Here is a 144179-nt window from a genome sequence, read left to right as displayed (position 1 = left end):
TCTTAATTTATACCCTCAAAAATGTACTAGAGTGCACATCCAATACTTTTGATAACACCAAGCTTTATACTATTTTAATTTACTTCAGTGTGATAAGTAAGAAAACTGTCACTCTTGTTTAAATCTTTGTCTCTCCATATGTTTATTGGCTATTTATATTTCTTCTTTCATAAACCAGGAATTAATATTATTTCTCATTTTCCTGTGTATATGTTCATATCATTTTCTGACTGAATATTTATAGGATATTTTTATTCTAGAAATAATTTTTAAAATTTCCTGTGTCTAGTGACAAATATATTGTTGGAGTGGGTACTTTTTCATTAAAATTATCTAGTTTTTATTTAGGAGCCCTCTGCATCTAAATATCAAAGTTTTCTTATCTTAGGGCAATTTTCCTCCCTTTTCTTTACTGTCTTCTCCTCAATTCATTTTTTAAAAAATTCCTATTATGACTACATTTGACCTCCCTATTCTGTTATCTACATTTCTGACCATTTCTCTCTTCACTTTTATGTCTTAATAGTCTTACTCTGATTTTTCTAAGTAACATTAAAATGTCCTCTAATTTTTAAGTTTCATTTTAAGCACACTGCCTCATTTGTACTTTCTTTTGTTTAACAATCAAGTTTTGTTTAATTTCTATTCTGTCATGAGTTTCTTTCTTTTTCTAATTTCACAGATGAAATATCTGCTCAGGTTTCTTTGAAAGTTTAATTAAAGATATTCTGAAGTTTTCTTCTGCTTCTTTCAGTAGCTGTGTTCCATAAGATATATTCACTTACTGATTTCTCCTCTATAGTGATGCTTCTGTTTATTAATCTAATAGAAAGAGACCATCTCTTTCTATTTTAGAGAGTTGAAATGGATGCTCTTGGATAATGTTTAGGCCCCTGTTTAAGTCACTGATAACCTATAGGAGGTGGAAAAATTTATATTTATTAGAGTTTAACCTTGCCAGGTCATATATCCAAGACCATTGCTGAAAATAGAGGGCTGTATCTCATGAAGGCAGGTTTGCTTATGTGTTAAATAGTTGCCCTTTACAAGGCTGTTGTGGCAGCCTAATTATGTCTTAGCCCATGACCCCCCTCTTTTGCTAATCCCAACACTGGCCAGTAGAATATTACCCACATTTCATTTAGCTTGTTCTTTACTCAGCAACTTAAAGGTGTGACTTTAAAAAGGGAGTCTTTACGTCCCCCAAAATATCAGTAGGATAGAAAGTAGGCTTTTGCCAATTCCCCCAGAGACTTCTTCCCTTTCAGTGTCTTGTTTTCTACACCAGAAGATGTTATTATAGTTCTGCTGGGTAGTGAGTTCTGTGTTCCTAAAACAGACTTATTCTATTATGTGGTAAACAGCAGGTCACTCAGTAATTCCCTCAATTCTGTCTCACAAGTAGGTATATGTCAGATATTTTTCTTCAATATTATTCAAAGTGTTGGTGTATTGCTGGAACTATTCTTTTGTTTTTAGTGTCAATACACTTTTTCTCCCACTATTTTTATTTCTTATGATTATTTAAAAAAAACTTTGATAGGGATGATGAAGGATGATTCTCTTCAGTTTGTATTAAATATTTTAAATGGATAGTTGGTACTCTTTTCTCATAATTTTTTAAAATCAATAACTCATTATTAAGTCCTTAAATCCACTTACTGCCTAGAAATAGACAACTAAAAGTTCTGGTTATATTAATTAGTCTTAATTAATAAGTTCTTATTTTTTCTTACTCCCTGTATCAGTCAGGATAAGCTATCTGTATGCTACAGTAACAAACAATCCCACCACCTATGTCTTTAAACAAATGAGATGTATTTCTTGCCCATACTGCATGCCCTTTGTGGGTTGGCAGGGGGCTCTGATGCACATACACTATGTCCTAATTCTTTGTCCCAAGCTAATGAAGCATCCATTATCTGAACCTTCCGTCAGGGCAAAGGAAACAAAAGGAAGCATTGGGAAGTTCTCATTGACACTCAGAGCTTTCAATGGAAAATAATATGTATCACTTTCAGTCACATTTCATTAGCAAAACAAGTCAGGAAAACACAACCTTTAATGTACCACGAAGAAGAGAGAGCTAGAATATTTATGGACAGTTTTAATAACTACCACATTTCCTATCATTTTTAACTTCTAATACTATTGCCAACCCAAACTTCTAAAATTTCCTCTTTGTTTTCCATGACACGAAATCCCTAGCTCTCTGATTGTTTATCATATTTTCCTCCAACTTCTTCTCTTTTTGCAATGACCTAAGTGTAGTTGATCCTTAAATTTCTGTCCTTGTTCATTTTCCATTTTATCTCTTTTGTCTGTCCTTGAGTGACCCTATAGTAACATTAGATACATATTATCAACCCAGTCTTTCATCATTCATTTACCAGGCATTTATTGCCAGTCTTGTATGTGCTATGGGACATAATCAAGATAAAAGCCCTATCTTCAGGGAAGTCACAGATTAGTTGGAATGGCAAAACTCAAACAGTTTTTGGTAAAAAATGTGCTGCATGTTTTAGTAGATTTGTGGTATATGTGATAGTAGAACTTATGATTCTAATGAGTAAGATAACTAAGTAATTTGAAATCTGACAACATTCAAAGTTATTCTTATAAAATTACCCTTAAAATATGAATAATAACAGCTAAATCTCTGAAATTCTTAATGACATCTTTTACTTAATCATTTTCAGGTAAAATTTGTTGTTTGAATATTTACATGAAAGAACTCTGGAGGAAAACTATCATGAAAAGGAAGTTTAAAAGTCATGCCATTTTAAATTTAATACTTCCTGTGGATTATTCCTGGTTGTGAAAACACTACTAATCTGGAAATTTGAAATGAGAAATGCCAAGGTTTTTTTTTTTTTTCATTTTCTCTAAAATGATTAGAAAGTGTAAGAAATGGTTTTGACTACTTGAAAGTCAAACTCTACCTCTTGAGCTCTGCGTCAAGCAAAACACTACACAAAGTAGTGCCTGAAAAATATTTATGAGATGAAATGAAATTGATGTATTCTCTATCTTAGGAAAATTTGTTTTTTTCACCCTACTTATTACCTGGAAGTTAAAAGAATCCAAATGGAATATAAAGATTAATAAAACAATAAAATAAGGGCTATTAGAGAAGAATGAGATTGGAGACTTGAATCTACCACTGTCTGTGCATGAGCAAGTTACCTTACCTTACTGTGGTTTGGTTTTCTAGCTTTAAAGCTTGAGGAATCAATGATTTTGAATTGGAATGGGATGGTGATAAGAACAAGTCTAAGGTAGTATCACTTTCCCTTTTTTACCTTTGAATTTATGTGTATTTGAGCTGTTCAAAGAATCTAACACCCTCAAAACCCTAACCTCCAATGCCAAAATCTGTATTATATATTATTTTGAGAGTCGACATGATGTACAATTTTTATAGGTAGCTTATGGAAGTCAGTCTGCACCCATCTTAGAAAAGTAGATATCTGAGGTAAGTGTCCAAATTAATAAGGTAAAAACAAATATTTTCCCATAGAACCCAATAAATCACTGGCATTTCTCAAATTTAGTATAATGGGGACCTGAGAAAGAGGTAAGTAAGAGAGAAAGAAGTACCGTTTAATTACTTTCCATTTCAGGACCTGCAGAGTCTCTGAATTGTATATTTTTATAAAATGAAAATCAGTTACTTGCAATCATATTAGTTCCCTAATACCTTGGAGAAACCCTTTATATAACAGATGTGTGTTAAGATCATTTGAACTATTAAGGAAGCCATACTCAAGCATCATTTAAAATTTAAAGAAAACAGTAGGGATTTGGTGAAAAAAGATGACCCTGAAGGGTGAGTCTGTTGGGTTTAAACCTGTAAAGGGACAGTCAGCCTCAAACATGAGGGTGAGTGAACGTCCACATCGTAACTCAGAAGTTAAAGGCACGTGTTTAGTATTTGGAGAAAATGTGAGACTTTTCATTAGCAGGTGAGACCCTAAATGACTCTGCAGGAAGAAAGCATCCTAATTGTGAATTACACATCAGCCAGATGCTCTCAGTGGAAACTTTCACTATAGCAATCTTCTCAGTAGATGACTAAGCCAGACCTAACTGTCTCTGTTAATTAAATGCTCTGTCATGATGTTTCTTTACTAAACCATGTTGGAGCATTTAATTAACACATTAAAGTGTGCAATATTTTCTTTTTTTTTCATAAATTTATTTATTTATTTAATTTATTTTGGGCTGTGTTGGGTCTTTGTTTCTGCTTGCAGGCTTTCTTTAGTTGCGGCGAGCAGGGGCTACTCTTCGTTGCGGTATGCAGGCTTTTCATTGCAGTGGCTTCTCTTGTTGCGGAGCACAGGCTCTAGGCATGCGGGCTTCAGTAGTTGTGGCGCACGGGCTCAGTAGTTGTGGCTCGCGGGCTCTAGAGAGCAGGCTTAGTAGTTGTAGCGCGTGGGCTTAGTTGCTCCATGGCAAATGGGATCTTCCCAGACCAGGGCTCGAACCCACGTCCTGTGCATTGGCAGGCAGATTCTTAACCTCTGTGCCACCTGGGAAGCCCTGTAATAATATTTTCTTATGCGGGACAAGAGGTTAGCTTTTTTTAATACAAGTTGAATTTTTTTCTTTACCCCTTTTTTCATTTTTTTGGCAGAAAATGGATAAAAGATGCATGATTTCCAAGACAAATCTGAGTACATTCACTTGAGGAATAAAAGTATAATGGATTATTTATGCTGTATTGTTTTCATGATGTGCTTTAGATCAGTACCTTCAACTTGTCACCTTTAACTACACTTACATAGTTGAAAATAATTCTGTTTTGGTTCCCTCCTTGTCTGTGGAGAGCATGAGTTCTTTCCTAGTAGAGCTTATGAGTCTTTCCATTAGATATATTTGAGTTTGGGACTGACTTCTCAGCTTATTGTTTCTAAGGAAATGGCTCGGAAAGGTCACACATCAGTTTTTTAGAGTAAAAATAATGAATGGGCATTTGAAATGAATAAGAATTAGTTCTCACCCTCTGCCCCACCTAGGCCACGTGTTTGCCTTGTGCCTCATTTCCCACAACTGGAAGCTCCCAGCTGAATAATCACATCCAAACATGCTGAGCTAATTGAAGAAAGGTGCTATATAAACACGAGGTACTATTATTATGGTCATTTTCCCAGACCTTGGGCTTCCCCACCCACTTCCTCTAAACGTACAATGAGGTGGAAGGCATTGCTTCCTCCAACTAGATGCAGAGTTTGAGAGCAATGCCTTTGGTGCCCTCAAGTGGTTGCCTCTAGAAGACATCAGCTGTGGAGCTGAAGTTCATGGCATAGAAACGATGCCCTAGAACTCGCCAGTTTAGAGGGGGAAATATATATGACAAAAGCATATAAGGCTTCTTAGGTTAATATTTTTCAAACAAAATTATTTACACGTATTAAAATGCCAGGCAGTCTTCACTATATTTCTTTCTTTATTTTTATTTTTTTAACATCTTTATTGGAGGATAATTGCTTTACAATGGTGTGTTAGTTTCTGCTTTTTAACAAAGTGAATCAGCTATACATATATCCCCATAACTCCTACCTCTTGTGTCTCCCTCCCACCCACCCTCTCCCACCCCTCTAGGTGCTCACAAAGCACGGAGCTGATCTCCCTGTGCTATGCAGCTCCTTCCCACCAGCTATCTATTTTACAATTGGTAGTGTGTATAAGTCCATGCCGCTCTCTCACTTCATCCCAGCTTACCCTTCCCACAGCCCTGTGTCCTCAAGTACACTTTCTACGTCTGCGTCTTTATTCCTGTGCTGCCCCTAGGTTCTTCAGAACCTTTTTGTTTTAGATTCAAAATATATGTGTTAGCATGTGGTATTTCTTTTTCTCTTTGACTTACTTCACTGTGTATGACAGACTCTAGGTCCATCTACCTCACTACAAATAACAATTATGTTTCTTTTTATGGCTGAGTAATACCCATTGTATATATGTGCCACATCTTCTTTATCCATTCATCTGTCAGTGGACACTTAGGTTGCTTCCATGTCCTGGCTTTTGTAAATAGAGCTGCAATGAACATTGTGGTACATGACTCTTTTTGAATTATGATTTTCTCAGGGTATATGCCCAGTAGTGGAATTGCGGTGTCACATGGTAGTTCTATTTTTAGTTTTTTAAGGAACCTCCATACTGTTCTCCATAGTGGCTGTATCAATTTACATTCGCAACAACACTGCAAGAGGTTTCCCTTTTCTCCACACCCTCTCCAGCATTTATTGTTTGTAGATATTTTGATGGCCATTTTGACTGGTGTGAGGTGATACCTCATTGTAGTTTTGACTCGCATTTCTCTAATGATTAGTGATGTTGAGCATTCTTTCACGTGTTTGTTGACAATCTGTATATCTTCTTTGGAGAAATGTCTATTTAGGTTTTCTGCCCATTTTTGGATTGGGTTGTTTGTTTTTGTGATATTGAGCTGCATGACCTGCTTGTAAATTTTGGAGATTATTCCTTTGTTGCTTCATTTGCAAATATTTTCTCCCATTCTGAAGGTTGTCTTTTCATCTTGTTTGGCTTCCTTTGCTGTGCAAAAGCCTTTAAGTTTCATTAGGTCCCATTTGTTTATTTTTGTTTTTATTTCCATTTCTTTAGGAAGTGGGTCAAAAAGGATCTTGCTGTGATTGATGTCATAGAGTGTTCTGCCTATGTTTTCCTCTAAGAGTTTGATAGTGTCTGGCCTAACATTTAGGTCTTTAATCCATTTTGAATTTATTTTTGTGTATGGTGTTAGGGAGTGTTCTAATTTCATTCTTTTACACGTAGCTGTCCAGTTTTCCCAGCACCACTTATTGAAGAGGATGTCTTTTCTCCATTTTATATTCTTGCCTCCTTTATCAAAAATAAGGTGACCATATGTGCATGGGTTTATCTCTGGGCTTTCTATCCTGTTCCATTGATCTATATTTCTGCTTTTGTGCCAGTGCCATATTACCTTGATTACTGTTGTTTTGTAGTATAGTCTAAAGTCAGGGAGCCTGATTCCTCCAGCTCCATTTTTCTTTCTCAAGATTACTTTGGCTACTCAGGGACTTCTGTGTTTCCATACAAATTGTGAAATTGTTTGTTCTACTTCTGTGGAAAATGCCATTGGTAGTTTGATAGGGATTGCATTGAATCTGTAGATTGCTTTGGGTAGTATAGTCATTTTCACAATATTGATTTTTCCAATCCAAGAACATGGTACATCTCTCCATCTGTTGGTATCATCTTTAATTTCTTTCATCAGTGTCTTATACTTTTTTGCATACAGGTCTTTTGTCTCCTTAGGCAGGTTTATTCCTAGGTATTTTATTCTTTTTGTTGCAATGGTAAATGAGAGTGTTTCCTTAATTCCTCTTTCAGATTTTTCATCATTACTGTATAGGAATGCCAGAGATTTCTGTGCATTAATTTTGTATCCTGCTACTTTACAAAATTCATTGATTACCTCTGGTAGTTTTCTGGTAGAGTCTTTAGGATTCTCTATGTATAGTATCATTTCATCTGCAAACAGTGACAGCTTTACTTCTTCTTTTACGATTTGGATTCCTTTTATTTCTTTTTCTTCTCTGATTGCTGTGGCTAAGGCTTCCAAAATTTTATTGAATAGCAGTGGTGAGAGTGGGCAACCTTGTCTTGTTCCTGATCTTAGTGGAAATGGTTTCAGTTTTCACCATTGAGAACGATGTTGGCTGTGGGTTTTTCATATATGGCCTTTATTATGTTGAGGGAAGTTCCTTCTATGCGTACTTTCTGGAGGGTTTTTATCATAAATGGGTGTTGGATTTTGTTGAAAGCTTTTCCATCAACCGTTGAGATGATCATATGGTTTTTATCCTTCAATTTGTTACTATGCTTTATCACATTGATTGATTTGCATATATTGAAGAATCCTTGCATTCCTGGAATAAACCCCACTTGATCATGGTGTATGATCCTTTTAATTTGCTGTTAGATTCTGTTTGCTATTATTTTGTTGAGGAATTTTGCATGTATGTTCATCAGTAATACTGGTCTGTAGTTTTCTTTCTTTGTGACATCTTTGTCTGGTTTTGGTATCAGGGTGATGGTGGTCATGTAGAATGAGTTTGGGAGTGTTCCTTCCTCTGCTATATTTTGGAAGAGTTTGAGAAGAATAGGTGTTAGCTCTTCTCTAAATGTTTCATAGAATTCGCCTGTGAAGCCATCTGGTCCTGGGCTTTTGTTTGTTGGAAGATTTTTAATCACAGTCTCAACTTCAGTGCTGTGATTGGTCTGTTTATATTTTCTATTTCTTCCTGGTTCAGCCTCAGAACGTTGTGCTTTTCTAAGAATTTGTCCATTTCTTCCAGGTTGTCCATTTTATTGGCATATAGTTGCTTGTAGTAATCTCTCTTGATCCTTTGTATTTTTGCAGTGTCAGTTGTTACTTCTCCTTTTTCATTTCTAATTCTATTGATTTGAGTCTTCTCCCTTTTTTTCTTGATGAGTCTGGCTAATGGTTTATCAATTTTGTTTATCTTCTCAAAGAACCAGCTTTTAGTTTCATTGATCTTTGCTATTGTTTCCTTCATTTCTTTTTCATTTATTTCTGATCTGATCTTTATGATTCCTTTCCTTCAGCTAACTTTGGGGTTTTTGTTGTTCTTCTTCTTCTTTCTCTAATTGCTTTAGGTGTAAGCTTAGGTTGTTTATTTGAGATGTTCCTTGAGGTAGGATTGTATTACTATAAACTTCCCTCTTAGAGATGCTTTTGCTGCATCCCATAGGTTTTGGGCCGTCGTGTTTTCATTGTCATTTGTCCCTAGGTATTTTTTCATTTCATCTTTGATTTCTTCAGTGATCTTTTAGTTACTATTAGTGTATTGTTTAGCCTCCATGTTTTTGTAATTTTTAGAGTTTTTTTCCTTTAATTGATATCTAGTCTCATAGCATTGTGGTCAGAAAAGATACTTGATAAGTTTTCAATTTTCTTAAGTTTACCAAGGCTCAATTTGTGACCCAAGATATGTTCTATCCTGGAGAATGTTACATGAGCACTTGAGAAGAAAGTGTATTCTGTTGTTTTTGGATAGAATGTCCTATAAATATCAATTAAGTCCATCTTGCTTAATGTATCATTTAAAGCTTGTGTTTCCTTATTTATTTTCATTTTGGAGAAAGTGGGGTGTTAAAGTCCCCTAGTATGATTGTGTTACTGTCGATTTCCCCTTTTATGGCTGTTAGCATTTGCCTTATGTATTGAGGTGCTCCTATGTTGGGTGCATAAATATTTACAATTGTTATATCTTCTTCTTGGATCGATCCCTTGATCATTATGTAGTGTCCTTCTTTGTCTCTTGTAATAGTCTTTATTTTAGTCTTTATTTTAAAGTCTACTTTGTCTGATATGAGAATTGTTACTCCAGCTTTCTTTTGATTTACATTTGCACGGAATATCTTTTTCTGTCCCCTCACTTTCAGTCTGTATGTGTCCCTATGTCTGAAGTGGGTCTCTTGTAGACAGCGTATGTATGGGTCTTGCTTTTGTATCCATTCAGCAAGGCTGCGTCTTTTGGTTGGAGCATTTAATCCAATCACGTTTAAGGTAATTATCCACATGTATGTTCCTATTACCATTTTCTTAACTGTTTCGGGTTTGTTATGTAGGTCTTTCCCTTCTCCTGTGTTTCCTGCCTAGAGAACTTCCTTTAGCATTTGTTGTAAAGCTGGTTTGGTGGTACTGAATTCTCTTAGCTTTTGCTTGTCTGTAAAGGTTTTAATTTCTCCATGGAGTCTGAATGAGATCCTTGCTGGGTAGAGTAATCTTGGTTGTAGGTTTTTCCCTTTCATCATTTTAAATATGTCCTGCCACTCCCTTCTGGCTTGCAGAGTTTCTGCTGAAATATCCACTGTTAACCTTATGGGGATTCCCTTGTATGTTACTTGTTGTTTTTCCCTTGCTGCTTTTAATATTTTTTTCTTGTGTTTAATTTTTGACAGTTTGATTAATATGTGTCTTGGCGTGTTTCTCCTTGCATTTACCCTGTATGGGACTCTCTGCGCTTCCTGGGCTTGATTAACCATTTCCTTTCCCATATTAGGGAAGTTTTCAACTATAATCTCTTCAAATATTTTCTCAATTCCTTTCTTTTCTCTTCTTCTTCTGGGACCCCTATAATTAGAATGTTGGTGTGTTTAATGTTGTCCCAGAGGTCTCTGAGACTGTCCTCAATTCTTTTCATTCTTTTTTTTTAATTCTTCTCTGCAGTAGTTATTTCCACTATTTTATCTTCCTGGTCACTTATCCGTTCTTCTGCCTCAGTTATTCTGCTATTAATTCCTTCTAGAGAATTTTTAATATCATTTATTGAGTTGTTCATCATTATTTGTTTGCTCTTTAGTTCTTCTAGGTCCTTGTTAAACGTTTCTTGTGTTTTCTCCATTCTATTTCCAATATTTTGGGTCATCTTTACTATCATTATTCTGAATTCTTTTTCAGGTAGACTGCCTATTTGCTCTTCATTAGTTTGGTCTGGTGGGTTTTTACCTTGCTCCTTCATCTGCTGTGTGTTTCTCTGTCTTCTCATTTTTCTTAACTTACTGTGTTTGGGGTTTCCTTCTTGCAGGCTGCAGGTTCATGTTTCCTGTTGTTTTTGGTGTCTGCCCCCAGTGGTTCAGTGGGTTTGGTTCAGTGGGTTGTGTCAGCTTCCTGGTGGAGGGGACTAGTGCCTGTGTTCTGGTGGATGAGGCTGGATCTTGTCTTTCTGGTGGGCAGGACCACATCCGTTGGTGTGTTTTGGGGTGTCTTTGACCTTATTATGATTTTAGGCAGCCTTTCTACTAATGGGTGGGGTTATGTTCCTGTCTTGCTAGTTATTTGGCATGGGGTGTCCAGTGCTGGAGCTTGTTGGTCGTTGAGTGGAACTGGGTCTTATCGTTGAGCTGGAGATCTCTGGAAGAACTTTTGCCGTTTGATATTACGTGGAGCCGGGAGGTCTCTGGTGGACCAATATCCTGAACTTGGCTGTCCCACCTCAGAGTCACAGGCCTGACACCCAGCCAGATCAGCAAGACCCTGTCAGCCACATGGCTCAGAAGAAAAGGGAGAAAAGAAAGAAAAATAATAAAATAAAGTTATTAAAATAAAAAATTATTATTAAGAATAAAAAATTTAGAAGTAATAGAAAAAGAAAAAAAAGAAAGAAAGAAGAGAGCAACCAAACCAAAAAACAAATCCACCAATGATAACAAGTGCTAAAAACTAAACTAAAAAAAAAAAAAGAAAAAAAAAGGACAGACACAACCCTAGGACAAATGGTAAAAAGCAAAGCTATACAGACAAAATCACACAAAGAAGCATACACATACACATTCACAAAAAGAGAAAAAGGGAAAAATATATATATATTGTTGCTCCCAACATCCACCTCCTTAATTTGGGATGATTCGTTGTCTATTCATATATTCCACAGATGCAGCGTACATCAAGTTGATTGTGGAGCTTTAATGCACTGCTTCTGAGGCTGCTGGGAGAGATTTCCCTTTCTCTTCTTTGTTCGCACTGCTCCTGGGGTTCAGCTTTGGATTTGGCCCCGCCTCTGTGTGTAGGTCGCCGGAGGGCTTCTGTTCTTCGCTCAGACAGGACGGGGTTAAAGGAGCAGCTGACTCGGGGCCTCTGGCTCACTCAGGCCGGGGGGGTGGGAGGGGTACGGCTGCGGGGCGAGCCTGCGGCAGCAGAGGCATCGTGACATTGCACCAGCCTGAGGCTCGCCATGCGTTCTCCCGGGGAAGTTGTCCCTGGATCACGGGACCCTGGCAGTGGCGGGCTGCACAGGCTCCCGGGAGGGGTGTGTGGACAGTGACCTGTGCTCGCACACAGGCTTCCTGTGGCGGCAGCAGCAGCCTAAGCGTCTCATGCCCGTCTCTGGGGTCCGCGCTGATAGCCGCAGCTCGTGCCCGTCTCTGGAGCTCGTTTAGGCGGTGCTCTGAATCCCTTCTCCTCACGCACCCTGAAACAATGGTCTCTTGCCTCTTCAGCAGCTCCAGACTTTTTCCCGGACTTTCTCCCGGCTAGCCATGGCGCACTAGCCCTCTGCAGGCTGTGTTCATGCAGCCAACCCCAGTCCTCTCCCTGCGATCCAACTTCCGAAGCCCGAGCCTCAGCTCGCAGCCCCGCCCGCCCCGGCGGGTGAGCAGACAAGCCTCTCGTGCCGGTCGGCCCCCATCCTCTGTGCGGGAATCTCCCCGCTTTGCCCTCCGCACCCCTGTTGCTGCGCTCTCCTCCGCGGCTCCCAAGCTTCCCCCCTCCGCCACCCACAGTCTCCGCCCATGAAGGGCCTTCCCAGTGTGTGGAACTCTTTCCTCCTTCGTAGCTCCCTCCCACTGGTGCAGGTCCCATCCCTATTCTTTTGTCTCTGTTTTTTCCTTTTTCTTTTGCCCTACCCAGGTACATGGGGGGTTTCTTGCCTTTTGGGGAGTCTGAGGTCTTCTGCCAGCGTTCAGTAGGTGTTCTGTAGGAGCTGTTCCACATGTAGATGTATTTCTGATGTATTTGTGGGGAGGAAGGTGATCTCCACGTCTTACTCTTCCGCCATCTTGAAGGTCTCTCCTCAGTCTTCACTATATTTAAAAATAATATTAGTATCTTCTGAGTGGCAAAGTATAGCCACAATAAATTTTTTTCTTAATAATCTAATCACTCAACAGGTTGTTGGGACAAATCTCTCTGTCCCTACACTGAAAGCTGTATTGTGGATACATGAGGGCTTATGGAGGTACTGAGCAGACAATTGGTTCTTCATAAATGTTTCCTGAATCTTTCTCTTGTTTCAAGTCAGCCACTATCAAGCTGGGTGAGGTCAGATAGTTACTTGTCCTAGTTGACCTATAATTTCTTTATTCTTAAAAGATAAGCACTTAACCAAATGAGTGGTTTTTAAAGTTATCTATTGGTTTGATCCTCTGATCCTCTTTTTATAAAAGACATATTCCATACAACTTCAAAATGTCAAATAAATGGGAGTGGGACTATTCTGGCTTAGGCTGTGTTGAAAAGGCTGACTTTTACCTGTTTAGTCTTCTTTTCTTTTTATCCTCACCCCACCCCCAAAGGCCTTGATACACCTTAGAGAATCCCAGAGCTCCAGAGAACACAGTTATAAAATCATAGTACTAATTATCATTATTATTTATTTAAGCTCCAATTTAAAAAATTGTTTCAAAATATTATTTAGTTAATTGCCTTACAGGTTCCTACAATTTTAATTTTTCTATTCTGTAATAAAACTTTTTTTTCACTTCAATCATCAACATGTGCACAAAGGCAGTAAAGTAGAAAAGATGAATTTTCAAGGTTCATATCTATCCTCATGCTTTGGAGACTTTATGAATCTATAAACAATTCTATTTAATCACACACACTTGAGTATCAGAAACTCAACTTGATGTTGGATTTTGTCAGGATAAAGAAACTGGTTGAGATATCTAATTGACAAAACTTTTGAAAACTATAAAGTACTGTATCATAACTAATTGAATAACACTAAAATATATATGAGTGTTGAAATTCATGTGATAAAGTTGTCTGAATTTTATTGCTGTTCAGAGGAAAGGGAGGCCAGTATATTTTGCAGGAGTCAGAAAAAGGACAAAGTGAGGGCTTCCCTGGTGGCACAGTGGTTGAGAGTCTGCCTGCCGATGCAGGGGACACGGTTCGTGCCCCGGTCCAGGAAGATCCCACATGCCGCGGAGCGGCTGGGCCCGTGAGCCATGGCTGCTGAGCCTGCGCGTCTGGAGCCTGTGCTCCGCAGCGGGAGAGGCCACAACAGTGAGAGGCCCGCGTACTGCAAAACAAAAAGAAAAAGGGCAAAGTGAGATGAGCTGAGTCTAGAAGAAAGCAAGACTTTGGACAGACAGAAGCATCAGAGGTTGATGAGGTTCTTATACAAGTTTGGTGGCAGGACTGAATGCATGGAACCCAGCTTCGTGAGGCTGTGTGGTACACAGGAGGACCAAGAGCTGGGGTCAACAGCTCTGCTGCTGGACCCTGACTTTCCTCCTTAGTCAATGAAAGAATGTTTGTGAAGACACAAACAATATTTGGCACTTAAAACCATTCATTTTTTCTTCTCTCTTAGAGGGGAATATGAGGAAAAAATTAATCCACTCTGCTCCCACCTATATATTATTTTGACCGTGTAAAAATATTGGAAGAGTACAATATATTTATGGTATAAGTGCACAACTTATACTTTGAAATGTGTTTAAGTTTTGACCTTTAAGCAGAGAATTCATTTTTCATATGTAGATTGGTGATGTTAAGAATTGGTATAATATCTTCAAACATGAATATGTATGGTTCTGTGAAATATTTCTTACTGGCAGATGGTCATGTGTAAGGAACTCTGCCTGGTAGGTCAGTGCTGCCCAAAACAGGTGGCACAAGTCATGGGGTATCAGCTGTTCCAAGAAGTGGGATATGTTATGTTGGAAATCTAGCTTTTCACATATGGGAGGTGGAATACGACTAAAACGAAGGGTGAAATGTCATTTTTAAGGAACAAGCCCCAGATAGAAAAGGTAGGATCAACTACTACCATGTTACCTTTTACCATGTCTATCTGGGCCTTGTTCCTTAAAAATGACGTTTCACCCTTCATTTGATGATTTTATAAATCATCGTAGATCCTATTTGGTGAAGGAACAATAAAAATCTACCCCTCCATAGAAGTTGGTGGTGTTTCTCCTCTTAAATTGCTATTATTTTTCTTTTTCATTTTGCACCCTGGCTCATGGGCTTTCTGGCCCTGAAACAGGTTGAAGCAAAAACAGGAAAACATCATTTCTCCTCTCTGTTTCCTGCCAAGTCAGCACTAGGAAGTGTTAAGGACCTGGAGGTGTGGACTCAGGTCAGTTCCTGAAATCTTCCTAAATCAGTCTGGTTCATTCCCTGAGAAGGAGACTTACTGTTAATAAGATTGTGACTCCCACCAAGAAAGAACATTGATAGAAAGTCAATTAACATATTTTATCACATTTATAGGCCGAATGGAAGAAAAATATGATACTCTCAAACAATGCTGGAAAGCTATTTGAAAAAAGAAACTCAACATCTGTTCACCAATGAAAAATATTTTAGGACACTTGGAATCAAAAGATGTATACTACTAGAATAAATAGGCAATATGTTTTCTAGGGAAAATAATATATAAATAATGGAAAAGAGGACAAAGAATTATTATTATATGTACATGATGCACCAACCAGGAAAATGAACAAATTACTCTGACAACTATTTAGAACCAAGAGATTTTAAGTGCATGATTATAATATTTACATATGAAAATTATTAGATGTTCTCTTTATAGCAGTAACAAGTTATAATGTGAATGGGATATATTCCACTTACAATATCAAGAAAAATGAAAACATCATGAATAAAACATACCAAGAAATGTTTTAGAAAAAATTTTGAAGGGCATAGTAATAGAAAATGATTTAATGTAGATATAATCTATTGTGTTACTGAAACTTGCAAAGTTTATTTCTTCAGCTGTGGCAGCCTTGGGGTGCAAGAGGTAAGAGATTATAACTATGCTAATATTAGGAAAATTCTCTGCTTTTCAATCTATGCCCTGAGCTGAGAATTCTGGACTTTTAAGTTGTTACTCCCCATCTTTAAGTTGTCAGTCACTCTTAGGAGCCACCAGTTCACCTCCAATCCCTTGAAATTCTCATGCCCTACATATTCTTCCATGCACAGACCACTCAGACTTCCAAGCTTTGCCTGTAATGGGCCGTTTATTACATGTGATCCCAGACAGCCCATGCATTCCTCTAGCTGCCAGAATTCCAGCCCTTAATTGCACCAGGATTTTTCACTGCTCTCAGCACCAACTAGGCCAGTAATACATCCTAAATTTCACCACCTTTCTTGGTGGAATGGTTGTCAATTGTATTAGTTTAGTTGTAAACATGAGAGTCTAACTTATAATGTTAAGAGTCCAACAAAACCTTGCTATAAGCAAAAGGATGATGGTTTGTATAGGTAGGAAAGGATTATTAAAAGGATGGTGGTAACTGACAGAATCTCTTAAGGTGCCAGACAAATAGGTGTAGAGGTTACACAGAAAAGAATGCCTCAAATCCTACCCAGTACTCTTCTGCTACTGCTGGGACGTAGGTAGTACATATGATTAAAACTGGACACTAATGCCACTAGAACTGCTGCCACTGCAGCTCTTGGAAACTAGAAGTAGCTGCTGCCTCTGCTACTACCTATCAACACAACGTGAATTTCCAATCACGAAGGGTGTGTGATTGGAAAGGGTGTGAGGAAGGGTGTGTCTGATTGGCATGGCATAAACTGTGTCACCACAACTTGAGCTATGGAGGCTGGGAATGCAAACACTTTACATTTACAAGTCTTCTAGAGACGCAGCCTTAGCTTCTTCAGGAAAAGGAGTCCCTAAGCATAGGAAGGGGTTCTGTTTCCGGGATGCAAAAACAATGACAAATAGTAAGTAGGGGAAGTTCTTGCTCATGTATTTGCTTTCTGAAAAACATTTCTTCTCAACATTTCTATCTTATTTTTCGTTTTCAAAGGAATCATAGGGTCACATGACACATTTTGAAATAATAGAGTTCCAATTTTCATTAGAGTAGATTTAAATCAATCAGATAACTAGAAAAAATTTACATTTTGTGATACCCAGTATTTCCATCTAGGAATATAGCATGACTCAATTGATTTACATATTCATTTATATTTTATAACAAAGTCTGCAAATATCTTCACGTGAAGATAAATTTACTAAATTTATTCCAAGGTAATTTTTCTGTTTCAAATGAGGTCTTCATATGGTTTTTAAACTGGCGTTTGCCAAAATATAGAGAAGTCATTGATTAGTAAGATTGTTTTATTGACATATACATTTAGAAAAGTATACATATCACATGAATTTTCATAAATTGAATATATCCTATAATCAGCAACTAGATCAAGAAACAAAAAATTACCAAGCTTGACACCAAAGGCAGAAATCTTAGCATAATTTTCTTGAGCTCTATCCTTGTTGTTTATATGTATCAATAATTCATTTCCTTAGAGCTGAGTAGTATTTCATTGTATATATATATCCCAATATATTTATTTATTCATCTGTTGATGGACATTTGAATTGTTTCTAATTTTTGATTGTTACAAATGAAACTGTTACGAACATTATGTCTAAGTTGTTGTATGGACATATGCTTTCATTTCTGTAGGATAAATATTCTGCCCTAAAAACTTACCTCAGGTTCCCATCCCCGTCTTCATAACTCAGGGAAACTACACATTGAGTCTGCCTTCTTGTGCTTTGTCACGGAAAATCTTTCTAGGCTGGAGCAAATGTAAAGCTTACCTCTGTGTTTCTCATCATTCTGGGATCACTGTCTTTGAATTGCTAAATGTCCAAATTCTTGAAAACTGTTGCTTGATGAATTTTTTCCAGTTTTTTATTTGTGTCTGCTAGGAGGGTTAATGCTACTCCATCTTGGCTTGAAGCTGAAGTCCTAGTAGATTTTTTTTTTTTAAATAAATAGCTTTACTGAGAGATACTACACATGCTATAATGTTCACTATTTAAAGTGCAGAATAATCATTCTGTAGGTTGCCTTTTCATTTTTGAATAGTTCCCTTTGCTATGCAGAATCTTTTCAGTTTTAGTTAGTCTCACTTGTTGATTTTTGCTTTGGTTGCTTTTGCTTTTGGTATCAGATTCAAAAAATCATCACCAAGACCTGTGTCAAGTAGTTTACCACCTATATTTCCTTCTAAAAGTTTTATGGTTTTAGGTCTTATAGGCAAGTCCTTAATCCATTTTGAGTTAATTTTTGTGTCTGGTGTAGGATAGTAGTTCAGTTTCATTCTTTTGCATGTGGCTGTCCAGTTTTTCCAATACTATTTATTGATGAGATTATTCTTCCTCCATTGTATATATTCTTGCCTTCTTTGTCATAAATTAATTGACCATATCTGCGTGGGTTTATTTCTAGGCTCTCTATTTTGTTCTATTAATCTATGTTTTCATGCCAATACCATACTCTTGATTACTGTAGTTTTGTAATATAGTGTGAAATCAAGAAGTATAATGCTTGCAGCTTTATTCTTCTTTCTGAAAATTGCTTTAGCTATTTGGGGTGTTTTGTGGTTCCACACAAATTCAGGATTGTTTGTTCTATTTCTGTGAAAAATGCCATTGGAATTTTGATAGGGGTTGTGTTGAATCTGTAGATAGCTTTTGGTACTGTGGACATTTTAACAATATTAATTCTTCCAATGTATGGGCATGGAATATCTTTCTATTTATTCGTGTGTTCTAATTTCTTTCACTAATGTCATAATTTTCAGTGTACTAGTCTTTCACCTTTTTGGTTAAATTTTTTCCTAGGTATTTTACTCTTTTTGATGCAATTGTAAATGGTATTTCTTTTCCTCAATTTTTCTTTCTTGTCATTATTATTACTGTATAGAAACACAACTGATTTTGTACGATTTTGTTTTCTGCAAGTTTACTGAATTTGTGTGTTAGTTCTAACAGTTTTCTGGTGCCTTTATGGTTTTCTATATATATGATATCATGTTATCTGCAAATAATGATAGTTTTACTTCATCCTTTTTAGGATTAGGATGCCTCTTATTTATTTTCCTTTCCTTGGCTAGGACTTCCAGTACTAAGTTGAGTAAAGGTGGTAAGAGTGGGTATCCTCAGCTTGTTCTGATCTTAGAGGGAAAATGTACACCTTTTCACCATAGAGCATAATTTAATTATGGGCTTGTCATATATGGCCTTTATTATGTTAGTGTCCATTCTCTCATACCCACTTTGTTGAGAGTTTTTATCATGAATGAAGGTTGATCAACATAGTCTTATATATTTCTTTGTACATTTGTTTTAAATCAGATAGGAGAAGAAAAGTGGTACAAGCAAAAATACACTCATATAAAAGAGTAAATGGATTTCATTTTATTGCTGTTTTTTATTTCTGCAGTCAATCAAATCTAGTATCCTTTAATTTCCGCCTGAAGTACTTTTTTAAGCACCTTGTAGTGCAGGTGTCTTACAAAAGATTTTCTCAATTTTTGTTATCTACAAATGTTTTAATTTCACCATCTTATTTTGGAGGATAGTTTTGTTAGACATAGAATTCTTGGTTAACAGTCTATTTCTTTCAGCACTTTCAATAGATTATTCCACTGTCTTCTGGCCTCAATAGTGTCTGATGATAAATATTCTGTTAATCTTATGAGGATTCCCTAGTATATAATGAGTCAAAAGTGACCCTTGATGCTGTCAACATCCACTCTTTTTCTTGACTTTTGGCAGTTTAACCATGGTGTTTCTAGGTGTGAAACTCTATGAATTTATCCCAGTTAATATTTGTTGAGTTTCTCAGATGTTACATAAATGATCTTCCTTAAGCTTGGGAAATTTTTTGGCCATTATTTCTTCAACTATTTTTTTCTACCCAGTTCTTTCTCCTTTTCTTCTGGGACTCCAGTTGTGCATACTTTGGTATGATTTTTGGTCCCCACATGTCTTTGAGACTGTATTTTTCTTTATTATATTTTTTTCAGGGAGAAGCCATACAGGTCAAATAGTGACAATTTCCTGTTGGGTGTTTAATAAATGTCTGTTGTTAACAACAATAGTTAATACTTAAGTTTTATTGTATGTCATGAGAATCGATACCTGAACAATTTTGAGTCTTCCAATACATAAACGTTGTTTATTTCTCAATTCATTTAGCTCCCTTTAATTTCTGTTAGCAATATTTTATAATATTCAATGTATCAACTTTGTACATATTTAAAAATTTTTGTCCCAATTATTTCATGATTTTTGTTGCCATGGTTTATGGTATTTTAAAAATTTCACTTAAATTATTTGTTGATAGTATGTAAATATACAATAAATTTTGTATATTCACCTGTTTGCTACACTCCTCCTTAGTTGTAATACTTTTATTGTAGATTATTGAAGATTTTCTACCTAAATTATTTTGTCCTCTATAAATAAACAATTTTACTTCTTCCTTTCCAAACTGTTAGCCTTTTATTTCTTGCCTTATTGCACTGGTTAAAACTTCTAGATAAATGTAGTGAGCAGATATTCTTGGCTTATTCCATATTTTAAGTATAATGTTATCCAGAAGTTTTTCATAAATGTCCTTAATCATGGATATTGAATTTTTTCAAATATTCTTTGTCTTCATCTATTGAGAAAATCACATATGTTTTCTTCTTCATTCTGTTAATATGATAAATTACACTGATATTTGTGGTAAACCAACATTGCCTTCTTAGAATAAACTATGGTTAGTCATGACATATTATTCTTTTTATATGTAGCTGGATTAGATTGTTAATAGTTTAAAAAAATTATTTTTGTATTTGTGTTCTTGAGAGAGGTCACACTGAACTTTCGTTTCCTGTGATATCTTTGTCTGACTTTAGATCAAAAGTATTCTGTTCTCATAAAGTGAATCTAGAAGTACTTGTCTCATCTATTTTCTGAAGGAGTTTTTGTAGGGTTGGTCTTATTTCTTCTTTGAACGTTTTGATGGAATTATCAGTGATATCATGTGAGTCACCTAAAATTCTGAGGATAGATACATGTATAGATTATAAATTCAGTTTCTTTAGTAGTTATAGGACTACTGAAATTTTCTTTTTCTTCTTGTATCAATTTTGGTAATGTTTATCTTTCATGGAATTTGTCCATTTCATTTGAGTTTTCAGGTTTATTGGCATAAATTTTTTCTATAATACTCCCTGATTGCCATCTTCATTTCTATGAGACCTATAGTACTGAAATCTATTTGATTCCTGATATTGGTCATTTGTACCTTCTCTCTTTTTTCTTGATCAGTTTAGCTAGAAGTTTATCAATTTTATTGACCATTTCAGTAAAACAGCTTTTGGCTTCATGGATTACTTATTGTTTGTCCATTTAAAATTTTATTTATATCTATTTATTACTTTGTATGTTTCTACTTACTTGGGTTAAATCAACATTTATTTTTCTAGCTTATTAAGATGGAGACCTAAGATAATTAATTTTATAATTATTATTTATTTTCTAATATAAAATTTAAATTTAACTGTTTTTAACACATTTTGATACACTATGCTCTCATTATCATATAGAAGAGCTTCAAAATAAACAAAAAAACCCTGATATGAAAAGAGAAATAGAAAAATATGTAAGCTACAGCTGTTTTATTATTTGTGTTTATATAATTCATTTTTCCTATTCTTTTAACTTTAAACTTATTTGTTTCATTAAATTAAAAGTGAATTTCTTAAAGACAGCATATAGTTGGGCTCACATTTTTATTCAGTCTGATAGTCTGAAAGTCTGACTTTTAATTGGAGTATTTAGTTTATTTAAATTAATGTTATTATTGATAGAGTTAGATTTAATGTACCATCTTGATATATAAACTGCTATTTTATTTTTTTCCTCAATTTTATTGTCTTTTTTGATTAACTAGTTTTCTTAGTGTTCCATTTTATCTCCAATACTGTGTTGTTAGCTAACTCATCTACTTTAAAATGTTAAGCATTTACAATATGTATTTTCAAATTTATTAAATCTTTTTTCAAATAATGTTATTCTAATTCACATATAATTTGGGACCTCTGTAAAAATATACTTTCATTTCATCCCCACTGCTTTTGTATACAACCAATTTTTAAGGAATAAAAGTTTTTAAGGAATTTGACAATTAAGAACAAGTAAGTTACATTTCCCACATATTTCTGATGCTCTTTATTCCTTTGTTTGGACACCATTAGAAAATGAAATGCAAACCTCATTCTGAATTAATTTATTTGCAATGTATATATATGACAAGGAAGTAGGACCCTTAATAGATAAAACTCATAAATTAATAACAAGATAAAGCAAATAAAAATGGTCAAAAGATTTGAATTGACACTTTACTAAAGACGGTCTTGAATGGCTAACATACATGTTGAAAGATGCTCAACATCATTAGTCACCAGGAAAATATCAAGATGAGACTGTAATAGATATTATATAGCCTCTAGATAGCCTCTAGAATGGTTGTAATCAAGAAGACTGAAAATACCAAGTGTAGGGGATCTTGTGGAAAACTGTCACTTAAACACTGCTGATGGAAGTATAAAGTGGTAGTGATACTCGGGATACTTTTTGGATATTTCTCATAAAATTAAACATTTTGAGGATAATCATAAAATCCAGCAATTTTACTACTAGGTATTTATCCCAGATAAATAAAAATAGATGTCCATACTTGGTCTTGAACAGGAATGTTCACAGTGATTTTGTTAATAATAGCTTCAAACTGGAAAGTCAAATATATATCAACAGGTGAATGAATAAGCAAATTACGGTGCATACATGCATTGGAATTCTACTTATCAATAAAAAGAAACAGTCCACCAATACAGGTATTAACATGGATGACTCAAAATATTTCACAGAGTGAAAGAAGGCAGATGTATAATAATACATACTGTATGATTCCATTGATATGTTCTATATAAAGCAAACTTGATATTAACAGAAATCAGGTCACTAATTATCTGGATTGAGGAAGAGGGATCGCTAGCAAAGGGGCAGGGAGACTTCTCTGTGTAAGGAAACATTCTCTGTCTTGATTGTGATGGTAGTTACATCAGTGTATACATTTTTCCAAACTCATTGATCAATTTAATTAAAGTAGGTGGATTTTATTGTAAGTAAGTTATAACTCAATAATATTGACCTAAAAAACAAAGAATAGAAGTTTGTACTTTAAAGGACCACTGAGGGCTGGTCATTTTGGGAGGAGAGGATTTTAATAACTTTCACTATTTCTTCTTTGAAAATCAGTATGTTTTTAGTTCCTATGTTTTCTGTAGTCATTTGAGTATATTACATATTTTTAAAATATTTTCCATTTCATTCATATTTTCCAGTTTATTTGCATAGAAAACAAAGTTGTCTTCTATGTATCTACATTTTTCTCTTTTTTGTGGTTATTTTCCATCTTTTTAATTCTTTAGGTAACTTTTCGTTCTGTGTTTTTTTTTTTACTAGATTTAGATGGTGATTTATTTTCTTACAGAACCATCTTTCTTTGTATTTATTAATTTTACTCTGTTTTCTAGTTGATTTTTGCTTTTATCTATCAGTTTTGCCTTTTGTTTCCTTGTAATGGATTGTTTTTCCTTTTCTACTTCTGAAGTTATATGCTTAATTTATTTGTTTTCTTTATTTTTTCTTAATAATGCTATAATTTTTTCTGAGCTATACTTTAACCACAGCCTACAGACTTTCCTATATACCATCATATTATTTTTGGAAAATGTGAAACTTTTGCTTTATTATATAAATGACGCACAAGTTATTTAAGGTAAAATAATTTTTATCTACAAACAATGAGCTCTTTGTTTTCTGGTTTCCATAGTAGTTTCCAGTCTATTGCTTGAATCCCTTTCCCCCCTAGGATGTTTTTTTTTTTTTTTTTTAAATTTATTTATTTATTTTTGCTGTGTTGGGTCTTCGTTTCTGTGCGAGGGCTTTCTCAAATTGCGGCAAGTGGGGGCCACTCCTCATCGCGGTGCGCGGGCCTCTCACTATCGCGGCCTCTCTTGTTGCGGAGCACAGGCTCCAGACGCGCAGGCTCAGTAATTGTGGCTCACGGGGCTAGTTGCTCCGCAGCATGTGGGATCTTCCCAGACCAGGGCTCGAACCCGTGTCCCCTGCATTGGCAGGCAGATTCTCAACCACTGCGCCAACAGGGAAGCCCCCCTAGGATGTTTTTGAAGATATTTTGCCATCTACTCCTTTGAAGAGGCTGGAGCAGTTTGGGGGAAACTTGTTGAGAATATCAGTGACATTGCCAGTAATATTTATTTTAGGGTCCTCTTCATTCTCATTCACACTTTTTCAGAAAAAAAGCAAAGCATGTGAAACTAGACTTTTAAAAAGTTAAGAGTCAGGGACTTCCCTGGTGGCACAGTGGATAAGACTCCATGCTCCCAGTGCAGGGGGCCCGGGTTTGATCCCTGATCAGGGAACTAGATCCCACATGCATGCCACAACTAAGATGCCACAACTAAGGAGCTCACGTGCCGCAACTAAGGAGCCCACCTGCCGCAGCTAAGACCCAGTGCAAGTAAATAAATAAGTAAATGAATAAATGGGGGAATAAGAAATAAGAAAGATAATAATCTAAAGAAAAAGGATAGACTCAAATAGGGATTACTGAATGTACTGAAATTGGTTCTAAAGTCAATTAATTCAAAAAAAATTCAAGACATTAAGGCAATGAAAGAATATCTTTAGAATAAGTAAAGGAGATAACTTTCAATGGTGAATATTTTGAAAGTAATAACATTCATATGCATCTGCAAACTCTGCATTGTTTAAAAAAATATATTCTCATTGTATCAGTACAGTCTTGTTCAAAATATAACAAATTTGGAGTTAGCTACCTGAGTTGGCATCCTGCCTTAATCAGTCACTAATTGTGTGATCTTGAGCAAGTTCTATAACTTCACTGAGACTCAGTTTTGTCATAGTTAAGCATATAATAATAATAATGTCTCATAAAGTCATGATGTGAGGGTTATAAATGTAGTTTATTCAAAGCACAAAACCTGCCACAATGAAGACATCCTTCAAGTGGTAGTTATTTCTGTTTGTGCTGTTATCAAAAGAACCGAACTAAGAGTGGAAGTATAAGAATCCTCGTCTCACTCATTATATTGTACTATTTTCAATTTTGTGAATCAATAGTATGCAAGCTTTTTAAGAAATAGGATTTATGCATCTTCCACAGAACCCAGATATATGACTAATGTGGAAGAGTTATCCAATAAATTTATTCATTCCGCGTTATCTTATCGAGCACTTATGCTCACAGAAACATAAAACTGAAAAATAAATTGGGAGTGCTTAGATCCGTCTTGTCTTGGTGTGTCACAGAAAGATTTAACCACGAGGTGGCAGCAACATATAGGGAAAGACACTGACTTTCTCTTGTAGAAGTTAGCTGGTCTGTGTCAGCATAACCAGCATTTATAGCACTGACACCAGCATAATCAGCTTCCCGGCTGCTGGTAATGGCCTGAGTTACTTCCTAATTGTCACCATGAATCCATTTCATAGCTGATGCTAATAAAGGAAAGCCATAGGTTCTCTCCTTGACCATCCCAACAGGATTCTCAGAGTGATATTTGTGAATTTCTTTTTGTTTCAAGTGAAAAAAATGACTAAATGAACAATATACTTTAAAAGTGCTCCCATTACACTTGATACTATCTCTACTTCAGCTCAAATCAGCTTGTCTTCTCTCTGTTACTGTAGCTGTGTCACAAGCCCCTGGTGAGGATATATATTTTTTTACCTTTAGCATATTTAAATTTATATATTATTATCATTCTTCAAATTTAGTTATAATATTCTCTAGGGGCATTTGTTTTAACCAATTAGAACACAGATTGTAGAACTAGCTGTGATTTTTCTAAATTTTATACTTTTTTATTTTGGAATAATTTCAGGTTTATAAGAAAGTTATAAAAATAGTACAAAGAATCCCCAACTATTCTCCCCATGAGGATATTTTAACTCTCTCTGTAACCTTGATGGCTAGTACCATTCCCCACAGTTGAGAATTCAATAGTAATTACTCCAGAAATAATCTTACTTCTAAAATGTATTGTGTTGGATGATTTTAAGCAAATACCAGAGTCCAGATGAAACTTTCTGTATCTAGTCACCGTCCAGAGAAAACCAACATCTGATAGTTACCTTTGTTTGCCCAAGGTGTTTTTTTGTTTGTTTGTTTTGTTTTGTTTTAATTAATTTAATTTTTGGCTGCATTGGGTCTTCGTTGCTGTGTGTGGGCTCTCTCTAGTTGCTGAGAGCGGGGGCTACTCTTTGTTGCGGAGCACAAGCTCTAGGCGTGCGGGTTTCAGTAGTTGTGGCACATGGGCTCAGCAGTTGCGGCTCACGTGCTCCAGAGCACAGGCTCGGCAGTTGTGGTGCACGGGCCCAGCTGCTCCGCGGCATGTGGGATCTTCCCGGACCAGGGCTCGAACCCGCGTCCCCTGCACCGGCAGGCGGATTCCTAACCACTGCGCCACCAGGGAAGCCCAGCCCAAGGTTTTGAACCAAGTTGTTTCTTATTACCATTTCAAAACTCTATTCGTACCTGCCTGCTTGCATTTTATTCACAATTCTCAAAGGATTTTCATGTATTTACTCCTTACTGCAATCTTTGTGGGTAGATGAAGCAGGCATTACTGTGTCAACTTTACAGATTTTACAGATCATTTAAGTGACAATTAGGGAGATTAACTACATGGGAACTAAATCAGTGTAGGAATTTATACTGAAGAGTTTGACTCCCACTTTACCGTTCTTTCTCCTCTACCTTGCTGCTTTTTCCTCAGTAGAAATATCATGATGCTGTCCTGCAAATACATCTTAATAAGAGGTAAGAATGAATTAGGCTCTAAGGCTTTGAATAGCATTTAATCTGCAGGCTAGACATTTGAAGACAATCTCTCTTACTCTATAGTTTTCAGTAAAATGGCTCAAATTGTCCTGGCAAGAACTATCCCTTATAAATAACCTTTGAGGGCTTAGAGATATAAAAAATTTCTCTTCATCCGACATTCTCACATACCCTTTGTAACAGTCAGAGCCCTTTGATCACAAGTGACAGAAAATCCAGCCTGCCCTGCTTTACACACCAAAGGGATTATATTGATTTCTGACTAAAAGTACAAATGTGGGTCTGACTTCAGAAGAGAATCTGGACACTCCAATCATGTTTTTAAGATTCTATTTTCTCTCTCTCTTTATCCTGCCTTCTGCAGTGTCGACGTCCTCCTCAGGCTCTGTGTGTCCTTGTTCCCGTACCAATCTCCTTGTCCCCAAACAGCTCCATGAGCAAAATGACTGCTGTGGTTCCAGACCCCAGACTCTACCATCTAAAGACGGAGAGAGATCCTCTTCCAGAAGATCCCAAGCAAATCCTGGGATTTATCTTTTCTCTTTGGCCTGAATAGAATATTATGACTATTCCTCAAACCATACAGAGCAGGAGATAGGATTCGCTGATTGGCTTTGACTAACCAGGGTCCCTTCCCATAGCTGGAAAGGAGCTAATCTTCCCAAGTCCCAGGCCGGAGAACGGAGGCAGCCTTGATTCTCCAAAGTCTTTGGGCAGAAGCAGAGGGAGATGGATATTGGGTGGCAATCAGCAAATTATACTCCCTTCACTGTGCCCCTGTTTTTAGGCTTCTTCAATATATTATTTCATCAATTATTACTTCCTCATATTTCCTCACAGTTACTTCCTCTCTTTGAATTGGAATACTTGGGGTGAGATTTATGATAACTGAGATTTTTCTGTAGCATCGAGACCTTTTATCAGGAGTCATATCTTGCTGTTGGCTAAACACCAAAATATTTGGCCATATTTAGATGGTTAGCTCAAGTTTGCTGGATACAAAATTTACTAACCATCTAACTTAACCATCACAAATTCTGAGTCAACAATAAAAATACTTAATTCTTGAGGGATTGAGATAGCAGAGGTTAAAACACCTAGCAGAAAATTGGTTCCCTTTTTTCTCATGAATGACTTGAATGGCTCAGCTAGACACTGACCCCTCATCTACCTGAGTTCTAATAGGGCTTGACACTAAAATGCATGTTCCAGAAAGCCCTCCATCCACTTCATCCAGGTGTCCTCAATAATTTTGTCAACCATCTCTCCCCTAGACAGACCAGAAAGGAGGACAGTCTCTGGTTAAGAGTTCACTTGACTTCTAACAAGTGATAATTTTAGTAGTTTCAGTGTGCTAAGAGAATGTCCATTAAGAGACTTTTTGGTCTGTACTAGGTTTATCTCTTGTTATCTTCAAGCCCGAGGAGGGAAATTTTGAAAACTAGAGTATGAAGAAAAATAACTAAAATTGCTATTCATAGTAAGGTAAGGTCATAAACCTAGAGCAGTAGTTCTCATCAGGGACAGTTTTGTCCTTCAGGGAACAATCGGCAATGTTTGAAGATATTTTGGGGGGTCCCAAGTGGAGAAAGTTGGTGGTATTGGCATCCAGTGTTTAGAGACCAGAGAAGCTGCTAAACTTTCTATCAGTACAATGCACAGGGCAGCTCCTGACGACAAAGAATTATTCACCTCTGCTCAAAAGTATCATTGTAGAGTATGGGACAGAAAAAATATTGTTTTCCCTTCTTAGTGGATTATATCCTACAATCTGTGAGATTCGATGTGTGTCCTTCAGGAGGTGTGTGTGTGTGTGTGTGTGTGTGTGTGTGTGTGTGTGTGTGTGTGTGTGTAGTTTGTGTGTTTGACTGAACAGTTACTTACTGAATAACCAGGAGAATAAAGAGGTGTGTCTAGCTGGGCTAGATTGGACTCAATTTGGATGTCACTGCCTTCCTTATAGAAAAAGTTGAAGATCTAAACCAATACTTTCCTGTGCTTTGCCATTCAAGAATTTCCAAATATAATTGAGACTAGGAAAAATGTACTTCTTGAGAGAGGGACAGGTACTGTGGGTAAAATGGTGAGCCCCAAGTGAAGGTGGAGAGTCACATAGCAGAATTTAGAAGAGACAGACAATTTCACAGAGAAGCACAAACAGAAGGACTATGGATGGGGGGCGCGGCATACATCCCAGGTTCTCAGCAGAGTTCTAATTTACCCCTGTTGTCCAGAGAGCTATTAATAAAGCCCTCTTTCATCCTAATCATGGAGAAAGCTTAGCCCCCAGAGTGAACACATAGAGCCCACACAGGGAAGGATTATATTTCTTGAGCGCTTTGCCATTAGACTAACATAAAAGTACAATTTTAAGTGTTTATCCTTCTCCTATGTTGCAATTCATTTTTTAGTTTTTCCTAACCCTTCAATAAAATCTGATATAAAGTTGTGTCTGGAAAATAAAGAAACAGGCCTGTCTCACCCTCATTAGCAATCAGCAGCCAAGTACAGAGTTCAGTGACCAGAGAGGTCATCAGAAGCAGATCTGGGAGAAGAGGCCAGTGGGGAGAAGCAACCTGGGCAAATCAGAAGGATTTAGTTCTTTTGAATTAAAATTTTTTGACTGGGGACTTGAAAAGCTGATTTAGTTATCAAAAGTTTTTTTGTACCTCAATCTCATTCTCTGCACACTGCTTGGCTCCATTTTATTTATTTATTCATTCATTCACTCACTCATTTATGCATTTATCATATACTCCTCATTTCCTGTAAAACTCCTATTTATCCTGCCTGAGTATTGGACGCTACGTCTCTCCCCTTAGGTGGATCTGACTGCTTAGTCCTTGCTTGTCAACCAGACATTTCATCCACTCTTTATATATTTCTTGGAATTAAATTTGTTCCATGACATGACTTTTAGGTCATGGAACAAATTTAATAACTTTCACGGTTATTCACCTACTCATGTTTCAACATACTCACATTACTGCTCATGTTTCTCCTTGAGACATAAGAAAATATAAAAGCAGAGCCCTGGCCTTGTGTGGCTGGTATAAGAGAGAAAGTAACAATTAGTTTCTGGATTGGTCCAAGGTCTGAAAAGTGGAGCTGAAAATGGAGGTCCTCCAGGCATTACAAGAAAGGAAACCGGGCTTCCCTGGTGGCGCAGTGGTTGACAGTCCGCCTGCCGATGCAGGGGACACGGGTTCACGCCCTGGTCTGGGAAGATCCCACATGCCGCGGAGCGGCTGGGCCCGTGAGCCACGGCCACTGAGCCTGTGCGTCCGGAGCCTGTGCTCTGCAATGGGAGAGGCCACAACAGTGAGAGGCCCGCGTACCGCAAAAAAAAAAAAAAAAAAAAAGAAAGGAAACCAAAACTATGGAAGCCCAAAGAACAAATCTGGGGTGGAAAAGCTTAAGGCAGTATGCTCTCACGCCTGGCAGGTCATCACATTCCCTGTAAAATTTATAACACATAGATGCCATGCCCCACCACAGATATGCTCAATGAAAATCATGCAGATTGGGATCCAAGGATCTGTACTTTTGGAAAGCATCCCAGGTGATTCTGAAGAGCGATCAAGTTTAAGAAATTGGGTTCTGGGGATTTAAGGTGAAGAGCTGCCTTGCAGGTGTGACTGCACTTATGGATCCTGCCATGTCTGGGGACAGGCTTACAGAGTTTCTGAGATGCAACACGTATTGCTGGCCCCTGAGTCCTGCTTGGGCCCAACCTAATTTGCATCATATACCCTCCTGTACTCCAGTCTGGGGGGGGCCAGGTCCTCACTGCCTGTGTTCCTGGCTTTAGGTAGAGCACTGACCTACTATATAGATCCCATCACTTTGTACTGGGCCTTACTCTATTTCCCTTGGCCTATACTCATGGCACAAAAAGAGATGAGAATAATTTTTTGAATTCAAAATTCAAAAAAATTTTTTGAATCCCGTATATATATATATATATATATATATATATATTATTTTCCATAAAATCTGTGCCACAAGGAAGGAGTGGTTTCCCAGCCTCGGAAGCCTCTTACAGCTGGTGTGTGTGGTTTTGTTACTGAGCTGTCTCTTCTGAGTGGTTTGGAGATTTTTAAGCTACAAAATATTAATTGTATGATTTTCAGGGAAATGGCATAATTCTGTACAATGGAACCTCCTGTTTAAAAAAGACCTTGCTCCCAATCCATATATAATGTCTCCTAATCTTGCACTCATGATTTCTTTTAAAAATTTGAACATGGGCTTCCCTGGTGGCGAGTGGTTGAGAGTCCGCCTGCCGATACAGGGGACACGGGTTCGTGCCCCGGTCCAGGAGGATCCCACATGCCGCAGAGCGGCTGGGCCCGTGAGCCATGGCCGCTGAGCCTGTGCGTCCGGAGCCTGTGCTCTGCAACGGGAGAGGCCGCAACAGTGAGAGGCCCGCGTACCACAAAAAAAAAAAAAAAAGAAAATATTTGAACATATTTATTTGTTTTTCTGTTTACCACACTTTCTTGTTTTGTTTTTTTCTTAACTACCCTGTTATTAAGAACACCTTCCCATTATTTAAAAAAAAACAGTGATTACAGTAATGTACGATTTAGAAGTACAGTCTTCCCACAGGACCTTCTGATTTGGTATATTTAATATTCTTAATCTGGGATACTGTTGTATATTAAGTGTAATGCATACGTATGTTTAAATATAAAAACACAGAGGCTCATAATTTGAAAGCATAAAAATAAAAGCTAACCTGGTAAAAAGCAGGCTTGGCGTGTGTATCATTGAATGGATTCTGAGATGACATCTCTATACTAATTATATGAGTCAATGAGCAAAAAGATTAGCTTACCCTCAGCATTTCAGGGTCATATCTTTGGGGTTTGGTATACAAAACTAAAGCTACATGAGGTTAAAATGAAACTCAGGGGATTCCAATAGTATTTTATACTTGGTGAATTAGTGCCTTTATAAAAGAGGCCCCAGAGAGCTTGTGAGGCCCCTTCCACCATATGATGATACACGAAGTCTACGACCTGGAACAGGGCCCTCACCCTACCGTGCTGGTACCCTGATCTCAGACTTCCAGCCTCTAGAACTTTAAGGAATATTTTCTGTTATTTATAAGCAACTCAATCTGCTATTTTGTTATAGTAGCCAAAATGGAGTAAGACACTTAATATAGTGGTCAGTGCCTGGTCCCTATTGAATTTACGATATCATGTCCTTGCTTCAATACCATCCTTAGGTACTCATCGTCCATGGCCCAAAATTAAAATTATCTAGTTTTATATTTCCAATAACTTTCATGATCTGGCTATAATCAATCCTTCAAGCCTCATTTTCACCTAGTTTTCTCTAAGAACCCTCTGTTTCACCCAGACTACACAGTTTCCTCATTCCTAGGTAAAATACCTTTGTGCAGGATTTCCCACTCTTCAGAAAGGGCAACCAAACTTTTTTCCATATATCTGAGTCCTACTTATAATCTAACACCTAGTTTACATTGGCCCCAAACCGAAAAGCCTTTCTTGACCTCCTAAGACCAAAGTGTTCTTTCCCAGAATTTCTGTATCATTGAAGGCCCATTTCATTCTTCTGGCCCTTAACATAAGCTGTCTGCACTGTCAGTGAACTTTAAAGCTATGTTTGTATCTTGTTATCTCAGTTATGTTGAAAGTCCCTAAGGATAGAAATTTGGAGGTTTCGTCTTTGTAATCTTTCATAGCATAAAATAGTGCCTTTCATACCACACTCAAATATGTATTTAATTTTTAGTACACCCAACAGAAGTAGATATAGAGTAAGTATTACACAGTTGAATATCTAACTGTTTGTAACAGTAAGGTATTTTTTAATATATGAAAAAGGTTAGTATTCGTTCCAGTCACTTATTTTTTTATTTTCGTATTATCTTTGGATAACATGTGAGTTTCTTTTCCAGTTGTTTTCAACAGTCCCTAATTTTAAATGTTCAAGCACAGTTTTTAAAGATGTTAAATGGTAATTCTGGCTAAAAATAATTCTTATTGAATGGCTCTGATTTGGGACTAAAATTTGAAAAGAAGACAATCAATGTTTTTCCTAGAGCTTCTTATTAAAAGCACAATAAACATTCCCAGAATTGTGGAGAAGTTATAGCACAGTTAAGTTTGTTTGTCCTGGAGCCAAAAATTCAAAGGAACATATGTTTGTCAAGTTAATGGAACGTGAGAAGATGGGTTTAAATAATCACAGGATAAATCTGTTGCTAAGTTTTTCAAGGATTTGAAAGTTTTAGATGAATGTGATTGGGATCAAGGGACTGAGGGAATGAGCAGAGCCTTGTAATTGTGGTCATTTAGTCTATATTTCTTTACACTTACCATGATTGTGTGCTCCTTTCCCACAGCACACAGATGTTTGCTTTGTAGTATTCCATTACTCAGTTGGAAAATAAAAAGCTACACATTTCCAGGATTGTTCAGTAACACACTGTGTTAGGGCCAGCCATCCTAACTCATTCTGCCTTCAGAGTTAATCATGTCTGTAAGACAATTACATACATCGCTAACTTAATACCCTGACAATAACTGAGGTGATATTTTCCAATTGCTTGTATTATAACTCACCTAAATATCCTGAGAGGACCAGACAGAAGTAAGGGGACTTGACTTTCCCGTTCAAGACTTCAGAGACTAATTTGGCATTTATTTGTTTCACTCTCAGAATTCAACTCTTTAAAAAAAGAAAAACCCATGTGGTTTTAATTAAAAACAGAGTACAGACTTATACTAGATAATTTGGAAGCAATAAACAAAGATAAAAAAGAAAAAATTTTCTCATATTTCCATCCATCTGTCATGACCCACTATTAGTATTTTGTAGTATTACTGTTTTTTCTTGGAATATATAACATATTTTTAATAAAATCTGAATTACACAATACTGTTTCATAATTTTCTTTTAAATTTAACAATACAATTTGCATGTTATACCATGTTATACATTACTTATCTTTTATAATGTCATTTAAATATTTTTGTAGTATTCCATTATCTCCCTATTCTATATTTTAATTAATATTTTAGTAAGGAATGTTTATGCTTCCATTTGTAACTATTATAAATACTTCTGCAGTAAATATCTGTGCCTATTTTTTGTTTCAGTCATTGCAATTTTCTATTATATTCATATTGTATCAGATGAGTTCTTTGTTCCTCTTTGTATTTTTTCTGTGCAAGCACTTTTCTTCTGAATTCAGGACAATTTCTCAAGCTTGTTTTCTAATTCCCTTTCTTATCCAATCTAATATATTCTGCCTCCTCTACACTTCAGTAGAGATTATATTTTTCGTCCTACAATTTTCCTTATCTGAGCTTTTTCCCCCCTCATAAAGGCCTGGCCTAATTTCAAGATGTAATATTTTATCAGATAACTTGATGAACAAAGATTAAATATTTACAAACATTTCTTTCATTTCACAATGTATGTGTTTCATTGAGGGCTATTTGTTAATGTCTCAGCTCAACTCCTTTCTTTGAATAGCTGTCCTTTCATGTGCAGCTAATCCTCCCCTACACAATGATCCCATGTAATAAGCCATAAAAAGACACATGGTCTGAAAAAACATTTTAATGCAACTTCTGGGTGACAAAAAGCATGCTAAGAAGTATACCCTAAATGTTAGAATTTCTGGAGTACCTGGAAGATATGTTCTCTACGATGGCAGCTGTGTGTCAAATAGTATTCTGATATTAATGGTTTCCTTCAGAAATGGACAGGATCGAAATTTATAGATGAAATCACTGACATTAACAAAAGGAAGACTTATTGTTAGTGCATGTTACTATTTATGTCAGCAAATTTTGTGCAGTCTTTTACTAACATGGCTTTACAGAAAGAAAGCAAGAAATCCGTTTTATCACGTTAGGAGAATTTTTTCTAGTTTCAGGTCTATCTTGTTGTAATCTCAAGACAGTGCTATTTTTAACATTCTAACTTTAGGTGTAGGGTAAAAAAATCTCTGTTATGGGCTTCCCTGGTGGCGCAGTGGTTGAGAGTCCGCCTGCCGATGTAGGGGACACGGGTTCGTGCCCCGGTCCGGGAGGATCCCACATGCCGCAGAGCGGCTGGGCCCGTGAGCCATGGCCGCTGAGCCTACGCGTCCGGAGCCTGTGCTTCGCAACGGGAGAGGCCACAACAATGAGAGGCCCGCGTACCGCAAAAACAAAACAAAACAAAACAAAAAAACAAAACAAAACAAAAAAATCTCTGTTAATGGCTATTTCTCATTAGCTACAAATTTCTGAGTTGTTTTATGTTTTGGAGGAAAGGGGTCAGGAACGTGTGTGTGTGCGCGCGCGCGTGCGCGCGCTCGCACAAGCTTAGGAGGGAGTAAGGGGGAGAGAGAGAAATAGAGAAATGGGGGGGTTGTGAAGTGAAGCTCTAATAAAGAGGATCACTAAGAGACATTGTATACTGAAATCAGCAAGAATGGTACTACCTAAAAAAAGTGAATGAATGACAACAAACACTCATCAAATTATAACCTTTGTGGGAGGGCAGGTTTGATGCCGGCAACTGGAGACGCCTGTCATGCCGAGACGCTAGATGGCTGATATAAGTTTATGGCTTAACGATGACAAAATTCTTTTCAACTTCTGTTAAAACTGAGTTGAGAAAAACTAACAGTATCTCTCTATCTTACAGTGGTACTGTGTTATAATGTTGTGAGTTGCTGGGGCAAGGAATAAGATAGCGACTTAGTAAACTGAGAAGATGGTGGATGAGTGTCCCCCCAAACCATCCTGCCTGGATTTGGGTGCTAGTTTCTTTTATAGAACAAAGAGGGGGTGATGAGAAGGTAAAGTAAAAAGAGGATAAGTTGTTGCAGATATTTCCTGGTTCCTGACAGACTTCTGTGGGAATGTGTTCATTTCTTCTTTCCTCCAGCCATTCACAGGTGGGCCTGGTCAGGATGTTTCCTGTGGGCTTGAAGAAAGGTGTTTTAGCTTAACATTTAGGCTTGGGAGGAAGAATTGTCACTGATGGATTATTATGTATACTTTATGCTATGGGCAACATTCCTTCAGTGATTAACTTGTGGTTAACAAAAGGCATAGAATACAAAAGTTAAAGTAAAAGAAACAGACCCAATATGGAGTCAGATTTGTTCTTCCCTATTACAATGATAAGAAATATATATCTTGATCCTGGTCCTTGACTCCGGGCCAGACCTCCTAAAACCCTTGTAATTTCCTAAATAATAAGAGCAAAAGAGCATCTTTAGTTACATTCCTTTTTTGTCCCTAGTTCCTGAAAATGGCTTTGGAGCTATAAATGTGAAATTTGCATCTTTTCTTATTCATAACAGGCCCATTTCAACCTTTATTATGTTAATAAAGTGACTTTTGGAAAGCCTCTCAGGATGGGGGTGCTGGTTGCCAGGAGAAACGATCATATGATTTAAAGAGGGTTAATCACCAATGACCAAAAAAATGGGCAGATGACCTGAATAGACATTTTTCAAGAGAAGACATAAATGGCCAATGGGTGCATAAAAAGTGTTCAATGTCACCAATCATCAAGGAAATGAAAATCAAAACCATAGGGAGATATCACTTCACACCTGTTGAGATGGATATTATCAAAAAGCCAAGAGATAAGTACTAGCAAGGGTATGAAAAAAATGGAAACCTTGTGCACTGTTGGTGGGAATGTAAACTGGTGCAGCCACTATGGAAGACAGTGTGGAGGTTCTTCAAAAAATTAAAAATAAACTACCATATTATCCAGCAATCTCACTTCTGGGAATATATCCAAAGTAAATGAAATAATTATCTTGAAGAGATAGCTGTACTCCCATGTTCATTGCTGTGTTATCCATAATAGCCAAGTTGTGGATGTAGGCTAAGTGATTATCAATGGATAAATGGAAAAAGAAAATTATATATATAATTTAATATATATATGTATTATATATACCTCCAATGGAATATTATTCAGCCTTAAAAAAGAAGGAAATCTAGGGGGCTTCCCTGGTGGCGCAGTGGTTGGGAGTCCACCTGCCGATGCAGGGGACACGGGTTCGTGCTCCGGTCCGGGAAGATCCCACATGCCGCGGAGCGGCTGGGCCCGTGAGCCATGGCTGCTGAGCCTGCGCGTCCGGAGCCTTGCTCTGCAACGGGAGAGGCCACAACAGTGAGAGGCCCGCGTACCGCAAAAAAAAAAAAAAAAAAGAAGGAAATCTTGTCATTTGTGACAACATGGAAGAAGCTGGAGGACATTATGCTTAGTGAAATAAGCCAGACTGAGAAAGACAAATACTACACGGCATCCCTTACATGTGGAATCTAAACCCCCCAAAAGTGAAACTCATTGCAATAGAGAGTAGAAAAGTGGCTGTCAGGGCTTGAAGGTGGGGGAAATAGGGAGAGGTTAGTAGAAGGTTACAAACTTTCAGTTATAAGATGAATAAGGTCTGAGGGTCTAATGTATAACCTGGTGACTACAGTTGATTGTATAATTGTATTGTATAATTGAAATTTGCTAAAACAGTAGAATTTAAATGTTCTCACCAAAAATAATAATTATAATAATAATGTAAATATGTGGGGTGATGGATAGGTTAATCAACTCAATGAGGGAGGCCTATGGTAAATTAAACTTTAAGGATTGGAATAATCAAAGAAGACACTTTGTTAAATTAAGTATTGACGATATGTGACAAACTGGAGTTTAGAAAATGTTCACCAAAGTGCCTGAAAAATGGCTTAATTTCCTATTCATAGGTTTAATAGGTTTAATTTCCTATTTCCAATGGAAAGATCATTGATGTTAAAAAAAAAAAGAATTACACTCACTGCCAAATGAGTGTTAGAGGCCGTAAGTATTATACAATAGGTGTTCATTAGAGCAGGAAATCAGTGTGGGCTGTGTACGGTCAGGGAATGTGTCTTGGTAAGTACAGGATCTTGAGAGATACAACAATCTCTTTCAAGTATACTGTGAGCTTACTGGAGCATAGTGGATTAAAATCATGTCAAGCTCCATGGTTTTTACCTAACCATATATTTGCAGTGAGAGTTCAAAGATGGGGGCAGAGATAGCACTTGGTCACTACCTGTACTTCCTAACTCTTCTTCTTTTTTATAGGCAATCCTCTGTTTTGTGGGTTTAGTGGTTTCAAAGAAAACAAACCGTTTAAAGCAGAAATCAAGGTGAAATAGATTAGGTTTGAACACGAGAAAATGGTTTTTAAGACTCTACTGAGTTTTGTTTCCCTTCATTCTCTTTAAGGCTCTAAATAAATCTGAAATAGCTTTAGCCATGTCTTTTATGATTACCTGAGATTTTTTTCTCAAAGTGACTAAGTCGACTTTGGAATATACACATAGGTGCCAAATAAATAGTTGTTGTCTAGTAGACTAAACTGTGGTATTAGCTCTTGATGTTGTAGACGTATGTTGTTGATTGGATAGTGTTAGAGAAAGCAACACTTGAATCTTCCTAAATCTTTCTCCCCAATGTGCTAGTAAACTTTTCTTGTAAGACAGCTTATTATTTTTTTCTTTTATTGTAATATAATTGACATATAGCATAATATTAGTTTCAGACACACAACAAAATGATTCACTATATGCGTATATTGGGAAGTGATCATCACAATAAGTTTAGTTACCATCTATCACCACACACTGTTACAATTTTTTTTCTTGTGATGAGAAATTTTAAGATCTACTCTCTTAGCAATTTTCAGATATACAATACAGTATTATAGTCGCCATGCTGGGTATTATTTATTTTTTAACTGAAAGTTTATACCTTTTGATCCCCTTCACTCATTTCACCCACCCCTGATCCCAGCCTCTGGCAACCAACAATCTGTTCTCTCTACCTATGAGTTTGGCTTTTCCTGATACATGTTTATATGAAAGGGAGATCATATGGTTTTTGTCTTTCTCTGTCTGACTTATTTCACTTAGCATAATGCCACAAGAGCCACCATACAAGTTGTAGCAAATGTCAAGGCTTCCTTCTTTTTTAAGGCTGAATAATATTCCATTGTGTGTGTGTGTGTGTGTGTGTGTGTATGTGTATCACATTTTCTTTATCTAGTCACCCTTGGATGGACACTTAGGCTGTTTCCATGTCTTGACTATTGTAAATAATGCTGCAATGAACATGGAGGTACAGATATCTTTTCAAGTTAGTGTTTTCTTTTCCTTTGGATAAATACCCAGGAATTGCTGGATCATATGGTAGTTCTTTTTTTTTTTTTTTTTTTTGAGGACCCCTCCATACTGTTTTCCATAGTGGCTGGACCAATTTACATTCCTTCCATCCACATCCTCACCAACACCTGTATTTTTCTTGTCTTTTTGCTATGGCCATTCTAACAGCTGTGAAATGCATATCATCAATATATGATACATATCACTGTGGTTCTGATATATCATTGTGATTCTGATTTGCACTCCCCTAGTGATTAGTGATGTTGAGCACATTTTCATGCACTGCTTGGCCCTCTGTATGTCTTCCTTGGGAAGATGCCTATTCAGATCCTGTGCCCATTTTTTAATAAGATTGTTTGTTTTACTATTGAGTTGTATAAATTTTTACATGTTTTGAATATTAACGCCTTATAAACTTATGATTTGCAAATGATTTCTTCCATTCAGTAGGTTGCTTTTTTTTTTTTAATGGTTTCCTTTGTTGTGTTGATGCTTTTTTTGTTTGATGTGGTCTCACTTGTTTATTTTTGCTTTTGTTGTCTTTGTTTTGGCGTGAAATCTAAAAAAATTCATTGCCAAGACCTATGTCAGGGAGCTTACTGCCTATGTTTTCTTCTAGGAGTTTTATGGTCTCAGGTCTTTACAAGTCTTCAACAGCTTGTTCTTTGTCTACTTTAAATCTGACATTTTAAAATTTTGATTTTCAATTTCCAGTGGATGTGGACAAACTTAAAGAATAGACTTTTACTTTATTTCAAGATACATCAAAACTTAGTCACTTCCTTTTATAAAACTCTTCAGCAATACTTAGGAAAGGAGTCACAATAATAAAATAGGGAAATGAGAACAATTTATTCATGGAGAAGGGAATTTTTACAAAGGGAAGTAACGAGCTAAGACAACCATCCAACCTCTTTACCCAGATATTTTAACCAAGCAGATTTATGGACCAAAAGGCTGAGATTAATGGTTCTTAAGCCTGGCTGAGTGTTACAATCACCTGGGGAGCTTTTAACAAACACCAAAGTCTGGGCCTCACCCCTGGAGTATCTGATTTAATTGGCTTTGGTGATGTCTGGGCATTGGTGCTTCTTAATAGCTCTCCAGGTGATTCTCATGTACAGCCAGGGTTGAGAACCACTGGTCTAGAAACTGTCTCTACTGCCCCTATGAAACATACAGGTAATATAATCAGAAGTGCGTTTCGTTGGTTTTTCTACTCTACCTGTGGAACTTAATCATCTTTAACTCCTTCAGGTTTCAGGAAATGTTGTAGTTAGACATTACACACACACAGGCACAACAGAACACCCGATTGGCTCAGATCTTTAGAGCAACAAAGAGGTACAGACTTTATCATGTCTTTAAATGCTATAGCTCAAAATCTTCAAGTGGCAATACCTGTCACAGTAATAATCACTGGTCTTTAATAAAAATAGAATTTCATAGTTTGTGCCTCTAAGATCAAACATTGAATAAAGCTCTTAACTCTAGTAGTATAGACATGAATTGACAAATTCTTTGGAAGAGGCTGTCCAGCGATCTTTTATTCATTCCCTCTTGGAGGTGAAAGTGATGACACGTGGAGAGTGAAAGTAGCGATGTGGATGGGGGTGCAGTCCTCATCAAAATTTTCTTCCACATTGAGAAACTGCTATAATTCAAAGTAGTTGGGCTGAATGTAGTCAAAGACCCCTGGGAATATGCCCATAAGCTTCACAATTGAAGACCAAAGAGATAGGTAGGAATAGAGTGGCAGGATTCAGCGTGATGAGGAAGGAAGTAGGGTCTCCTTGCTAGAAACATGCAAATATTTTTTGAATAACCATTTATTATTTATTTTTATTAGATTATATTAGTAATTTAACATACTTTCAGAGATTAGTTGGAAGTCAGTGCTGGACAAGAATGAAACATTGACTAGGTAGCAGAGTTGAGGTGAAACGTTTTCCACCAATATATTGGAAACCTATATCCGAGTGTTTTCACATAGATTTCTCTTGCCCAAAGATTAACATGAGTGGACTTCCCAGTCCCCTACTCCCCAGATTCTGTTATTGCGACCTAAGCTTACATCCTTTCCTTCTGTACTATCTGAATCCCTCTCGGCCATTGGCAGTGTGCCTATTGGAGATCCCATTAAAATTCTGGCTCATAATACTTATGTGACATATGTCAACCTCAGTGTGTAAAATGGAAATGATATGACGTCCTATGATTTTTATTAGAGCAAAAATTAGATTAACGTATGAGAAAGTATACTGTAAACTTTTGCTACTCAACCTTAACCAAAGCTGAACCTAGGAAAATTCACGTTGCTTGCTTTCTTTGTTTTTTACTGCCAAAGATCAATGTGGGAAGTATTGCAAATATGCTGATCCTATTGACATATGCAATGTCAGTCTGGACCTCACTGCCGTCCTATAATTCTTTAACTTTTGTGGCCTCTCTGTTGCATTATCTAAAATGGTTGTTTCATACTTTTTTCACTTGCCTCAAATCTCTACTTCTGCCTCATTTCAGCTCCTGTGAGTAGATGGCCTTGGCTCTGTTATCAAGAATGATTGGGTCCATCCAACGGGAGGTCCCTTTAATGTTTTTGCATTTTATCTGGATGTATTTTCCTGGATTGTCATCTTTCCTACCTCTCTTTGCTCCTGCCCAAAATCTCTAGGTCCTAAAGATTAGCTTGACTGAAGCCCATCTTCTCCTGCTCCTATGAAGCCTAAGTCATTATCTTCTCTCTGCTCAGCCTCTTCCCTCACTCCCTACTCATTGACTTGTTGCCTTCAGACATGTTCAGGTCTCACCACCTCCATATAAACTCTCCTTCACCCTGGTTCTACCTTACATTACCATGACATCTCCCTCTTTCCTGGATCCCAAGTCTCTTAAGTGAGTAGTCTTTCCTCATCCCCCTTTCAATATTTAACGTCTCGTTATTTCTCACACCCTATTTCCTGTGACTTTTCAGGTGTCCTTCCCATCTTTGTGGCACTAGCATCTTCTTTGGTCTCTGTGACAACGGCTCTCCTCATTTTTGTCTTACATCTCACACTCTTTCACTGACTCCCTTTTCTTTCTTGTCTTCCAAGTAGTTTTACACCAAATCCATTCCACAGCCATCTTTTCATTTTAGAATTTCTCCCTTAAGATTATTAACCATTCTCACAAATTCTAATATGTACATAACTCTCAAATTTGGTCAATGCCAGTCTTTTGAGTTTTATTCTTGTGTTTCTGATTGTTTGATGGTTACCCCCACCAAACTCATATTTAAAATTGAATTTAAAATTGAATTGTAAATATGAGTTTGTATTTCCCTCAAGCACATTTTCTCCAGTCTTCTTATTTCTATTAATGACATTATCAACTGTATAATAGTGGTGTTTCAATCTCACTCAACCACCGACTCAATCATATTTAGTCTAAATGTCTAAACGTATTAGATTCATATTTAAAATCATGTAATCAGTCTAGCCCATGCAGTGAAAGAAACCTCCTAAATACACACATTTTTCCTCTTTATCATTTATTTTTGTGAATAACATGTAAATATTATGAGTATGAAATTGGTTACTAAGGATAATCTGATTTGATGGCATTGTATTTATTGGAAGAAAGGAATGGATTTATAATAATTGGACATACGACTATTGTCCAGGAACTAACCGAATCAAATACATATTGTAGCATGAATGTCTTTTACAGTAACAAATGCATTCTGCCTTTAGTGTATTTTAAAATTTGTCTTATTTTATATCTTAGGTTGAAATGTTAAGTGATAGCAGAAATTGTGTTCCATTCATCTCTGTTTTATCTGTGGCCCCTAGAACTTGCTCTTGTAAAATAGGTAATCAGTAAACATTCACTAACTTTACAAAGGCATTCACAAAGTTCTTGAGGTATAATGCAAAAAGCCACCCCAAATGTGGAATGGCTAGTGGAACAATTGCTGACAACAGAGTAGGAGGATTGCAAAGAGCAATCTTTACTTATTTATGTATTTTTTCCTAGGCCCAGACATTACTGTGGCATCTTCAGTAAGAAATAAGGACATTAACACAAGAAATGCATACATTTCTACCCACAGTAACACTTTGTGTTTTTTATTTTTATATTATTTATTTATTTTAACATCTTTATTGGGGTATAATTGCTTTACAATGGTGTGTTAGTTTCTGCTTTATAACAAAGTGAATCAGTTATACGTATACATATATCCCCATATCTCTTCCCTCTTGCGTCTCCCTCCCTCCCACCCTCCCTATCCCACCCCTCTAGGTGGTCACAAAGCACAGAGCTGGTCTCCCTGTGCTATGTGGCTGCTTCCCACTAGCTATCGGTTTTACATTTGTAGTGTATATATGTCCATGCCACTCCCTCAGTTCGTCCCAGCTTACCCCTCCCCCTCCCCGTGTCCTCAAGGCCACTCTCTAGTAGGTCTGCACTCTGTGTTTTTTATATCCCATCTTTTTCTTTGTCATTGGCAAGCCCTACATATTTAGCTTAATGTTCATCCTGGGTGTCCTCCTAGAAATATCATGAGATTAGCTCACTTATGAAACTTGAGCAATTGTACTACATGATTATCGCCTGTAATAATGATAATGAGTTAATAAAGAGAAACATGGATTCAACAATTCTCAAGACCAGCAGAGCTCTATGGAACCATCTGAAGTCCAATTGGAGGCAGTTCTTAAAGAGCCAGTGAGCAAAATCTAGACATTTTATAAAAGCAGCCTGAGCCAAGAATCATGGAAACATAAACCTTAGGGAAACTAACTTCCAACTGTATAGATTTCCTCTTTAAGTTTCAAAGTTACCTGTTTAAAAAAAATTACAAAATTCCAGTACTTTCCATTTTATTTTGGAACTGGATTGTCTCAGAATCAAGCCACTGTTCTTATCTGACTTCTGGTTGGTCTCATACTGCCTTTTTATTAGTTTGGCTGGTGTTGGTTCTAAGCGCCATGCCTAAAATTGTGGGCTTGTCAACAAAATCCAGTTTTTTGTTTTCGTTGCCGACATGTTATATATACCCTCATAGAATACTTAGTGGGTAAATGGAATAATCTCCATTCTTTGTGGCAATAGGAATTATTTTCAAATGAGTCATTTGCTGTAAATGAATGTGGTGGTGTGGGCTACCGCTTATACCAGCAGCGTGTAAAGTTAGAAACATATTCTAAGAAACCTTAGAATATGAAGACATGATTTAAATCTTGGAAAGTTTTTAAATTGATAGTTTGATATTTGATTTCTTAGACTCACACATGATGTATGGAATATTTACTAGGGAAGAAATAAGGGAAAAAAAGGAAAAGAAAGGAAAAAAAAAACCCCACAAATACCTTTTCTTTGACTTTTATTTTTTCTTTTAGCCTACACAGATAAAACAAAGTTCAGAATTTACTGCCAAACACTTATTCATGAGTGTAAGTCAAATTAAATGAAGACAAGTTAATAACAGCACTTTGTAAAATGAAAAATAGCTAAATAAAAGGAAGGCATTATTATATTGCAGATCATTTAAAGCTATATTGGACAATATGGAGCAGTTTAGGAAAGATTTGAATTTATGACAGATTGTAAGCTCCTCAATGCCAGGAAAGAAGTTCTGCTTCATCTTTGTATCTATTCAGAAAAGTGGTATATTTTAAGTGAAGATATAGATGTGAATGTATTAATATATAATTTTATATTTATATATAAAATATATTAACATATAATTTGCATATATTATATATAAATCTTATATATATATGAAATTTTCAAAGAAGTAGTGCAACCTTAACAAGTTTTTTTTTTAATTACCTTAAGAGTCACCGGTATATGTTTCTATTGTTTTATGGAAACATAAAGAGTTAAATTCAGAAAAGTAAGGGAAAGCAGGGGCCAGGATTCTCCAGTGTGACACACTAGAAATATCCCTACAAAACAGAAATGTCTATGGATTGATGTGTCGTATCTCAAAATATGGCCCTACAAATACAATAGGATGAAGAAAACATCTTGCTGACTCATCTATTTTCAATAGATGCTCTAATGCAGTATTGTAAATGGGAGGTATTCCTGTCCCAAAATAACACACCCAAACCTGTTAGATAAATTCAACTTCATATGTCTGTTTCTCTATAGGAAATGTTAAAGCCAGTTGTTAACACACTTTGGAGACTTAATAAAGGTTCACCAAAAATACAGAATAGACTTCCTCCCCTGTTCATTAATCCTACCAAACCCTCCAAATCCAGGTCTCACCTTCTCCTGGACACATCCACACTGCAGAAAGGAAAATTAAAAATCATCTTATCTGGCTGGTATTTCACAGGTGAGAGGATTGAGCTGTCGAGAGGTTATGTGAGTGGCCTAAAGTCACACAGTTGTTCTGAGGCCAGAACTCAGATCTTCAAGTCCAAGTCTACTTCACTTTCGCCACTTCCTCACCATCCATAGTAAATTTCTCAGGCTTTGAAGATGACCAATAAATGCAATTTAGGGAGGTAGTGTTCTAGGAAATGGGTGAAATGTTCCGGGACCACCTCCCTAGTGGGGTCTTCCTGACAAAGAAAATAGATGTAAGAGGCTTCTTAGAGGTGAAACCTCACTCTTTAGTTTGAGGGGGTGATGTTGGCAGTTACAACAGAGTGGGAACAACCTCCTTGCCAACATTATTATAGCTTACCTTTGATATCAGGAATGAGTGTACGTTCTAGAACACTGGTTTTGAAAACAAATCAATAAATGGACTTCACAGGCTCAGTACTTCTCATGAAAATCTATGCAGAATTTTGTTTTTTTTGTTTTTTTTTTTTTTGCATTTATCGGCCAAGTCCAAAGATTTCCTCAAATTATCTAAGGGTTTTATGAACCAAAGAAGACATAAAAATCACAGATCTAGACTGTCAAAGGAAGTAAATCCTGCTCTAAAACTGCAAAGTTGATGCTTTTATGTTTAGTATTTCCAGCCTCTCCTTTCTGTAATATTTTGTCTTCATTAACAATATTCTGTTCCAGTCATTCCCTCCCATTTCAGTACTCTGTTCTGATGGTCTTTTTCTCCCTCTTCAAAGCCTGTCTTCAAGAAAAAAAATATTCAAACCTCTTTCCTCCCCACTGAGATGGATGTGACCCATAAAGCTGTCATTCATCTACTCTCTCCTGTTTAGTTGAGCTGGAGGTTTGAAGGCGTCCAGCCACTTCCCGCTTTGGTCATGAGAGGATGACCTCCACATTCCTTGGCTATTTGCCATCCTCTCTTTCAGACCAACTTTAATGATTCCAGATGGGATATAATTCTTTTCCTGTGTTTATCAACTTCATGTTCTAGAGAACATGCAGTTTTTTTCATGAAATGATTATCACAATCATACTAATTAACAAATCCATCACCTCCCATAGTTATCATTTTGTGTGTGTGTGTGTGTGAGAGAGAGAGAGAGAGAGAGAGAGAGAGAGAGAGAGAAAGAGAGATCTACTATCTTGGCAAGTCTAAAGTGTACAATACATCATTATTAACTCTGGTCACCATGTATAACATGAGGGCTCCAGAATGTATTCATTTTATAACTGACAGTTTGTCCCCTTTGATCAGTATCTCCCCTTTTCCCTCACACCCCCATTCTCTGGTTGCTATCATTCTACTCTCTGCTACTCTGCGTTTGACTTTTTCTTTTTTTAAGATTCCACATATACATGAGAAAAGGACTGCTGGACTAGCCTGAAGAGAAGGGATCTGCTTTGGGAATTATAGGAAGTAAGGCTGAACACCTACGGGAAGATAAGTTATGTAGGGTCTTCTATTCCATGGTGAATTTGAACAGTGTTATCTTTACAGATTTAGGTACAGAACATGGTCTCTTTGCGGGGACTTTTGGAAAAAAAGGATGCTCAAGAAAGTGACTTGGGTGCAAGAGGGACTCTAGAGATGGGTAAAGGGGACAGAATACGATTTGGTAAAGAATTCAGGTGGCCAGCGAATCAGGTATTCAGAACAAAATAGTAGGGAATTTAGGCAAAGGTTAGTTTTCAGATTTTGGCAGGAAGGTAAGGAAGTAGTTGTTATTTGTGAAAATTCTTCCTGGATGGCAAGATTCTTCATACTGACTTAGGTCTAGAGCAGAGCTCAAGTCTTGCGGTGGGACTAAGACAGGTGTTGGGATATCTCTCGGTACAAATACACACATGCATGCTCGCACATACATTATCCCAAATCAAAGACACAGGACAGTAGGCTAGGCCACCATTTGGTTAGGTTGGAGGAGGAGTTATATCAGTTGTACAATTTGTATCCAGAACTCTTTTCTGGAAGTACAAAGCTCTGGGTTAGCAAAAGGGACTCAGAGGATAAAGCAGCAACCCAACCGGTACAACTGGACCACCCCTACCCCCTTTTTTGGTAGAAACAATTCTTAATATCTAAAAAATTCCAGTGTATCACAGAGAGTATTGAAAAAAAACTAGAAAAGCTCTCTGTTTCTACTTGATGTTTTAGACTGTTGCTGAAACATCTCACTAGTGGCTAAATTTATGCTTTTAGGTGCATTGCTACCTTTCTAATTTTGCCAAAAAAAGATTCTGTGCAACTGAATAAAAGCTTTTGCTCCAAGCCATCCAGTGTCCTTTCTGGACCAGTAAAGATCTTCGTTTCAAGAATGGGCTAGACAGTAAAAAAGAATGAAATAATGCCATTTGCAGTAACATGGATGGACCTAGAGATTATCCTACTAAGTGAAGTAAGTCAGACAGGGAAAGACAATTATCATATGATATCACTTATATGTGGAATGTAAAAAAAATGATATAAATGAACTTATTTACAAAACAGAAACAGATTCACAGACTTAGAAAATAAACTTATGGTAACCAAAGGGGAAAGTTGTGGGGGAAGGATAAATTAGGAGGTTGGGATGAACATGCACACACTACTACATATAAAATAGAAAACAGCAAGGACCTACTGTAGAGCACAGGGACCTCTATTCAATATTCTATAATAATCTATATGGGAAAAGAATCTGAAAAAGAATAGATATATGTGTATGTATAACTGAATCACTTTGCTGGACACTTGAAACTAACACAACATTGTAAATCAACTCTACTCCAATAAAATTTTTAAAAATGATGTGCTAGACAGAACTCAGGGGTGACACCCCAGTTTATTAGGCTGGAATGGAATGAAACTCAGGTTTCTGGGTAGCTTGAGCTCAAATTACCTACCTGATATCTCCTGAGTGCCTTATTCTGATCTACAAGATCATATTTGCTCAAAATGCCATCTGAAGTTTCCCTGAAGTAAACACTGACAGGCCGAAATGAAGCTAGAGTGACAGTAAGAGCATAGAACCATGGTTAATATGCACGTAGGGCTTTTGGAGAAGACCTGAGTGCTACACCATTTACGCTGGGATCAAGCATTAATGAGATGTGATAAAGAGAAGCAGAAAGTAATCATGACTCACTTTGTCATCTGGTACAAACCACACCCTCTGGTGTGCAAACATGTCCCTCTTTCCCATCCAAAACTGGTGGGAACAGATGGCTTTGGAAAAACTTGTTTTGTAAGATGAACTTCTAAAGGGTCTAGTGTGTTTTTTACATGACCCTTATCTCCAAACACAAGGCCCTCAAATCCTGTATTTTTTCTCACTGTGTGTGTAGGGGGCTGGGGGAGGGAATGCACATTCTCTCAGTCCATGCGAATAAATCTCTTGCCCTGGCCCTGGTCCATTTCTGCCTAAATGAACTCATAAGAAATACTATAATTGGAGCCAAGGTTTGCAGCAAAAAAAAAAAAAAAAGAAAAAGAAAAAAAATTTTTTTGACTGAGAGAGAGAACTGACTTTATTTCCTCCTGGGACTTTTTAAAAAGATAACTTAGCCTTGTTGATTCCAGCTTTCTTATCAGGCAAATAAGTAGGTTTGGCTAGAAGGCTCACCTAACTAGTTATTCTGTAACTCAGATCCCTGATACATTCAGCATTTCTGTTGGGGTTAATAATGGTGTATTGTGCAAAGCAAGCTTGATTTTCACAGCTCAGTCTTTCCTTTGCTTGTTTCTGTCTTCTCCCTCTCCTCCAAATTATCTTCTCGCCACGCACATTATGAGTTCACTTTATAGCATCCCCGGCCTTCCTGTCCCTTCAACCTTTCATTAGTTCTGAATTCTAAATGTCTCCTTATTTCCTCACTGGTAACTCTCTCAGCCTTCAATCTTGTACCCAAGTCATGAGCAATCATTACAACTGTTCCCTTTATGTCTTCAGCCTGCTTCTTCCTCCCTAAGTCTTGTTTATTCATTTTTTTTTTAATTGGGGTATAGTTGCTTTACAATATTGTGTTAGTTTATACTGTACAGCGAAGTGAATCAGCTATACATATACATTTATCCCCTTTTGTGGATTTCCTTTTCATTTAGGTCACCACAGAGCATTGAGTTTCCCTGTGCTATACAGTAGGTCCTCATTAGTTATCTATTTTATACATAGTATCAATAGTGTGTATATGTCAATCCCAATCTCCCAATTCATCCCAACCCCCCCTTCCCCCTTTGTATCCATATATTTGTTCTCTACATCTGTGTCTGTATTTCTGTTTGTAAATAAGATCGTCTATACCAACTTTTTCAGATTCCACATGTATGTGTTAATATATATTTGTTTTGCTGTTTCTGACTTACTTCACCCTGTATGACAGTCTCTAGGTCCATTCATGTCTCTTCTCTACAAATGACCCAATTTTGTTCCTAAGCCTAGTTTATTCTTATAAGAAGTTTTCTTGCCTGGACAGAAAGAATCAATAAAACATGACCAATGAAAATATTGCCTCTCCTGCACCTTCTCCCATACATAGTGTGCTATTTAATCATTGATTTTATGATATTCAGGTCGCCGGTTCTTGATGATAAATTCTCAGAGAAGAAAAACGTTCTCTACTTGAGCAGTGGGCATGGGCGAACCAAATTCTCATGCTTATTTTGTTACTTGCTTTGTGATCTTTGGCAAAGGACTGCTGTATGATGTATGCAGATTCATGTTAGTACCTGTCGCATGATCTCAGAGTGTCATCATGGTGCAAATGAGTTGCTTTCTTCCCGTGCTCTATTTTTTTCAAAAATGCTCAGATTAGGAGCTTATGTGAGCCTCTTGAAGGTAGTTTCTTTAGTGTCTGCTGTGTGTATGTGTGTGTGGGGGGGGGAGAGGGAGAGAGAGAGGGAATGTGAGAATATAAAGAAGGTAATGAGTAATCACTTATGGAGTGAATGAATGAAACTGGTTAAAATATATGAAAATCAATGGGGTGTCATTTTCTATTAATAATTAGAACAGAGAAACACATTCACCTACTAATTTATTTATACTTAAGAAAAGCCAAAGTTCTGAAAAATTCAATGAGATTTTTTTTGTAGCTCCCACTTTTCAGATTTATTTCAGAATTTTCCAAACCCCACATCTTCTTAGAAGGTGTATTTAAGGTTTTTAAATGTAAGTAAAATAAATCGTGCTTTCAGGAAAATGTCACCATGCTAAGAATTAGTTGATTTCAAATTTTCAGACCATGACTATTAATTCTCAGTTGATAGGGACTTTGTGAGCACACTACACTCAATAGCGTGAGATCTGCCAACAACAGGTGTATTTTTGTTTCCAGTGAAAGGTGTTGCCTATTTTGGCAAGAGTGGAACCAATTTATAAATCACTAGTTTACGCTGGTGTTGTGTTTATACACACACACACACACACACACACACACTTACACACATGTATATTTATATATGCATACACTCTCCCAGCAAACAGCCCAGCTATCCAAGACTGCATTCCAATTTGCCAGTGTCAGTAAAATTGGCTACAATACCAAAAGGTGTTCTAATAAAATTGTGTGTCTATCCCCAAATGGTGAGAGTGTTCACATGCTTCTGCATGAGTATTTTCTGTAACGCTGTGACAATGAAATGTTGGAAGCAATCCCAACAGAAGTGCATTAGTTAAATTGTTGTGCGTCCATCCAGTGGAGCACTGAGCAGCAATACAGATGCTTCAGAACTGTACCTATTCATTTAAGAGATTTTCACAATACATTTCTAAATGTAAAAGAAAGCTGTAGAACTTAATATCATGGTCTCATTTTGGAGAAAGTAACACACATATAGATGTGTTGAAAATTTTCTAAATGAATATACCCTGGTGAGAACTTGTCTCTGATGTGGAGAAATTAGACCCTTTAAAAGCCTTTTTTTCTTTTTTTTGCTTGTTGGTACTTTGTGTTCTTCTATACTCAACAAGAGTTAATATGATAATAAGGAAAAACACTTTCAAGATGGCTATTTGGCCATATATGTTAAAGCCCAAGAATCATCATCCCCTCAGCATAAGAAAAATTTTACACTTTGGAATAAGACCCAAGAAAATGATTAGAATGTATACAACGTATCCAAAATATTGGAATAATTTCCCCTTCCTTCAGCAGTGATATCCTTGGCAGTATTAAGCACTATCATTTAAAAAATCTGTGCTAATTTGATGGGTGAAAAATCTGTTTATTTATATTTATATTTTATATATTAATCTTTAATTAATGTGGAATTAGTATATCAGACAGGAATTCTAAGTCGATGTTTTTCTTTTCTATATAGTTAATTAGCTAGACTTATTAATTAGTAAACCTACTAATTAATACCATTTATTGAGGACCATAAAGTGGTATGAAAATTTAACCTTATTATACACTAAATTTATAGATATATTATGGTCCATTTCTGTACTATCTAGTCGATCTCATGTATCTGTCTGTTACTCTGCCTGGACAAGACTTTTATTTTTATTTATTATTTTTTTTTTTCTTTTGCGGTACGCGGGCCCCTCACTGCTGTGGCCTCTCCCGTTGCAGAGCACAGGCTCTGGACGCGCAGGCTCAGCGGCCATGGCTCACGGGCCCAGCCACTCCGCGGCATGTGGAATCTTCCCGGACCGGGGCAGGAACCCGTGTCCGCTGCATCGGCAGGCGGACTCTCAACCACCGCGCCACCAGGGAAGCCCTGGACAAGACTTTTAAATAGTGTAGCTTCATGATTTAACTCTGGTGAAGATTTGCCCCTCCCTGTCCTCACTTTAATGAAGGGGTGTTTACTAAAATGAATAGAGAATTATTAATCAAAGAACTCAAAAGCATGAACAGGACTGTTTGGGGACCCCTTACAAAATTTTGACAGGTAAACGTGTGATGTATTTCTCTAGGTATCTGGGTCAGTGATATCATTACGACTTGTCTGCACACGTAGACAGTGTTCACCTGCAGATCAGTATTTCTCCTAATCAGCTTTTCTACTATAAATGTTCTAACTCCTTGCCACCCAGCTTCTTTCCTCGGAACAAGAAATAACAATGTAGAAACTTCAGATAACTCCTTGGGTTCTGTGGGTCATGTTTCATTCTATTCATCCTGACCCCATTCACGAGGTTGTTCCTGATAAATACCTTTCCTCTATATAGTAAGACACGTGCTGAGGTTTGCACCTAACAACTCTGGTAAGTCAAGCAACCCTGGCAGTGATTCATTAGAGAATTGCATACTGGAGACATCTGAGATTGCTTCTGCAACTCTCTGTGATCTATGAAGATAGTTCAAGACAATATTTGTACATGAAGCTCTCATCTCCCATTCTGCATTCTACTTATTCTTCCAAGTATGTTCTCCTAGAGCTGTACCTTTATCTTTTTTTAATTTAATTTTTATTTTATATTGGAGTACAGTTGATTTACAATGTTGTGTTAGTTTCAGGTATACAGCAAAGTGATTCAGTTTTATATATATATATATATATATCCATTCCTTTTCAGATTCTTTTCCCATATGGCTTATTACAGAGTATTGAGTAGAGTTCCCTGTGCTATATATTAGGTCCTTGTTGACTATCGAACTGTTCCTTTTTCTTTCAAGTCCTGCCATTCGTGGTCATCTTCCAGGTGAAAACGACTTTGGTCAATTTTTTTCTATATTCTTGTCTCGAAATTTCTCTGTGCTTCTTGTGTCACCTTGTCACTACACCACTGCTCTCTTTTCAGGCTTTCCATTGTGCCTTCCAGAATGACTGTGGCATTGTTTACAAAACCTGTGTTACTTTTGACATCACTTCACTTCATTCATCTCTAGCAAGGATAATGTACATCTGTAGCTTTTTAGTGGACAGTCCTCATTCTGTTACCTCCTAAGTATGCAGGAAGCAGTGTTCAGTTTCCCTAAGTTTCCCAGCTATTGGTATCTTTCCTCTTCTATATGTGTGCAAATCGTTTTTCCTCTGAAGCTGGGCAGCACTCTATATTTGCTTAGCCTCCCAGCTACTTCTGCATATTCATCTACAAGTTAGCACACTTTTCACAGATTTTCCTCTTTCAAACCCTAGTTTCTACCACCATCCAAGTGAGTACAATGTTCATGTAATCTGATTAAAAAAGCTGAGCTTATCGCTCAGTTCCTTGACATTCTGTTGCATTTATCTTCCCCTTATGTCATTCTCAGAAATAGCTTCATCCTCAACCTGTTCATCACTCTAAAATTCTCCAGTTTTGGAACATTAAAAAAAGTTTTTGATTTCTAATTTATTATATAAAATTAATAATGTTCACTTTAGAAAAATTTTAAGAGAATTTAAGTATATAAAGAACATACAACTCACCAGTAAGCCCAGGATATTGATAATTTGTAAGTTATATATCAATCTACCTCTGTATCGATCGATCTATCCATCTATCCATCCATCCATCCATCCATCCATTTATTGTCTATAATGTGCATGTTATCTAGCTAGCTAGCTAGCTATTTACCTATAATTCTCCCTCTCAAAACCCTCAGCCACACACTAACACACACGTACTAATATATAGGTATACATACATCACTTTTTCTATGTCTGCATGAAGTGGCAATTGAAACTCATTCTGGCCTAAATTGCTAGGCATAAACACGTGCCCTGGAACTAAGGCTGTGTAGATGAATTCTCAAAGTTGTAATGTTGAGATCCAAGTAGATTTGAGCAAGAAACACACAGTTTCAGCCTTATTGACTCTCAGCGTCTAAACAGAACACCTCTTTAACTGCCTATTGCTCTTAAATAATCATGAATAGTGTGACCAACAGCAGTGCAGCAGCTATCCTGCAAGACATCCAAGTTCCATCATGTTCTGTGTATCTCCAGGGGCCTTGTAGTGTCTGGAGCAGAAAGATTAACTCCCTAGGCTCACATGGCCATCTGACACAGGTGTTCTTTTCCATTCTTTTTTCATTACAGGTAGCTCTCTTTGCACATGTAAGTGTATTTCCTTCTCATGGCTTTCTTCACCTGTTATACAGACATTTAAAATATATATACTTTTCAGGGGGCAACATATGACTCCTAAATTGTTTTATATGTCTTTTAAAAAATTATTTTAACAAGCATGCTTTTTTTTTGTGGAAACTTGAGAGCAATACTTCATTGCCTCATTTCTGCATATATTTTTATAGACTTCAAGTTGGTTATTTTATCTATATTCAATTTGAATGGAAAGACATCATTCTAGTTCTGGTGTTTCCTAATATACACGCTGATGGAAACAGATTTATGAATCCCAATGTCCAACATGCTCCCCCAGTCCCTCACCTAGCCCCTACCCCTTCCTTTTAACACATGATGCTCTTATTTTATGGAGAAAGTACTTTTCATAGTGTGTATACTTCTTCATCAACCTTCAGTCATATTTTTTAGATGTTCCTTTATCTTAACAATTTATAATCCAGAATCTTAGTTTAATCCATTTTTAAACCCTCACATAAATGATCAATTAATATTTGACAAAGGAGCCAAGAGTACCCAATGGAGAAAAGATAGCCTCTGCGATAAATGGTTTTGAGAAAACTGGATAATAACACACAGAAGAATGCAGTTGGACCCCTATCTTATACCGTACACAAAAAATAACTCAAAATGGATTAAAGACTTAACTATAAGACCTGAAATCACAAAACTCCTAGAATAAAACATAGGAAAAAATATTCTTGACAGTGGTTCTGGCAATGATTGTTTGGATTTGATGCCAAAAACAAAAGCAACAAAAACAAAAATAAACAAGTAAGACTACATCAAACTAAAACAATAAAAACTAATAAAACAAAACAAAACTGCACAACAGGTAAACAATTGACAAAATGAAAAGGCAACCTACAGAATGGAGAAAATATTTGCAAATTATGTATCTGGTAAGGGGTTAATAACCAAAGTATATAGGAACTTATACAACTCAATAACAAAAAAACATACAGTCCAATTAAAAAATGGGCAAAGACCTGAAAAAACATTTTTCCAAAGAAGACATACAGACGGTCAACAGGTACATGAAATGATGTTCAACATCACTAATCATCAGGGAAATGCAGAACACAACTACAATGAGGTATCACGTCACGCCTGTTAGAATGGCCATCGTCAAAAAAACAATCGATAGAAAGTGCTGGTGAGAATGTGGAGAAAAGGCAACCCTTGTGCAATGTTGGTGAGAATGTTAATTGGTGCAACAACTAAAGAAAACAGTATGATGATCCCTCAAGATATTAAAATTAGAGCTACCATATGGTCCAGCAATCCCACTTGTAGGTATTTATCAAAAACAATAGAAATCAAGATCTCGAAGAGATGTCTGTACTCCCCTGTTCAGTGCAGCATTATTCACAATAGCCAAGAATGGAAACAATGTAATGTCCATTGATGGATGAGTGGATTAAAAAAATTATGCATACAATGGAATATTATTCAAGCTTAAAAAGAAGAAAATCCTATCATTTATGATAACATAGATGGACCAGGAGAAGGTTATGCTAAATGAAATAATCTAGACATGGAAAGACAAATACAGAATGATCTCATTTATATGTGGAATCTAAAATCATCAAATTCATAGAAGCAGGGCTTCCCTGGTGGCGCAGTGGTTGAGAGTCTGCCTGCCGATGCAGGGGACGCGGGTTCATGCCCCGGTCCGGGAAGATTCCACATGCCGCAGAGCGGCTGGGCCCGTGAACCATGGCCACTGAGCCTGCGCGTCCAGAGCCTGTGCTCCGCAACGGGAGAGGCCACAACAGTGAGAGGCCCACGTACCGCAAAAAAAAAAAAAAAAAAAAAATTCATAGAAGCAGAGAGTAGAATGGTGGTTATCAGGGGCTGGGGGGGAAGGGAAATGGGGAATTTATGGTTAAAGGGTACAAAGTTTCAGTTTTGTGTGGTAAATAAGTTCTAGAAATCTACTGTACAGAACAGTGCCTAGATCTAACAATACTGTATTGTATACTCAAAATTTACTAAGAGGGTAGATCTTATGTTAAGTGTTTTTACCACACAAAATAATAGTAGTAATAAACAATAATTTACAAAGGAGGTGGGAGGATACTTCAGGAGGACTTGGATGTATCTATGGCCTTGATAGTGGGGATGGCTTCACAGGTGTATACTTATCCCCAGACACATCAACTTCTATACTTTGAATATGTACAGCCTTTTACATGTCAATTATACCTCAGTAAAGTGGTTTAAAAAAGAATCTGCTGATTTAAATGTTAATCTCATCAAAAAAACCTTCATAGAAACATCCAGAATAATATTTGAACAGATATCTGGGTATCATGGCTCAGCCAGGTTGCCACATAATATTAACCATCACATATTTATAAGTTAAATTCTAAATCTTAATTTCTTCAAACTCTTCTCAGTTCCTTGGTATTCAGCGGCATTTATCTTTTCTCTTCTTAAGCCACTCTCAGAAATGGCTTTATTCTTGACCTATTAAGAAGATCTGTTCAACACAAAATTAATTTAATTTATGAATAATTGGATGGTTTTAATTCATACTTACAGTGCATAAATGATCACAGATTAATAAGTGCATGGGTTAGCAGCTTTGCTTGGTTAAGTCCAGAGAGAAATCAGAAAGGATCACCCAGTCCTATATTCTTATTCTATCAAGCTTACAGAGTACTTCTTCTCAACCCAGAAGCATGTGACACAGAAGGAGAGTTTGTAGAATGACTAAGTTACAAATAAGTAAATTTGTTTAATGTGACTCCTGGGACAATGTTCTTCCATACAGTTTGTATAAAAGTAAGGACAATGCCGGCAGACTCCACTTCCAGGTGTTTAAAGTTCACTTTAATTAACCTGTCACAGCTTTGGGCATTATTACTTGTGTGGCTATCCCTTCCTTTCTACAGTGGGCCCAAGATTTGTAATACTGAGTTGATCCTCTTTGTCTGGCGAAGAATCTCTTGGAGGGCGCTCTCTGATATGCACATGTAGGGCTAGCAGGAACACATTTTTCTAGGATTAGAGAATTAGTGTATAACCAGTTCTTTTTTGTCTTTTTTCAATGATGAAATAGCTGCAATGTGGAATACATCTCTGTGGAGAGAGTGACAAATTAAATAAAAAGCCCTGGGCTTTCTGGAAGGGAAGAGTCAAATCCCAATCTATATGCCTAGTGTATGATTAATTTTCTGTGTTAACTTGGCTAGGCCACAGTACTAAGATATTTGGTCAAACGATACCCTGTTCCTGTGAAGATATCTTTGCAGATGACATTAACATGTAAATCAGTAGACTTCAGCAAAGGAGATTACCCACCTTAATATGTACAGGCCTCATCCAATTACTTGAAGGCTTTAATAGAAAAAAGAATGACCTCCCCTGAGAAAGAGAGCATTCTGCCAGTAGCCGGCCTTCAGACTTGAGCTGCAATCCTAACTCTTCTGGGTTTGCAGCCTGCTAGCATACCCTGCAGATTTTGGACTCGCCAGCCTCCACAATTGTGTGGGGCAACTGAGGGAATACTTCAGGATATGAGGACCAAAGACAGAGACCTCTGAATTAAATAGCATGTGGGAAAAGGGACTTTACGCTGGAGAACGGGCTTTAGACAAGGTTTTAAGTTTGATTAAGAAGAGTTGATTTGAAGCAATATGAAGCTGCCACTTCCTTTAAATCTAGCTATCCTCCCATGAACAAGCGATGTGAGCGATAGCTAAGCAAGTCAATGTGAACTAAGAACCTTAGTGCCTTATTTGAAGCACCATCACTGTCCAGGGAGGGTTCAGAGCCTGTAAAAATACTTCTATATTATGGACCAGTTTTTCCATCCAGTGACAAAACAGTTGCAATAATAGACCAATCAGAATCCAGTTCTCAGTCTCTGCTTAATATCTTGAAAAGGCATGACATACTTTCAGCTATGTAAATCTGTAAGAGTTTTGAATGATTTGGGGAATGGAAGGGTGTATACAGAGAAATATAATGGGTTTCCTGTTAAGTGCGTAATGGGGGCTCAAGTGGGTTACTAAAAACTTTTCTAAAGTTAAAATATACATCAGAATTTTACGTTAATAGATAAAAGAATTTTTGCTCCAATTTTTTAATTTAAATTCATCCATTTAAAAAACATTAACGAATATTTATTGGGCATTTTCTAAAACATGCACAGTTCTAAGTGTTAGAGCTAACTTATTGAACCATTACTTGCTTCATGGAATTTACATTCAAGGGGAAGAGAGAAAGGCTTTAAAAATGAATAAACACACAAATACATAATGTAGAATGTTGGTGTGTAATAAGTGCAATGGAGAAAAATAAAACAAAGGGTATGAGTTGTGCTACAGAAAAGAAAAATGGAAATTTCTGATTAAGTTACACCTCATTGAGAAGGCAACCTTTTTTTTTTTTTTTTTTTTTTTTTTGTTGCGGTACGCGGGCCTCTCACTGTTGTGGCCTCTCCCGCTGCGGAGCACAGGCTCCAGACACACAGGCTCAGCGGCCATGGCTCACGGGCCCAGCCACTCCGCGGCATGTGGGATCTTCCCGGACTGGGGCACGAACCCGTGTCCCCTGCATCGGCAGGCGGACTCTCAACCACTGCGCCACCAAGGAAGCCCAAGAACGCAATCTTTGACCAAGTACTTGAACTAATCATCCAGGTACATATCTGAGGGAAGAGTATTTCAGGCAGAAGGAAGAGTCAAAGCAAACGCTGCAGCAAGCCTGTGCCTGATTATTCAAGGAATATGGAGTCATCCAGTGTGGCTTGATTAGAGTGAGCAAGAAGATGAGCTCAGACCAGAAGGGACTGAGGGGTGAGTGCCGAGTGTTGGAGTACAGGTCCTGTACAGCCTTGAAAGTCATTGTAATGGATGGAGTTGAGTTTAATTAGGATGGTGAAGATTTTTCAGTCAGTCTGGATTTTCATGTGTAGGAAGACCATGAGGGGACGACCATAAGAAAACTTTCTCTACCTTTGATTGTAAATAAGAGGAATGAGATTTCCCTATGGGAGTTTACATGTGAAATCAACACATAATGAATCCAAACAGATATAAGCAGAATGCCTCCCTGGTCCCTTTGGAAAGGATTACTATTTGACTAGGGGACCTTATCCATAAAAATAGAGTAGGGAGGGAAATTTGTAGTTAGACCAATCCAGGCTCTCTCTCTTTTTTTTTTTTTTTTTGCCATATCAAAGCACACATATTATTGGATCTTAATTTTAGTTTTTATACCAGATGAAGGGTAGGGGAGAGTGTAGGTCAGCAGTGGAGCACAGAAAAACTAGAAGAATCACAGACATAAAGATAGACAATGTCTATTCTCATTCCACCTGGAAGACAGAGTGTTCTGACAGCCCTATCTGCTTGTTAAGTACATCAGATTATGCAAATGATGCATCAGTTTGATTGGACTCAATAAATCTCTGTGATTAGCTACTGCTTTTTAATTTAGATACTGTGTGATGAGAGGAAAGGTCACTTCATGTTACAAAGAGCCTAATGCAATGTAGCAAGTCTTAAATAATAGCTAGTAATTCAGGGTGATTCAGGGTGAGAGGAGTTATTGGCTGATTATAACAGTAAAACTTAAGGTAAAATCTTATGTAAATATAGTACCTGAAAGGAGATAACAAAAACCTGTTGGCTTTCGTAAGTAAAAATGTATTTACAGAGCTTAAAAGCCAATAGCTTTCTTTCTTTGTGTTACACTATCTACTTACCATAGGTGGGAACATAAGTTAGAAGAGGAAACCTTAAGGTTTACCTTTGTTCTGGTTTTAGAAGACTAACAGTGCTTTTCTCTCTTTTCTTCTAAGACTCAGCTGCTCATGGCTTGTAGTTCAGGGGCTCTGCTTGTTTTTTGAGTGATCCTCCTTCAAATCACTAAATCAATGTGCAAACATATATTCATTAGCTCCTGTTTTCTAAGCACTCTGTTGGGGTCTTGAGGGTGCAATGATGACTAATATGTATCCTCAAGGAGAGCTCAGTTTAGGGGAGAATAGGTCTGTTCTGAAAAAATATTTTGATTTTTGTGTTTACTTTATGTAATTTTTAAATTATAAAAATAATAGTAACCACTACTTAAATATTAAGAAATACAGGAAGAAAAGAGGTAAAAACATTCATCTTCCCAGCACATACAGAAACACCTCCCTAAATATTTGGGAATTTTTTTGCTTTTTTTTTTTTTTTTTTTACTCCAAATAGGTTTTTGAAATTTTTATGTAGTTGTGACCATTTTGTATATAAATTTGTGGCTTCAGTTTTGTTCCAATATTATAATGTTACAATTTCCCATAATATTAAATTTCATTGTAAGTGGTTTAATATTTTATTGAGTAGGTATGTAGTTGACTATATGCCCATCTTTTTATTTTTGGATATTTAGTTTTAGTTTTATTCCTTATAGATAATGTAATTAACATCTTGATGCATAAAACCCATTTTATATTGCAGACAATTTTCTTAGAGTGATTCTCAGTGGTTGAATTACTTGTTTAAAATAGAAAATATTTAAAAATCTTGAATTTGATGACCAGTCTGTCTTCCTTTAAACTCTAAGTTTGTATTTTTGTTTGTTCTGTTATAGGGATGTGATCCAATAAATTTTCAACATGTGTACAGTATGTGTATAGAGCAGGCAGAAGGAATGTATTCAGCCGTGTTAACGCCTGAGTTCCTTATGCTCTACAACATATCCTTTAATAGCGTCTCTGGAAGCTATTTAATTTACTCAGTGCCAGCTCTGTGTAGTTCATTTCTGGGCACAGGGAAGACAAAGGTGGTGCCTCAGTATTCACTGACCCCGTAGTGTGTCTTTGGGTTGAAGGAACGTTACCTCTCTGTCTGTTCCAGAAGCAATTTGTAAGAGCATAGCAGTGTAGGAATGTTTTAATTAAATAAAAACATATTGAAGAAAGATCCTACACCCAGTGGTCCCAAGATTTGTCACACATGCTCAGAAAAGATCAATACTGGGACTTCTCTGGGAGTCCAGTTGTTAAGACTCCGCACTTCTGCTGCAGGGGGCGCAGGTTCGATCCTGGTCAGGGAAGTAAGATCCCGCAAGCCGAGCAGCCAAAAAAAAAAAAAAGAAAAGATCAATATCAAGTCTTTGATAATTCAATGACACTTCCTTCTCTAGGTTCTAGGTTGTGGTGAAGATGATTCATGTTAATACAAAGCAACTAGCACATTCTAATCACACAGTAAACATTTGCTCCTTTCTCTCTTCCTGCTAAGAAGACTTTGCATCCCCTTGGTCTGAGTAGAGTCAAGTAGGTGGTGACTGAATAATCCTTTTCTCCCAGTTCCAATACTAACATCATTTGGTCTTTTTTCTACGTGATGTTCCTTGAACTAATCAGAATGGAAAGCAGAAAGAATAGTGAGAATTCCGGGCTGAAAAGAGATTTTTGTGAAGTTCTTTTGAGGAAAAATACAGTCTTCCATGTGTGCTATTTCTCTTTGCCCTTAGTGAATAGGGACAGAGCTATAATGGTCCTGGGAGGTGAAACAGTGACAGTAAGATCTTCCTGGAGCTTCAGTGAGAACCCATCTTGGGCAGAGTTCAAGACCTGATCTCTCATTCAAATGATTTGATGATTCTAAATAATTACTGTTGAAGAAATTTTGAAAGCCTTGAATGACATAAACATACAGAGAACACAGCAGAACGATTATATTTATTAAATCAGATACAATCTATGAGTCTTAGTAACCTACCCATAATTGGGTCCTTTTTTTCCCATGATCCCACTCTCGGTTTTAGGTCCATCTCCTCCTAAGAGGTAAAGATAAGGTGTTTTAAACCTTGAACACCTCCCCTACCCATTTATCTATGTCTGTTTCTCCAGAAGTTTCTTTTTTGAGGTGTGCAGCAGGGAGGAAAACAAGAAGAGAGGGTGTCCTATTGTGGTACAGACACTGCTCCAAGAAACACTTCCCAAAGCATCAATGAAAAGGCAGAGCTCAAGACCAGATCCTCCCTGATACATTACATTGATCCTCATTGCCTGTCTCCTGCTTGGTGCTGTGGGGTCCTTTCACTATCAGTCTTTCCCAGCCAGCATCCCTAAAGGACTTTCTTTTTCTGATAATCATCTCCCAGTGGACTGTGGCCCTGAAGGATGGAGTAGGAGCTGAGTAACTCCAACGCTACCAAAAAACAATCCTTCATAAGCTATACACTGCTGAAGTCCCTGCAAAAACTCCCTTAATACATCTGGACCTCAGTTTCTGCATATGTAACTTGGAGTTGTTGATACATACATCGAAAAATTTTAATAGGAACTAGCGACACCACATACAATGAACTTCAAATGGCATCAGGCGTATATTAAAGGGAAGGGGCTTTACAAGTGTCTTATACATTACAATGCATAGGAACTACACAATCTGGAACACCAGTTCAAAGTAGTAATGTTCTTACCTGTAACCAGATCAGATTTCATTCCTCACTATTTTTAATCAAATGATTAAAATGGATCATCTTGTTAGAATCCTCTCTTTAGGTGACATTTAACTAAGAGAAATTTGTGTAGACTAGAGGATAAAGTAAACATTTTACAAGTACTTTTCAAATATATATATTATCATTTGATCCTTATAAAGTCCAGTGAAGTAGAATGCTGGAAGTGATATTTGCTACATGACTTTGGAACTTAACTTTCTCCATAATCAAGATTTAAGAGAAAGTTATATTCCCAGTGTAATAAAGCAAGTGGCAGAGTAAGAACTTGAACCTGTATTTTCCCACTCAAGTTCCTGTGCTGATATCACAACAACATCTTCCCATTCCCCCAGACACTCTTTGCTCCAAAAACACCAAAACATTACCAGCCATAAACTAATGTGTTTATCCTCCTCACTACTTCTCACAGTTGGTTCTTCATTGATCTCATTGTTCTTGCCTCCAGGAAGCCTTCCTTGCCCTGATAGGATTTCGGCATAGAGGTCACCTCTGACTTCTGACCTCTATGCCTAAATCTATCATAGCACTAAACACAAGGTACTGTGATATATGGACAGTACTCACTTTGCACAATTTCATGGTAACCGTTCTTGCCTATCTGCCTCACCAGACTGTAAGCATCTAAAAGGAAATGATTGTGTTTTCAGCCATGACCTCAGTGTCCTACGCATAAGATACTAATGAATGTGTACAGAATTAATGGAGAAAAGCCATGTAATCATTTAAAAGCAGATGTATTCTTTCTGTTCCCTGAAAAAAACAAACCAGTAGAACTTGGATGGAAGAGACAAGACACCTGTGAGATTCCCAATCCTGATGGCTGAAATGTTCAATAACTAGATTAAAAAATTCCCTTATGCTTGTTGGCTAATATGTGTATTATCATTTAGAGATATCCCTTTTCATTGCAATCACTAGTATAAGAATGTGCTCAGAATCCATAAAATGATGCATAATTTTAGTGGACCAGGAATGGGTTTTGTAATAATACTTCAGGGTTTTTTAGTAGGAATTGTATATTTATTTCTCAACAGAAATATAACTGGGTGTATAAATCAGCTGCATAAGTAGGAAGCATTAGAGTCTGTGAGTAGGAGATCAGACAACACCAGGTCCAAATTCCACTCCTACCACTTGCTAGCTAGGTGACTGTGGGCGAGCTGCTTACTCTATTTATTCTATAAAATGATGAAAACTGAGTCTTAATCTTCTGAATTTTTTATCTTTTTAAACCCCAGTTTTTTTCATATACAAAATATGGGTAAGATGATATTTATCACACAGGAGTATCATAAGAATCAGTATGATAATTAGTATAGAGGACCTGGAACTTGGTAAGCAGCTCTAATTAATATTAGCTATACTGTGTGATATCTGGGCATGCCAGCTTAGACTCACTACCACCTGTGACGACTCCTGAAATTATCCTGGAAATTACATCTTTTGAGTCTTAAAGGCTTCCCCCTACCCCCTTCTCTTGGTTGTTATTGATGATACGAATACCCTTGGAGAGCTGAAAAACCTTGAGCTTATAGAGTCCTACATTCTTATTTCATGAGAGTTCAAGCTCCCTGAGATCGCCATTGTGGAACAACAGGCTAAGGATACAAAATAATTGGAAAAGAGAGTTTTATATAATAATGGGATTGGATCAGAAATTGCTTCACTGAACCACATGTATATGTGAGAGGATAACCTTCTCAATAAATTTTTGCCAACATAGCAAATACATATACATGTATTTATTTATTTTGCTTTTTATTTTTATTTATTCATTTTTTTATTGAAGTATAGTTGCTTTACAGTGTTGTGTTAGTTTCAGGGATCCGCAAAGTGATTCAGCCACATATATATGTATACTTTTATATATACATGTATATATGCGTATATATATATTTACAAATATATATATACTTTTTCAGATTCTTTTCCCTTAGAGGTCCTTACAAAACACTGAGTATAGTTCCCTGTGCTATACAGGAGGTCCTTGCTGGTTATCTATTTTATATATAGTAGTGTGTACATACATATATATTTATTATACACATAATAAATACACACATTTATCAAGCTACATTGAAGCCATTATTGCAGTGGCTTATTGGAATATAGTATTTTACTGGAAATGTACTACTTCTGAGTGGGGAATATGGGGAAGAAAGAAAGAGAAACAATAGCGTAGGATCAAGGGATCTTAGAGCCAGACTGCGGCCAGAACTTCCGCCTGCTGTGCCACTGTCACAGGACCATAGCCCTGAGGTTGTGCAACACCTTTAGTAAACACTTCCTGAAGCAGAGACAAGAATGAACCCTGAGGTTTCATTCTGTCTCACTTGAGAGGAAGGGACAGACCCAGTGCACGTCTGCTTGAGACAGAAGGACAGACACCAGGCTCCTGGGATCACCCAGCATGTGGCGAGGGCTTCTTTTGACAGCCACTCTCCTCCTTTCTCCACTTCCAGGTAGGTGTTTAACTCCTTTTCAGGTTCTGTTAAATACCCAGGGAACTGCTTGCTTTTCATCTTCTCCCAGTATTTGTTTTTAACCAATTTTACTAACCAGTTGAGCTGGTTTAATTTGTTGTTTTGGGGGCCCTGACTGATTTAAACACTCAGTGTAAAGGAGAGGCAAGCAGACTTCTTGAATCAATATTTACACGTCTGATCTGAGAACACTTAGAAATCAGAGGGGACATTTCATTCAGCATCATTGAAGCAGTGAATGTGATCTTTGCATCAAAGAATGGAATGCACCCAGATCAACCTTGTCAGTTTTTAGAGCAGTTAAGATGAGGCAGGTTTGACTGGTTATTGCGGTACAGAAGGCTTCAGAAAGTATCTGTTATTATTATTGGGGCCAGTTCGATGCGTCCTATTCCTTTCAATCACATTTTTATATTTAGTCCTTTCATTATTGGTGATGATAAATATGACGAATTAGAAATAAGTAGTGGACCCATTTCATGTTTATAAAGCACTGTGATATTACTTGATCAAAACAATGTTGCCGTTGAACTTATGTTGATCATTCACTTCCATTTTGCTGGTTAGATCAAACATTTGTCGACTGAAAAAAAAGAAAGCACAATGTGAGAGTTGTGAGTGAAGTTTTATTTGGGGCAAAATGAGGACTGTAGCCTGGGAGACAACTTCTCAGATAACTGTGAGGAACTGTTCGGAAGAAGTAGGGCAGGGAGATCAGTATTATGTGTTTTGGTGAAGGGGGTCCATGGAATCAAGCGTACATTTTGGCAGGAGGTTGCTGCTAGTCACGGTGAGCGGCTGTCTCCATTAATAATTTTAGAGCTTTTCTAGATATGAGAAAATGCAAGAAACTGGGTTCATAACATCTTCTTCTAAAAGTATGTAATTATCTGAAGGTCTGTTCTGCCAGTTTTTCCCAGAGTACAGAGTGCCTCATTTCTGATCTTTGCCGGCCCTGAACTCCTGTTTCAGGCTGCGTATTGAAGGTCAACTACTGCAGTGGCTAGTGACTTCATTCTTTTTTTTTTTTTTTTTTTTTTGGCGTACGCGGCTCTGGACGCACAGGCTCAGTGGCCATGGCTCACGGGCCCAGACGCTCCGCGGCATGTGGGATCTTCCCGGACCGGGGCACGAACCCGTGTCCCCTGCATCGGCAGGCGGACTCCCAACCACTGCGCCACCAGGGAAGCCCCAAGTGACTTCATTCTTGTAGTGCCAGATGGTGAGCAGCAATTTTTAGTTTAAGAATTCAAAAGTAGAGTAATATTCCTTCCTAATAATCAGTTATATCTAGCATATCTCTCCATCTCTGATGAATTCTCCAGTTAGATTTTGGTTAAATTAGATTGGCTAACACATTTCCTTTGTTATTTCTACTTCGAGAGCTTATTGAAATTCAGCACGTTAGCTTCAGTGCGTGAGACTCCTTCCCTGGTAAACCTTTTCCTGGGCTTTAGAAAGTTTGCCAGGACCTAGAAATGGGAACACATTGTCAACAAGAAGGATGGGGTTAGGTAGGGAAATATTCTCCTACCCCTTTTGCCCACACAGTACTTTGTCACTAAAAGCGACTTTCCTTTTACGCTAGTTTCTGATTTGTTTTTCAGACTTGGGAAAGTTTTAACTTAACATCTTTTGGTATAGAACTGTGCTAGGAATTTAAATTATTGACTTAAAATTCCTATTTTTTGAGTCAAAGTTAATAGAAATCTTCTTTCCCTACATTCTCCAAAAGTAGGATCACTGAACACTCTCTGGGACACTTTGCTTGGTTGAAACATAAGAATTGTTTGTGTACTAGCCTTACCCAACAGCATAAAGATCAAGCGGGATCTGTTAACAGAATAACATAGCTACCAGTGCGGTCCACCCACATTATAGCCTTTTCAGTGAATCTGGGCATACCAATTGATTCTGTTCTCCTGTCTTTGCATTCACAGCATTTGCCCCAAGAGACAAAACATTTTTAGAGGTCATGTCTCAAAGTGTGACATCTCTGAATACTTGGTGAGAAGGGGACAGAGGTTCTGAAGTGGCTTTTGTGAGGATGGGGGGATGAACAGAAAGCTGCCTTCCCTTATCTTCCATCTGGAACAGAAAGCTGCCCCCTCTTTTTTATTTTCCATTGTGTATTTTCAAGAATGTCTCCGTGAATCCGCCTGCCAATTCAGGGGACACAGGTTCGAGCCCTGGTCCGGTAGATCCCACATGCCGCAGAGCAACTAAGCCTGTGAGCCACAACTACTGAGCCCACGTGCCACAACTACTGAGCCGGTGTGCCGCTACTGAAGCCCACGAGCCTAGAGCCCGTGCCCCGCAACAAGAGAAGCCACGGCAATAAGAAGGCCATGCACCACAATGAAGAGTAGCCCCTGCTCACCACAACTAGAGAAAGCCCGTGTACAGCAACCAAGACCCAACGCAGCCAAAAAAAAAAAAAAAAAAAAAAAAAAAAAAAGAATGTCTCCATGGTCCCTGAAATAACCCTGAAATGAAATACCCACTGAAATGTAAGACGTAAAGCAATTTCCATTTTCCCATCTCCTCCTTTTTTTGTTTCTCTGCCCCCATCATCCAGAGAATAAGTATGTGCCCCTCCAACCATGAGTCCTGCCCAGTTCTTACATATGCGAAATTAAAACATGAGGTCAAATCAGGCCAACTGTTTGTAATGAGCTTTACAATCCCCTGAGAAAAATAACTTATAAGATTTCATTGTAGGAAAGGGAAAAAAATTTAAAGAATGTGACAGGTGCTTGGGGGTGAAGAAGTAAGGAAAAATTTCTTTACTTCAGCAGAATATCCAGGGGGTACAGTACTTCTTGAAATTATTTTATTTCAAATTGCAATTTCTTCCTATCTTCATAAGTCGACTGGAAGACCCCAAAGAGTATACGTAATTTGATCTTTAGAGCCAAAGTGATAGACATAATTAGGATGTCTTTTTTCCTGTAGTGTTTGTACTCACTTTTACTGCATGAAGTTTAAAATCACCAGATAGTTTGATGGGGTAGCTTGATGGGGTACAGAGAATCCCAGAACTTAAGTCCATGTCATTGCATAAACCCTGATTCAGGGCTTCACATCATGTGTTTAGTTTGAAAAGACATTGCTTTCAACAGTTTTGAAAAGATTTGAAGAAAAATGGAAATATCAGTATTATGTACAAAGGGGCTAAACTCTAAAATGGCTCCAAACACATTAAAAAATAAAGTAGCCATCCAGACTAATGTCTGGTATATTAATCTTGTCAACAAGATTTAACTTTTCTAAAGACAGAGGGAGGGAGGCAGAGAGAGGGAGGGAGGCAGAGAGAGAAAGAGAGATAGAGGAAGGAAGAAAGAGAAGGAAAGAAAACGGTTGGAAGGAAGGATGAAGGGAGGGTGGAAGGAAGGTGAGAAGTTTCCAGATTAAAAGAGAGTAAAGAGGGCTTCCCTGGTGGCGCAGTGGTTGAGAGTCCGCCTGCCGATGCAGGGGACGCGGGTTCGTGCCCCGGTCCGGGAAGATCCCACATGCTGCGGAGCGGCTGGGCCCGTGAGCCACGGCCGCTGAGCCTACGCGTCCGGAGCCTGTGCTCCGCAACGGGAGAGGCCACAAACATGAAAACTAGATAAAATACCTGACCCTAGAGTGGATTCTGCACTGGAATGGGGAAAATGCTATAAAGGATATTATTTGGTCAATTGACAAAACTGGAATACTGATGGTAGATTAAAGTACTGGCTCAGTGTTAAATTTCTTAAATTTGAGAGCTGTGCTATGGCTGTGTAAGAGAATATTCTTGTACTTAGGAAATACTCAAGTTTGTAGGGGTAAAGAACCATGATGTATGTAGTGTAACTCATCCTCAAATGGTTAGAAAAAATTGTGTGTATGTGTATGTATATTTATATACATATGTATGTGTATATACACATATGTATATATGTGAGACTGAGAATATTCAAAATCTCAGTGACAACAGCCTCAAAATATTGATGGCTTACAAGAATACTTTGTCACTACATGAACATGTAGGGTAAATCTGTGAATTAGGTAAATCTGGGTGAAGGATATAAAGACGTTATTTGTACTATTCCTATTCTTGCAATTCTTGTATACATTTGAAATTATTGCCAAATAAAAAGTGTTTAAAAGTACCCCCCCCCCAAAGATTTCACTTTTCTAAAACTAATAAACAGTGAAAATAATGATCTAACCCAAAGCCAAATAACAGTTTTCTTTTTCTTGATCCGGTTTTGCTCGTCAAAACTAATCCATCCTGTGAGTTCTGTGGGAGAGAGAAAAGCAAGTATTAAAGTGAATTAGTAGAAACATATTGTGTTTCATCTCAGATTTGTGTAATCCCTGGATGATAGTTAGTTGTGTTTGTTCCACAGGCCTTAAAATGATTAGTGTGCTGTTATACAGCTGGGAGGAGACGGCAGCATCACACCTTAGGATGATGAGCCAAACAACACTTAGGTCTGTTGCCTCTCTTTAACTGCTGTATAATTTGTTGTATCTCAAATCTCATTCTTTCAGGGCCTTCTTGGTTTCAGAAAAAGAAGGGCCATTAAGGGAAATTCTATCTGTTTTCTTTAGAGAATGTACCCTGTTGTAAGAATGTGAAAAGCTGGAAATCTGTTCACTTCACACTGAAGAAAGTGAGAGGTTGCTGGAGGCGTTTTAAAAAATATCCTGGTTTAGTTTATTCATTGATTTGTTTTGGTTGCCATTTGGAAGTGCTTGGCCATCAAACAAAGAGTTGGAAAGAAATTTCTCCACTGATTTACATGCTTAGACTCCATATTTCATAGTCAGTTGGGAAACATTAGCATTTAGATACTAACTAGAGGCATGGAGACCAATGTGTATATCAGAGAAAACTTGTGTTGGTTGGATTGGCCTGTCCCCTTCTCACCACTTCTGAAGGGCAGCATGTGAGTGTTATCCCTTTCTGCTTTTATAAAAAGAATTAGTTGGGTAGTTATTATTTTATGAACTGAGGGCAGCTTAGACTAATATTTCCCATCAGAATAATGTGTGTTTCATACAGCATTTTTAGAAGAGTTACTCTGGTTGCAATGTTGGTGAATATATGGCTTCATGAGCTCCATATTAATGGGACTAATTGCACTGATTGAACACAGTCCACCAGACAGCATGCGGGTGCCTTATGGTGTACTTAGAGAGTAACAGGAGACTGTACGGAATTGCTACCATCAGTTAATTTCTGGCAAGAGTAATTTTCTTACTCTTGGCATCTTATTATTTTGAAATAATTATGATAATTAGGAAAATTTTCACTCGATGGAAAGAAAATGACTGATTTACTGTTCCTTTAGGCTTTTGAACCTCGCTTATTGTTTTAAAACTAACATTATTATTTTCCTCTACCAAAAATTAATTAAATAGAAATAAAAGATGCCCAGTGATTAGCTCTATAACAGCAAGAAGTAAGTGACTGAGGGAACTTGTGATGTAATTCTTGAAGTGTGACTATGTAATGAGACATGTTATCACAAGGTTCTGATTAGAACATTATTGAAATGACTGTCACCTATTCAAAGAGATCATTGGAGATTCTGTATTTATTTGCATAAAGTTGTAGACTACTTGAACTGTTCTTCAAGATCATTTAATCTGCCCCCTCTTTTCACAATTAAAAAACCCAAACTAAACCCAAAGTTAATGTAGTCTAGTGTTGACGCCACGGCTTTAAGTGTTTCTGAATTATTTTTAACAGTAAATCTTGAGCCAGTGAAAGAAATGCCATTTCATCTCTTTAACACTCCATTTTTGACCCAGTGAGCTTTTAGCAAATTTAATCACTTTTTCTATTCTTCTAAGTTAGATATGCAAATGGCTCTTGAATGGTCAGAAGAATGAAAGCCATCCTAAAATGATAAAAGAAAATTGACATCACTAGGAATCTTGAAAAGTTTCTACTTTAGTTTCTGAAGAAACTTTGAAAAAATAAGCATTTATTCTCTGGAACATCACTGGGATAAGTGTACATTCATGCAAAGTGACTAATGAAAAATACTGTTTTATTTGCTAAAAGATTAACCCCATCACATAAATTTATGTTATCATAGAATTTAGGTTTGCCTATTTTAATGAGCTAGAATTACCCTCTAGTCATTTAAAGCCTTTCCAGTTCTAGTTAGGAAACTGCTGGGTTGGGGCCATCCTGTGGACCCCTGTTCCCTTGTACCTACATTCTCTGTGGATCTGCAGCCCCTTAACCTCTAAAGAGCTGGTCTGTTGACATTTCCTCAGGCACTTCTTTATACAGAGCAGGGACTGGACCATGTGGGCAAATAAAAAAGAAAATAGAAAATTCAGCATCAGCTTTGGGAAAACTGAATTTCTCTAAAAAAAATAACTTCTAGAAACAACATTGAAATGAGAATTCAAGATGCCAATAGTAGGTTGAATCTTTCCAGTTCTCTTTCAATATAACTGCAGGTTCAGAAGTTTTCCTTCCAGGCCAGTCCTAGTGTTCTAATTGTCTACTTCTCCAGGTTTCATATTTTTCATGTTTTCTATTCAAAAATGAAGGTATGTCTGTACTGCAAAAGTCAGCCCATTCTATGGAGCTGATATTAGAGCCTTTTCTTACTGATTTCGTTTCTGTCATTACTGTAAAATATTGCTGTTGGAAAACCCAAGAAAAATATATTAGAATCTGAAATGGCATCCATTAGTTATTTCATTTTTATGACACTGTGTAGTTTCAGAGTGCTTCAGTTTGATTATTCTGACACTGATTAGGTTCTTAGAGGATTACTTTGGCTTCTGTTCTCCTGTCCTGGCTTTTGCCTGAACTGTTTGCTACCTTCCCCTAGGGGACACAAAGTGGTAAAGAGAAGCGGGAAAATTCTTAGTGAAGAAATATCTTCACTAAGTGTTTTTGAATTATTTTTATCTTTGAATTATCTTTTATCTTAGTGAAGATATTAAATATCTTCACTAAGCTGAGAAACACCGGTAAACTTTCAGTGGGAAAATATCTGAAGATATAGATTAAAGATCTGAGAGGAAGAGTGGGCTTCTGATTTTGTTGATCTTTTCTGGTGTCTGCACTTTTATAACTCTCTCACATAACTCAGTTAAAGCCCCTGCGTGTGGCCTCATTCATCAGAAACGCAATCAACATGACCACTACCGAACAGCATATGTTAGTTCTGCTTAGCTGAATCTTCTCTAACTTTTTTTTTTTTTTGCTCAGTTAATTCTATAAAAGAACTCCCTGGAGTGAAAAACTATGAAGTGGTTTATCCCAGAAGACTTCATCCACTGCATAAAAGAGAGGTCAAGGATCCAGGTCAACAGGTACAGCTTTTGATTTAATAAAGAATTTTGAATACACGCACACACACACGCACACACACGCATATATATAACTATATTTAATATGTAGATATATATACATACACACATTTGTGTTTTTTAACCTGTCTTACCTTTATTAATCTTCACGATAACCCAACATTCTATTATTAGCTTTATTTTGATTTTAAAGTTCTGGCAGTTGAGATAAACTAACTGTCCAAGGTCACACAGAGGGTGAACTTTATTTATGGTAATTTATAACTTATTCTGTTACTTCTAAAGAATTTGATGCAACTTCTTTTATCTATCTCTTTATATATCTCTATCATCTATACATACACACATACAAACAAAACCGTGAACACTAAAATTGAAGTAAAAAATAAAATATTGTGGGTGAATAAATGCATATATGTGTAGTAAATTAGGATTAATTCCTGTAATTGAACATAAAATTTACCTCTGTTTTTTCAAGAGTCGGCTATTAAAGTTTGTAGAATTCTTACCACTTGACAAAACACACATTCTCAGTCAGAAGAGGAAAGCTAAAACATGATGATTCATTCCACAGCAATTTTCTAATTACCTACACCTGGAAGTCTTCTGCTGGGAGCCAGGAAAATACAAATAAATGAGACATAAATGACAGCTTCTACATCTACCTATTGTAAGATGAAACTCACTGGAAGCTCATATTCCCCAACTGGACAAAGTTCCTCACAAATTATTTTTTCTAAAGCAAACACATGTATAGCAACAGAACCCAGAGTAGACTCTGTTTCCCAAAATAATTGTCTCTCAACAAAATGTTTCTGCTAAATTTATATAGGACCCATATGCATTGGATTCCCTGTCAATATGGCTTTCTTCAAATGCTTTCTGGCAGTCTCTTAAAAATGCCAACTACATTTTCCACTGAATATTTTGAGGTGAAAGCCAAGTTGCTAGAAATTAACTTTGTGGTTTCTGTGTTGAGACTCTTGGTCTTCCTTGTGCAAATAATTGATTAGCAATTACGTGAAACATTTAGAATTTAGAGTGCATGGGACAGAGGGGATCCCTGTATCTACACAGATCTCAGTCTGGATTGATCACTTCTCAAGGCAGTGAAGAGGAGGACTCTTGTACTTACTATTACACCACTGTGCCCTCTGCTGGACCAGAGAATTAAGGCACCAACATTACCTGTCAGGTATGCCAAGAGCATGGCCCATCTTTCTGACTTCCTCACACCTGGCCACATTATTTAAGATTTGAGCTAGAATGAAGTAATCCTCTGAAACATTTTCTGGAGGAGGCACTAACAGCCAAGACAGAATCTTAAAGATTTGATTCATGATTGTATTCTTGACTGTATTTTACATACATGGCATAAGGAGACCTGAATAGGCGTTTGTTGAATAAGTGAGCAAATGAGTAAGTAAACAAATAGACAAATGAATGAGTGTAAGTGGAATACATTTCCTATAAACCTGCATAGATGTATAGTCAACACATTCTCAGTCAAGGTCCCTGATGTTGAAACTTACATTCCAAAGGTGGTCACTGTTCTTGCAGTCTTCAGATCACATTACCCAGTGCACCCTCTTTCGTATAGTCTCTGGTTTTCTCCTTTGCTGTTTTCTTTCATCCGTACCCTCTATGATAGTATTGGCTAAAACTCCCATTACCCAATTATCTTTTCTGAAACAACCTCCAAATAATATTTTATCTGAAAATCTACTAAAATCCACTGCTGACAGAAAACAGATATCTGGAAGGCTCTTCTGTATGGACGGTCATATCTGGTATCCTCCTAATATTTTCATTTTATCTGGCCTTTCTTAAGCCTGAACAAGAAGTGGTGTTCTTTGCCCAACAATTCTCCATGACATTTGTTTTCAACCCTCAGGCTTTTTTCCAGCTCCTGTTATTCATGAAAGTGAACTCAATTAGAGCAGCTTCCCCTCCTCTAGACCCACAGCGTAGGATATTTATAGTCTGAGATTTTTGACACCAGAGACACACTTCAATAACTGAAAATTTAAAGGAAATTTTAGCTGAAATAACTGACCTTGGAGATGGCAAATCCCTGCACAATACTCTGACCAGATGGCTCTAACTTTTTTTTTTTTTTTTTTTTGCCGTACGCGGGGCTCTCACTGTTGTGGCCTCTCCCGTTGCGGAGCACAGGCTCCGGACACGCAGGCTCAGCGGCCATGGCTCACGGGCCCAGCCGCTCTGCGGCATGTGGGATCTTCCCGGACTGGGGCACGAACCCGTGTCCCCTGCATCGGCAGGCGGACTCTCAACCACTGCACCACCATGGAAGCCCCTTTCTTTTTTATCAACAATTTTATTTTTAAAAATTTTTATTGGAGTATAGTTGCTTTATAATATTGTGTTTATACTGCGCAGCGAAATGAATCAGCTATATGTATACATATATCCCCTCTTATTTGGATTTCCTTCTCATTTGGCTCTAACTTTCTATTGTCCCTGGATGAGGTCAGGTCCTTTTCTCTCTCCTTCAGGAGAGGGAGGAGACAAGAAAGCTTGACCTTAGGTGTAACACAGCAGTGGAAGCGTCACTGAGTCCATAATAACTGGTGCTTTATCACGTTTGCTCTGCCACATTGGATCTCTTTAATAACAACAATGTCCTAGTACTTCCCAGTGAATTGGTAGATATTACATGTCACCATGGCTAATAACCCTGTTTTATAGGACAAAGTCAGAATTCAGTACCTGATAACATCTTCTTTAAAATTCTTCTGTATAGACCTATCTCCTCCTGTATATATAAATCTAAACTTAAAATAGTTCTCCTTTTCCACACAGTTTACTAGAAGTGACATTTTCTTCTCTTTCTGAACACCCGAGACTATGTTTTCTTCCTGATGACTTCTTCCTGCCTTAGGGTACAGATTCATGTTATTTTGCCCATCTTCTGCCCTCCATGTAGCAGTGAGAAGACCTCTAGACCAAATCATCAGTTGAGAGGCTTGCGGGTCTTTGGGTCTGTGTGCATAGTAGTACTTCTTCTCAAATAACTTCCCCCCCCTTGTCACCTGGCTAATTCATATCTCAGCTGACATGTTCCTTCCTCAGGAAAGTCTTTCCCTGCCCTTAAGACGTGAGACATCCTACCCTGCTTCCAGATTCATACCCCTTATCATATAACTCACTTCTGTTGTCTGTCTTTCCACAATATTATAAGCTTTCTGACAGTCAGTACCAATTTTTCCTGCTCAGAGGCCAGTTTCCAGAACTTAGCAGTGCCTGGCATATAACCCACACTCACATCCTCTTTGTAGAATGTGAGGCTGCCTGGATGGATAGATGGGTTTGTATAAAGGTCTCAGATAATTTGTCTATTCAGTTGGCAGCTTGACTTGTTAAAAGAGGCAGAAGCAGACATTTGGAATTACAGAGACCACTGTTAAAGAAAAGCAGGCACTGCTCTCTGATGATGAGACAGATGGACATAGCCAAGTGAATCTGTGTGTGTGTATGTTTTTAATCACCAGTAAGTGTTTGTGCATTTTTGCAGGAAAAATTTGAAACTGAATTGAAGTATGAAATGACAGTTAATGGAAAAATCGCAGTGCTTTACTTGAAGAAAAACAAGTAAGAGTCTTTACTTCTGATACTATCCTCACCAACAGCCAGTTAGCATGTGGCAAGTGTGATAACTGAGTCTGTTACTACTTATGACTCCCACAAACCTTGGCTAATCATCTTTTACTCTCAAGTGACCCAAGGGCTTCCACGAGTATTTGTTTGTACTGAAGTAGCAGAGACACTGAGTAAGGTAACAGTTCACTAGTGTTCTGCCAGTTGAAGTCATAAAACACAATGAACGGTGTGCGAGCAGACGTATATTTTATCAACTTCTATGAAACAGCACATAGATTTTTAAGTCTCCCCCACTGCATTTTGTTATTTTAACACTGAAAGATTAGATATTTAAAAAATTTGCAACTATTTTCATCAGAAAAACAAGACATACATAAGTTAAGTAAACTCTAGGGCCAAAAAACAAGTCAGTGGTAAAAACTGACTCAGGGTCCCCTGATTGCAACACCAATGCTGTTTCTACCCAGCCAACCACTAACCCTCCATTTTCTCATACATTACATTTTCCTGTATTCCTTCATTCTCTTCATTCAGTTCATTGAAATTAAACATTCTTTTTCAAATTTCACTACCTCAGCTCTCACCCAGATCTTGATCATCCTATATCTAGACCATATCCAAAGTAGTTTCTTCCTAATTCTGTGCTTTCAAGTTTTTTTAATCCCTCAATTGTTCAGTATAGGGCAACGAGATTTTTTTTTTCCCCTCAAATAGACTATCACCTTTTGCAAAAAGCCACAACTGTCGAGAGTTTGGAAACAGTGTGGTACAATGGATTAGTACAGGCTTTGAATTCAGACAAATCTGGATAGGATTCTTTGCCACTTGACTGTTTAATCTCATCTGAAAAATAAGGAGAGTAATATTTATCTGGTAGGATTGTTGAAATGATTAAATGATATGTGTAATAGGTCTATCCCAGCAGCCAGGATAGAGATGGTATAGAATACATATTAGTTACTTCCTTTTCTCCTTGCCCTGCCTCTTTTAAAAATATATTCAGACTCCTATTTGCTGGTGGATAATTGAAAGAACTTTAGGAAGCTCAGTGAGAATGCTGAAAGAGCCCACACTACCAAGTGCAAGTCAGTTTTCAATACACTTTCCACTGCTGCAACTGTTAACAGTTACTGGTAACTGACAAGGACTGGGTGAAAAAGGCAGTCATCCTTAGCTGTGGGGAAGAACAGTGCTCTTTTCAGTCATTTTTATCAGCTTTGCCCTACTCAGTTCTATTTCTTCCTCAAATCTCTCCTCAAACAGGCAGAGTCTGATGAGGAAACAGACATTGTTCCACACTACTCAGGAATGTCCCTGCCCTTCCCACTCTCTCCAGTTTAAGCATCCCTTTCACGCTTGGATTTGCCCTGAGGGGCTAAGAGGTAAAACTTTTCTCCACACCCAGGGAAAGCTCTCGCTTTGATCACTGGACTTTGCAATTAGCATGAGTAAACATGACATTTTCCTCCCACCCTCAGGGGTCTCCTTGCACCAGGCTACACGGAAACATATTATAATTCCACTGGAAAGGAGGTCACCACGAGCCCACAGATCATGGTAAGACAGAGTATCCTAAATTCATTGCTAATTGGCGTGTGACCCACACACTCAGAAGCAGTGTCATTGCCAATTAGTGAAAGTGAAATGGTGTTATGGCAACGATGTTTTTTCACAGTAGTAATTTCTTTTAATTTTTATTTTATATTGGAGTATAGTTGATTTACAATATTGTGTCAGTTTCAGGTGTACAGCAAAGTGATTCAGTTATACATGTATATATATCTGTTCTTTTCCAGATTCTTTTCCCATATAGCTTATTATGGAATACTGAGTAGAGTTCCCTGTGCTATACAGTAGGTCCTTGTTGATTGATTATCTATTTTATATATAGTAGTGTATATAAGATGTGGTACCTATATACTATGGACTATTACTCAGTCATAAAAAAGAATGAAAAAATCCCATTTGCAGCAACATGGATGGACCTAGAGATTATCATACTAAGTGAAGTAAGTCAAACAGAGAAAGACAAATACCATATGATACCACTTACATGTGGAATCTAAAAAAAAAATGATACAAATGAACTTATTTACAAAACAGAAACAGTAGTAATTTCTTAATAGATCCTCTAACATTTTTACAGTTTGACAAGAACAAATGTATTCCTTGACCACCATGGTAACCCTTTCCAGCCTTTAAGGACTCCTTATAGGAGAGTGGGCAGAAAGAGCTTCTTATTTTCATTTGAAAAGTAGAGAATTAAATGTATCTGGTGTTTTTATTCAGTGCCAATCACCTCTCAGGATCATGTAGTCTCTCAAACTCAAGACTATTTCCTCAATGGTAGAATTGTAGAATTCTGTGTTTTCCCTAAATAATTTCCACTCTGGACTCTTATTCAGAGAAGAAGACAGGATGAAGTGGTATGAGGAGTGTTTTATCCTTGCCATCTATTCTGAGGAAGTTTTTCAAGCATTTTCTTCCATAGCAATGCACAGAGGTTTATGTGGGCCAGTATCTCACCTGTTTCAAAGTAGAAAGGTGAATTTGACTGAAGTACATCCATGTGAAAAAGTGCTAAGACTGAGCATTTGGCTTCGAGTGGATACAGGGAGGTTAAACTAATCTAGTTAGTCTGGTGGCGCTCTTTGGAAAAATCAAGAAATAACAGCACAAACTGAATAATCCATTCATTGGAAAGAGCTCATCAGTGTTAGGAAAATTCACTGAGCAATTAGCCAAGGAAAAGAATGAATGTCTGGTGTTTTGGGGGCTCAGGTTTTAAACTTATACCTGTGAGTTGTTTTTTTCCCAGACTGCATTCATCCCTGTTATCCTTCTTCGGCAACAACAAAATTTACAACAGTGTTTAGTTAATGCCCCCTAAGCATTTGGGATCATTAGCTAAATAGTAAAGATTTTAACCACAAAAGGCTGCTAAAAAAATTTTTTTTAGGGAGACTCCCCCGGTGGTCCAGTGGTAAAGAATCCACCTTCCAATGCAGGGGATGAGGGTTTGATCCCTGGTTGGGGGACTAAGATCCCACATGCCGTGTGGCAACTAAGCCTGCATGCCACAACTACTGAGCTCGCGTGCCTCAACTAGAGAGCCCACACACCACAACTAGAGAGAAGCCAGCACGCCGCAACGAAAGATCCTTCATGCCTCAACAATGATCCTGCGTGCTGCAACTAAGACCCAATGCAGCCAAAAAAAAAAAAGAAATTAAAAAAAATTTTTTTTGTTGTTCAGCATAAAATGATTTGAAAATATTATAGATCTTGTTTCAAGATTTCAAATTCAAATTTAGTAGCGGGTCTAAAGTACATGCACACTTTTCCTTTGTCAAACCCCTTTTCCCTTTTCTCTAGGATGACTGTTATTACCAAGGACACATCATTAATGAAAAAGTTTCTGATGCTAGTATCAGCACATGTAGGGGTCTAAGGTAAGGCTTCATAATGGTTTGTATGCACCTGTGATGATGGGTGTGTGTGTGTGTTAATTACCTAAAGAATCTCAAATATAATAAATTATACTATAGTTGAGTATGAATTCTAAGGACTCAAAAATTTTGAAATTTGAAGGAAACATGGCTTTTCTTGGTAGTAGTTTGTAAATTACACCTCTGAATTGCTTGCAGAGTTGTTTTTGTTTGTTTGCTTGTTTTCAAAATATAGGTTTTTGTGTCCCAGTTTTAGAGTCAGAATCTTTAGGGAATGGGAACACCTCTCTTCACTCTAAACTCTCTCTAGTGTGTCCAATCCATGCCTATGACATCCATTTCTTTTGGGATGTTAATGACTTGTCATGTATTTGTCTACAGTAAGATATCTCTTCTGATGCCCAGACTTCATTATCTCACTTCCTCTTCCATATCTCCATATCTCTCCATATCTGGATATCTTAAGGAAATCTCAATCTTAATATACTCCAAATCAAACTAATGATATTCTCCCTCATGTGGCGTTTTTCCAGTGTTTCCTATCTCAATAAAAGATATAGTCAACCAACCACCTAATATAGAAACCTAGGTTCCTTGATGACTTCTTGCCTTTCAAATACGCATTTTCTATCCATTTAACAAGCCCTGTTGATTATATGTTCTAAATATTCCCTGAGATTATTCACTACATTCTCTCTCTACTGCCACATCCTAGTCCAAACTGCCATGATCCTTTAGGCAGGCTATTGCAATAAATCACCTAACTTATTTCCCCAATCCACTCTTCTACTTCCACGTATGCTTAGTCCAGCCTCCCTGCTATATATTCTCAGACTTTTTCTTCCTAGCTGTTATCTGCCATAATTGCATGTAGTACGTATACATCATATAATTGTATATATTTGTGGATCAAATGTGATTATTCGATCCACATCCATCTTCCTTATTTGAATATAAGCTCCATGAGATGAGAGACCACGACTCTTTTCCTTTTACCTTCTGCCCTTGCTCCAGTGTCTAATGAATAATGGGTGCTCGCTCCCTAATTCATGGTTAAATGAATCTTAGCTCAGGGCTTTAGCAGAGAGAATCGAGAAGAAATTGATAATATTCATTGATTATGTGCCTTATGTATTATCTCCTTCAATCTTTACGACTATACTATTAGGTAGGTATTATTATTCCCATTTCAGAGGTGGAGAACTAAGGCTATGTGAGTTTAAGTCTTTTTCCCATGGTATCATGGATAATAAGTGATAGACTCAGAATTTTAACTCTATCTATAAGACTTCAAAGGCTCTTTTATTGTCGGTGTATCTTTAGAGCAGACCAGGCATGAGAATCGGAAGGACACTTGACTGAGAGTCAGGAATTTTCCATTCTAGCACCAGTTCTGACACAGGTTAGCTATATGACTGCAGTAGTTACTTCTCCCCAACTAGTCCAATTTCCTCATAGAGAAAATAAGTTTAGGTAATCTCTAAGCGTCTCTTCAGCTATAATGTTATACTATATTTTACTGCCATGAGCTTGGAATGCTTTGGCATTGGTCATTTTTTGAAGTCGACAAGTCTTTAGTGCTCAGAACTGGAATATTTTTAGGAAGCTTAGATTCTTGTGTTTTTCAGGGGTTACTTCAGTCAGGGAGATCAAAAGTACTTCATTGAACCTTTAAGCCCCACAAATCAGGATGAACAGGAACATGCACTCTTCAAGCACGATCCTGATGAACAGAAGACTAACAGCAACTGTGGGATGGATGACATGTTATGGGTACCTGAAATTCATCAGAATGCAGCCCCATCGGCCACCAGTCTTCTTGTATGCCTACTTTTATTTCTTATTTGCGGTGCTCTCATGTATCTCATCCTGGCTGCTCTGGTTTCCAGTCTTAGTAGCTCCAACTGACTGAAACTTTACAGTCATTGTTGAAACTAGTAGGTTAAAGAGACATTAAAGCCTTACTGTACATTGACGATTTATTTAATGAGTGTGTAAGGATCAACTATTATTAACAACATGTTGTGTGCAAGGGTTAAAAAGATGCATCGATATAATGCTGGCCTCCTAGAAGCAGACAGCTTTCGCGATGCTACAACATACAACAAAGGTGTAAAGTATTATTACTGCTTTGAGATAAAATACCCTGCCTTCTCCATGAATGAATTTATTCAATAAATCTTTCTTAAAGTACCGCCATAGGTGCTGGGGATATAGCAGTGGGCAAAATAAATATCAGATCTTCCCACAGGAACTTAGAATATTCTTTCATACCTGGAATTCAGCTTCTGGTCACAGAAGGAAAATGAATATTGCTTGTGTTTGAAACTATAAAATATATACACAAAAACTTTGTCATTATTACCTTCATTTTCTTTAGGATACGCTTCACATCCAATCATCTCTTCTACTGATACATGTTCTCAGAATGCATAAGCACCGGACAGAATAGGTTTGAATAAAATAGAATCTCTGTTGGATTCAATTTGCTGTGGGTTTAAATTCTACCAGTGGTATGATATCTAAGAGTCCAGGAGAATCACTCTGAGCTATATGTTCCTATGAACGTTGATCTCCTGGTTTAGCTTGGTACAGGCCTCTAGTCTTTCTGTCTCAATTCCTTGGTAACTGTGTGCAAATAACCTCGCTCTCATGACTTCTTATTGTTTGGTTTTGCTACTTCTTCTCAGTTCCTCTCACTGCTATCCCGCCACTGATGGACCACTAAATATTAGAGGCCTCATGTAACTCAATACTGGGTCCCACTCTTTACTTTATCTACACATTCTTCCTAGGTAATCTCATCCAGTGCTATGTCTTATTTAAATAGGAACTGTTCACTAATTACCATCAAATGTATATCTCCAGCCTTTGCCTTTAGAGGCCAGACGGTTACAAGTAGCTGCCTACTTCATGCATCTAACCCTTATCTGAATTTCTCATCTGGCCTCTTACCAATTTCTACTGATTAAAGAGTTCAAGAACCCAGATCAGTAAAAAATCTTCTGTGAAACATGTTTTTTGTTTTTGTTTCATTTTGTGGAGAGAAAGAAACTGAAAATAGGGAGGCTTGGAATATGGGAAGGAGATCAAGCACTGTCTGAGAAGAAAAGGACAGACTGGGTGCCGCGGTGGCTCTGGACTTTGCACCATTGGTAAAGGAGGGTGTATTCACTGGGATAGGAATAAAAGGCAACCAAAACAAAACAAAACCCTAGGAGGATGCTGAAGTTAATGTGCCTCTATTTCACAGCAGGCTAGTGGAGAAAGTCCACCGTTCAAAAAATATGAAGACTTTGGTTTTATTTTTAGCACTCAGTTGTGTAATCCTTTACACTCTTTGGTAAAAATGAAGGGGCCAGACTAGAATATCACCAATGTCTCTTCTACCTCTGACATTCTGAGCCTTGTCTATAGATGATTCTGGATGGTTAGTTAGAGTCAAAATGGTAATATTGTCTTCCTTCATTCCCAGACCAACCAACTCTTACAAAATTACTCATTTAAAATTTAAGAATGACTCTTGCAGAGAAAGATGTTGTCTTAGTAATCTTCTTTTTTATGTTTATTATAGAAATCCAAAGACCAGAAGGCTTGGGAACAAAATAAATACATAGAATATTTTTTGGTCCTGGATAATGGTGAGGTAATTATATCAGATAAATGTGTCTTTTAAAATGCTATACTACATAAATTTATTATGCAAGATATTAAATAATGGATAAGTTTTTAAAAATAATGAGTATGAGCTATTCTTTTTTACAAATTGTTTTGAACCTAGGAAATATATAATTAGACTGATATGATCTTACCTTTTAAGGAATGTACACCTAATATGATATGCATAAACTGATTTTTTTGCACTATAATGCGCCTTTCTTATTGTCTTAAGAGCCCCAAACTTATTTTCCAATTAAATTCCTTTGTCACTTTGTCTTCTGTTAAGTAGTTAAATCATTGGTAAATTAAAATTTATGCTCATCAGGGAGTGGTAAATAAAAAAAAAACTAATGGATAGAATTTTCTGAAAAAGATGATTTTTTGGTAATATTCATTGTTAATCTTCTTTTATAAGAATGCATTTTATATATTGATTGTTCTAAACCTGAAGTCCACATGTGTGCTCTCAAAAGGAAAATTTTTGTGTTATGATAATGTAAGTTAGTTCAGACCCTAAAATTTTGACCTCTCTTATTATACTAAATTCACTTACTGCTCATATTTTTCGAAATAAGTAGACTATTCCTTGCACTAGTGCTCCTCAGCTTAGGAAACTATGGTATTTAACTGAAAATATGTCTGCAATAGCTCCTTAGAGCTTTACACTGAGCTAGTACTTCAGGGGACAAAACATCATCTCTTCTTCCAGACTGCTTTAATTTAGGTAGAGAAATAAGGAAGTGCTTTGTTTTTAATGTTTAAGTGTTAACTTTTATAACTGATCATTAGTTATAATAAGTAAAATAAAGTGAAATTGCTTTTTCTTACCTTCCAATTATATTCATTTCTATCAATGTCTATATTTTGTCTGTAGTTTAAAAAGTACAATCAAGACCAAGAGGAAATAAGAAAGAGGGTGTTTGAGATGGTCAATTACATCAACATGGTATGATATATTTTATTAAGTGTAATTTTAACAATTTGCTAGGTGATGCCATTGGGTGTTTCTATGAATGTTCATGAAGCAGGGAAGAAAAGCCAATAGTCCTAAGACTAATACTGCTTACTGGTTCTTGAAGGGTGACCACAACTTTGGCAACTTAATTGAATATTAATATTACATGATAGAGAAGTATCTCACATACTCACCACACTATTCTCAGGTCCATGAAGGTATAGGAGGTGGTTTTGTTTCATGGTTTTTATTTTTCTAAAACCCAGTAAGAAAATGCTGACACACAAATCCCAATAGAAAACCAATCTAAGGAAGAAAGTGGAAAACCAACCAACCAACCAAAAAACAAAATAAGCCAAGCTCTGGTACATAGCAGCTTTCAATACCTAATCTCATTTAATCCTTGAACAATGCTAACATATTATTAAACGTAATTTATAGCTAAGAAATTAGTTTCTAAGATGCAAAATAACTTGCCTAAAATCACAAAGTTAGAAAATGGTAGAGAGAAGATTTCAACTTAGATTGGTTAGATTTCCACTCCTGTTTCCATTGTACAACTGTTGATTTGGTTCTTTAAACGTGATTTTATTATCTAATTTCTAAAAACTTTTAAAAAATGATTTTTATATCATTTCTATTTAAATCTTGTTAGTTTCCTATTAGTTGAACATATGGTTACCTACTTAGTTGAAATGGCTGAGTCACTTGTGGTCCTGCAAATCCTCTGAGGATAGAAATAAAATGAAGGTGGATACAATGACCAAGGTCATATCTCATCTTTTCACCACAAAGAGTATGCTGACTCCTCTTAAAGAGCCCCAAGAACTGGCCATATTTATTGAGCACCTACTTTGTGTTGTACTTTTCTAGATTACGGAAATAAAATGGGGGACAAAACTGACAAATATCCTTTTTTTCAAGGAGTTATCCTTCCCTTCAGGAAGTTAGCATCCTTGTTCAAGGAGGCAAACAAGTCAAATAAAGAGTATGTAAGATGGTGATCAGTGCTATAAAGAAAAATAAAGCATAAAAAGAGAGAGAGAAAGGGAGAGAGAGAGAGAGAGGAGAAAGATTGAGATATCTTGGGTGCTGTGTTAGACAGGGAAGTCATTTCTAATAGGGTAACATTTGAGTAGAGACTTGAAGGAAGGGAGAGAAGTCTGACCCTAGGCAGAGCAAAGGACCTGAGGGCAGAACCTAGATTGCCTTGTTTGAGGAATAAGGGGAAGGCCATTGTGGCCGGTTGTAATAAGCCAGGGCTAGGGTGGGAGATGACATCTAAAGGTAGCAGTGGCCAGAACCTGAAGGCCCTGTGGGTCTGCGTAAGGACTTTGCTATTCTTTTTTTATTGAAGTATAGTTGATTTACAATGTTATGTTAATTTCTGCTGTACAGCAAAGTGATTCAGTTATACACACACACACACACATATATATATATATATATATATATATACACATTCTTTTTCATATTCTTTTCCATTATGGTTTATCACAGGATACTGAGTGTAATTCCCTGTGCTATAAGTAGGACCTTGTTGTTTATCCATCCTATATATAATAGTTTTCATCTGCTAATCTCAAACTCCAAACCCTTCCCTCTCCCACCCCCCTCTCCTTTGGCAACCACAAGTCTGTTCTCTATGTGTGTGAGTTGGTTTCTGTTTCGTGGATAGGTTCATTTATGTCATATTTTAGATTCCACATATAAATGATATCATATGGTATTTAGCACTTTGTTATTCTTAATGAATGAGGAAGACATTGGAAAGCCTGAGCTGAGGTGTGACATGTTCAGATCTGTGTTCTTAAAAGATTACGTTGGCCATTCTGTTGAAAATAAACTGAAGGAAAGCAAGGGCAGAAACAAGACCAGGTAGGGGAATCGTGTCATAATTCAGGGCAAGAGAAGATGGTGGCTTGAGAAAAGGCAGTGATGGGAGACCTATTGAGAAGATCTGATGTCTGGACAGAGTCAACTGGGTTTACGAGGTGGGTGGAAGATGAAAAGCATAAGAAAAAGAGTGGAGTCAGGTGACACCAAGGGTTTTGACCTAAGCAACTTCAAGAACGGGGAACAGTGGTGGGGGATGATGGAAATCTATCAGAGGAAAGATTAGGATTTCCATTTTGGACACAGCAACTTTGAGATATCTCTTTGTATAAAATTTTCTAGGTGGAAATGCTGGAGATACAAGATTGAAGTTCAAGGCAAGAGATGGCAGGTCCAGGTCCATAGATATAAATCTATGACTTTAGCACATATAGATGGCATAAGACACAGGTTAGCAAACTGTAGCCTGTGGACCAACTCTGGCCTATTGCCTTTTTATAAAATAAAGTTTTATTCAAACACAGTCATGCCCATTTGTTTACATTGTTTATGGTTGCTTTCCTGCTACAATAACAAAGGTGGTGAGTAATTGCAACCAAGACCACATGGCCTCAAAGCCTAAAATATTTTCTACCTGGACCTTTGCAGAAAATGTTTGTAAAATCACCAAGGGAATGGGTGTAGATAAGTAGGAAGAGGACACAAAGATATATACTCGAAGTACTTCTCTAAGGAGGAGTAAGAGGGGAAGAGGTGAGAGAGTGGAGGTGAGACCAAGGAGTAGACAGTGAGATAGGAGGAAATCCAGGAGAGGTGGTTATTCTAGAAGCTACTTGAAACAAAAATCTATCAAAGGAAGACATGAGCAATGATGTGAAATGTTCTGAGGACCAGGAACTGGCCACTGGATTTAACAAAGTAGAAGTTATTGGTCTCCTGGATGAAGCACGTTCCTGTGGAGTGTAAAAGCATGATTCCAGGGAGTCCAGGAGACAATGAAAGAAGTGGAATTAGAGACAGCAAATACAGAAATTTTGTTATAAATGGAAGCAGAGAAATGGGGCCTAAGTCATTGGAGGAAGAATCATAAAGAGAAATTCCGGTCCCGCCACGATGAGGCATCCTTTATATGCTAATGAGAACCACGGCACAAAAGGCTAAACACTGACAGTGAAAAAAAGATGGAATAATTTTTGGAGGAATCTCTTTGATCTGCGGAGAGATGGCAGGTCCAGCGCATGCATGGAGAAGTTGGCCTTGGGCTCACAGTTCATTCATATAGTGAGGAAGGGGAAGCACAGGTTGTTTGAACAGGTGTAGACCAGTGGGTGGACGGGGTGGGAGCTTGTGGAGATTCTCTTCTGGTTGCATCTATGCTCTTCGATGAATTTGGCAGCCGGGACGTCTGCTCAAAGTGATTATTTAAAAGAAAGTGGCAGAATTTTTGAGAAAGAAGAGCAAGTATGAAAAAATGTATAGAAGGTTGTGAGAGTGAATGGGTTTCGGAAATGCAGCAGGTTTGCTGGAGGATGGTTCAGACCACTTGAGGGTTAGTGGTCATGGCTTCTAAGTGAAAGCAGCCAACATCACTTGTTTTCCCCTGTCTGTGTTCGGGGCTTGATGGAGGAGAGACAGAAGGGAGAGTTTGTTTTAACCGGGATTGGAGTTTTGTCAGGTGAGTAAGATAAAGAAGAGAGGAATAAGGAAGTTGGAAAAAAATCAAAGGCAAGATTTTAATCTGATTAGATTTTTACTTTGCTTTTGATGATAATTGCATTCCTCAACACTTTTCTTGTTTTCTTGTTTTTTTTGAAAAAATATCTCCTCAGGTTTCTCAGCAGAAAGTTGCCCCAGGAGAAGGCCTGTAACTGTGTAGTTTTTTTCCCCAGCTTTATTGAGATATAATTGACATATTACATTGGGCAAATTTAAGGTGTTGTGTTGATCTGATATACTTATATATTGCAAAATGATTAGGTTCGCTCACCTAATAGGTTGGCTAACACCTCCATCACGTCACATGATTCCACCATTTCTTTTTTGCGATGAGAACATTAAAGATCTTCTCTCTTAGCAATTTTGAAGCATAGAATACAGTATTATTAACTGTAGTCACCATGTTGTACATTAGATCCCCAGAACACCAGAAGCTTGTACTCTTTGACCAACACTGTGCAGTTTTATAAACTATAGTAGTAATTTAAGTTTTCATCTTTAGAGTAAGTGTATTGTCTCATAAGCTTAACTAGTTATTTCTAAAGGTTATTCTGTATGCGTTGTAGATGATTTGGTTCAGTCCAGTTTCAAGTATTAGAGGTCCCTTACTTTATTGTAACTCACATATGCAGGACTTTTTCATGTAGCCTGTTCCTTTTCTGATGTCCAAATCAGCACCGAGTCAGGTTTGCTAATTCTGAAAAATTATGACTCTGAGGAAGTTACATAGCATTTGAGGAAATATATTTATAGTAAAGTCATAGTCATGAACTACTAGCAGGAAATTATAATATTTTTTGAGGTTGCAAACAGGAAAAGTTTGTTTCAATAGACCCTTTGTCCCAAAAAAGGGAGTTTATAGACCTGAAATATCTAAGGGTGTCTGTCTTGCCTACAAATGGGGATGCTAGTGTCTGCCAAAAGAGATGGTAACTTCCATTTCACAAGTACGTTTGGAAAGAAGGTTTTTACAGTGCTGTTGTAAATAAGTTTCAAAATCTAAAGTACATTGAAAATATTAAAAGATAATAACACCATTATGAGTTGTTACTTTGCCATTTATTCTCTTTCAACAGCTTTATAAAAAGCTCAATACTCATGTTGCCTTAATTGGGATGGAAATCTGGAATGACAAGGATAAGATAAAGATATCCCCCAATGCAAGCCTCACCTTGGAAAATTTTGCTAAATGGAGGGGGGGTGTCCTCCTAAGAAGAAAGCGTCATGATGTTGCTCAGTTAATCACGTATGTAGAGATTTTCCCCTTTGTATGTTCTGTGGTATAAAAAGTATTCATTTGGATCTTATGTTGCATGTGCTCTTACTTTTGTTCCAACGATTTCTTTTTCTTTTTTTTTAAGAGAGAGGCTAGTAAGTGAGCAATGATTCATAACAAGCTTGTTTGTTTTGATTGTGTATAACAGAAAGGAAAGGCGGGTTTAGATAATGGCAAGAGGGATTTAGATTCAATGTTTTAAAAGAATGGATTAGCTGTACGCACCAATCAGGACAAACTTCTAGGACTGAAGGAAAATTGAACATGATATTCTAATCCCATGCTTCTACCATCCTGACAAAATGACTAATTAGTGACTAATTTAAAAAATAGGGGAAATAAATCCAACAGCTATAAATGACACAAGACTGCTAAGCATATGCCTCAAAACAGTTCTGCCGGATGGTTTGCAGCTGGAATCAGATTGCAACAAAGAGTGACTTAAAATTACTTGAGTTTCACTACCTGAGAAAACAGTGGGTGTCATGGGAAATAAGTGGACTAGGTCCTGTCAGAATTAATTAATATTCTGTGCTGGTTATCTATGACTGCATGATGCATCAGCCCGCAACTTCCAGACTTAAAATAAGTCTTCTTCATTTATATGTCTAGTGCCTTGCCTGGGGTGCCGGTTGGTCATCTCTTTGCATATACAGCTTTTCATGTGGCTAACTTGAACTTCCTCCAATATAGTCTCAGGTTTCTGGATATCTTAACAAGGTGACTAGCTTTCCCCAGAAGAAGCATTCTAAGAGGCCCAGGAGAAAACTTCAAGGCTTGTTATGACTCAGTCTTAGAAATCACACATCACTTCTGGTGTATTCTGTTGGTCAAGAACAAGTCATAGACCTATCCAGTTTTAGGGAAGGTGCTACACAGGATATGAATACCACAAGGCTGGCTCATTGGGTTATCTCTGAAGGCTAGCTGCCACAGTTCCTTAATTTGGAAAGATGAGTTCCAGACTCAGGGGCCCACCACAAGACATAGCTCATTTTGGGGAGTGGTTTGGTGATTTTCCAGGGTCTCGAAGGTAGTGAGTAGTAAGGGAATTCAACTCTTACCAGACTGGTCCCAGGACAAAGCTAAAATGGTAGTTGAATCCAGTATTGTGAAGTAATAGGGTAGAGAAATATAAATTATAGACAAGATGACAGATGTATAGATAAAAAATAGTAATCTAATATCAAGAGTAGATTTCCTGAATAGACCAGAATAAACAAGATAAAAGAACTAAAAAGATAAGGATGGAAGGAAATAATTGCCCTTTCATGTGTAAATTGAAAGCCTTACCATTTACCTGACAAATTAACAAAATATACCTATACCTGGGCATAACCAGGTATGAATCTTAGAGTCCAAATATACTATATCCACTGAAAAGAGAAACCAAAATAGGTAATCCCATAATGGAGGAAGATTTTATTTTTTATAAATGAGCTAGTAGTAAGAATTAAATCCACAAAAATGTAGACTTAAGTATAAATAATTTCACAATATAATTTTAAAAGAGAATATAAATACCATAAATCTTTAAAATATCATGTATGATACAAAATATCATTACAGAATAACAGATATTGAAATCTCCATAGGGAATGGAAAGTGGCAGGAAGTTCTCTAATTTCCTCATTTTTCATGGCAAAATGTGTACTTGCCATTCTTTATGTTGATAAGTGGAAAAATATATGTTCAACTTTTTATGTAAATGCACCTACTATGGGAATTTTTAAAATGATGCATACTTGCAAATTTCTAGAGGCAAACCAGGGTCAGATTCTTAACAGACAATAATAACAGAATAATAATAACAAAAAAAGCACATGGAATTATTAAAAATTGAAAGAAAAAATGAAACAAAACCAAAATAGAAATTAACATTACTAAAGACCAAATATATCATCTACGTAAATAAATGCAAGTGGTTCAAATGTCACTCCAATAGGACAAATATTGCAAATGCATAAATGCTTCAATAACACAAATACTTATAGAATGAGCCCAAACTTAAATCAAGCTACAGCTAAAACAGTGCTAAAATAAAAGTAAACATATATAAAAATACATGAGGAGAATATAAATTAAGGTGAAACATGTTTCATCTTAATTTATATATTTATATAAATTTATACATACATATGTATATTATAAAGCAAAACATTTGTTAGAAAAAAAATCCCCCTTTATTTCCTGACAAGAAATGAATTCCACAATGAAAAATATAAGAATCATGAATAAGAGATATAAAATATTAAAGTGATTACTCCCAGATGCTTGGATTTAGGTGGTATGAAAACCATTGTATTTAAAAAAATGCCTTCTGCAAACTCGCTGAAGGAAATATTTGAGTGATGATTCGCAATGTGAGTTTCTCTGTTAATTAGTAAGGGTTCTGGATGAATTGTCTATAGAAAATATACTTAGAGTCATAAGCTTTATCAATTTCTCTCTTTTTCGCAGGGCAAGTGAATTTTCTGGAACAACTGTGGGCCTTGCTTTCATGTCTACAATGTGCTCTCCGTATCATTCTGTTGGCATTGTTCAGGTTTGTTTAAACTGTTGGTTCTACAGCTCAAGCCTGTCAAATGCTGTTCTGCTGCATCTGTTGAGAAGGTCATGTAGTTTTTCTCCTTTGGTCCTTTGGCATGGTAAAAAACAGTGACTGAATTTCAAATGTTGAATCAATCTTGCATATCCAGTATAAACCCAACATGGTCATAATGTATTATTTGTATATATTGCTGGAGTCAACATGGTAACATATGTTGAGGATTTTTTGCATCCATATTCATGAGGGATATTAGTCTGTAGTTATCTTATCCTGTAATGTGTTTTTCAGGTTTTGTTATTAGAGCAAGTATCAGGGTGAAGGATGTGCTCCCAACTCTTCGATGTTCTGGAATATTTGAGTAAAATTAGTATTATTCCTTCCTGAAATGTTTGGTATAATTCACTAGTAAAACCATATGGGTCTGGCATGTTTTTGTGGAAAAGTTTTAAACTACATTTTCAATTTCCTCAATAGATGTTGGACTTCTCAGGTTATTTATCTCTCCTTGAGTGAGCGTTGGTAGTTTGTGTCTTCAAGGAAAGTTGTCCATTTAAGTTGGCATATATTTGTCGATGATATTCCATTACTATCCTTTTAATATTTGTAGGATTTGTAGTGATTGTCCCTCTATCATTCATGATATTAGTAATTTGTGGGGTTTTTTTTTTCCCCATTATCAGTCTGGCCAAAGGTATATCAATTTTATTGATCTCAAGGAAACAGTTTGTGCTTTACTGAGGCTTTCCTAGTTTCAATTTCATTGATTTCCGCTCTTGTCTTGATTTTTTTCTGCATTCTCTGCATTTAATTTGTTACTCTTTTTCTAGTTACTTAAGGAAGAATTTTAGATTGTGAATTTGAGGGTTTTCTTCTTTTCACATATAATCATTTAATACTATAAATTTCCCACTATGCACTGCTTTAGCTGCATCCAAGTTTTTTGGATACGTGTGGTTTCATTTTCATTAAGTTAAAAATATTTGCTAATCTTTTTAATAAATTTATTTATTCATTTATTTATTTATTTTTGGCTGTGTTGGGTCTTTGTTGCTGTGTGCAGCCTTTCTGTAGTTGCAGCGAGCAGGGGCTACTCTTCACTGTGGTGCGCGGGCTTCTCATTGCAGTGGCTTATCTTTGTTGCGGAGCACAGGCCCTAGGCTCACGGGCTTCAGTAGTTGTGACACTCAGGCTCAGTAGTTGCGGCACACGGGCTTAGTTGCTCCACCATATGTGGGATCTTCCTGGACCAGGGATTGAACCCGTGTCCCCTGCATTGGCAGGCGGATTCTTAACCACTGCACCACCAGGGAAGTCCCCTTAATTTCTTTTTGACTCATGTATTATTTAGATGTGTATTGTAATAATTTTCATTATTGACTTTTTAGTTTAATTCTGTTATTCTGTCATGGTCTGTGTATTCATTTGTTAGGGCTGCCATAACAAAATACTATCGCCTGTGTGGTTTAAACAACAGACATTTATTTTCTCACAGTTCTGGAGGCTGGAAATCCAAGATCAAGGTGTCAGTAGCTTTAGGTGACAAGGTATCTGAGGCCTGTCTCCTTGGCTTGATGATGACCACCTTTTTGCTGTGCCCTCATGTGGCCGTTTTTCTGTGCACACTCATCCCTGGTGTCTCTTCCTCTTCTCATAAGGACATCAGTCTTATTGTATTAGGGCCCCACCCTTATGACCTCATCTAACCTAATTATCCCTTTGACGATTCTATCTCCAAATACAGACATGTTAGGAGTTAGGGCTTCAACATATGAATCAGTGGGCAGGACACAATTTAGTTCATAATAGTCTGGGAATATACTTTGTAGAATTTTGATATTTTAAATTTTTTTGAGGTTTGTTCTTGGTCATTGCCCCATATGAACTTCAAAAAGAATGTGTCCTGTTGTTGGAGTGTTCTGTAATTGTCAATTATGTCAGGTTGACTTATAGTGTTCAGTTCTTTTGAATCGTTTATGGAGAGAGTGTTTAAGTATCCAAGCAGAACTGTAGATGTGTCTGTTTCTTCTTTCAGTTCTGTAAGTTTCACTTCATGTATTTTGAAGCTCTATTGTAAAGTGAATACACAGAGTTGTCATGTCTTGTTGGAGAACTGATCCATTTATCATATTATGTCCCTCTATTTCCCTGAGATATTCCTATTCTGAAGTCTACTTTGTCCAAATTCAGTATAATCACTCCAATACTTTGTGGCTATAGTGTACTTGATACAACCTCTTCCTTACTTTTATTTTTAGCATATGTATTTCTTTACATTTAAAGAAGGTTTCTGCTAGACAGTATATACATGGATTTTATTTTTTATCTAATCTGACAATCTCTTTTATTTGGTATGTTTAAATAATTTATATGTAATATCATTATTCATATTGTTGGATTAAAATCTTTCATTTTGCTAGATGTTTCCTATGCCATCTCTTCTATTTTTTTCTGCCTTTTTAGGATTGAGTATATAAAAAAATTTCATTTATCTCCATTATTAGCTTTTTATTGATTTGTTTCTTTTTAATGGTTACCCTGGGGTTTATTATACATCTCTGCTTGTATGTTTTACCTTGAAATGGTATTAACTGGTTCACATATAGTATAAGGACTTTACAAGGAAACACCTCTAATTACTCCCTTCCATCCTTTGTGCTATTTTTATCAAATGTTTAACTTCGCATATACTATAAATACAATATACATTGTTACTAATTTTTCTTTAAAAGTCATCTTGCTGTGCAATTTAAAATGAGAAAAAATTAGTTTGCCGTTTATCTTATCTTTACTGGTGCTTATTTTGGTTACATTCCCAACATTCTTCCTTTCTTTGCAGAGAGAAAATTTCTATCTGGCATAATATATTTTTTCTTCCATAAGAATTTTTTAAAAATATTTCTTATAAGACAGGTCTCCTGTCCATGAATTCTTTCCATTTTTTTAAGAAGATGACCTTATCTCTCTTTCATTCTTGTATATATATTTCACTGGGTTGACAATTCTGGGTGGATAGTGTTTTTCTTTCAGCACTTTTAGTGATCTCACTGTCTGCTGGAGCTCCCAACGAGAAATCTGCTGTAAACTTTGTCTTTGTTCCTCTCTAATGTGTGTGGGTGGTTTTTTTTTTTCTGATTTTAAGATTTTTCCTTTGTCCTTAATTTCTTCAATTTGATTATAATTATAATTATGTTATAACTAAGGGGTTTTTGTGGGGAGAGGTGATTTATCCTACTTAGTGTTCCTTTGTCCTGGGGCTTGGTATTTGTGATTAATTTTGGAAAATTTTAGGCCATTATGTCTTCAAATATTTCTTCTCTTCCATTCTCATCCTTTTTACTTTCTGGGATTTCAATTACATATAAGTAATTGAACATATATGTATGATCATTCTGTATTACCCCACAAAACTTGTATCTCCATGTTTGTTTCATTTTGTTTCGTTTTTCCTTTTTATCATTTTTTTCAATTCGTGTTACCATTTGGGTGATTTCTGTTGAAACATTAAATCCACTGATTCTTTCCTCAGCTATTCCGGATCTACTGTTAAGCCTATGGAAGGCATTATTCATCTCTGTTACTGTCTTTTTCAATTCTAGTGTTTCCATTTGATTCTCTCTTCTGGTGTCCAACTCTCTTCTGAAATTTTCCATCCAGTCTTACATGATATTCATCTTTTCCACTGAAGCTTTTAACATATTAATCGTAGTTATTTTAAAGTGCCTCTCCGATAGCACTAATAATCTGAGTCTGGTTCTGTTGATCGGCAAGGTATCGTTTTTCTTGTTTTTTGGCGGGGGTGGGATGCCTTATTACTTTTTGTTGAAAGTTAGGCATCTCGTGAAAGGCAATAGTCTGAGGTAAATAATTTTTTTTTTGGCCTGGAAATGGTCCCTTCTTTCCTTCTTCTAGGACTTCAGTGTGAAGATTTGAATCAATCTAGCAGGAGTTGAGCCGGGTTCGGGATTTTTTGATTGGTATGGACATCCTCAGTGCACCACAGATGTTAAATTCCTTTCACATTATTTTGTGTTTAGAATGAAGGATGGTTTGCCAGAGTTTTTCTCACTGTGTGTTCCACACTCATCTTTAGGGCTTTACTGCACCTCACAGGGAGTCTCTTTAAGCTGTTATCCATCTCCCATCAATAGGTTGTTGTTACTTGTTACTGGATGATTGTTGGACTTTTGGTGGGAGGAGGGCATTTCCTTTTGTTCTCATTAAGCTCAGTCTTAGGCAAGTCCTGCATCTCTGAGTTTCTGGCATGGGTCCTTCTAGTGATTCTGCTCCACTGCCAGATGGTAGAGACCTCTAGTGACGTAAACCCAGCAGGCATTCCTGCCCCTTCTGCCCCTCCCCTCCAGTGGTAGAGGTGTTTTGCTTTTGGGTTTTTTATTTCCCTTTCTTTTTCTTTTTCACAGTTGCACTGAGACTTCACCAGTGCGTTAAGGGTGGCAAGATTTGTTGCCCTTCTCTTAGAAGTTTAAGACCTTAGTTAGGGCTAGGACTAGAGTAAGCCAAGTGAGGCACTTAGCTCACCCTGGTGCTGGTCACGTTTGCTCCATTACAGGGATAAGGGAGAAGGATTGTGAAGGGGTTTCATGCCTTTGCTACTGCTATTCTGCTCCCCCAGGTCAATACCATGATGGAGGATTTCCCAGAACTCTGACTTAGTGACACCATGTGGAGAAAAATCTGTGAATAGGTGGGAATTTCTCTAATTTCTGAATTCCTCACATTTTGCATATTCTCTTGCTATTCCACAATCAACATTAATCAGTTTTTGGGGTTTTCTTTTTGGTGTTTCCACCACACTTGTTTTTTTAATAGATCTTTATTGGAGTATAACTGCTTCACAATACTGTTTTAGTTTCTGTTGTACATCAAAGTGTACAACAGAATCAGCCACATACATACATATGTCCCCATATCCCCTCCCTCTTGAGCCTCCCTCCCACCCTCCCTATCCCACCCCTCTAGGTCATCGCAAAGCACCGAGCTGATCTCCCTGTGCTATGCTGCTGCTTCCCACTAGGTGACAGTTTTACATTTGGTAGTGTATATATGTCGATGCTCCTCTCACTTCACATCAGTTTTTAATGTTTTGTATGAGTTATTACGGCATCTGGTAGTGTCTGCCCCAGGTAAACAGAAGTTCACGTCCAGCTCTCCTACTAGGTGCCAGCCTGTCTTTCCTTAGATTTCAGCTTTGTTGCCTTGTGACCTCAACTCTAGGATTGGTTCTAGAAAATTGTGAATCTGACTACAATAAGTTTGGGTGGGATGCTCTGTCCAGCTTTCTATTATCTGGTGATGAGAAACAGGGGTCAGGGAATTCTCATCTGACTTTGTCTAATTTCAGCTTTCATCAGGCCCTGGGTCTCAGCAGCTAGGCTTTCTCAGTGATCCTGCGTCCTTTCAATGGCAGCAAAACTCTGCTTTCTGACTTTTGCAGATCACTCCTGGAAGAGAGTTTCCTGGCCCTCCTGCACTGGCAGAACACCTCACTTGATATCAATATAGGATCCTAGGCTCAGGATTTTTGTCTGCCCCTCTGTCAGGAGTAGAGGTTTTTGTAGTTTTGTGTGTGTGTGTGTGTGTGTGTGTGTGTGTGTGTGTGTGTGTGTGTGTTAAACTCATGCCCTATCTGTAACAGGTCGGCAGTTCTGCTATAGGTTGTTGCCACTTCTCCCGTCAGTGAATATGTATATATCTCTCCAATATATCTTATGAGTCTGGGTTTATGATAGGCTTCCTATCATAAACGGAGGAAGTAAAATATGTATTTTAAAACTTGAAAGTGCCTACCATAAAACTGGAAGAGAAACTAGCCCACTTAAAGCAATAGTTAATAATATATGATAGTAACATCCATAAGATGTTATGGAAAAAACCTGAACAAACTTTCTGGTCAACCCAACAGACTTAAAACTGCAGTAGGAATCCAGAGGAGAGGATTGTAGATGAAGAGTAATGTGGTCAGGAAAAGTTGCATTAAAATGAACCTGAGCTTGGATTGGATTTAAGGGGAAGAGAGGATGGAGGTAATCCCAGTAGAAAAAACCATTTAAGTTATGAAAATAATTATTTAAAGGAAGGTACCCTAAATTTGAAGGAACCTCATCAAATAAGGCAATCTGGAAAGTGTCTATTTAAACACATTTCTTTTTTTCTTAAATTGTTTGGTTTGTTTTTGTCCCCACTGAAGACTCTCCATCTTAATAGATAGTAAGGTTACCAGGTTCACCTCAACAGGATGAAACAATACTGTGAGTGGTAGGTATTAACTTCCTGTCTCACATATGTGTTCCTTGTTTGCCAGCCTTGTACTGTGCCTGATGGACTTCTCTATTTTGTTCTTTGAAATGAAGTACATAAGGGAATCACTTTTCTGTGGGTGGGTGTTACTGGCATATTCCTGTATCCCTACTGGGAAATTACAACCAGCAATAATTCTTTAGTGTTGTTTTATTGCTTCTGGATAACTTGGATGTCCTGGTCCAACACCTTTAATCAGAAACAATCTGGTAATGAAGTTGGCTACTCGCTGAACTTCATGCCATAAGGGAAGTCTGGAGTTGACTGACGTCTAGTCTTGGCAGTAGTAGATTTGAAAAAGGTACCAGTGGTTCTAAAGTTCTAGGTCCATGAGCACTTCTAGATCCCTATGAACTAAATACATTAAAGACCTCCAAATATTGATAAATTGGAAAGAATTTGAAAAACAATCCAAATGTGAGGGGGGAGGTAAATCAGTTTTTAAAAATTCTAATTTCTTATTATTGTTGAAAAAAAGGTTGTCATTATCCGTCATGGCAGGAAATAACAAAAATTTTCATGATAGGGACCCATTGACAAGAACAGAGAGTAGGCTGTATGCCTTGTGATGGGGATTCAGTACCAAAGGGGTGTGTGTGTTGGGGGGAGAGACAGCAAGAGATACAGAGACAGAGAGACAAAAGGGCAGAGAAAGTCAGGGTGAGAGACAGGAGAGAAGGGAAGAGGAGAGAGGGGAAGAGGTGGGTAAGGTGAGGAAACTGAAGCTAAAATCAGACTCTCTACTCCACTTGACTACAGTGAAAATACTTATGTCCTGAGTGATAATTCAGTTTGCAAACCAGAGCATCTGTCTCCCTATTCTCATCCTCAGGACCACAGTCACAACATGCTTAGCACTGCAGGGACCATGGCCCATGAAATGGGCCATAACTTCGGAATGTTTCATGACACCTATGCTTGCAAGTGCCCTTCTACAGTATGTGTGATGGACAGAGCACTAAGGTGAGCCTTTCTGGGAAGATGCTATTTATCTGTGTTTTGGATTCACTCTGGGCTGTCATCTTCAATGACATGTTCAAACTTTCAAATTATTAAATAGCAGTATCAGGACAAAATCATGCATGTGTATCTGTACCAAACTACCTTGTACCTCATCTATGTGTAATGTTTTTCATTAACTGAGACATAGTTTAAACATACTATCTCTTTGCTCTTGGGGTGATGTGTCACTTTATCCTCATCTTAGCTACACAAGATCTGGGTTCATAAAATCATTAGCATTTATCACATTTTCAGTGAATTCAGATTGGGTGGTGGTAATGGAGAAGTTTTAGAAGAAAACTGTAATTAAAGAAGAACGGGGCTTCCCTGGTGGCGCAGTGGTTGAGAGTCCGCCTGCCGATGCAGGGGACACGGGTTCGTGACCCGGTCTGGGAAGATCCCACATGCCGCGGAGCGGCTAGGCCCGTGAGCCATGGCCGCTGAGCCTGCGCGTCCGAAGCCTGTGCTCTGCAACGGGAGAGGCCCATGTACCGCAAAAAAAAAAAAAAAAAAGAAGTAAACTCAAAATGGATTAAAGACCTAAAGGTAAGGCTGGATACTATAAAACTGAGAGGAAAACATAGGCAGAACACTCTTTGACATAAACCACAGCAAGATCTTTTTCAATCCACCTCCTAGAGTAATGAAAATAATAACAAAAGAAAACAAATGGGACCTAATTAAACTTAAAAGGTTTTGCACAGCAAAGGAAACCATAAACAAAACAAAAAGACAACCCTCAGAATGGGAGAAAATATATGCAAACAAAGCAACCAACAAGGGATTAATCTCCAAAAATATACAAACAGCTCATGTAGCTCAATATCAAAAAAACAAACAAACCAATCAAAAAATGAGAAGATCTAAATAGACATTTTTCCAAAGAAGACATACAGATGACTAAAAAGCACATGAGAAGATGCTCAACATCATTAATCATTAGAGAAATGTAAATCAAAACTACAATGAGGTATCAACTCACATGGGTCAGAACGGCCATCATCAAAAAATCTACAAACAATAAATGCTGGAGAGGGTGTGGAGAAAAGGGAACCCACCTATTATACTGTTGGTGGGAATGTAAATTGGTGCAGCCACAATGGAGAACAGTATGGAGGTTCCTTAAAAAACTAAAAATAGAGTTACCATATAATCCGACTCCTGGGCATATATCCAGAGAAAACCGTAATTCGAAAAGATACATGAAACCCCAATGTTTATTGCAGCATTATTTACAATAGCCAGGACATGGAAGCAACCTAAATGTCCATCAACAGAGGAATGGATAAAGAAGATGTGGTACATATATACAAAGGAATATTACTCAGCCATAAGAAAGAATGAAATAATGCCATTTGCAGCAACATGGATGGACCTAGAGATTGTCATACAGAGTGAACTGTCAGACAAAGACAAATATATGATACCACTTATATGTGGAATCTAAAAAAAGGGTACAAATGAACTTAGCTACAAAACAGAAATAGATACAGATGTAGAAAACAAACTAATGGTTACCAGGGTGTAAAGGGGGGGCAGATAAATTGGGAGACTGGGATTGACATATACACACTACTAGATATAAAATAGATAATAAGGACCTACTGTATCACACAAGGAACTCTATTAAATACTCTGTAATGGCCTATATGGGAAAATAATCTAAAAAAGAGTGGATTTATGTATATGTATAACTGATTCACTTTGCTGTATATGCGAAACTAATACAACATTGTAAAGCAAATATACTCTAATAAAATTTTTTTTCAAAAAAGAAGAATGTTCTCATAGGAAGATGACGAGAGTCTTTGAAAAGAGATTACACATTCCTGCCACACCTTAGGCAAAACTGCCCTGGAATTTTATTTTTAAGAACCCCACAATCCCTTTTATGTGTTCATTTCCTCTTTTTGTATTTCCCTCTCCCAGCTCATTCAAGCTAGGGTTAGTCTCCCATGCCCTTCCACAAGATAGCCTATGGTTGCATGCCAGTTACATAGCTTATGCTATCTCTCACATATATTACTGTAGTTTAAAATTTTTTTTTAATTTTAAGTATAGTTGATTTACAATGTGTTAATTTCTTCTGTACAGCAAAGTGACTCAGATAGGTAGGCATATATATTCTTTTTCATATTCTTTTCCATTATGGTTTGTCACAGGGTATTGAATATAGTTCCCTGTGCTGTACAGTAGGACCTTGTTGTTTATCCATCTTATGTATAATAGTTTGCCTCTGCTAATCCCAAACTCCCATTCCTTCCCTCCCCCGCAACCCCCTTGGCTACTGCTTTTTTTTTTTTTTGTCTCGTTACGTGGGCCTCTCACTGTTGTGGCCTCTCCCGTTGCGGAGCACAGGCTCCAGACGCGCAGGCTCAGCAGCCATGGCTCACGGGCCCAGCCGCTCCGCGGCATGTGGGATCTTCCCGAACCGGGGCACGAACCCGTGTCCCCTGCATCGGCAGGTGGACTGTCAACCACTGCACCACCAGGGAAGCCCGGCTACTGCTTTTTTAACCTCATTGTTACTTGTGGAATGAAGAGAGGCTGTCAATAGAAATCCCTCTGAAGGAAAATGAATTCTTAAACATGTAAATAAATATAATTTTAGTGCGTTTAAGACTTCAAAACCAAAACGACCGAAGGCTGAATTAGATTATCTGGATAAATTAGAACGATTTTTAGTTTATTAAATAGCAGCCTGGATGTTCTATTTTAAGATGTGACCATACTTGCTTTGTTCATTAAGCTGGAGGTGTTTATACCTGCCCGGGTGGGCTACTTCAGGAGCAAAAATAAGAGCTCATGATTTAGCAGTTGGTGAGTGTCTTCCCTTTGATCTTTTGGGTCACGTTTTGAGTGTATCACACCCAATGTCTGATATTTCCCCCTATCTGCTCAGCGTGACTGTATTCCATTTTCTTTTTCCTTACCTTTACAGCTTCTATATACCTACAGACTTCAGTTCTTGCAGCCGTGTCCGCTATGAAAAATTCTTGGAAGATAAATTATCCAATTGCCTCTTTAACGTTCCGCTGCCTACAGATATCATATCCACCCCAATCTGTGGGAACCAGTTGTTAGAAATGGGAGAAGACTGTGACTGTGGGACCCCCGAGGTACCACCAAGTTCTTTCTAAAATGATCTACTTTGTTTTTCAATTGCTGAGAGATAAACTATCAATGTGCAGTTCACTAAAAAAATCACACTTCTTGTAATTTTGTAAGTGTTTGTTTGTAGACATTTGTTAGGCCAACTTTGGGACTCAGGACATTTTACCATTTGAAGTGCCTGGCTTGGTCCCATCCTCCTGACAGGGCAGCCAGGATTCTGAATGGGACCTTTGCCCCCATCTTATTAATACCTAATGCGAGTACCAGGCCAAGCTCTCAGGGGGTTGGCCTTTCAGTACTTCAAAATAGGATTACACATTTATCCCTTCTGTGAGAAAAAGGAATCTTTCCCAGGTGATGTTTGTTTGAATAAGGGCAAGAGTTTTTTGGGTTTTTTTTGCGGTACGCGGGCCTCTCACTGTTGTGGCCTCTCCCGCTGCGGAGCACAGGCTCCAGACACGCAGGCTCAGCGGCCATGGCTCACGGGCCCAGCCGCTCCGCGGCATGTGGGATCTTCCCGGACCCGGGCACGAACCCATGTCCCCTGCATCGGCAGGCGGACTCTCAACAACTGCGCCACCAGGGAAGCCCAGGGCAAGAGTTTTAACCCTAAAAATTGGTAAGTGTAAATATCTCAGTCTGAGGTTCCCAAAGTAGGAGTTTCCCCAAAGCCTTGTGCAGACGCCTAATTTCTCAGAAGCAAGGTGGGGAGAACAAGACAAAGTATACTGCTTTACAGAGAGCTGAATTAAATGTCAAACTTGAATAAAAAACTATATTTTTAGATTTTCAGTACATGCTCTAGAGATTAAGTTTACTGCTGGATAGATACAAAGTTGATGAGCTGAACTAATTATGTTCTGTAACAATTTAGAGGAATTTGATTTTCAAAAACTGTCCCTTTCTTTTGTTTTCTCTCCTATTTCACCAAAAATAGACCATGTTCGGTATTACTATGGGAGATTGGGGGAACTAGAAAAGATATTCAAATAAAAAAATGATGTAAGTAGAATTCAGATAAACTCAGTATTTCTAACGTTAAACTTTTTTTTTTTTTTTTAGTTTTCCCCCAAATCATTTTCAGACTGTATCAAAGAAAGGTCTGTGTGATGAATAAATTGTATTATGAATTGTTCCAAAATGAGACCAAAAGGTAATCTTGCATTTGCATTTGTTTCTGGTATTTCTTAGGAATGTACCAACGTTTGCTGTGATGCAAAAACATGTAAAATCAAAGCAAATTTTCAATGTGTGGTAGGGGAATGCTGTGAAAAATGCCAGGTAAGATTATTATTTTATTCTATCTTAATAATTATGATTACTTTGTTTTTTCTGTATTAAAATCTTAGGGATTATGTTAAATGAAATAGGCAAAGTAATATTTTTCTGTCTATAAAATAATGTTACCTACCATCTATCAAGTCCTCACTGAGTACTTTGCAAAGATGGGCTCTTTAATCCTCCAACAGCCCTTTGAAGTATATATTACTATTTAATTTTGTTTTCGAGCAGAGTCTCAGAACAGATAATGTACAAAATAATACAGCCACTAAATGGCAAAATCCAAGTATGATCAGTTCCCAAACCAATGCTTTGTTATTCCCACCTGCTATTTCTTCTGATGCCGTGTGACCCTCTTGGACCAAATCCAGTAATTGCTTGCATATCCCTTTTGTTGGCAAAAAATTAATCAGCCGATCTAAGAAAGAAATGGAAAATTTTATTCTAGCCAAATTGAGGATTATAACTGGGGAAGAGCATCTCAGAAAGCTCTGAAAACTGTTGAGCCAGTTAGAAGTCAAAGCACAGTTGTGTAAGTTTTTTGAGACAGAGGGCTGTACATTAAATGGCATATTGATAATTTACACAGTCCATATCTAAGCATCACCATGGCCCCTTACAAGATCAAGAAGGAACGTTATCTTTTAAGGAGTTATCTTGTTGGTGCTGGGAGTATGTTGGTCTTTATGGTTGAGCAGGTATTTCTGCTGATGGGGGAGGTCTGGTCAATGCCTAATGCAGATACACAGTGCACGGTATGGGGAGAGAGGAGGTCAGAGGGAGTGACAATTTCTTATGTTTAAATTTTCCTTGTCTTGCCATAAAATATGAATTTTATTTCACACTTTAATATGGTGTAGTGGAAAAGCTTTTAATTTTAATAATATAGGGGCTCCTCTATCTTCAACCTTTGAAGTCACTTCCGGGTGAAATTCTTAGAAAAAAGACATAAGATGAGGATGCCGTGTCATTTTCTCTGTGGGGCTTTTTTGACTTCCTCTTCCAGTTTGAGTTCAGCATGTTACATTCTACTGTTGCAGAGAATTCTCTATTATGATTATTTGTTTATGTGTCTTCTTAGTTAAACTGATTCTTAATGTCTGGAGTCTGATTCATGCTCACCTAACACAGAATTGCGTTCATTTTAAAAGCCCAATAACCATCTGTAAAAGGAATGTGCAGATAGCATGCCAGGTTACAGGCAGTGTTTGAGATAGGTTTTTTGTTTCTTTTTTTTTTTTTTTTTTTAAATGTTGGAGGGAGAGGAAAGAAATAAAGGAGGCCAAAATGAAGAAAATTTGAGAACTTAAGTAGTATTCAACAAGTATTTATTAAGTCTTGTTTGTTAGAGATTATGAGTGATAAAGAAAACTAGTATTTGACTTCAAAAAACTCGCTATTTCTTTAGGGTGATGACATACATAACTAAAACAGACGAAAATATGATACATGATTAAATGCTCAGATAGATATTATAATGACAGATGGCCATTATATGGGTAATAGTTTCCACATATATATTCTCACTTAATGTTCATAATGACCTTAGAAAGTTAATATTGGATCGGGAAACGGATCTTCAGAGAGATTAAATCCATTTGCTAAGGGTACACATCTAGCCACTGGCAGAGCCAAGATTCAAACCTGTATCTTTCAAATCCAAATTCAGGGCTCTTTTCCTACCACATGTAGAAAAGAGGAACAGTGATTTGCATTGAGGAGGCCAGAGGAGATTTTAGATAAATAGAAAGAAAAAATCCAAGTGAGCAGGCAGGGAGAAGGAAGAAAGAAAAGAAGATATAAAGATGGTTTGTGTGACATCTGGTAAGAAAGCTAATCTAACTGGAGTAGGGGGGGCTTGAATTTGGAGGGTCTCATATGCTCTGATGAAAATTTGGATTCTTTTAAAAATATTTATTTGGCTGTGCCGGATCTTAGTTTTGGCACATTCTGTCACCAGCGTAAAGATATGGAAAGTCTTTTGATGATATGAGAGCATGCCTTCTCACTTCAACTAGAGAAGGGTATGCTTCCAATATCCACACAGGCCTCTTAGATTTGTATGAATGGCAGAATTTCTTTTCCTAAGGTTTCTCTGAGCTCACAAGAGCAAGACTTGCAGTAATAGATTGCAATGGAATTAACACATGAAATGAGTATTTGGTTGTTTCCTCCTTCTGATAAATCATTCCATAGAAAGACGTGAGTTGAAAAGAAATATCTGAACATACAATAAAAGGAATTAAGGATTAGGAAACTCTATGCCTGGGGAAGTCTCAGAGCACGCTGATCTGGGTTTATAAACTTATCTTCCTTACTATGGAAGATTTACTTCACCAATAAATCTCTGAAGCTGCAGATTTAAATCTCCTTGAAAAGCTTGTCAAAGATGCATTCAACAGAGGGAGAAATAACTTCCTTCTTTCCATCTAAGATATTGCTCAGTTTTCTTCTGTGTTTTTTCATTGTTATTTCTATAACGTTTGCTCTACAAATTCAGAAATATTGATTGCTTAAAGACTCAGGGCTTGGCCAAAGTCAACAGAAGAGAGATTATAGGAGATGGCTTCAGCTTATACAATGAAAACGTGAACTAAAACAGAACGATGCCTCTAACTACGTTGCCAAAAAAAGGCCACAAGGAAAATGTTATTTGAATCAATTTGAGATATTAGGGTTAAGTCAGGTGGGAAAAAAAGCCTTCTCTCCAATTTTATTTCTCTATAGTTTAAAAAGGCTGGTGAGGTGTGCAGACCAGCAAAAGATGAGTGTGACCTGCCCGAAACGTGTGATGGCAAATCTGGTCTCTGCCTGGATGATCGATTCCAAGTCAATGGCTTCCCTTGCCAAAATGGGAAGGGCTACTGCTTGATGGGGATGTGCCCCACCCTGGAGGAGCAGTGCACCAAGCTATGGGGACCAGGTAGGAGGACAAACCCCAGTGATGCTGGCACTACCTTTGTACATACAAAGGAAAATCGTATCACTCCAAGTGACAGTGTTTAATCATGGCCAAAGTAGCATTCTGTCCCTTTCTTCCATCTTAGAGACTGTGCCACTGCTCAAAATCCTGGATAAGTAGAGAATTTTGGTGTTGCTAGATGTAGCAAATAAAAATAAGGACAGTCCAGTTAAATTTGAATTTCAGATTAATTAATTTTTTTTTAAGTGTCAGTATGTCTCAAAAAAATAATTTTTTTTTTAAGTGTCAGTATGTCTCATGCAATATTTGGGTGAGACTTAGGCTGAAAAAAAGTCTTTATCTGGAATTTAAATTTAACTGGATGTCCTGTACTTTATCTGGCAGCTCTAACCAAAATCCTTCCCAGTTAAGCAGACCCTTGGAATTGTGTGTGTGTGTGTGTGTGTGTGTGTGTGTGTGTGTGTGTGTGTGTGTAGGGGTGGAATGCAAAGGAGCAGTGAGGAAAATTGAAAGTTTTTAAAATGTTTATTTTGTCCATAATACCAGAATTTTAAAGGTCATATTCTCTGATTACACCATAAAAAAGAAGTTAAAAATAAAAGCATAACTTAAGAATCTTCAAAAACTTTAAACCCAAATTTAAATTATGCTAAATAACTTTATTAGAAGAGCAATTTTTAAAATATCAATTCGTTGGACTTCCTGGATATGATGTATATTGTGTAGATATATTTAATTTTCATACCATTTTCTGCTACATTTCCAGATTCCTACTTAAATGGCTGAAGGACTATTTTTAACAGGGGAAATACATATTCCTAAAAATATTTGAGGAAGGTTATCATATGCTGGAAACTTTCTATAATTCCTGAAAATATACATAAGACAAGATGGGAAAGCAACAAAAATCACTGATAGACAATATACCCAGAAAAAAAGACACCTGGGAAATAAATGGACAGGAACCTAGAGAAACCCCTGAATGAAAGCCTCTGTATCAGGCTAGGGTGAGCTGAGACACAATTTGAGGAGAAAGCTTGATACCATTGGTGCATCAGGAAGTGCTCTGATGGTCTGGAATTGGGTTCTGGCTCTCCTCCAGTTTATAGGTAATGCAGATGGACGTGCTAAGTTACAGCTGCAAGCAAAGATGGCTTTGCTGGTTAAAGACCTTGTACTTCCTTGGCTAACTTCAGTATATGGCAGAAACCTGGGGAAAGGAAATCTTCAGCACAGAGATGAAGCTCTGAACATCTCCTTTGTTACTTGGCTATAAACCACTGCGATAAAAACTATTACTTTCTTCTTTTTGCCTGACCCTTCAATATCGCCTCCCTTACAAATCTGTAAATTTTCTAGTACCTAGACACTGTTTTGTTCATAGTTGTTATTCCCAGTGTATCCTAGCACAGTGCCTGACTTTAGTAAATGTTCCAAGTGATCTATTGAATTAATGTTGAATATATTTATCCAATATTGGAATAGAGAAGAACTTTTAAATCATATATTTAAAGGTGGCCTTTATAAAAGACCAGAAAAATAGATTTGCCTAAATAAAATTTCAAATTTTACAATTCACAAGGATCACACATTTATTTTAAATTAGTCTTCAAAGTTTGAAAAGTCTTATAACACATATAAGGGGGGAAAATCACTGTCTTTAACCTCCTATAAATCATTTGGAATTCCAAATATTGAAAATGTGACCAAGGAATAAACAGGCAATTCATCATAAAGAAGTACACGTGTTTAATAAACATTAAAATCATTTTAACTCACTAGCAAGAAGTATGAAACACTATTAATACATCAGCACATGCAATATATGGTAAGAAATATAAATGAAGACAAGTTAATCTTCTACACTTGTTAAATTGCAAAGCTTTGTTACAGTTAATGCTTAGTGTTGGTGAGGATGTGACAAAACACCTAGTTTAATATGCTCTGGTAAGAGTATGAATTAGTACAATCTTTTCACAGAGAATTTGGAAAAATGTGTGTGCAACCTAAACAGAAAATGTGCTCCTTTCCTTAGCAACGGTACCCAGGTATATTTATTTACAAAGGATTTTCAGCCAGCATTTTCTTTCTGAACCATGTACTACAGACCAGGCACTCTCCTCAGTGGCTCACATATATTAACTCATTTAATTCTCATAATAACGCTGTGGGGGAGGTACTATTATAGAATCCTCATTTTTACACAGAGCAAACCAAGAGATTAAGGCACTTGCCAAAGATCACACAGCTCTTACTTAACGCCTGAGCTCTTAACCACTGTGTTCTGTTGCCCCAGCTGATGGGGATCTGAGGAAGATTACCTGAGAAATTAAGCATGCGATGCTCATCTCTGTGCCTGGCAGAGTAGAAGTTTGACTAAGCACAGCATGTACCTGTCACAGCTGCACCCTCCAGCAGGATAACATTCCAGTATCTGCCTGTGGGCTGCTACTACGATAACTACGGCTCTTCCAGCTAAGTCTTCAATCATCCAGATGTTTCCAAATATTTAGATAGCCATTATTCAAAAATAGGCTATCTAAAAGATTGTTTTAACTCTAGCCATCTCTCTTGATATCAAATTAGTGCAACCTATATTCCCAAGAAGGGTCAAGGGGATGATGCTAAAATCGTATTCCTCATGCTGGTTTTCTGTTCCATGAATCCTTTATGGCACTGAACTATTTATCTCTTTTCTTTTCAACTGTGTGCCTACTGACTATGCCTGGTCCCAGGAACCCAGGTTGCAGATAAGTCATGTTTTAGCAGGAATGAAGGTGGGTCAAGTTACGGGTACTGTCGAAAAGTGGATGACACACGCATTCCCTGTAAAGCAAAGTAAGTGGCCTTGTTATTTGAACCTTCCTGCTCATTTTGACACATTCAGATTTATCCCATTTAAAGAGAAAGTGAATTTGGACATCATTCATTTGATAAACATTCATTGAGTGACTATTATATGCTATATTTTAGGCTAGGCACTGAGTTAAAAAGACAAATAGGGAATGATCCACTTTTTCCAGTCTCTCATAATGGATGCTTCAAAGGACACCAAGTACAGCTGTTGTTAAATAGAATGAATGAATGAGACCGAGCGTGCAATAGTTAAATGGGCCTGGTTGGAAATTTGCACACTGATTCTCCAGTATACTTTAGATGCTTTTCCATCTAGTGTCTTTCATTTTGATTCTAGGGTATAAATATGTATCTACTCAGAGAAATAAGCAATATGATGATTGTACAGTTTTATTTAAACTTGCCATGGCATTCCATAAAGAAAAAATACAGTAAGGGAAAGATTGACAATTTACCTAAAGAATTTGTTGTCCTTTTTATATTGATAGTCTGAAAAAAATGATAGAACACCATAAGCGATGAACTTGAGATTTTTTCTATATATTTTCCTTTGATTCTGCAATTTTAAGATGACTTTTAAAATTCAAATGATAATAGATTAAACTTTATACCTGCTCCAAATTTTACACATACAAACTAATGTGTAACCAGAGATTGAATGAAAAAAATCAGCATTTCTCAAAGATTTTCTATTAAAATAACACTGATTTTTCTCAATGATATTACCAAACAAACTATATTTTGGACAGAAGGTCATCTCTTGGGGAGTCTAAGCCTCAAAGATAATCATACCCTGTGGGTTCTTCTTTACAGGAAATCATGAAAATTATGTAAAAGGCAATATGTGTGGGAGAGTGGGGTGGGAGTGTGGCAATATTTAGTCTGAGAGGGTGTGACAGGGAAAAGAGACTAGGGTAACTCCATCTTTCCTCTGTAGAGTGTATACACCCTTGTCCTGTAAAACTTTGTGTGAACACTGGATAATTTCTGCAACCAGAGGCACAAGCATTTCATTTCTTCCCACAGGCTGACCTCCTGGTCACTTCTTGATAGCCTTTGGCTGTAGTGGGAAGTAAGCCTGAAAGTCCCTGTGTCCTAGAGCCTTCCTCATAAAGCTCTACCTAAATGATTCAAGAAAAACACCCTCTCAAGTCTGGAGAGAATGCATGCCTTTCTCCACTCCTCAATGGTATTTTCTAAAAGCCTCAGAGACATCAGAAGAATCTGATTCTACCACTCTCCGAAGAGTTTTTCATAGCATTCCTCTAAATTCTGCAAAAAGCAATTGATTCCAATTTTGTTGGCGATGACTTTCTTCCCCTTGCTAGTGAAGGCAAGGCTTTAGTGAGCGCTGAGCAGTTTCATCTGAATTTGCAGGGGTTCTTCCAGTAACACACGATGCCTTGGAGTGACCACCGAGGCTCAGCCTTATACCGATACAACTACAGTCAAGAGAATTATTCTGCTGCCCTTCATGGCAATAAATAACCTTAGCTTGAAACAAGACAGAAACTGATTTCCTAGGTGCCCTCCATGATGTTAGACATCCATCCTCCTTATAGCTTCTTGCTCCATCATACGTATGACCTCCTTTCCCAAATGTTTCTCTCAGTCTGTGATGGCTTCTCCAACTCCAACCGTCATATTCCAATAAGCAAAAAGGAGAAAATATTGAGAAGAGGACATATACCCTCACATAAGGGCACCCTCAAGAATCTGCAGTTAAGATTCTGCTTCCTTCCCATTGGCTAGAATTTAGGCAACTGGCCAAAATTTGGGAATATGAGAGCCATGGGATTTTTCTTTTGAGCAACATTGTGCCTTGCTAATACTCAATGGTTCTATTACTGAAGAATAAGGGGGAAATTGGTATAAAGGAGAACTAGAAGTCTCTGCCGTAGGGGAAAATACCATTAGTTAAATATCGATAGGGAGCTGATTTACATTTGTATAAAACTGCATTTTGGATCCTGCTATTTCAAAGGCAACAAATTTCGGCTTTTCTTCAGTGATGCCCTGTGTGGGAAGTTGTTCTGTAATGGTGGGTCAGATTATCTGCTCTGGAAAGGACATATAATAACGTTCCTGACATGTAAAACATTTGAACCTGAAGACAGCAGTCAAGAAATCAGCATAGTAGCCAATGGAACCAAGTGTGGAGAGAATAAGGTACATTGATTAATGGTGGCTTTTACTCAAAATGTTCTGGTTGTTTGTTCATTTTGTTTGCTTGCTTCTCAAGGCCTCCTTGTGTTTCATGGAGCACAGTTTTTCAAAGTAATGTTTATGCCATTCACGTATACATGACTGCATTCTTGCCTTCAATGTTATTTAATAAGTACCTATTATGTGCTTAGCACTAGGTTGTTAAATTTAGGTAAATTTTATTTCCCCCAAATTGGTATGGTCTCAATAAATGATAGCCATTCTGATGATAATAATGAAAAAAATTGTAACAATACTATTTATTTTTACATAAATGATAATTATCTTAATATTGGAGATGATGTGATATTACCATGTTTTCCATAGTATTTTTGTTTAGGATGCGTACCTTGTACCATGTACAATGCTTAGCTCAGTGCTCTCAGTCTTCAGAGTTGGACAAAAGAGGTGCATTAAAGATGACCCATGAGATATGATGTGAAGTAAGGAAATCTTCTTTAAAGAGGACTTCCTAAATATTTTATTATAAAAATGATCTAGATTCCATATTCCTATTTTCAAAAGGATTCGGTGATTTCCCTAATGAAAAGGCAAGTTTGATAACAGTAATAGTAACTAAAAATACAAGGCTAAATACCAAAGAGTCAACAGTTTGCAGAACTGAAACCACTGGACATTCATGTCTACTTTTTGTTTTTCATATCACTTTCAGGTTTGCATTAATGCAGAATGTGTGGATGTCGAAAGAACTTACAGATCGGCCAATTGCTCCTCTAAATGCAAAGGACATGCTGTAAGTCTTGACAATGTTTCCCCAGGCTTGCTGAATCTTGTGTCATTTTAGGTCAGACAGTTTGGATGATGTTAAAATAATGTTTCAGCGTTGAATGATTAAAATTATTATCTAACTTCTCACTAGTTTTATTCAATGAAAAATTCCTTCAGAGAACCTGGTACTGAAATTACTATTACTGATTCATACATTACGTAGACAGTTGAAAGGCTACAGAGCAGAGGTTGTTCTTTTTTTGGAATGGACTTAATTATGGATGAATCAACCCTCGGGTTGGGGATTAGTCCAGTGAGAAAACTAACAGGATCATTGCTCCTCTAGGTGTGTGACCACGAGCTCCAATGTCAGTGTAAAGAAGGATGGGCCCCTCCTGATTGCGGTGGTTCTTCCATGGTCTTCAGTAAGTAATATTGCACATCTAATGTGAGAAAATTACTCTCCTCTTCCAAGCTTTTATTTCCTGTTATGTAAGATTTCATTGTCTTTTTTCCACTCCTCTTGGAATTCCTATTCTGTAGATATTGAATCCACAATATTAATCCCCAAAGTTTCTACAGCAACTTTTTAATCATATTTTCCACATTCTTATGTTTTTGTGCTACATACAAAAAGATTTCTTGACATTTTATATTTGTCATTTTATTTTAATTTTCCAAATTTTCTTGCTTTATGATTGTTCCATTTTCATAGCAGCCTTGACTGAATGTGTACTAGATATAATATCCTCATAAAACTCTAAGAATATGACATAATTTTTGTAGGTTCACTTTGTTCTCTAGATTATCTCTGTTTCTTTTGAGTCGAGTTGTTTTGTTTTTTCACCCTGTCTCTTTTATTTCCCTGGGCTGTTTTTCTTCAGTATGTATGATCCTTCTTTCAGTGTGGGATTAGGCTGACTTGCTCTTTGTAACTAATAATAATAATAATAAAATCTTTTCTTATTTTTTGGCCATTTGGATTTTGTTTTTTTGCAAAGCATCTGTTCAAGCCATTTTGTTTATTCTTCTATTGGGTGTCTCCCCTGACCCCTTAATAACTTGTGTAAGTTTTAATATATTCTTGATATAAGCTATTTTTTCAGTTATATATGCTGCAAATAACTCCCTTCATTCTGTGTTTTCTCACTCTCTTCGTGATGTCATGTGATTAAAGAAGCTTTTTTTTAATTATTATTATTTTTAAAATCTATTTTTGGCTGTGTTGGGTCTTTGTTGCTGCATGCGGGCTTTCTCTAGTTGCGGCGAGCAGGGGCTACTCTTCGTTGCCGTGCGTGGGCTTCTCATTGCGGTGGCTTCTCTTGTTGCGGAGCATGGGCTCTAGGCGTGCGGGCTTCAGTAGTTGTGGCTCACGGGCTCTGGAGCACAGGCTTAGTTGCTCCGTGGCATGTGGGATCTTCCCGGACCAGGGCTTCAACCCGTGTCCCCTGCATTGGCAGGAGGATTCTTAACCACTGCACCACCAGGGAAGCCCTAAAGAAGCTTTTAATTGTAATGTAGTCAATTTGTTAATCATTTCCTTGATGATTAGTTTTTTTTCTTTTTGTGTCCTTTTTAAGGACAATTTTCCTATCCTGAAGTTATGAATGTATACCCATATATTATCTTCTAAAAAGGATTTTTGTATTGCCTTTTCAAATTTAAGTCTATAATGTATCTGGAATTATTTTGTGTGTGATGCACACAAAGTGTGCAATTTCATAATAACAAAAGTGTTAATTCACTGGGAAGACATACAATTCTAAACTTTACTGTAGATAACAGCATGGTCTCAAAATATATAGGTATTGATAGAACCAGAAGTAATAGCCAAATTCAGAGTTATAATGGGGATTTTAACACTCTTGACTCAGTCATTGGTACAACAAACAAACAAGGTATCAGTAAGGGTTAATATATTACACACAGTTAACAAACATGGCATTAAAAACATATGGAAAACACTGCACATAAGTGCAGAACACATATTTTTGTGTTCATAGACAGAACACTTACAATATGGGCTTATGCTGGGTCATAGAGCAAGTGTCAACAAAGTGTTCAATTTCATTTTTATCTCAGATAGATGCCCAGTTGTCACACCATTATTCATATCATAAATGACTTTCTAATAAAGCACGTATGTCCATGCACGTGTGTTGTTCTGGGATATCTGTTCTTTGCTGGTGGCCCTATTTGGCTATCCTTATGCCAGTATAACACTCTTTTATTATTGTATCTTTAAAATAATTTTGTTATCTTATAGGAGATCCTTTAACATTGTTCTTCAAGAATGTCTTGGTTATTAGGTTTTGTATTTCCACATAAATTTTATAATCAGATTCTCAAGTTACACACACAATTCCTGTTGGGATTTTAATTTAGTGTAAACTACAGCTATAGATTTACTTGCAGAAAATGAGCATATATAAAATATTGAATTCCAAACCTACTGAAATGAAATATCTATCCATTTACTTAGTCTTCTTTAATTTTGCCCAATAATAGTTAATGGTTTTCACCACAGAAATTTTACATATATTTTGTTTGATTTGTTTTATAAGAAATTAATTTTTATTGTATTTTTAAATGGTATTTTTTGAAAAAATATTTTTCAACTATTACTAGAATATAGAAGGTCAACTAATTTTTGTATATTTTTATATCAAGCACGTCTGCTAACCTCTCTTAATAATTTTAGTAATTTATTTGTAGATTCCATTAGACTTTCTACATATTCAATCATTCTGTTTAAGAAAAATGACAGTTTTGCTTCTTCTCTAATCTTCACCATTTTAATTTTAATTTCTCATACTTGTTTTTAATTTTTTTAATTTTTAATTGAGAAATTTTTAATTTCTCATACTTGTTTTCCTTCACTGAGTAGTACTCTTGTGCAATGCTGAATAGAAATAGAGATAGCACGCCTCTTTGTTTCTTTCCCAATCTTAGGAAAGACTTTCAGTATTTTGCCCTGTTATCTGAAGGTATTCTGTACATATTGGATCCTCTTCATTAGATCAAGAAAATTCACTTCTATTTCTAGTTTGCTAAGAATTTTACCAAATACTTTTTATTTATTGGTTAAGATTTTTACCTCTTTACTCTGTTGGTATTGCAAAATAAATTGATTGATATTTGAACATTTATCTAACGGTGCATACTTTGGATAAACCCAACATGGAAACAGCTCTCACGGATACTGATGGATGATGTTTGCTATTATTTCATGTTCATGAGTGATGCCTGTACTTGCTAAATTTGAGTATCATGGTTATGCTAGACATATTAAATGAAGTGGAGCATTTTCATTCATTTAAATTCTCTGGAAGAGTTTGTATAAGAATGGAAGACTCTTTCCTTAAATATCTGGTAGAACTTGTCAGTAAGCCATGTAGGCCTAGAATTCTGGACAATATTTTAGTTAAAGATTCAGTGTCTTTAGTAGCTGTAAGACCCTTCAGGTATTTAATTTCTTCTTATGCAAGTTTTACTATGTTATATTTTTCTTAGACATTTACCTACTTCACCTAAATGTCAATGTTTTGGTTTAAGAGTGCTCATAATACTCACTTATCTTTTCAATATCAATAGCATCTGTAGCATTGTTTTTTCTCTTTTTTTATATTATCCTAACAAAATTTTAAAACTTATTATTCTTTATGATTTGTTTTTTTAACATTTTTTTTGCTATTTCAATTTCTACTTTATACAATTCCATTTCCTTAAGTTTATTTCATCTTTAAAAGAAAAATCTTGAAAGGAATCTTTGGCTCATTAATTTTCAGTTTGTAGACCATATCGTAATTGGTGTTTTCATTATCATTTGTTTCAAATTATTTTCTATTTTCTATTTGCTTTCTTCTTTGGCCCTTGAACTGTTTAGACATCTATTTCTTAACATACATGCATATGGAGATTTTCTAGCTTCTGTTAAATTAATACTTAGCATAATTCCATGGGGATCAGAAAACCTACTGTGTTGAGAATATGCTGAAATTTGTTGACACTTGCTCTATGACCCAGCATAAGCCCATATTGTAAGTGTTCTGTCTATGAACACAAAAATATGTGTTCTGCACTTACGTGCAGTGTTTTCCATATGTTTTTAATGCCATGTTTGTTAACTGTGTGTAATATATTAACTCTTACTGATACCTTGTTTGTTTGTTGTACCAATGACTGAGTCAAGAGTGTTAAAATCCCCACTATAACTCTGAATTTGGCTATTACTTCTGGTTCTATCAATACCTATATATTTTGAGACCATGCTGTTATCTACAGTAAAGTTTAGAATTGTATGTCTTCCCAGTGAATTAACACTTTTGTTATTATGAAATGCTTTTGTGTATCTCTAGTCTTCTTGCCTTTTAAAGTCCACAGTTCCTGGAGAAAAATGTAGCTGTACCATATTTCTCTTGGTCTCTTTTGCTTTGGTATAACTTTTTCTTCATACTTTTACTTTCATCCTTTCTGAATCCTGTTTTATATCTGTCTCTCATTTTAAAAAATACAGATATATTTTAAAATTTTAGTCTCAATCGTTTTTTAAAAACTTAGTCCATTCAAATTAAATGTAATTACTGATAAATTTGGGTATAATGTACAATCTTATTATATGCTTTTTATTTTTCCTGCCTGGTTCCTGTTCCTTTTTCTCTCCTTTCTTGTTTTCTTATGGACTTACTGAGGATTTTAATCACTTCATTTTTATTTTTATTAATTTGGAGATTATACATTTATTTTATATTCTTTTCGTGGCCAGCATAAAAATTTCCATTTTATTATTTTTAATAGAGACTTTACTTTTTAGAGCAGTCTTAGGTTCACAGTAAAACTGAGCAGAAAGTACAGAGATTTCCCCTATATCCCTGCCCCACACATGCACAGTCTCCCACCGCTAACACCCCCCAACCAGAGTGGAACATTTGTTACAATTAATGAACCTACATTGACATGTGATTACCATCCAAAGTCCACAGTTTACATTAAGGTTCATTCTTGGTTTATTTACTTTTCATTCCTTTCCGCATTTCTGAGCTTCCTTTTATGATCGTTTTCCTTCCTGTGTTTCTGAGTTCCTGCTTTCTCACTCCAAAGTAATTTTCTCTCACTCCAAAATATTTTCCCCCTATTTCTTCAGCACTTCTGTGCTTTTAGGAAGATTTTTTTTTAATTCATTCGTTGTTTTTAGTGAGAGAGCTAGTCCAAATTTCCTAGACCACCATTTCCAGAAACAGAAAGGGCTGTATTTTTTGTTCAATCACTGACATCTTCAACTGTAAACCTGCTTCCTATTATAGTGCTCTCCATCTGCCTGATGCCTCGGCTTTACCTCTAGACCACATCCTTTCAAACTATGGATGTCTGTGAAGTACTGCCAAGTTCCTCTTTATTTCCTCTGGACCGTGTCACTCTTTTGAAAATAGCTACGATTCTGTTGTTAGTGCAAGTACACTTTTAAAATTCTGAACGCATCTATACTGTTTCTAACACAGATGCTTCAGAACTTTATTTCCTTTGACTTTTTGGGTAGGAATTTTTATGGAGGGTAGAGAGTATTAGGTATTTGAACTGTTATTATCTTACCTAGAATTCTACTTCTGAGGTCTCTATCTCTCTGCACGCATGTGTGCTCACACTTGTGAACTTTTCTTGCATTTATGCAAAAATCATTCTTATTATTCATTTACTGATCTCCGCCATCTCTGTAATAAGAGAGCAGTAGCTGTTTGCATTGCTCTTCAAACTTGTACCTCCTGGTCTTTGTGCTTTCAGATTATTATAAGAGAAATGAATACATGAGATAACAAAAGATTGAAGTTGCATTCATTATTAGATTAGTAGGTAAAAAACACCCTATAAATCAAAAAACTTTGTTAGAACCATTCCCCAGTTCACAAGGTCACATAATTTTTTTGTCCATAATAATTCCACTATAGAGCAAACGTCAGCAGGACACTCACTTATGTCCTGTCTATCTATCACTTATCAGTTATCCATCAATTCTCTTTTTCACGTCTCAGCTTCTACTTGCTACTAAGAGGAATATGATTTCAAGTCTTCAGATTCTTTTCACTGGTTTTATTCCAAGGCTGAATTTTAACAATGTTTCCCTCCTCTTCCGCATCCTCCTTACTTCATATTCTTTCAGCCCTTTGTTTTCAATTTATTACAAACATCATCCCTTCTAAGAATTCCCAGTAGTATGATGCTTTACCTATCTCATGTAAAATGTTCTCCCTAGACATCCTCTTACTTTGTTCTATCTAAATAATATTATAATAATCATTATCAAAATATATTTTCATTTTACTGGCTATGAGAGATGTTCCAGGGACTGCATGTCCTTTGGGGAAAAGGTAGGCAGAGTTTGTGATAAATAAATAAATAAGGGGGCTTCCCTGGTGGTGCAGTGGTTGAGAGTCCGCCTGCCGATGCAGGGGACACGGGTTCGTGCCCCGGTCCGGGAAGATCCCACATGTCACGGAGCGGCTGGGCCCGTGAGCCATGGCCGCTGAGCCTGCGTGTCCAGAGCCTGTGCTCCGCAGCGGGAGAGGCCACAGCAGTGAGAGGCCCACATGCCGCAAAAAAAATAAAATAAAATAAAGAAATAAGGACCAGTGTGATGTATACTTGTGAATTTCCCCTATTCTCACGAGGCCCTCGTTCTCCTGGCTGCAGATTTCTCCATTGTGGTTGGGGTGCTGTTCCCTGTGGCCGTCATATTTGTGGTGGTTGCTATAGTAACCCGATACCAAAGCACCAGAGGAAAGCGGAAGGAAGTCCAGAGGTAGGCATTATCTTGCCTTGGGGACGTTTTTGGCCTTTAATTCACTTCAAATGTAAGGACCCAAATTATCTAATTTAATTTTAGTTTACTTCAAATACTCAGAAATAAGTACAGATACATTTTTCTTGGACCAGAAGCTAGTTATTCTTTTTATTGGGAAATTCTTCACAGTAAGATCTCCTTTTTCTCTTCTATTAATCACCGTTTATAATTAATAACTCTCATTATTAAAGATGTTTATGCTCATTATCCAAATACAGTATCTAAAATGTATCGCTCATAGCTTTATGACAAGCACTCTGCTTAGCCCTTTTACATATGTCATTTAATCTTCATAAGGAAATAATAGTTCCTATTATTCCCATTTTATAGATGAAAAGGTGTTATAGATTGATCCTCACAACAGTCCTGCAAGGCTAGGCACTTCACTTTTTTACTGATGTGGAAACAGAAGCTCAGGGAGATAAACTAACATGTTCAGAGTCTTACAAAGTAAGTAATGGAGTCTAGGTTTGCACATGCATCAGTCAGTCTTTCAAAGATAATCTTGACACTACAGTCTCTTTCTAGCATTTTTTAAAAATTGATTTATTCACCCAGAATGGGCTTTTAATAAATACTGAATGAATAAAACAAATCTTTAAGTAAATGGCATAATTTAGATAAAAGCTGGATTCAGCATCTTCATTATTAGGTTTCAGGGATTGGTAGAGAATGGAAAAGAAAATTAGTGGTAATGATTATTAATTACAAGACAAGGAAACCTGCAGGATGCCCTAGGGAGCAGATGAAAACCCAGTTAATTACCAAGTATGAAACAATGGGCAGAGGACACTAGCAGACTTCTCTTGAATCTCCCTCTCACGGGGAAGGAATTTCTAAGTCAGTTTATATGATATGCTTTCACATACAGGCCACTGTCTACCACTGACACCGGGCCACACAAGCAGAAGAGGAAATCACAGACGGCGAAGGCTGTTCAACCCCAAGAGGTGAACCATAGTCTGTACTGTGTTTGCCCTGGGTCCCAGTTTGTGATTCTCTCACTCTTGTCCTGACCAGCTAGCTGTCATTTCTACTCAGCAGTGTTTTACAAATCCATCTCACTAGTTAGTATGTAGCAAGGACTGTGGGCTCTGAACTACACATTCAGAAAGTTCACCTTTGCCTTTTGTTCAATGCAAGAGTCTCTCTACAATTCAGAGGCTGCTTTGCTGGGGTTCACAAAATGCAAAGAGAATAAAGAGAAAGGGGAGGGCAGATGCCAGCTCTCTCTCCTTTTCTCTCTGGGATTCTAGGTTGATTCCTTATTCCTTTTGCAATATCCCAATAATGACAATAATATGTATACTTGTATGACAACACCTGTAATATGTATAATCCTTAATGCCCTAGTTGTGTCCTGCAAGTTTAAAAATTTAAGTGGCAATTGCCTAATGACAATGACATTGGTAATAATGTTTTTGATGGAAACTTACCCATCTCTGATAGCTCTGTACACAGCAGAATGCAGCAGCTGGGCCACTGTGATTTTCCATCCAATCTCTTAGTGTCATCTTAGTTCTGAGCTCACATCAGAAATGGCTGCTTATTTGGAAGCTGAAATTAGGACACCGATCATTTTTAAAATTTATTTTTATTGAATGAAGCATTCTTTAAATTCTATAGTGCTTTACAATTTTCAAAGTTTTCACACACATGATTTCATATAAACCCATTTTAAAATTTTATTTTTTTCTTTTTAGATGAAGCTTGACACACCTGACCTTCTGGCAGAGGAGGATGCGCCTCCAGCTTCTGTTGTGAGTTGGTAACGGCTCTTAAAAATCCCTTCCAATCTAACCTCAGGGGAATACTAGTGAAAGACATAACCCACAATGCCCAATTATTTCTTCAGGAGAATGTTCAGATCTGTGTGAATATTCATAGAAAGTATGGATTCTTCTGCAAAACGTTTTGAAAAGACGAAATACGAGCTTGCCTTTCCATTATACTACTAAATTTAACCCTTCAAACTGAGTTACTGGGTCTGAAAAGCTAATTCATTAAAGAAGAGAACCTATCTGCTTCATAGAATGCCATCTTCATCATATGTCTGTTGGCATTGAGCTTGTTTCTGAACTGCATGTGCGCCCCTTAGTGAAAGCAATTAAATGTACATGTTTAGAAGATTCCTAGTTCTCCGTTTCTGAAAGTGATTTAAGCCTTTCCGTTAAGCACACCTGTTTTCGAGGCCCCATTTTTTTAATTTTTTTTTTTTTTTACCTTCTTACTAGCTAATTACAAAGCCAGATTTTTCTCCACCGCTGATTCCTACATCTGTGTCATTCTCTTTCCTTGTAAGTATCAGATGGTCACTGGTGGTGTTTTAAATGTCTCTTGTGCCCAATGTGAAGCGTGTCTTCAGATCTCTGGGTTCCCTTTCAGGATACGCTAAGCTAACCTGGGATATCGTAGCCCATAGGAATATCTGAGAAAGAAGGCCTACTCACTATCTACAAATTAGAATGGCTATTAATTTTTTTACTGTTAAAAATAGTTCTACTGTTACATAATTGTTAAGAAATGATAAATGGTTCTGCTGTAGAAGTTGAACTGTCTCCTTCACAGGTTAGTTTCTAGACGCTCTTTTTGGAGGATACAAAATTGTATTATAAATTAGACTGTACTTGTTTATTCTAGACAGAATAAGGTCTATATTATTCACAGTGTTCTAGAGGAGGAAGGGTATGAAAAACGGAGCACATGAAGGCACACCCAGAATAAAGGCCAAGCACTGATGAAGTAACAGGTAGAGTCATTCGCTCAAGTGGATCCTGAACATACTCCCCTCATACTTGGTACTTTGTTGTGAGTACATGAGAAGGAATTAAAACTTAAGGTCATTTTTTTCAATAATTTTTACATTTTTGGTAGGAAAACAAATCATATGCATATGGAGCACTTAACTCCTCATATATTACGTGTGCCAAAGCAGGCAATACTACTGAGAGAAGTATGGCGAGGGGACAACGAATGGGGTAGGAATGGGAAAGTAAGAGGAAGGTCCATTGACTAAGTGGTTGGAATTTGTACTGGACCCTGAGGGTTGGGTGGAATTTAAAATAAGTGACAAGGAGGTAGGAAGGATTTAAATAAGGAAATAAGTATAGCAAAGATGGGAACTGCACAACATTTCTAACGCCCTCCCATTATTTTTGTCCCTAATACAGCATAAAGACATAAAAGGACTTTCCTCTGCTGTTTTCAAGGATAAGCCAATGTCTACACTTAAGGTAAGAGATCTATAACCAAACTATTCTAATCTTGTAGCCCTCCTAGAATCAAGGACAGAAGTGCTAACCATGTCTTCCGAGAAGATGCTCACTAAGGACCGTGTCTATATGAGTATATTTTGGGTTCTAGTATATGTCTTCTTTCTGAGCTTGGACAAAAACCAAGAGAAAGAAGACGTAAGGGTCTTTGCTAGAAAGTGATGATGACCCCAATATTCTTTGTTTTCTCAGAAAAATTACCCAGGGATGGATAGTGAGAGGGAGAAAATTCTCCACAGAAAAATTACTCGGCATGGCATAATTCTTCTCCTGATGCCCCACCCTCTACAACTGATAAGTGGCCAGGTGGATAGTTGAATCCCAGTTGTGATGTTTTTCTCTCCTTTCTCTACCCTCTTATGTTTCCACTCCTTCACTGTGAAGTATCAAGCTACAGAATAGGAAGAGTGACTACAGAGAAATCATTTTAATTTCTTAATAGTTCAAAGTTATGTAATATCTAAATTTTTAGGGAAAGTTCATTATTTAAGAGTTCTGTCTTTTTTTAGGGCTCCAATCCAAAAGTCTGAAGTAACAGCTAAACAAGGATTGGTGGGTAAATGATCAACTTAGAAGACTGGACCATCTGGATGGAAGAGAAATGTACTAATATTGCTCTTGACACTCAAGGACGTTACTATTTCTTGATTATACTTTGAAGACATAAAACTTTCAAGAGAGACATCTCTTGATTACCTTTGTATGAATTAAAATTTTCTGTTCTCTATACTCACGGGAAAGAGGATGGCTCTAAAGAAAGAGTTATAAAGCTGAAATCTCTAATTAGGTGAATTTCCTAACCTTTCCCACCCCCCCACCCCCGCTTTTTTACTGTGATGTTGACTAATACTTGTTAAAGGGTTTTGAGCACCTTGATTTCCTCATTCAGTAGGAATTAATTCACCCTCTAATGAAAACAAAAAACAAGAAATCACAGGAAACTGGGAAGGATGGGAGAAAATTGTATACTCCTCATTGGATGACTAGCAATAGCTTAACTGTTTTAACCCTGAAACTGTCAAATTAGAACCCTCAGTTACACAGAAAATTATACAAACATTCTCTGGTTTATATCATGTCTTTTTCCTACCCTACATTATCTTCTGGAATTCTTATTAGCTGTGTCATTGGAAGTTCACTACAACTGATTAAGACTTTATTAATTAAATTGTTTTTTCATAGAAATTTGTATAATTCAGTTACTGGTAAGCTTAAAGTGAACATTACTTTCTAAGTAGTTTTAGTAGAAACTTAGTAGTACTTTCTAACTAAGTTTTAGTTAAATAAATTAATAACGTAAACCAGAAGTTGTAAACTGCTGACCAGCAGGATGTGTCTGGACTGCAGATTTATTTTATTTGGCCTCAATGATTTTGGCCAAAAAGTATTTTTTAATGTTTTGAATGTATTGCCAATATTTAAAACTTGGGAGATCCTGCATAAACATCCAGATCTCCAGCATTTTAAAAGTAATCAAATGGTTTGTCAACACTGGAATCACATTGCCCACAGCAACCATCAGCTTAGCTGACTGGTGATGGAACAAACATTGTAGGTTGCCTTACCAAAAACTCCTTTCTTGCTTTTCAGAAGCCAAATTTTGTTCAGTTTTCCATATGCATTTCCATTTTCATGCATGCATGAAGAGATAATCTCTGTAATAACCTATATGGGAAAAGAATCTGAAAAAGAATAGATAAATGAATATGTATAACTAAACACTTTGCTGTACACCTGAAACTAACACAACATTGTAAATCAACTATACTCCAATATAAAATAAAAAATTAAACAAAAAAGATAATCCTAACTCCATCTCCTGGATACATTTCTATCATCACTCTAAGTCAATCATAATAATCTCATTTCCTTTACCAGTGGTTGATTGATTTAGAGGTAAGTGTATTAACCCATCCTACCCCCATCCCCCCCCCCCCTTTTTTGCCAATGGGCAAGACAGGAGATAGATATGCTGAGGAATTTCTAGGAAAGATATCCTTGTCCCTTCTGGCTATTTGGATATCCTATCTGGTACTGTTGCAGCCATGTTGTGATTATGAGGGCATGGCTGATATAGTGAATAAGATAGAGCAGAAAAATGAAAAGAATAAAACCTGGTCTTTTAATGATGTCATGAACTGGTAGATTAGTAACTGCCTGCATCACCGTGTACTTTCTTGGGGCGTCTGTTGCATGACCAAGAAAATCTTCTTATTGTTTAAGCCATTTCAAGTTAAATGTGCTCTTATTTGTGACAGAAGCCATCCTGACTAATAAAGTAGCTGCTCCTATTATTAGGGCACATGTTCCACTTCATCATCACCGCTATAGATTGCTTCCAGAAAAAGACCTTCCCTTGCCAATGACAACTTTAGACATCGCTTAGCAATTAGCCCTGGACAGTCTGCTATTCTGCTCAACACTAATACAATATTACTATTCTTAATCTGCTAAATAAGTAATATTGTTATGGAAACTAAATTCCTAAGCAGAAGAAAATTATGGTATGCTGTTTACTATGAAAGTATCTCCTTGTTAAAATTTAACTCTTTTCTCTCTCACACCTGGTGTTGAAGTCCATACTCTTTTTTATAAAATTAATTTTTAAAAATGTATTGTGGTAAGAACATTTGACATGACATCTGTCCTCTTAACAGATACTTAAATGTACATCAAAGTATTGTTACCTGTAAGTACAATATTAGGCAGCAGCTCTCCAGTTCTTATTCATCTTGCATAATTGAAATTTTATACCCATTGATTGGCAACTCCCCATTTTCCCCTCCCAGCCTCTGGCAACCACAATTCTGTTCTTTGCTTCCAAGAGTTTGCCTATTTCAGGCATCTCATATAAATGGAATCATGCAATATTTGTCCTTCTATAATTCACTTATTTCATTTAGCATAATGTCCTACAGGTTCACCCATGTTGTTGCATATGACAGGATTTCCTTCCTTTTTAAAGGCCAAATAATATTCCTTATTACATACATACCACATTTTAAAAACTCATTCATTCATTGATGTTACATTGTTTCCACATTTGGGGTATTATGAAGAGTGCTGCAATGAACATGGGATTGCAGATAACTCTCTGAGACCCTAATTTTAATTTTTTTATATAAATACCCAGAGGTGGAATTGTTGAATCATATGGTGGTTCCATTTTAAATTTTTTGGAGGAATCTTCATATGTTTTCCATAGCAGCTGTACCAATTAACACTCCCACGAACAGTGCACAAAGTTTCCCTTTTCTCCACACCATGGCCAACTCTTCTGATCTCTGGCCTTCTTGACACTAGCCATCCTAACAAGTGTGAGGTGATATTTCACTGTGGTTTTGATTTGCATTTCCCTGATGATCAAGGAGGTTGAGCACTTTTTTACATACCTGTTGTCTGTCTTCTTTGGAAAAATGTCTGTTAGGCTCCTTTGCCCATTTTCTTAAACCTGGCTGTTTTTCTGAAAATATAGATTAAAATTTTACCATTTTAACCAATTTTAAGTTTACAATTCAGTGGCATAAGTACATTCACAAGGCTGTGTACCCATCACCATTATCCATTTTCAAAACTTGGTCATCATCCCAAACAGAAATTCTGTACCCGTTAAATACTTCCCATTACTACTTCCCCCAGGCCTTGATAACCTTTCTTCACCTTCTGTCCATATGAATTTGCCAATTCTAGGTACCCTAATAAGTGGGATTATCCAGTATTTTTTTTCTTTCATGTAACTGGTTTATTTCACTTAGCACAATGTTTTCAAGGTTCATCCACGTTGTAGAATATATCAGAATGTCATTCCTTTAAAAGGCTTAAGAGCCTAATATCATTTTAATATATTTATTTTCTCCTTAAAACAGCTGGAGGCAATTCCGCCCCTTCCATTAAGTCTAAATCTCAGCCAGAACTTCTGGGTCAAATCAAACACTGTTCTAGATTTGGGGCTGCCATGTAAAATGACCTGGAATTGATATTTGAGGGAAATCAACAAGCGCTGAATCCACAAAACTATTAGAAAAAAATGAAATCACAACTGATTGTAAATTTGATGATTTTTTTTTTAAAGTTAGAATATCATAGGGTAATGATAAAAGTTTACAACTGTAGAGTACCATATGATTTATGCAAGCCTGTGTGTATGTGTGTGCATGTATGTCTTCGCTTAATCCTTACAACAGTGTCCTCATTTTACAGATGAGAAAACAGAGATAAAAATGAGAGTAGGTTATTTTTCTCTAGATTATTCAGCTAGGATGTGTTGAAATAGGGTCTCAAACCCAACTATTCTGACTCCAAGTTTTTAGTTCCTTCTACACAACCACACTGTCTGCAGCAAAACTATTTTGAACAGAAAGGCACATTTAACATTATAGTACTAAGTAGAGAAATTCCCCTTTATCTCCAGCTATAATTTCCTTTCTACAGTGTTACCAGTGAAAATTTATCTGATGTTGGTGTCAAACTTTATGCCCCTTGGCTGTCCACTCCTTCTGAAAATAACTTTTAATTTTTCTCCCCATTCTTGCCGCTATTGATAGCACAGAGCCTGGAAAATGGTAAGTACTCAAAAAGTCCTTAACAAAAGTCTTTGGTCAAGACTCTGGATTTAGCATTATGCAACTTACACTTACCTGGTTGTTTTCTTTTGTTCTTTAATGCAAACATTTGCAAAAATGGCGAGAGAGAGGCATGGACATATATACACTAACAAACGTAAGGTAGATAGCTAGTGGGAAGCAGCCGCATGGCACAGGGATATCGGGCTCGGTGCTTTGTGACCACCTAGAAGGGTGGGATAGGGAGGGTGGGAGGGAGGGAGACGCAAGAGGGAAGAGATGTGGGAACATATGTATATGTATAACTGATTCACTTTGTTATAAAGCAGAAACTAACACACCATTGTAAAGCAATTATACCCCAATAAAGATGTTAAAAAAATGTTAATTTACTATGTTGACCTTTGGGATAGAAAGATTAACCTCTTTCCCTGATGTCCTGGGACACACAGCCTCATTCTAAAGACTGGCGTAAATAAATACAGAAATAAATTTATTGCTAAAATAACAGCACAAGGGAGCATGGGGGAAATATTTATCAAAGGAGGGCATGAGAAATTTCTCAGGGAGGTGCCACTTAAACCTTAAAATAGCAGGTTTGTCAGGCCTATAAAGGAAACAAGAAGAAGGGAGCATTCTGGGGAGATAATGAGATTCAACAATAGCATGTATGAAGTCATGGTTCATCAGGTTTATCGAGGTTAGCCTGAAATGAAGCGTTTTATTTGTTTATTTTTTTAAGGAGTCTCTTAATATATTTACATACACCACCCTTCATTAAGCATACACACACACTGTGCACACACAAATTGTGGAGGTTTCAAAAAGTATAACAAAAGGAAGAGAAACAGTTAAGAGAATTAGAAAACAAGCAAGAAAGTTCCAGAAACCATAAAGCCATGGGTAAGATGAGACCAGTGAAATATAAAACATACAGCCCTACAAGTTTGATAAGTATGAGCTCTAAGTTTTACTCCAAACTATCTGAAGACAAAATAGTAAACAAACAAGAGAAGTAAACAGGATTGATAGGAGATGGATAGCACCCATAAAATAAAAACAAACATACTAGCAACAAGGATAATAAAACTACATAAACAGAGAAAGCCAACCAAACAAATACATAAAAATCAGAAGGAGCACAGCTCTTCCTGTTTCTGAGAGTTTTCATGGTGGTATCGTTATTGGATCAAACTTGAGAACCTGACTTTGCCTTTTTCCTGGGCTTTCACACTGGTATCCCCCAGGTATTTCACAGATACAGATTCTTGACTACTTGCCCTAACCCACGCTATACTCACACCCAGTAGGAAAAGAACCCCAAAAGGGAAGAATGTGTAGGCTTAATTCAGCTCATCGACCCAACCTTTTCACCAGTGACTTTAATCCATTACTTGTCACAGTAATGGAGTAATTATTTCAAACTAAGCTGTAAACCATGAATTGAGAAATCAGATAATTGATCTTTCTCACACTAATATATCATCACCGAACAAGTGAAATAGATATTTTAACCTGTTTTAAGAGTACTTGCAGCAATATGGATGGACCTAGAGATTATCATATTAGGTGAAGTAAGTCAAAGACAAATATCATATGATATCACTTATATGTGGAATCTAAAAAAATGATACAACTGAATTTATTTACAAAATAAAAACAGACTCACAGACCTAGAAAACAAAGGGTTTTCCAAAGTGGAAAAGCAGGGAGAGGGATAAATTAGGAGTTAGGGATTAAAATATACATATTATATTATATATATATATATATATATATATATATACATATTGTTACATATAAAATAGATAACCAACAAGGTCCTGTGATTGCTGGATTGTAGGGTTACTCCAAATTGTCTTCCAAAGTGGCTGAAACATTTTGCTTTCCCACCAGCAAAGAATGAGTGTTCCTGTTGCTCTGCATCCTCCCCAGCATTTGATACTGTCAGTGCTCTGGATTTTGGCCTTTCTAGCAGGTGTGTAGTGGTATCTTATTGTTGCCTTAATTTGCAATTCCTCATGATATATGATGTTGAGTGTTTTCATATGCTTATTTGCCAAACATACCCTTTGGAACTGATCCAGGAACCTTTTATTTTGTTGCAACTGAAGATAATGTCATAATAAAACTTATATTTGAGTCCTTCTAATATCTCTTGAGATGGTAAATCTTCCATGCAGTGACTCAGATGACATCAAATAATACCTCCATTAGCAATAGGTGGGTCTCACAACTAAAGGTACACGAGCTGTTTGGTTTAGACTTCTGCTTTCTTCTTAAAACACAAAATGGAGAAGTAAAGAGGGAAAAAGGAAGCTAGGCTGATAGAAATAGGTTTTGTAATTAGAAAGGGGTTTTAAAGGACCCATTCAGCTGAATGATCTAATTCTAGGTAAATTTAGTGAGGAAAGAAAACATGCATATCTTGTTTACATTTAAAAATCATCCAGTCATTTCAAGGAAATAAGCTGATGTGGCACATCTGGCTATTTCTTTAGTCCCAGGAGAACTTAAGGAAGCTGGAAGACCTCCCCAGATAATGTGGGAGTGGGGGTGGATTTGTTTTTAGATTTCTGTGTGCTGCTTTGGCTTGGAACAGGAGGCAGCTTGGAAATCTGTGAGAGGGTAAAAGAGGAACAGAAGGTATTGAGCTTCTCTGGCTGTTTGCCAGATTTGCCTTGAATACACAGTGTTGTGTATTATATCTGCTCCAACTGGGATTAGTCCTGGTGGACTCAGGAATAAAATCAGGGCAATAGAGAAACCCTGAGCAGTATGATTCCAGAGGAAATGAGACTAACTAATCCTTCACAGTTGCTTTCTCACCTCACCTGCTCTAAACTGACAAAGGAAGTAACATCTAAAGAGTTTATCTTACTAATGCTATTTCTCTAGGGGCAAACGGTGAAGGTCTGAGAGCTGTCTGTGGGTGGGGAGTAATTGACTTGTTTCCTTGTATTTGAGGTTTTCCACCTTGTGAGAGATGCATCAACTTCCCACTTTCTCGCTTTTCTAGCTAACAATATCTGAGGCTGTCCTTCTCTATATGCATGTCTTAGTAGAATAAGCAATAGTGCTGTGTAAAAATGAGGTAGCTGACCCAAAAATAACACATTAGGGAAACAAACATTTCCAAAGACAAGCAATATGTTGGATTACAGATTCCAACCTAGGCAGAAATATTAGAAGAGAGGAGACAAAAATAATAATAAACATACTAATAGGAGTAAAGGAAGATAGTTCAAATATGAAACTAAAACAAGAAAACATAAAGAAAGGAACCAAGGGAAAATATGAGACATAAGAAAACTTAATAGTTGAAATATACAGAATAAAATAGAATAAATAATAGAATAGATAGAATTGAGGAACAAATCAGTAAACTGCAGAGACCAAATAAAAAGTTTTTTCCAGAAAAACCAAAAAAATTACGAAGAATTTTTTTTAAAAAAAGGAGAGCCAAAAATTATGGAGGGTAGAAGTAAAAATGCTAAAGTCCAAATAATAGAAATCCCAGAAAAATGATATCTCAAAAAAGGGGAGATAAGTAAATATTTGAATAATGGAGATGAATTTTCCAGACTTAAGAAAAAGAGCACCATATGAGAAAAGCCATGGAGAGTCAAAGGGGAAAGGGAAACAAAACATTTAAAAAAAAAAATCTTGCCCTTAGCAAATTTATGACAAATTTAGGAATATCAAAACAAAGAAAAAAATCCAGTGATTCCAAGAGAAATAGCATATCACACAGAAAAAAAATAAAAAGATTTTCATTGACCTCACATTTTCCAACAGCTGTAATAGATTCATGAAGGAAATACAATAGCAATTTTAAAGTTTTGAAGGAAAAAACTTAGAACTAGGATTTTATACCCAACCAAACTCTATTTAATTATAAGGAGTTGATTCAACAATATTCTCAAGCATCAGGGGTTACAGAAATTGACTACACAAAGACCCACTTGAAAAGCCTTTTGGATAAATTAATAAATGAGACAAAAAAAAATCCAGAGTACACCACAAGAAATATATGAAGCAGAGATGATTAAACATCTTGATAAAATGTATGTATCCTAAAACAAAATAGTTATAGCCCCCCTCCCCCAAAGTATATCCATCATTGCCCTGATTGGAAAGTCTGGATCAATTCTATTCAAGAAAACTTTGTTATGATGGAAGTATTCTACATCTTCACCCTGTAAATGGTAGCCACTAGCCACATGGCTATTGAATGTTTGAGATATGGCTTCTATGACTTAGGGACTGAATGTTTAAATTGTATTTAATTATAATTAATGTTAATCTTAATAGACACATGTGGCTAGTGACTACTTTTTGGACAGTATAAGTCTAGATGATATCAATAAAATGTAAGACTTGGGAAAGAGCAAGGAATAAGAAAGCGAGGTGAATTCTTGTCTTATTTGGGGGGAGAAATAGTTATCAACTATTTAAAAAGTAAGAAATAATTTGAAAAGATGAAAACAAGGACAAAAAATACCAATAGTAACAATAAATATAATTAAACTAAACTTACAAGTTAAGAGACAAAGATTGATGAACTGAATAAAAATAAAATGCAGATATGCATAGTTTACAAGTGACACATCTAAAATATAATTTCATGTAAAGTGAAAAGATAGGAATAGAAATATCAGGCAAATATAAGTAAAAAGAAACCTGGGGTATCTAATTATCAGAGAATATATACTTTATGGCAAAAAAGCATTATTAGGGATGGAGAGGGTAGGGAACAAAGAGAGTTATTGTATAATTTTAAAAGGTACAAAGTAAAATGTAGTATTTTATGCATCTGAACACCTAATAAATTTCTAGAACCACAAGGGGAAAGTGATAAACTTGCCTTAATTGTAAGCGATCTCAACATCTTCCTTTTGATTATGAATAGTTCAAACAGATAAAAAATTAAGAAGAATATATAGGTGATGTGGACAATATAATTAACAAGCTAAGACTAATGTAATTATATAAAGGTCTGCATCAAACAAGAAAAAAATCTAAAAAACTATTACAAAGAGATATAGCCAAAAATCCAAATACAGGGACTAAAATGTGACACTAAAAAAATTTGAATACCCAAAAGAAGGCAAGAAAGGAAAAACAAGAGAATAAAAAGCAAATGCATGCAGACTCTGGAGGGGCTCATGGCAGGGAGTGCTTCCTGGGGCTTCTGCTGCCGGTGTCCTTGTCCTCACCGTGGGACAGGGCCAACCCCCACCTCTGCAGGAGGCCCTCCAACACTAGCAGGCTTTTAAAAGGCTACTGCCAAAAGTTGTTTACATAAAAACTCAGAAGAGGAACCAAGATGGCGGAGTAGAAGGACATGCTCTCACTCCCTCCTGTGAGAACACCAGAATCATAACTAGCTGCTGGACAATCATCGACAGGAAGACACTGGAACTCACCAAAAAAGATACCCCACATCCAAAGACAAAGGAGAAGCCACAATGAGATGGTAGGAGGGGCGCAATCATAGTAAAACCAAATCTCATAACTGCTGGGTGGGTGACTCAAAGACTGGAGAACACTTATACCACAGAAGTCCACCCACTGTAGTGAAGGTTCTGAGCCCCATGTCAGGCTTCCCAACTTGGGGGTCCGGCAATGGGAGGAGGAATTCCTAGAGAATCAGACTTACAGAGACTCCACTCTTGGAGGGCACACAAAGTAGTGTGCACATCAGGACCCAGGGGAAGGAGCAGTGACCCCAGGGGAGACTGTACCAGACCCACCTGCTGGTGTTGGAGGGTCTCCTGCGAAGGCGGGGGGTGGCTGTGGCTCGCCGTGGGGATGGGGGCACTGGCGGCGGAGGTTGTGGGAAGGGTTTCTAGGCGTGAGCCCTCCCAGAGTCTGTCATTAGCCCCACCAAAGAGCCCAGGTAGGATCCAGTGTTGGGTTACCTCAGGCCAAACCACCAACAGGGAGGGAACCCAGCACCACCCATCAGCAGTCAAGTGGATTAAAGTTTTACTGAGCTCTGCCCACCAGAGCAACACACAGCTCTACCCACCACCAGTCCCTCCCATCAGGAAACTTGCAAAAGGCTCTTAGATAGCCTCATCCACCAGAGGGTAGAGAGCAGAAGCAAGAACTACAATCCTGCAGCCTGAGGAACAAAAAGCACATTCACAGAAAGTTAGACAAGATGAAAAGGCAGAGGACTATGTACCAGATGAGTGAACAAGATATAACCCCAGAAGAACAACTAAATGAAGTGGAGATAGGCAACAGTCCAGAAAAAGAATTCAGAAAAATGATAGTGAAGAGGATCCAGGACCTCAGAAAAAGAATGGAGGCAAAGATCGAGAAGATGCAAGAAACGTTTAACAAAGACATAGAAGAATTAAAGAACAAACAAACAGAGATGAACAATACAATAACGGAAATGAAAAATACACTAGAAGGAATCAATAGCAGAATAACTGAGGCAGCAGAACGGATAAGGGAACTGGAAGACAGAATGGTGGAATTTACTGTTGTGGGACAGAATAAAGAAAAAAGAATGAATAGAAATGAAGACAACATTCATTTCTGGGACATTAAACACAGCAACATTCACATTATAGGGGTCCCAGAAGGAGAAGAGAGAGAGAAAGGACCAGAGAAACTATTTGAAGACATTATAGTCGAAAACTTCCCTAACATGGGAAAGGAAATAGCCACCAAAGTCCAGGAAGCGCAGCGAGTCCCATACAGGATAAACCCAAGGAGAAACATGCCGAGACATATAGTAATCAAATTGGCAAAAATTAAACACAAAGAAAAATTATTGAAAGCAGCAAGGGAAAAATGACAAATAACATACAAGGGAACTCCCATAAGGTTAACAGCTGATTTCTCAGCAGAAACTCTACAAGCAAGAAGGGAGTGGCATGCTATACTTAAAGCGATGAAAGGGTAGAACCTACAACCAAGATTACTCTACCGGCAAGGATCTCATTCAGATTCGATGGAGAAATCAAAAGCTTTACAGACAAGCAAAAGCTAAGAGAATTCAGCACCACCAAACCAGCTCTACAACAAATGCTAAAGGAAATTCTCTAAGTGGGAAACCCAAGAGAAGAAAAGGACCTATGAAAACAATTAAGAAAATGGTCATAGGAACATACATATAGATAATTACCTTAAACGTGAATGGATTAAATGCTCCAACCAAAAGACACAGGCTTGCTGAATGGATACAAAAACAAGACCCATCTATATGCTGTCTACAAGAGACCCACTTCAGACCTAGGGACACATACAGACTGAAAGTGAGGGGATGGACAAAGATATTCCATGCAAATGGAAATCAAAAGAAAGCTGGAGTAGCAATACTCAAATCAGATAAAACAGACTTTAAAATAAAGAATGTTACAAGAGACAAGGAAGGACACTACATTATGATCAAGGGTTCAGTCCAAGAAGAAGATATAATAATTGAAAATATATATGCACCCAACAAGGAGCACCTCAATACATGAGACAACTGTTAACAGCTATAAAAGAGGAAATGGACAGTAACACAATAATAGTAGGGGACTTTAACACCTCACTTACACCAATGGACAGATCATCCAAAATGAAAATAAGTAAGGAAACAGAAGCTTTAAATGACACAATAGACAGATTTAATTGATATTTATAGGACATTCCATCCAAAAACAGCAGATTACACTTTCTTCTCAAGTGTGCATGGAACATTCTCCAGGAGAGATCACACCTTGGTTCACAAATCTAGCCTCAGTAAATTTAAGAAAACTGAAATCATATCAAGCATCTTTTCGGACAACAACACTATGAGATCAGAAATGAATTAAAGGGAAAAAAAAGTAAAAAGCACAAACACATGGAGGCTAAACAATACGTTACTAAATAACCAAGAGATCACTGAAGAAATCAAAGAGGAAATCAAAAAATACCTAGAGACAAATGACAATGAAAACACAATGATCCAAAACCTATGGGATGCAGCAAAAACAGTTCTAAGAGGGAAGTTTATAGCTATACAAGCCTACCTAAAGAAACAAGAAAAATCTCAAATAAACAATCTAACCTTACACTTAAAGTAACTAGAGAAAGAAAAACAAACAAAACCCAAAGTTACTGGAAGGAAAGAAATCATAAAGATCAGAGCAGAAATAAATGAAGTAGAAACAAAGAAAACAATAGCAAAGATCAATAAAACTAAAAGCTGGTTCTTTGAAAAGATAAACAAAGTTGATAAAGCATTAGCTAGACTCATCAGGAAAAAGAGGGAGAGGACTCAAATCAATAAAATTAGAATTGAAAAAGGAAAAGTTACAACAGACACCACAGAAATACAAAGCATCCTAAGAGACTACTACAAGCAACTCTATGCCAATAAAATAGACAACCTGGAAGAAACAGACAAATTCTTAGAAAGTTATAACCTTCCAAGACTGAACCAGGAAGAAATAGAAAATATGAACAGACCAATCACAAGCACTGAAATTGAAACTGTGATTAAAAATCTTCCAAAAAACAAAAGTCCAGGACCAGATGGCTTCACAGTTGAATTCTATCAAACATTTAGAGAAGAGCTAACACCCATCCTTCTCAAACTCTTCCAAAAAACTGCAGAGGAAGGAAAACTCCCAAACTCGTTCTATGAGGCCACCAACACGCTGATACCAAAACCAGACGAAGATACTACAAAAACAGAAAATTACAGACCAATAGCACTGATGAATATAGATGCAAAAATCCTCAACAAAATACTAGCAAACAGAATCCAGCAACAAATTAAAAGGATCATACTCCATGATCAAGTGGGATTTATCCCAGGGATGCAAGGATTCTTCAATATACACAAATCAATCGATGTGATACACCATATTAATAAACTGAAGAATAAAAACCATATGATGACCTCAATAGATGCAGAAAAAGCTTTGACAAAATTCAACACGCATTTACAATAAAACTCTCCAGAAAGTGGGCATAGAGGGAACCTACCTCAACATAATAAAGGCCATATGTGACAAACCAACAGCAAACATCATTCTCAATGGTGAAAAACTGAAAGCATTTCCTCTAAGATCAGGAACAAGAAAAGGATGTCCACTCTCACCACTATTATTCAAAATAGTTTTGGAAGTCCTAGCCATGGCAATCAGAGAAGAAAAAGAAATAAAAGGAATACAAATTGGAAAAGAAGAAGTAAAACTGTCACTGTTTGCAGATGACATGGTACTATACATAGAGAATCCTAAAAATGCCACCAGAAAACTACTAGAGCTAATCAATGAATCTGGTAAAGTTTCAGGATACAAAATTAATGCACAGAAATCTCTTGATTCCTATATACTAATGATGAAAAATCTGAAAGCGAAATTAAGGAAACACTCCCATTTACCATAGCAACAGAAAGAATAAAATACCTAGGAATAAACCTACCTAGGGAGACAAAAGACCTGTATGCAGAAAATTATAAGACTGATGAAAGAAATTAAAAGATGATACCAACAGATGGAGAGATATACCATGTTCTTGGATTGGAAGAATCAATATTGTGAAAAATGATTATACTACCCAAAGCAATCTACAGATTCAATGCAATCCCTATCAAGTTACCAATGGCACTTTTTACAGAACTAGAGTAAAAACTCTTAAAATTTGTATGGAGACATAAAAGACCCCAAATAGCCAAAGCCGTTTTGAGGGAAAAAAATGGAGCTGGAGGAATCAGACTCCCTGATTTCAGACTATACTACAAAGCTACAGTAATCAAGACAATATTCTACTGGCACAAAAACAGAAACATAGATCAATGGAACAAGATAGAAAGCCCAGAGGTAAACCCATGCACCTATGGTCAACTAATGTGACAAAGGAGTGAAGGATATACAATGGAGAAAATACAGTCTTTTCAATAAGTGGTGCTGGGAAAAATGGACAGCTACATATAAAAGAATGAAATTAGAACCCTCCCTAACCCCATACACAAAAATAAACTCAAAATGGATTCGAGACCTAAATTTTATACTGGGCACTATAAAACTCTTAGAGGAAAACATAGGAAGAACATTATTTGACATAAATCACAGCAAGATCTTTTTTGATCCACCTCCTAGAGTAATGGAAATAAAAACAGAAATAAGCAAATGGGACCTAATGAAACTTAAAAGCTTTTGCACAGCAAAGGAAAGCATAAACAAGATGAAAAGACAACCCTCAGAATGGGAGAAAATGTTTGCAAATGAATCAACGGACAAAAGATTAATCTCCAAATATATAAACAGCTCATGCAGCTCAATATTAAAGAAACAAACAATCCAATCCAAAAATGGGCAGAAGACCTAAATAGACATTTCTCCAAAGAAGACTTACAGATGTCCAAGAAGCACATGAAAAGCTGCTCAACATCACTAATTATTAGAGAAATGCAAATCAAAACTACAATGAGGTATCACCTCACATCAGTTAGAATGGGCTTCATAAGAAAATGTACAAACAACAAATGCTGGAGAGGGTGTGGAGAAAAGGGAACCCTCCTGCACTGTTGGTGGGAGTGTAAATTGATACAGCCACTGTGGAGAACAGAATGGAGGTTCTTTAAAAAACTAAAAATAGAATTTCCATATGATCCAGCAATCCCACTACTGGGCATATACCCACAGAAAACCATAATTCAAAAAGACACATGCACCCCAATGTTCACTGCAGCACTATTTACAATAGCCAGGTCCTGGTAGCAACCTCAATGCCCATCGACAGATGAATGGATAAAGAAGATGTGGTACATATATACAATGGAATATTACTCAGCTATAAAAAGGAACAAAATTGGGTCATATGTTGAGATGTGGATGGATCTAGAGACTGTCATACAGAGTGAAGTATGTCAGAAAGAGAAAAACAAATATCGTATATTAACGCATGTATGTGGAACCTAGAAAAATGGTACAGATGATCCGCTTTGCAGGGCAGAAGTTGAGACACAGACATAGAGAACAAACGTATGGACACCAAGAGGGGAAAGCCGCAGGGGGATGGGGATAGTGGTGTGATGAACTGGGCAATTAGGATTGACATAGATACACTGATGTGTATAAAATTGATGACTAATAACCTGCTGTATAAAAAAATAAATAAAATTAAATTAAAAAAAAGAGAAAGGAAACAGGAAAATAGCATATTCTCCCCAAAAAAATAACAATACCTAAAATGAAAATGGGCAAAACACCTAAAATAAAGCAGCCTAAGCAGATATATTAGAAAAGAGGGTCCAAAAATAACAATAAACATATTAATAGGCATAAGAGAAGTTACTCCAAATATAAAACAAGAAAAGATTTTAAAAAAATAAGGAAAAATATTAGGCATGAAAAACTTCATACTTGAAATACAGAATAAAATAGAATAAATTGTGGAATGTATGGAATTGAAGAACAAATCAGTAAATTAAAGAAATGAAGTAGAGAAAATATTTCCAGAAAAAGTTTAAAATTTGATTTACATCCCGAGAGACATATACTCAATAGTACTATAAAGTAGAACTGACTGTAAAAACACATATCATGTAAACACTCTTTAAGAAAGGTAGTGTGGCTATATAAATATCAGAAAAAATAGATTTTATACAGGAAAACAGCTGGAAATAAAAAGGGACAGTCATCACAAACATATAATAATCTCAAATGTTGTGCACCAAGTAATAAAGCTTAAAAATACACGAAACATGGGGCTTCCCTGGTGGCACAGTGGTTGAGAGTCTGCCTGCCGATGCAGGGGACACGGGTTCGTGTCCCGGTCCGGGAAGATCCCACATGCCACAGAGCGGCTGGGCCCATGAGCCATGGCTGCCGAGCCTGCATGTCCGGAGCCTGTGCTCTGCAAGGGGAGAGGCCACAACAGTGAGAGGCCCACGTACCACAAAACAAACAAACAAAAATACACAAAACACAAACTAAAAAGCATTAAGGTAGAAATAGGTAAATCCACAATTATGGTAGGTGATTTAAAATACCTCTTTCAGGCATTGATGGAACAACCTGGAAAATTTCAACAGTACAGTTATAGAAGACTTGAACAACACTACCAACTAGACAACTAGTATGACCTAATTAATAATGAGTACAGTATTATATTCATAACCACAGAAAATACATGATTTTTAAGACAACATGGATTTTTCACTAATATGTTGATGAATGTCTCATATATTTCAAAAGACTGTAATGTTACAAAAATTTTCTCAGAACACAACAGTAATATATTAGAATTTCATTAAAATGAGATATATTGGAAAGCTGCAAATATTTTGCAATTAGGCAGCATGCTTCAAAATCTCATAAATTAATAACAAAAATAAAATTAGGGGATATTTTTAACTGATGTTTTTAATCTCTTTCAAATAAAAGAAATAGTGGATAGTGCTGAGAAATGTATAGCTTCCCAATGCTTATGTTAGAAATTTAAAATCAATGATTCAAATAATAAAAAATTAAAAAGAAAATAAATTAATTAAAATTAAACTTATAAAAATTAAGAAAAAATGAGGGACTTCCCTGGTGGTCCAATGGTTAAGACTTTGCCTTCCAATGTAGGCAGTGCGGGTTCAATCCCTGGTCGGGGAGCTAAGATCCCACATGCCTCATGGCCAAAAAATCAAAACATAGAACAGAAGCAATATTGTAACAAATTCAATAAAGACTTTAAAAATAGTCCACATCAAAAAAATCTTTAAAAAGATAAGAAAAAGCGAAATGGCACACAAAAAATAATAAATAAATGAACAAAGGAATAATTTGATTTGAAAAGAGAAATTTGGTAAAGGTTTGATAAACTTTTACCAAACATATCAAGTATAAAGAGAAAGCAGAAATTACTAATATCAAGAATCAGAGTGATTCCATCACAACAGACCCTTTAGATGTTAAAAGGATAATAACAAAGTAGTATGAAAACTTTACAGTAAAAATTCAGCAGCTTAGATAAAACAGAAAAATTCCTTTAAAAACAATTTAATTTGGAAGACAGAGTAGGTATACTTTTCCCTATTTCTCACATGAAGTACAACTAAAAACCGTATGTGGAATATATATAAAATAAACATAATAAGACTCAAAGGTGGAGAGAAGACAGAACATCTAGGACCTTGGGCTGCAAGTAAGGACATAATGGTGAGTTCCCTGGGTTTTCTTTCACCCAGACTGTATCTGAAGAAGCCATCAACTTGGAAATGTCAATGGACACAGACAAGAAAATCCTCAACAGAAGTCTGTTCATTTTAGTCAAACAACCAGGAATAAGACAGGTTAGCAACACAGAAAATTTTAAATGCTCTACTCCGGCCAAACACTACACAAATATTTATGGCTACACTCCAACTACATCAGCAAAAGCTGAATGAACCCTTTGACCACCATACTGGGGTGATGTCAGACAAGGCTACGTGGAGGCCTGCGCTTTTTTCATTCTCACCAGGCGGTAATGGTCATGACAGCCCACTCCCCTTGGTCTCAGTGGAAATGAGGTAGAGAGCCTTGATTTCTACCCCTACCTGGGGAAAATGAAGAGCTCCCTCCCCACTCACTGCTGCAGGGTTGTCAGAGGAAGCTTAGTGGAGAGTCAAGATTTTCATCACCTCCCGGGTGTAACAAGGCCACCTTCCCTAACCGAGGTGTCAATGGAGACCATGTGGGGAGCAGTAACAAGGTGCTACTACCTCTCCAGAGAGGGTAGTGTCAGTGGAAACCTAGTGGGGAGCCAGAACCCCCTCTCCTACCCAGGAATGATAAGAAGCATTCCCACCTTTAGGTGTCAGTTGAGTTAGAGTGGAGAATGTGGATTTCTACCTGCAGTAGGTAGTAATGAGGCAGTGTCCCCCTTCTCCTGCCAGAGAGGTGTTAGAAGAAGTCAGCTAAAACAGAAAGTTTAAGTAATATTTAGAGTTTCAAAGCATAATATCTCCAAAGCCCAAGTTTTAATAAGAAATTACTCATTATACCAAGAACAGTAGGTATCTCAAATTAAGTGATTAAAAAACAAAAACAAAAATCAGCCAGTATAGATGAAAACACTGAGATGACAGAGATTATAGAATCATCTGACAAAGATTTTAAACCAGTCATTAAAAAGATGCATGAAAGAGCAACTATTAACATGCTGGAAACAAAAGCCAGTATTTAAAAATCACATTAATAGACTAAATAAGAAACATCAAATGATGATATTAATCAATGAAGGAAAAATTTAACAAAATTCAACTGTAGTGCATGATTAAACCCTCAGTAAAAAGGAATAGAAGGGAATTTCCTTAATTTGTTAAAGAACTTCTAACAATTTTTAATATTTAATTATATAATATATTTAATTATATTTAATGATGAAAAACTCAGTGTTTTCTCCTAAAACTGGGAACAAGGTGAGGCTATCTGCTCTTGTCACTCTTATTCATCAGTGTAATAGAAGTGCTAGCCAGTGCTACAAGGCAAGTAAGGGGGAAAGAATCAGATCAGAAAAGATAAAATAAAACTTTATTTGCAGATGACATGATGGTCTATATAGAAAATCTCAAGGAATCTACAAAACAATCCTAGAATAAGTAAGTTCCACGAGGTTGCAGGATACGAGATAAAAATAAGTTTTACTTCTCTAATTACTAATGAAAACAAGGAAGCTTAAACTAAAACTACAATCCATTTGCAGTTTCTTAAAAAATTAAACATGTGTGTAAGTCTAACAAACATATATAGGGTTTATATGCTGATGAAGTACATCAAAGAAGATTTAAATAAATGGGGAGACCTCCCATATTCATGGTTAGGGAGGCTTAGTATAGTAACATGTCAATTCTTTGCAAATTGATACATGGGTTCAACACAATTCCTATCAAAATCTCATGAGGATTTTTTCTATATACAGACAAGATAACTCTAAAATTTATAGGGAAAGGCATAGAAATTAGTATAGCTAAAACAATACTGAAAAGGAAGAAGTGAAAAGATCAATTTACCTAATTCCAAGACTTATTATTTGGCTATTCTCAAACTCGTTTTAATAGGTTTTATACATTTTTTTCTCTAGCTCATGAACATATTACTAGTGGAGGACTGGTCTGATACAACCTAGTCTGCAACAGTTGGCAGTTTTCTTTGGTTGATACCCAAAATACTCTTCTCTTACCTAATTCTGTATTTTCTTTTCCCTCATGCACCATTCCACTTACTGTTCAGTGTAATTTTCCTCACAATTATACTGTTGAATCTCACCTCCCAAAACCCTTATACAAAGCCTGGAACATAAGCAATTCTAAATATTTGTTGAATGAATGAGCAAACCCAACTGAACCCTCTCTCATTCCTTTTACTTTATTCACCTGAAAATATACATACCCCTTATCTTCAGTCTCTTTACCATCTGTCATAACTGAAATCCCACTCTCCATTCAATGACCTCGTTACCTTGCATGCATTTTAGGGATATTTCCAACATATTTCCCACATTAATTGGGAAAACTGCTAGTTCACCAAAGATGGCTTTTAAACGATTGCATTTTCACTTTTACTTCCATTAAGTTTCATGTTGCTCAGCTGTCACCTATTTTTACTTATCTTTGACATCTAACAACTTGAAGATAGCTAACAAATACACATTAAAGCTGTGTGATGTAGCTGTTCACCAAACCCATTTCCCTTTCCTCTGGAATCGTGTAGCTGGACTATTGTCCCAGCCTCCCTTACAATTAAATGTGACCCTGTAAGTTCTGGCCAATGGAGTTCCAAAGATGCGATGTTATTTCCAAGCCTAGCTCCATAAATGCTCCACTCTTTCTCTTCCTCCATCTTTCAGATGGATGTTGATGTCCATGGTAACACTGAAAGTTACGTGTTGAAAATGGCGGGGCCTCCATCATCCAGTGTCTCCGAATGACTGTGTGGAGCAGAGCCCCTTGCTGCTGATTGGATTTTAAGTGAACTATATGTTGTGTATAGCCACTGAGATTTAAGATTTACATGTCACTACCCTTAGAATGACCTTTAGTAGTGCACGTGGTACTTCTCTGTATCAATAAAGTCTGCTATAACTTTAGAACTTTTAATATTTAAAGACCCAGAAGCATACTAACATTATAGTTCTTGGATCTTACTGCAAGGCAAAACTTTAACTCTAGTGGTATCAAGCCTTACTATCATTTCGGATAACTTAGGTACCTAATCTATTGTCTAATATGAAACTCCTGTACATCTAACTCTTTCTGTGATTTATAACCTTAGTTGTTTCATTAATACTAACAATCTTTTTACCTTTCCTTAGTCAGCTCCCCTTCCATTGTTTTGAATAATTATTCTGAGTACTTATTTATTCTTATTAAAGTATAGTTGATTTACAATGTTGTGTTAATTTCTGCTGTACAGCAAAGTGATTCCTTTATACATATATATACATTTAATTATTCTAAACCCTCTCTTCTCACCTCAAACCTCTCACCCAACCCACTAATTCCTATCCTCTCATATTCTTAGAATAGGCTTCTTCCTTGAAGCAATTGAAGCCATCATGGATCCCTCCCACAATAAGATATTTGAAATACTTTAGTTCTCATATCAAGCAACTCTTCTCCTACGTCAGTGACTTAGGAGACATATATTACAGACCTTCTGGATGATTTGGAGTAAGTCTCTTTGAGTCATCTATAAAATGGGAATCACAATCTTTGAACTGACTACTTAGATCTATTACGATTACCAAATAAAAGAATGTATGTAAAATATTCAAATTTTAAGGGATTATTGTAATTTTTATCCATGTTGCTGTTCTATTTTCATTTCTAGTTAGACACTGTTTAAACATCTTCCCCAGTCATCAAGTATACTTTATTATGAAACATTTCAGAATGTTGTTAACTTTTATTGGAACAAAATTCTCTGTGGTCAAGACGTTGGTCATGATTTCTTAGTTTTGTGATCATAACTTAAGTCCTATGTTTAGTAAATCCTTGGATATTGTGTTCATAAGGGTACATGATATGTCATTCCTCATTCCCTCCAGATGCATCAAGTAAACAATCTCTTCACTATTATTTCCACAGTTTTAATTTATAGACTGATATTCAACTATTTAACAAACAGCATTAGTATCTCAGGCAGACAGTTCAGTTTACAAACTTCTTTTGAATGTGAATATTTTTGAACATCTATTATCTTCAAGGTGCTGTGCTCTTGAAAGATACACCAAGAGATATATATCCTGCCTTTAATGGTTATAACTAAACAGTCTGATCAACTGATCAAATGGGAAGATGTCATCTATAAGATTCATACAGTTGCTCAAGCTGCCCCTTAGAACTCATTCCAGATTTTTCTATCTTCCTTAGTTGTTACATCCGATCAATTAGCAAGTGTGACAATTTCATGAGCTAAATATTTCTCAGATAGGTATCATTTTCTTTAAGCCCTTTAACATTTGTCTCTCCATAACTTGGCCCCCTGAATATCTCAAAAGCTTTATGCCATATACCTATTACTTTTTATGTTATGTTCAAGTCATGGAGAACATATTGTAGTTCTACACACATATTATGATTTTCTACATATCCATGGCTTTTCTCACATAGTTTTCTCTCACAGAATGCTCATTCCCCTATTTCTTTTCCAGCTAATATTATCTGACTCTCTCTGTGCACCAAATGATGTATTCTAAAATCTACCTGAATGTAGTGCAC

General features: G+C 37.0%; 1 protein-coding gene across 1 annotated transcript; it reads left to right on the top strand.

Annotated features, from left to right (window-relative positions):
- The first annotated feature begins 64855 nt into the window (after positions 1 to 64855).
- ADAM28 (ADAM metallopeptidase domain 28) lies at positions 64856 to 126709 on the top strand. The gene is made up of 24 exons (XM_033429765.2): positions 64856 to 64988; positions 72226 to 72329; positions 75862 to 75938; positions 77426 to 77504; positions 79323 to 79399; positions 81025 to 81217; positions 82971 to 83042; positions 83931 to 84002; positions 88640 to 88809; positions 91300 to 91384; positions 98538 to 98668; positions 101649 to 101826; positions 103013 to 103102; positions 105830 to 106025; positions 108761 to 108863; positions 110891 to 111050; positions 111760 to 111840; positions 112162 to 112240; positions 118500 to 118608; positions 119522 to 119600; positions 120354 to 120410; positions 120885 to 120947; positions 121821 to 121883; positions 122432 to 126709. Exons 1-24 carry the CDS (start codon positions 64937 to 64939, stop codon positions 122450 to 122452), a joined length of 2391 nt encoding a protein of 796 aa, XP_033285656.1. The 5' UTR covers positions 64856 to 64936; the 3' UTR covers positions 122453 to 126709.
- Positions 126710 to 144179: the final 17470 nt, after the last annotated feature.

The sequence above is a fragment of the Orcinus orca genome, chromosome 6 (genome assembly GCF_937001465.1).
Source record: "Orcinus orca chromosome 6, mOrcOrc1.1, whole genome shotgun sequence".
Classification (NCBI taxonomy): domain Eukaryota; kingdom Metazoa; phylum Chordata; class Mammalia; order Artiodactyla; family Delphinidae; genus Orcinus; species Orcinus orca.
This window is presented reverse-complemented; position numbering and strand designations above follow the sequence as displayed.

What these genes read in the sequence shown, in the direction of transcription:
- ADAM28 (XM_033429765.2), top strand. Translation starts at nt 64,937, where the DNA reads ATGTGGCGAGGGCTTCTTTTGACAGCCACTCTCCTCCTTTCTCCACTT. An exon ending in ATTCTGTTGGCATTGTTCAG is followed by an intron (nt 91,385 to 98,537) that starts GTTTGTTTAAAC and finishes TCTCATCCTCAG; the next exon opens with GACCACAGTCACAACATGCT. An exon ending in CTGTGTCATTCTCTTTCCTT is followed by an intron (nt 120,948 to 121,820) that starts GTAAGTATCAGA and finishes TCCCTAATACAG; the next exon opens with CATAAAGACATAAAAGGACT.